The following is a 143,634-nucleotide window of genomic DNA, read 5'->3' on the forward strand; positions in this document are numbered from 1 at the left end:
ATGCCCTTGTCATATACTTTTACGAGAGTACTTACGAATGTTTGTTTAAGAAGCATCTAGATTTTAAATAAAAATTTCAACGTGTTTTTAATAAAATCATTTTAGAAAAAAAAAAAAACTTATATGAGCATAAGTATTTCCTAAAAAGTATCTCCAACGAGTCCTAAAGGCTAGTCAATTTTAGTTCACCACTCTCTATCTCTATCTCTCTTCTCAATTGATGATTACGCGAAAAAAAGTGTTTTATCTCTCTTCTCAACTGATGATCACGTAGAGAAAGTGGTTGTGAAGTGGTGCGCGCATGCGCGCCGGCCCCGGAGGTGGGGAGGAAGGGTGGTGTGAAGAGGAGAAATAAGTGGATAGCAAATCTGCACTAAAGTAGATATGATTGTTTTCGCCACCGTGATTTAAGAGTGTTTTTTTTAATTAATAAGCCAATTGATACTCATTACTTATAATATTACGATGGCTGTGATGCAGGTTCATGATACTTAGTGTGTTGCTGCATGTCTAGTACTTAAAACTTGTCACGCGGATGCTTGAATATGTTGTAATCTTTGGAGTTTGTCGGTGTGTGGTATTTGTGGTGTTGTTATATTCTCCTCCATTTTTTAATCAAATTTAAGACCATTTCCTTGTCCCGATAATATTTATTATTTATGTGTTGTGTATGTAGTCAAATTTAGATCACCATCCTGTATTTATTTAATTATTTGATTAAATCTAGTTGATTATTTTATACATTATATTAATTAATTTCTGACCATGTCGTGGAATAAGGGTCTCATTTTTCAATTTGTTGGTGGAGTTTATTTATTTATTTATGGAAAACTGAAGTTAGAAAATATGATTTCAATTGGATTCTAAGAATTTTGAGGAACAGTACGGTAGGTATAAAATGGTGATCTTCTGGAAATTTGGAGTTTCTAGAAAGGGAGGTTAATTAACTAAAAATTCATAAGTTGATGGGATTTTCGAACTTATTTCTTACTTTACTTGCCGTTTATTATTTTACATTGGTACAAAAAATCGATTTTAATTCTTTTTGCTTTCTTTTTAACTAGCATGAAATTTTCATATCTAATACTAATATGGTTTGATTAGGATAAACTGATAAAGAAATAATATGATTGCTCTTACTTATAGATCAGAGTCAAAGCTGACCCTGAGGGGAGTTGGAAGAGGCGGCCACCTAAGGCCATCTCCAACTGAATAAGGGTTAGAGGGCTCGTTATAGCCCTATAGCCCTCCAAAAAATTAATATTTCAATGAACAGTATCATGCATTATTTATTACCATCTCCAACTGAGGGGCTAGAGGATCATAGGCCAAATATAGCACTGAGACAAAAAATATCTCCAACCGAGGGGGCCAAAGGGTCATAGGGCCAAACATAATTTATTATTTTAATTGAATTAATATGGTTACTTAAATTAAACAACCTTAATAATTTTTCTAGTTGGAATCTCAATAATTTTACGTCTCGGAATTTAAGTGCCACGTGTCGGATTTGGAATGTCAATAATTTTTTTTTAATGTTGTTTAAGTTTTATGTTGTTTAATGTTATTTAATATTGTTTAATGTTATTTAATGTTGTTTAATAGCTTAGGAAGTTATAGGAAAAAATTTAATTACTTTTTTTTTTATTTTGTAAATAAAAAAAATTCAAGACGTCAGTAAGTAGTTGTTAGGATTCAAAATGATGGACTGGCTGGCTGGTTTGGGCTAGCTGGTTGGCTTAATTCTCCAATTGAGGCCCAATGGGGCCCATGAGCCATTTGACAGGAACTGAAAAGTGGGCTATAGCCACTGATTTCGGTCATCACCAAGTATGAGAAGGGTTCGTTTTTAAGAATTTGAAGGGATTAGATAATTCATAAAATCCAAAATATATGAAGCTAGAGACAAATGATTTTTTTTATTTTAAGAGATCATAAAAGGATTAGATATGAATGAAATTTATCTCTTCTAATTTTACCATTTGACAGGAATTGAAATTTGGAATAGATAAGAATAGATAACTTTTCTTAGAGTATTTACGCGTCCAAATTAGACGTAATCCATTCTAATCTAATCATAAACACTAAACAAGTCCAAATTGGGGGTCAATGATTTTCTTGAAGGATGTGAAGGAAAATTTGTGAAAAACATGTTCATTTAAGCAACATCAATAGCATGCAATTAACATATTAAAGGCGGAATCATGCTTGTATGCACTTAAAACAAAACATTTACCCATGAAATTCAAAGCCTAGTAGATAGGTGAATCAAGACTCAACTCAAAAATAAAGTGAGTTGAGAAATCAATACCTTTGTAGATTCCTCTTTGCATAAGCAAAGGCTAATCACCCAAAGAGATGGTCTTCATTCCTTGCATCTTGGATCCATGGATTTGGATGGATGAAAAGGTTTCTCCAAGTTCCCAAAATTGAGAACCTCTAAGTCTCCACACCAAGGTATATTGAAAGAAGAAATGAGTGACCTAGAGGAAGTAAGATTGCTAGATTTTCCCCTCTAGATTGGCCGAATTCTTTGAGAGCAAAGGGAGGTTTGTGTTCTCATCTTTACTCCCTAGAAAACCCTAAGGATGAAATGGCTATAAAGATGTCTTTATACCACCTCACAATGGAGTGGCAAACTTGCAATTAAGCCAAGTTCACTACCCTCCTCTAAATGGCCGGCCTATGCGGATTAATTGAGCTATTTGGGCCTTTGTGAATCATTATTCATTAAGTTGTCATACAACTTAAGTCAATGGGCTTGACGTTCGAAGCCCATTGGGCCTTAAGGTCCAAAACTATCCCGAGGTCTTCAACGAACTTATTCGTTTGATTAATAATCATATTAATTAATCCTTGCCATAAATAATTAAACCATTTAATTATTCTTACTCATCTCCGTTGAATCTTCAAACTCTACCTTACACGGTGTACGATCCATTAGGTTCTTTTTAGCGAGGCAGTGGGCGATTCAAACTCTTTCAAATCGATTGTGAATTGAAACTTACTTTCAATTCTCCCGTTAATGATAATACACTTTTAGGGCTTCCACAAACCATGAGTGACACCTAGCAGCATATCATGGTTACCCAAGCTAATCAGAAGAGGTGGAGAACCTATTCAGTTTAGGATTACAAATGCAATACGGTCTTTCTCTAATACAATACTCTTGACCACATTGTTTGGTTTGATAGTTTATTCATGTCTACTATCCAATGTGAATCTTTGTACTTATATGATTACCTTGAATGTGATCTGGAACGCATTCCAACATCTCATTCATACTCTGGCCAGAGATTCCAAATCATATCATAGAGTATTCTCCCTCAAACAGTTTGAAGGTTAGAGATCCCTTGTTGCACATTCACTTGCCTCCATGGCTAAGTGGCTTAACCCCGACGATGCCGTGGACACCCTGATAGAGTGACGTTGACATAATCAAATATTAAGGACCTAACTACAAGACAACTGTGATGCCTCAGGTCAAAAGACTAATTTGCATTATCCCAACCATGAGTTCTCATGTGACATGAATATGAGAACTCTTCGTTGATCGTGTTCAGTGAACTCATTCTCTATTGAGCACCTACGTACTTGTCTTGATGTCACACACACCAATGACTCGAGACTAGTCACTCTCCCTGAGAGAAGACATAGCACGTACTGATCTTAACAAACTGTCAATGCCCAATTGACAATCCTATGATCAGGAACGTTTAGGATGTGTCAACGAAAGAATGGTCTCATGAATCTAACTTCTTTAGATCGCATTCTTCCAATCACATATTCCTTGGACTTATCGTTTAAGCATATAACATTTATATGAGACGGCTCAAACAATAATGTTTGCCCTTTAAACTACATTAGTTTGAAATGTCCGTAAAGTATCATCATATGATTGGTTTTAGGGCACATTTCCAACAATCTCCCACTTGCACTAGAGCCAATCAGCTTAGTCATCATTGATGATACCTCTTCTGTAATTCATTTCATAAATGGCTGAGTAGTAGGCCTAAGCAATGGATATCTATATGTTATCCATAGAAGCAACTTTGAGAATAACGACGTCACCATTATACATGATTCTCAATCATGTGGTTCAGTCTCTCATTTGAGTTCGGACCTTGATGAGACCTTGATTCCCTGGCTTGAGCTATCGCCCCATTAGTGTCATACACTTTCTGGTTGGAACCGAATGAAGAGTTCATGAATGAACTTTCCCATCCAAACAACAATGTTGTAAGCTTCTATATGGCAATATATTTTGCATACATGATGGAACACATTAAAGTCATTTACTTTTAACGTTTCCACCCAAATATCTCTTTAGTCATAATGAAGAGATATTCTATGATGGATTAGATTCATAATCTAATACATTTACGCTTCCATTACGTTACTCTAATTCTTCCTCATTCTTGAGGAATCCATCCTTAGTATTTCTTAAATACCTAAGAATTCACTTGACAGTTGCCATGGTTCTGATCCTGGGCTTGCACTGATATCATCTTGTACCGTTCTAGGTACGACTTATATCAATGTTTTCATACAATATGAAATACATAAATCACCTTTCTGCGTATGCATAAAGGATTCTATTTACGCATTATTTCTTTGGGAGTCAAAGGGTACATTCCCTTTGAGAAGAACAACTTCCTAGTCTCACTAGAATTGTCATTCTAATTGAAGTTTATCATCATATGAGAAACTTCCTAGCATCTCTTGTCTATTTTAGGGATTGATATAATCCAATTATACCTTGAAATCTATCATTATAGATTTCCATCCCATGTATATAGACTATGTCTCCCATATACATTCTATCATTATAGAATGTTTAAAGTCATAACTTTAACGATGAAGAATTCCTTTCATTTTCAAAATTAATATATATCATGTATATATATTCAATTTAGGAATATAATCAACTCCCACTAATCTTTTGTAAACCTAGTAAACAAATTCATTTACATCTTTATGAGAAATCAAACAATTGATCTTTTCTCATAAGACGTTTATGGCTCCCACTAGCTTGCTAAGATCCATGATGGATGGATCTCTACAACTAACATGTCTTAGAAGTATATATCATATATATATGGGTAATTGATAATGTCCAACGAACTAAATCTTATTTATGTTCATTCTCTTCCTAATGGAGAAATACATTATCTTACGATGCTACTTTCCTTGATATTTTTCAAGGAAATTACTCTAAATTGTTACTTTTTCCTTGGATCAAATCTAAGGAGGTAAATACTTTAGACGTCTTACTCATCTACTTACATTTCTTGAATTCTTTGAAACCTTTTGCAAAGTATTCGGACTTGTGTTTATTCAAAATAAACTATAGTCCAACCGAGAGTGATCTTCGGTGAATGTCATACAACATGAGTAGTATTATGTTGTGGACAAGTGCCACTAACATCTAAGTGAATCAACCTCAACAACTTTGTGATTCTTTCTTCTTTCCAAAAGAATAAAGATTCGAACATTTCGCCTCTATACAATTTTAACAAGAAGGTATTGGATCCGGATCTAACGATCCAAAGCATCCATCTATGACCAACTCGTAACTTATGTTTTAGAGGTATCACAACTCAGTTGGGATTAGTCACTACCTTGCAACCTTTTGGGTTTTAAGCATCATCGTATTCTAAACAGTTAAACTACCACATCATCTCTACTATAGAGACAACCAATTAGATTACAATAATCTAATTATTGATTAATAAAGAACAATGTTTTGTCAAACAAAACATTTATCCATCTCTACTATAGTGACGGATTTAAGTTCCTTAAAATTGGAATGTAAAGACAATCTTTAGTATTTTCCAATTTCTTTGGTAGTTCATATGAGGAAGTAAGTACAATCCGCTTTCGCAGAGATCTATATTCGATTCACGTTTGGAATGTGAAGTACTTTCTCTTCTCTCATTAATCTTCTACTTCTTATTAGCACACTTTTACATCAATTGTAAAACATAGTTACTAATACGGAATCAAGCATTCAAGTAGAAGAACCAACTGTTTTGAACTATTTCAAGAACATATTACAACACCTTCGAAAAGTGTGTTCTTGACACTTGCAAGACATTTCTTGCAAATACCCCTTCCAATGTCCATCCTTTCATAAAGAAAGTTTGTTCCCTTGGAGTTATTTTGCCTTCTTCATTTGACTTCCCTTTTGACTACAATAGTCATGGTCCCTAAACTCCCACTATCTCTCTTGAAACTCATTTCAAATGTGTTATACACATCAAACGATTTGGAGAGCGTGCGGTTATTGTTCACTATATAGTTTACAATAAACTTAGTGAACCATTAGGATAGGGACACAAAGGTAAAGTCCTTGCCTAGTTTCCGTCTCGTTAAGGTTTAACACTTCAACACTCAATGATTCAAAATCATCATAAGTCCATATAAATGGACTATTTTTGTCAACCAACCATTATGTTCTAAACATAATAACAAACTTTCAAGAATTGTTCAAGGCAACTCTCATTTCTTCATACAACAATTTGTAAGTGAAGAATCATGGCACATAAAGTGTCCATGCCCTTGTGCTTACTTCTCAAGTTCCTTATTCGTGTAACAAAGAGACAATCACTAAAGTTTGTGTTGATTAAGGGTTGTTCAAAGCAACTCTTATTTCTTCATACAACAATTTGTATTTGAAGAATTATGACATTAAGAGTGTTGTCTTTCTCATGTTAGACTTATCTAACATATTCTTCCAATGATACATTATCAATAGGAAGATTGTGAGGATGAGACTACTTAGTTACATCTACAAGCCATTAAAGACAATCTATGTGATTGTAGAACTAAGTCCGGAAATTAAAGCGTTCGGTTTTTCTTTGTCAAGTTTTGGATAGCGTTTGCAAATATATTGGTAAACAAATACATAACGAATATAAATTGATTGATTTTAAGCCATTTGATTTGGGTCTTTAAATCAAATAGCACCACCCACTATTTTTGGCAAATTCCATATCCCTCATCGGAATTCGAGAGTTTTGGAGGAAACTCTTAGTAGGGTATGGGAGGCTCACTATTACCAAGCCCACCTCACGATGATACGATGTTGGTTAGCAAAAATAATGATGAGAGAATAACGCTTTACTCATTTACAACGTTTGTAATTACCCATCTTGTTTGGCCTCTAGAGAATATTGCCTCACGATGATACGATGTTGGCACTATTGCACTTAGTTAAGTTATTCCCACCATGCTTAGTTTATGTAGGGGTTCAAGAATAACCTCACGATGATACGATGTTGGCTATCCTCGTTGCCTACACTCACCTCATCATATGCGTATAGACTCCTCCTGAGTGTAAGCATGCACTTTGTACTCCCCCATGATAGGGTGAAGCCGGTGTACAAGTCACAAACGATTGGAGCCTACCACGGTGGAAGGCCACGAAGAGATATTCAAAGCATCTCTCGCTTATCAACTTAATATTGATTTGGTTGAGGGTTTTTAGGTCTCATCACATATAAACATACATTTTAATCTAATTAAAACATTTTGATCCTATTACAACTATTGGTCCATTTGATTGATTTAGTTGTATATAATACTCCCACTAAGCTTTTAAAACGGTTTTTAAAGTAAGAGTATATGATACTACTAACATAAGGTTTGCATTCATTGATGGACTATATAGTTGCCTTAGGGCCTTAGGATGACTATGAACCTTTGATTCGATTCAAACACGAGCCTAGTGTTGAATCTCGGTCTAGGGATGGTGATTGATTTTAGTTACGCGTTTAATCACATTAAGGCGTGTTGTCTTATTGGGCGTTGGACCCAACTACTCCAATTTCATACATATCGAATAAAACAAGAAAGGAGTACTTCAAAGTAAATAAGAGCTTATGCTCTTTTACAACAATTGATCAAATCAAATTACTTTAAAGTAAAGAAGAGCTTATGCTCTTTTACAACAATTGATCATATCAAATTACAACCAAAATTTAATCTACACATTCCCATGGTTCAAACAAATTTGAAACGGCCTTTCACATAGCTCAATTATCGTAGGCTAAGGTTCATAATCACCATTTCTTTAATTAATCAACGCTTTAACTAATTAAACTTGAATGCAACATTTTCATTTGGTTTTTGTATCCATAGAATTGATTTAAATGGAACTAAATATAATGAAAATCCAATTCTCATTAAAGAGACAAAACAATTTTTGTTCTCATTCTATTTGGGCCATTTTGCAAAAACACAAACTTTTGGGTCAAAATACAAATACACAAAAGTATCAAAACTTTATTTAATTGCACAAAAGCACCCCACTATAGGGGTGGCCGGCCATAGGATAGTAACATAGAGTTTTTTGATAAAAAGAATTTTGTAAGTGGATTTTGGTGGGTGAGATTAAAGATGGTGGGGATGGTTTGAAAAGAAAATATACTTTGATATAATTAAAAACATTTAATTATTTCTTACCAACAAACATCATCCATCAACTAATATTCAAAATTATATCTTTGACATAATCATCACCCATTAACTAATAATCAAAATTATATCTTTGACATAATCATCACCCATCAACTAATAATCAAAACTTTATGTAAAACATAAAACTTTTGAATCAAAACTTCAAAACTTTTTGTTCTTGATAAGAACTTCAAGAAATATGAAGAACATACATGAAAACTCATAATAGCTCCATGGATGTTTTCTTTCATCAAAAACTCAAATTTTCACAACTCAAAAGAGGGTTAATATCCTAGGGTACTTAGGGGTTCCAAAAAGCACTTTAAAACCATTTTAACAAGCCTAACATGAACCCAAAAAATCACCCTTTGGATTTGGCCGAATTTCCCAAAACACTTGGCACCAACTTTTAGTTCCATTATTCATGCTCGTATGAACTACATCTACAACATTTGAGATGGCAAATTTTCTAACAAAATTTACATTCAAAGAAGCAAGAATAAAGCTTGTAACAATTACAACATTCAAATCATAAACTATGAACTACAAAACCCAAAAGGATTCACCAACTACTAGACTTAGGCTCTTGATACCACTTGAAGGAAAATTTGTGACAAACATGTTCATTTAAGCAACATCAATAGCATGCAATTAACATATTAAAGGCGGAATCATGCTTGTATGCACTTAAAACAAAACATTTACCCATGAAATTCAAAGCCTAGTAGATAGGTGAATCAAGACTCAACTAAAAAATAAAGTGAGTTGAGAAATCAATACCTTTGTAGATTCCTCTTTGCATAAGCAAAGGCTAATCACCCAAAGAGAGGGTCTTCATTCCTTGCATCTTGGATCCATGGATTTGGATGGATGAAAAGGTTTCTCCAAGTTCCCAAAATTGAGAACCTCTAAGTTTCCACACCAAGGTATATTGAAAGAAGAAATGAGTGACCTAGAGGAAGTAAGATTGCTAGATTTTCCCCTCTAGATTGGCCGAATTCTTTGAGAGCAAAGGGAGGTTTGTGTTCTCATCTTTACTCCCTAGAAAACCCTAAGGATGAAATGGCTATAAAGATGTCTTTATACCACCTCACAATGGAGTGGCAAACTTGCAATTAAGCCAAGTTCACTACCCTCCTCTAAATGGCCGGCCTATGGGGATTAATTGGGCTATTTGGGCCTTTGTGAATCATTATTCATTAAGTTGTCATACAACTTAAGTCAATGGGCTTGACGTTCGAAGCCCATTGGGCCTTAAGGTCCAAAACTATCCCGAGGTCTTCAACGAACTTATTCGTTTGATTAATAATCATATTAATTAATTCTTGCCATAAATAATTAAACCATTTAATTATTCTTACTCATCTCCGTTGAATCTTCAAACTCTACCTTACACGGTGTACGATCCATTAGGTTCTTTTTAGCGAGGCAGTGGGCGATTCAAACTCTTTCAAATCGATTGTGAATTGAAACTTACTTTCAATTCTCCCGTTAATGATAATACACTTTTAGGGCTTCCACAAACCATGAGTGACACCTAGCAGCATATCATGGTTACCCAAGCTAATCAGAAGAGGTGGAGAACCTATTCAGTTTAGGATTACAAATGCAATACGGTCTTTCTCTAATACAATACTCTTGACCACATTGTTTGGTTTGATAGTTTATTCATGTCTACTATCCAATGTGAATCTTTGTACTTATATGATTACCTTGAAAGTGATCTGGAACGCATTCCAACATCTCATTCATACTCTGGCCAGAGATTCCAAATCATATCATAGAGTATTCTCCCTCAAACAGTTTGAAGGTTAGAGATCCCTTGTTGCACATTCACTTGCCTCCATGGCTAAGTGGCTTAACCCCGACGATGCCGTGGACACCCTGATAGAGTAACGTTGACATAATCAAAGATTAAGGACCTAACCACAAGACAACTGTGATGCCTCAGGTCAAAAGACTAATTTGCATTATCCCAACCATGAGTTCTCATGTGACATGAATATGAGAACTCTTCGTTGATCGTGTTCAGTGAACTCATTCTCTATTGAGCACCTACGTACTTGTCTTGATGTCACACACACCAATGACTCGAGACTAGTCACTCTCCCTGAGAGAAGACATAGCACGTACTGATCTTAACGGACTGTCAATGCCCAATTGACAATCCTATGATCAGGAACGTTTAGGATGTGTCAACGAAAGAATGGTCTCATGAATCTAACTTCTTTAGATCGCATTCTTCCAATCACATATTCCTTGGACTTATCGTTTAAGCATATAACATTTATATGAGACGGCTCAAACAATAATGTTTGCCCTTTAAACTACATTAGTTTGAAATGTCCGTAAAGTATCATCATATGATTGGTTTTAGGGCACATTTCCAACAGGATGGCAGCGGACGGAGAAAGAGGTGGATGTCGAGGCATTGCTGCAACAGGTGGTGTTTGGGTTTTGGCGCATTTGGAAATGTCTGAATGAGGTCGTGTTTAAAGGGGTTTGAACTTTACCCCAAGTGGCTGTTGAGTTGTGGCAGCGGCATTTGGTAGAAGTGATACGGTGGGAGAGGGATGTGATGTTTTAAGGGTTAGGTTGCCTGGGGTGGGGAATGATTTAGGGGGATAACCGGGGGGAGGAGTTGGGAATTGGGGAGTGCACGGGGGTTGGAGTTGGATTTCAGAGGGGGATAGGAGACAGGGCGGGGGAGGGATGCTAGCAGAAACCCAGTTTTGGCACATTGAAACAAAATTGCAATGCGGTATGGATGAAGCATTCGAATGAGGGAGGGGTTGGGTGGGTCCTTCGGGATTTTGCAGAGATTCCGAAGCTAACGGGAGGGGAAGGAGAGGGGTTATTTGGGAATGCAATTATGGCTGAGGCTGAGGCAATCCGTAAGAGCAACTCCAGCGTTGGAGCCCTCCCCCTGGCAATACACTATTCAATCCACCTAATGAACAGTAACTGCCCTTAATGAACAGTAAGTAGCCCTGGCAATAGAATTTGCATCTCCATCGTTACACTTCAATAGCCCTGGCAATAGACAATAAAATACTAGATTTTTTTTTATTTATAAAATAATACAAAATAATTTTAATTGTAATATCGGATAAGATTTTTAATCGTTCTCGTTGCGCCACATGTCATTATCCGAAGTATTATTAAATAATACAAAATAATACAATTATTGGTGATGGATTTCTGATAAGATTATTAACCAACACTCCAATTGTGCCACGTGTCACAACGGTAACTTTTCAGAATTTTAAAACTATTTTTTCATTTATTTTTTAATTTATAAAGCATTTTAATATCCACCGTTGATCTCAGATCGAACGGTGGATATTAAATCTTACTTTTTTTTTTTTTACCGTTGAGATCTAACGGTCCACATTAAGTGACCATTAAGATCTAACGCACCGTGGGAAGCCACGTGGCTTCCCAACGGTAACGTACACTTTCTTTTTTTCTTTTTTTCTGATTTTTGTGTCGGCGACGCGCCCCCACGCGTGGGTGGGGTGCACGCGCCTAACACAAAAAAATTTAAATAATGCGCTGACGCCACCCTGGCGTCAGCCTTGCGTTACCCCCACCTCGGGCTCAAGGGCTGGCAATCCCTCACGAGCCCGAAGCTCGGGCCTCCCCCTTCCATCGGGCTCCCCCACGCTGGAGCGACGCCACCGGCCCTCGGGCCATTGTTTTGGACCCCTTCCCCCGAGCAAAATCCAACGCTGGGATTGCTCTAAGGGATTGGAGGCGGTGGTGGGTAGTGATGTGGGAACTAGTGCTAGGTTGGTGGTTGAGTCGGATTCTAAGGGCTTGATTCAGATGCTCAATAAAGCGGTTACGATTGATGTGATTCTTGAGATTTATCTCCAAGATATTTGGAGACTGGCAAGCTTATTTCAGTCGGTGAGGTTTTGCTTTACCCCTCATCATTGTAATCGTGCAGCTCATTTGATTGCGGCGTACGTTGTTAAGCATGGCGGGAGATTTGGCTGGGATGAGTTAGGTCATGCGTTTCTTTTTAATATTTTAGCAGAAGATGCTCATGTAACGATTTGAATTTAATTCAATAAAATTCTATCTTTTGACAAAAAAAAAAAAAAAAAAATCTTTTAGAACTTTCTAACATAATTTCACTTTACTATTTTACCCTCACAGTCATAAACTAAAATGAATAAGCTTCTTGATAATCAGAAGACATGATGGTTGGCAGTTGGTAATGAGTTTGTCAATTGTGATGACAACAATATTAATTAAACAACATTATTATGCTCCCACGTTTCATTTTATTTATTATATTTTTTGTGTTGTATCAATGTTTGATTAATGTCCCAACACATGGCCAAAATTCATGGCTAATGTGTTTCCCAAAAAAAAAAAAAAATCATGGCTAATGTCCTACCTGCCGTCCACCCAGGCTTGCATATAATTATGTGCCAAATTCTGCGATTTTCAACACCAAATCTACCTCTTGTTTGATTAGGGCACGACATTGAAAACGTGGTGTGCAAATTTAGCAAGTGTGATGTGAGGTTGAAGAAGGTTAAAAGGAAAAGATTTGAGATTTAAGTTTGCTAAAGATCAAAGCTTAAAATTCAACCAAAAAAAAAAAAACCCAGAAGAGATGCGAAAAGAGAAGCGAAGGATCCTCCATTAAAAACAGAGTTGAGGAGAAGTGAGAGAATTTTTCAATTCCGCTTGCTTAGGTGGAACATACAAACTATACTGAGCCTCCTTAAGTGCCCTCTAAAAATCTCGTCATTTTCTAAATTCCCTCATTCAAGGTGTAAATCGAGGTGCCATTTGTTACTACAATTTAGTGGTATTAATTTTCATTTGCAAGTAAAAGGTCTGAGATTCGAATTTCGTAGAGGACGATTTCAAAATTAATTTATTCTCCCACCCCCCCCTCAATAATGTAAATATATCGTTTGCATACAAAAAGGTTGTAAAATGACGTACTTGAGTCTTTTGGCATTTCTAAGTTCTCCAAAAGCCAAAATCTCTTGTCCAAATTTCTATCCTTAGGCTGTCTTCAAGGGATGAGTGAGAAACAAAAAGAACCCAAAATTTGGATCCAATTCTTCTTCAAGTGGTGTATTTTAGGGTGATAATTTTGGGATTTTAAGTTTGGAGGTCGGAATCTGTGTTTGCTACCCCTCCCACTCCCCCCAGTGGGTGGATCTGTGTTTGCTCCCCCTCCCCGCAGGGGTGGATTCCCACCCACACCCCCCGGTGGGTGGATCTGTGTTTGCTCCCTCTCCCCCTTCCACCCACACCCCCCTCCCTGCGGAGGGTGGATGAATAAGGTAACATGGGGAGAGGAGCCGACGTGAAGACTAGTAGCAGAGGGCTTCTATGTGAAGACCATCCCACGCTGGCCCAACACAAGTTAGTAGCCTAGGGTGGATAGATTGGCTGTGGAAAAGCGCACCAGTAGTAGGCTTTCTACGGCCCAGATTGGCGTGCCGTTGCCATCCATTGGCTGTGGTGCCTCCTGGGTTTTGATCCAGTGTAGCGAACCTAGCTACATCCTTTTTAAATCTAATGACTCAAATTCAATTTAATTAATTTTAGCGGTAATAAAAAATATCATATGGCTCAAATTTAAATCAAACAGTCAAAATTTTATTAAAAATTTAAATCAAATCCAACACCAAAACTCCTTCAAAACTCTACAAAAACAAATCCATTTGTACACTAATCCACAATTATCATACTTTGTGTTGTATTTTATCAATGTTTGATTAATGTCCCAACACATGTCCAAAATTCATGACAAATGTCCCACCTGCCGTCCACCAAGGCTCGCACATGATTATGTGCCAAATTCAGCGAATTTCAACATCAAATCTACCTCTTGTTTGAATAGGGCATGACATTGAAAACGTGGTGCGCTAGACCTCTTGTTTGATTAGGGCATGACATTGAAAACGTGGTGCGCTAGTAAATCTACCTCTTGTTTGATTAGGGCATGACATTGAAAACGTGGTGTGTTGAAGAAGGTTAAAAGGAAAAGATTTGAGATTTAAAGTTGCTGAAGATCAAAGCTAAAATTTGTTGAAGAAAAGCGAAATAGACGCGAAAACTAAAATTTGTTGAAGAAAAGTGAAATAGACGTGAAAAGAGAAGCGAAAGATCTGCGATAAAAGAATGTGGAGGAGAAGCAAGAGGATTTGTCAGTTCCGCCTCCTTAGGTTTGAAGAAAGTTGAGGTTCAACCATAAAACCAATTGGCAATATAGGGAATAGTTCAACCTCTTATAAGCCCATGTAAGGTCCTTCATCCCATCAATGTGGATTTATTCTCAACAGAACTTACAAAGTGAACTGGGCCTCCTTAATTGCCCGCTAAAAATCTCATCATTTTTAAAATTATAGCATTCAAGGTGTAAATCAAGGTGCTACTTATTACTACAGTCTACTGACATTCTTTTTCATTTGCAAGTAAAAAGTCTGAGATTCAAATATCGTAGAACGTGATTTTAAGTTCGCCTTCTAGATATCCTTCTCTTCCTGTTTGTTTACTTCGTCAACTAAACTGCTAAATACGCAATTCCCCTTGCAAAAACGAGCATAAAAATTTGGGCCTGAGAAAATTAGCCCATTTTCTGTTGGACAATTTAATAACAACATGGATTTTTCTAATTTCGAATGACAAATTCTGTTAGGACCATCAATCTTGGCCTTTAATGTTTAAGAAACAGACGAACAGAAACCCTAATCTTAAATGATTTGATACCAACATTATTGTAAAATCATCAATGTTTTTTTTTGTTTTTGTGTATTTTTGTGCAAGTTTTTATTTTTATTACCGGAGCCGGAGGACGCCATGCCTGAGTGTCGAAGAACCTTACACTGAGAAGGCCGGTGGGCAATAAGATAGAGCCTGAATAGGAGGCTTAGCGCCCGAAAACTACTCTAAGTTATATTTAAAAAAAATTAATAGTTTGAACCCGAAACACAGTAAATTTACAAAAAATATTTACCAGCAAGGACAATTCACCACTTGATTTGTATTTTAGTGCAGATTGTTTTGGGGAAGGGGGTGGGGGGAATTTGTAGAAAGGGATCTGAAAATGCTTCATATTCACCCAACCGAGGTTAAATGGACTCCCATTTTTTAATCTCTTTCAATTTTTTTTCCCTCTCACCGATTCCTATTCTCTCATTTCCTACCACAAAATAATCTTGTAAGTTTTCAGGAAAATTCAGATGTGGGATCAGGGGCTCAGAGGGACTGGAGGATGAGATTGTAGGGGTGGATCTCCCTCAATTTTATACATTTATGTCTGTGTTGGTTGATGCCCTTGATGTGTCACTTCAATTTCTTTACTTTTTATTTTTTTTTCTAAGTGCAAGTTTGCCTCGAGTTCAATTTTTATGTCACGAAATCAATTTCCATGTCACTACTAGACTATTAATATGATCTCTTTTGGTAATGCAATGTTATATAAAACGTTGGGTTTTTGTGGTGCTCGGCAACATTGTATATTTTTGGATTTTAACTGTTATATTGTATTTTAAAAATATAAAAATTAAGATTAACGGTTAAAAGATATTCCGATACCCAGGAGCATTATAAAATATTTGATGAAAGAAACTTGTACATAATTAAGGGTGGTTCGGTTCACTTTAATTAAATGCATTTGCTGTTAGATAAACAGTTCGGGCTTTTTTCTATTTTGATTTTTGGTTTTCCAAGCCTATCATTAGCGATATCAATGTACTCGTGTTATGAAATATTTGTTTTTTCTTCTATAGCCGCTGCATATACATGTACTTGTCTCTCATCAAAGCCGAGCAACCCAAACCTTCTGCTCTAACCTCAGTACACTCCCACCAAGCAAAACGATAAAGAAAAAGCAGTGACTTTCTGCAACAGTGTTCTCTCCCAAGTTATATGTGTCTGCACAGTAAAACTTTAATCATCCCAAATCTCCCAAAGGGATCAAAAAGTACTAAAAGAAAAGGTGCGTAATTTCGTTTCTAATCGTTACACTTTTTTGAGTAGTCGTAAAAATCCTTGTCTACGTAGAGATTTTTCGTATGAACACGAATATATCATGTATCAAGAGGACGGATCTTTAATCATTAATCTTTTACTGAACATTTAGTCATTCATTCACTCGATATACATGTTACGAACCAGTTTAATCCAAAATTTCCGCTCTATGAATGGGCACCATCCTTATGATGAACCTTAGATGACGGAAATGTAGCCCTAATTGTCAACTATTGCCTAAAAACTCCATGCAATCGATGTAGGAGCGTAATGAAACGGTCTCTTTTTGACTAATTGATATGTGATTTTCCTAATCTATATATCCTAGTATAAAATTCGAAGTGAACAAGCAGTGAGAAAAAAGAGTGTTGCCCGTATTAGGGTTTTGGATTCGTATACAGAAAAGACGGAGATGATTTTTATAGGACCCAAGAAATAATAGTAAGGCAAAGGAATCTGAGATGTGAGAAATGGTAAGTTGAGTAAATAGTGGGTTGGTGGGAGGGGCAGATTTAGAAAAGAAAGAATGTGAGAATTGAGATGGTAGTAGCAGCTCAGCCGTGGCTGGCATGCCAGACTGCCAGTGGTGATATCATTGCTTGTTAGGGGGAAGTGGAAAGTGGTGGCCTGTTGGGTTTTTACTCACTGCCGCTGTCACCCCCAAAACAAAAGATCCCCACCACCACCACCACCCCGCACTGTATTACTGCAGCTGAGGTAGATAATGCAGTAAATAAACCAAAGGACATGTATTGCAGTTGGAGGCCCTCTAGTTTGTTTGAGTTTTCACTTTGGTTCTTGTCACTTTTTTGTTTCCATTTCATCTCTGTAGTTTCGTTATGCTTTCATATGGCTCAACTAAAGATTTGTTTGGTTTGTAAATAATGAAAATTGACAACCAATAAGTGGAGGTCACCCATTTAACTTTTTAAACTTTTCCTTTTAATTTTTAAATTTTATTTTCTAAAACTAAAAAGTAAAACTGAAAGTTAGAAACGAAATCAATTATCAAGCAACGCTAAGTTTGTATAAAGAGATTTTACCTCATTTGACAAAATGAAAGTTGGCAGCGGCGGTGTAAAGCTGTAAGGAATAAAGCTCACACACATCGGCTAATAGAGGGTGGGATCATTAGTTGAGTCACTTCATTAGTCTTGGACAGTTAGATTTAGCCCTATCTTGATTTGTCATTTTTTCTCCGTCATTCTTTTATTTACTCAAAGAACCACGTCACTCGTTGCTTGTACAAAATAAGCCTATCACTTGTACCGAAATTAATTAAAGTAGTTAACGATGGATTTCACTATGGAGACTGGATACGATTTAATTTCGTGTCTGGGAGCGCAAGTAACGTGATACCCATGATGAACACACGGTTCGTTCAATTTGACATATTGGACAACGAATAATGCAGACAAAACAAAACTATAAGGATCACAATGCAAACAGAAAACAAGCTCTGAGGACGAAAATATAAATAGAGAAGAGAGAGCGTTTAAAATTTATAATTTTTAAGAAAAAGGGGGAGAAAAATGGGCGTGGGACGCATCACTGACATCTGAGCGGGGTTTCTGAGCGGAGCAGAAGGTCGAGTCTCCATCACATTCGTCTCCTTGTGCCGCGAAACCCGGACTACAGTCCCCTCCACATCCCCACTGGGTCCCATCACACCTCCTCATGATGGCATTTCCCTCTTTGATATTTGATCCCCTGCTACGCCTGCCTACACAACTACTCCTGCTCTACTCTACTCTCTTCTAATCATCACTAGGGTTTATAAATTCATCACCAGACACGTGATGTTAGCAGTCTTACCCGAGAGAGGTTTGCAGCCAGATTCATTTTATCAGAATCTTTTTCTATTAGATACTATTTATATTCAATTTTAAATAAAAAATTTATAAAAATATCCGATCGAAATATATATGATAAACAGATATAATTTGAAAGTTCCTAGAATCCTCACAAAGAGAATTCGATGAAAATCCTCACTCATCTTACCCTAGCATAGATTTTTCTATTTATTCATAATACACGCCGATACATTATATATTATAATATAAATATTGGAACGACATATATTTTATTGTTTCTTCATTTTCATAGTGAATACTGCAAACCGATTTAATCGACTATGGTTAAATATTTTTAGGAATAGGACAAGTTGATTGGCCCGCGACGTTGAGAGATCTTATACGTAATATTAGGTTATGTCTAATGGAGATTCGATGCAGTGGGCTAAAGGTTTAAAAGTAAAAAAATGATCTAATTTGTCTAAAAATTTATTTTTAACAAATGGGCGGGCTATAGTTCTATAGAGCCCTCTCTTAATCTTTTTTTTTTGAAGCTAAGCCCCTCACTTATAATAATTAATCCAAATTGAACGTCTAGATTTTCAATTTTCAATTGTAATTTAATTAAATTAACTAATAAATTTAAAATATAAACTTAAAACTAAAAAATTATTGAGAGGTCTATGTTTAGTCCCTATCAAATGGAGATAGTATATGAATATGATATGATATTGTTTATTTAATAATAATATTTTGTAAAATTATAACTCTAGACATGATTATATTTAATTTTTTTAGTTAAAAATGACCTTACATTATTGAATTGAAACATGACGGTGACCGTAAATATATCTCATATATGAATCATTGAAAATGAAAAACTATACACAAGATACACTCTCTATGGAGTAAAAAATAGTCAAGAAAATTATGGAGGCGACACTTTGACTCTTGGGTAAAAAGACAAAATTACCCTTGAGGCATATCGAAGCTTTTACGCGCAAACATCGAACAATCACAATTCAATCAATGTCAAAAGTGATCAAATAGGTAATTATTCAAAACCTATTTTATCCATTCTCATCAAATCTTCCTCACAAGGTAACTCTCAAATTATTTCTTTCAAATTATACTAATGAGCTAATTAATTGATTTATTACTCAATTAATTCATTAATTAACTAATGAATTATGAATCACACCCAAAAAAACCACTAAAGTGGCTGGTTCCCATCTCTCCCAAAGAGTACGACCACAGCCTATAAATACCACCCCATTTTCTCCAAAAAAAAATTCTAAGTTCAACACTCTTTTTAAATTCTAACTTTGACATTAGAGGTTTTTCTGCGAAAACCCCGCATTCATCGTAAACGCGTGAAGCTCTTAACTTTGATAAAAAATATTAAACGTTTTATAAGTGTAATTTTATCTAAAAAGAAAAAGACGAAAATTTGTATCTATATTCTCGTCACCTCCAAGACCGGCGTGAATGATATAATGCTTTACCTAAAAAAACTTACACATTAAGTTATATGATTAGCAAAAAAAGCTACAGTAACAGAGTATCGTACCATAAGTCTTTGTCGTTATCGTGATGAGATGGGTTCGTAGGGTGAGGGTGCTAATTAATACGGTGTGAGATAAATGTGCAGAAGTAGAAGCAACAAAACAACCCTAGCTATAGCCCTGTCTCTTCTGGGAGGATCCTGATGTCAATGGATTTGGAATCTGAGGATTTTCTATCAACTCGTTCTTGATATCTTGAACGGACGGTCAGATATGCAGCAAGCACGGGTGCTCTTAATTGCATTACAAAACAAAAAAATTAAATAAAACAAGCATAATTGAAAATAAATGTTGAGATTAAAACATTAAAGATACTCTCATTTATAGGTACCCGTAAACATTCTTTGGTCACTTGAAAATAAAAAAAAAACATTTCTGTTTAATTCGCACAAATGAACATGAGTTACGTGGAATAGTGTAGTCATTGTGCACTATAGAGATATGCTGAATCACCTTAATACTATACATAATGTTGAAGTTTCGGTCTCAATGGCCGATCTCAAATTCTAGTCCGAACTCCTTGTTGCTGCGTACTTGGTCGATGGTGGCAATCCTCTTACTCGGAACTACAGCAAGCGAGAAGAGGAGAGAATTATGGGACGTGAGTGTTGTGCGTGAAGAAGTAAAAAAAATTTCTTACCATAAGATCTATTTTAAACGATTAGGACTTTTTGATCTTCTGGATAGGGATATATTTGATCTGGAGAGGTTTCTTTTCCATATTTTATAATATTAGCACGAAAATTGAAATTAAATTTTAAAATGACAGAGAATTCGTAGATATTTTCACTTTTAAGAGAGATGTCCTTAGCAAACCACTCATAGACCAAAAAGGGCCCAAGGTGCCAGTGCCATTGATTCACTCACCAACTGCGGCCCTAGTTGTTGTTGTGTGTGTCTGTCTCCATAATTCAACATCCATGTAATGTAGTGTAATGATATTTTATATAATTATTATTTGTTTGGCAAACATTAAATGAATCAAAATAAAGTAAAGATATTATGTTGCTGGAGAACATCCCAAATGCCGCTTGAGTGTTAACGCAAGAAAGTAAAATAAGCTAAATCGATCAATATTGAAGCCTAATTATGCATGCTATTTTCTTCGTGCTTTGTACGTCTTTCTTTTCATCAATGAATATTGTACTTATTCTTAAAAAATTATCTATAACAATGTATTATTTGCAATCATATTTAAATTTTTATTTTTATAATTAAAAGAAGTTAGTGTGAATTATGTTATTATAAGTAAATAAAAAAAATTAACGCAGGAACATTTGCATGACACATGAATGATATGATGCGTAATTGCAGGTACTGGTATGGTATAGTTAGTTGGAAGAGAAGAGGAAATGCTAACCCTAAACCTAATCATCATGTTCTTATATTACTCCCGCAAAACACTACATGCGGTGGGGGGCGCAATATAAGCGCTGAAATCGAGCGCGTACGCGTCTCCCTCTGCCTACTACATTATTATTCATCCACCAATCACTCACATTCTCTCTCTCTCTCTCTCTCCTCTCTTTGTTTCTTTCTCTCTCTCGACACAGCAGCAGTAGTAGCCCAGCAGCTTTTTTTGAACTGTCATTTGAGGCTGCCGACGGTGTTGGTGGAGCTCAAAACAAACACAGCAGCATAAATCTTTTCCTTTTCGATGTTTTTTTAGTTTAATTTAATTTATTTCTTTGATTTTAGTTCAATTAAATTCCTCCTAATAAAAATAAAAACGACGTCATCGGCTGTATTTGCCTCCTTGGCTCTCCATTCGCGTGCCCTCCTTTTACGCTCTCTGTCAGATTTCTCCCTTCCTCTTCGTTCCGTCTCATCCCATCTCTCTCTCTCTCTCTCTCTCTCTGTGTCAACATATAAGTCTCGTCTCTTCTGTCCGTTTTCTTCACTTCTCTCTCTAGCCCGGGATTTTTTTCTCTCTCTAGGGTTGTTTTTGGAGTTTGAGCTCTCTCTCTCACCCTTTTCTCTGTCTGTTTCAAGAACACAGAAAGATCACGTCTTTCTCTATTTTATCATCATCCCAATTCTCACTGTTATCAGTCTAGGCGGGGATGCGTCGTAGTAGACGAAGTGTGGTTCCGTCGTGCACTTAAGCAGAAATGTAACTCTCTCTCTCTCTCTCTTTCATCCTCCTAATTTCCGGATTTCATATAATTTTGCAAAAAGTTCTGTACTTTATAGCATAAAAGTTTTGACTCTGCAATTCGGTTTGTGGGGTTCTGAGGAAAATCATTATCTTTTACCGAAACAAGATATTGGGTTCTTCTTAGTTTTATCTGCAATTACAGTCTCTATTTTATTTAAAACTGAAAGAAGTGCTTTTTAATTGTTTTGCTGGTTTTCTTTTCACGAAACTTTGCTGTAATAGAGTGATTCAGTGCCAATTGTTTTGCATGGTTTGGTTGATGATTGGAATTTACTGATTTTTAAGTGTGTTATCTCATTTTTTATATTAATTCTTTTAGTATGATATGTTGATGAAATTGATGGGGGTAGGAAAGTATATGTGTGGTAAATTTTATCATATTTACTGATTAAATTTTCATGATGGTAAATTAGGAAAAAAAAAAAACACTCGATAATTATAAGTTTTAAACTAAAACGCTATTCTCTTGTGATGCTCTAGAAGTTCATTCGGTGTCATTCTCCCATCATAAAGTCTATTAATTTTGGAGCGTTTTTCTTTGAAGTCTGATATATTCCTGGGCTTAGATGTGAATTTAACCCATTTTATGAATCTGAACTTCGAAACAGAAAAGAAAAAGAAAAATCAATTGGGTTATTCCCGTACCATAAGCCATAGGGGTTGTTCGACTTCTTAATTGGTTGATCATTGACACTCAAAAGCGTCGTGTCACTTTTGGAGAAATTTTTAGTTGTAATGAAAGAACTGGTGGTACGAGAGTATACCTGGTACATTACGTGTTTTTATGTTAGTGATAAGAAATTTTATTTTTTTAATTATTAATTTTATAACACACATTTCACGATTTATATAACGACACGTGATGTATTATCTTGTGTGACGGTCATACTGAAAAATTTCTCTCATTTTTTAGTGTTTTTAGTTGTTGGAATTTTGGAAAGAATAAATAAACTACCCTAACATCAACATTGGATAGCTAAAAACGTCTATTCGCTGCCCAAACGTGAATATCAGTTTTCATTTGTCACCTTGTTTTGTGAGCAATTGGGTTTCTTGATTTGATTTCGGAACCCTAGGATCAACTTTTGAGCATTGCTTGTTAGTGAGACCAGTTTTCGTTTTTCACCTTGTTTTTAATCAATTGTGTGTCTCTGTGCTTATTGTTTGTTAGGAAAATGTTAGGGATTGAGATCATAATTTTAGATCATATTTTGTAAATCACATGATGTGACAGTTGATATATGAATTTCATTTTTAATGATTTAAAGGAGGAATCCAACCACTAAACGTCATATTATTTGGTCTATAAAATATGATCTAAAATGATGATCTCTTTAGTCTAGCATCACCCTGTTTTTTATCGTACATTTCCTGTATATTAAATCACCGGTTATAAGTGCACTATAAATTGTAAATATGAAAATAATTGACTTATTCATCTTCTTACATATGTGAAATATATCATGTTATAGTTTGTCATTGTCCCTTTTCCTGTCTACAAGTTAATAAGTTTGTAAGGAAAGGATTTCTTTTGATACACATGTCAGACCTGATCTGCTCTCTAAGTTTAATGATGTGGCCGAAGAAATGGAAAATTGTGTTCGTTGAATACCAACTGTAATATATTTCACCAGCTTCGGCGATTCGAAACTCTAATATAATGCTAGTTAAATCCATCAGTAACTCTCAGTTTGTTATTTTGCTGATGTTTCAACCGTTGAACTCCAATGAGAATGCTCGTCTTTTTAATATTTTGCCGTCTCTGTATTTGGCTATTAGCGGTTGAATGGCTGGTGAAGGCACTAGGAATTTACGGAGTTTCCTTTGCTGCTGCAATTTCATTCCTTTAAAGAAAATTGATTGTTTGACGCAGACATTAGCCTCGTTATTTCTATCAGCTGGTTGGCGTATCTGCTTCTTATGTTTCATAACATTAGCCATTTTAGTTTCTTCCTATCCAGATGTTAATTTCGTTTTGGACGTTAACGTATGATTGCATGACAGTAGAAGATGGACTAATATAGTGACTTCTTGATTCCAGATACATTATGAGGAGTTTCGGTTTGAGGCAATGGACAGTTATACTTGCTCCTGGAAATGAAGGAGAGACAACGTTGGAGTGCTGAAGAGGACGCTTTGTTAAGTGCATATGTGAAGCAATATGGGCCAAGGGAGTGGAACCTTGTATCACAGCGCATGAACACAACCCTAGACAGGGATGCCAAATCTTGCTTAGAAAGGTGGAAGAACTATCTCAAACCTGGCATTAAGAAAGGATCCCTAACGGAAGAGGAGCAACGCCTTGTCATTTGTCTTCAAGCCAAACACGGAAATAAGTGGAAGAAAATTGCTGCTGAAGTCCCTGGTCGTACGGCTAAGAGATTGGGCAAGTGGTGGGAAGTGTTCAAAGAGAAGCAGCAGAGAGAACAGAAGAATAACAAGACAGCTGACCCGATTGTGGAGGGTAAATACGATAGAATTCTTGAAACTTTTGCTGAGAAGTTAGTGAAGGAGCGTGCTGGCCCAACCTATCTCATGGGTACTTCAAATGGTGCGTATCTTCATACTGAAACGTCTTCTCCAGCACCAACGATTCTTCCTCCTTGGCTTTCTAATTCCAATGTGTCCTCCAATGTGAGGCCACCATCTCCTTCTGTTACCCTGAGTCTGTCCTCGGCAGTGGCACCCTCTCCTCCAATCCCTTGGCTGCAGCAGGATAGAGGATCAGATAGTAGTTTTGCTTTGGGAAATTTGCCACATCATGGGGTAGTTCCTGCTTCTGGGGAGAACCTAGTGATATCCGAGTTGGTGGAGTGCTCCAGAGAGTTGGAAGAAGTGCACCGTGCTTGGGCAGCGCATAAGAAGGAAGCATCGTGGAGGTTAAGAAGGGTGGAGTTGCAACTGGATTCAGAGAAGGCTAGTCGGAGGAGGGAGAAGATGGAAGAGATTGAGGCGAAGGTAAAGGCTCTAAGGGAAGAGCAAAACGCTGCTCTTGACAGGATCGAAGCAGAATACAGGGAACAATTAGCAGGGCTAAGGAGAGATGCAGAAGCGAAGGAGCAGAAGTTGGCTGAGCAATGGGCGGCAAAGCATTCGCGTCTCTCCAAGTTTCTCGAGCAGATGGGAGGCAGACCAAAGATTGCCGAGCCTAATGGTCGGTGAGAAATATGTGTTATACATGTTCATTGCGGACGTGTGAGGTCCGAATTTCTGTTTTCTGTTGTCTCTTTTCTTTTGATCTCGTATGTTTCTCTTCAGAAATGCTGTCATAGGTGTCTAATTGCTTATACCGACTGCCTATAGGCCTGGACTGAAGGACTGTATTATCTTTTCGCAGCTATTACAATTATATTTTTACCTGTTTCTCGAAAACTTATGCTTCCGTGTTAGAAACTAACTAAAAATGATCTAGCTCTTTGTTTTAAACAAATCTAACCACGAGGAAGGGGATTTGAACTCTTCGTATTACAAGGACAAGTCTAACCGGGCATTGAGTATTCGAAAACTAATGAAAATGGTTTGAAAACTTTGAGTTTTAACGATAAGGATAAAATAAAATGTAAAGTGAATAGTATTAAGATTGATTTTTTAGTGTAAAAATATGATTTTTTGTTAAAGTAAACAGTACCGGAAGTTTTTCGATAAAGTTCTCTTTTTGTTTTGGGTAAAGACATTGAGTATTGAGTATCCTTTGTTGGGTTTCCACGGTGGACTCCATATATCAATCTGTGGCCTGGAGTCTTTTTATTCTTTTGAATGTCTAACTAGAGGAGGGTTTTCATGTCTGAAGCCTGAACGGACATACAATAGCATCAATGCTAATCTTACTTGAGGAATTTTACCGTCGTGCATGCAAATCACTTAATAAGTTCACGTACATTGACGACTGATAACCATCCATGTAGTGTTGGAAAGAAAAAACTTTCTTGGGCATATAATATAATCACTATTGTTCTCACTCATCACGTCATACTGGTGCATGCAATCACTTAATAAACCCACAAACATTAACGACTGGTAGCTATCCATGTAAACATGCAAAAATAACTTTTCTATGTTGATAGTAAAATAACTATTGCCCTCTCAATCATCACCACATCGTGCATGAAATCACTTATAAACCTACAAACAACAACGATGAACAACCATACAAGTAAAAATATGCAGCAAAAAACTTTCACATGTTGGGAATATAATCCAATTGCTCTCTCACTCTTTCCTTGTAAACCTAGATAATGTCTATAAAGTACACTTCATAAGACCATAGAACAATCACGAGCAATTGTAATGCCTCAGGTTCCTGTTTGGTTTCTGTTAATGCTGATGCACGTCTCAACTACCTTTGGGATTCCGAATAATTTTTGGTATTTTGGTACATTCGGCAAATAGATCAATTACAAAGCAGGGGGTGTTCCCCTCCTTTCACAGAGAGGTTCATACATATAAGGTTGCTTCCTTCCTCCTCCGAAAAGATTAATTGATTCAAACTGACAAATCCAAATAATTCAAAGCAAAACCCTAGATTTCGAAAATAATTCGAAATAAATACCTCGATTTGGGGCTTGAGAGTTGCTCGAGAGAGAGAGAGAATCAGAGAGAGAACCAAAAAGAGACTGTAACAGGTGTGTCCGTGTGCGTGTGGTTTGCCTGTGGTGTGGTCGAGAGAGAGGTACGATGTGGTAGTTGCCGAAGTTTAGACTTGGGAGAAGTTGGGCGAAGTTGAAACACTGATTGATTCTGAAGCAGACCTTAACCGTACATGATCTTCGAAATGCAACTGACCAGCCAATGAGTATTCAATACAAGTGTCAGATGTAGATGCTACAGGATGAGGTAAGTTTTGAAGGGAGGAGGATTCTCTTTTCCTTTCCCTCCCCTCCTAATTTCTCTCATCTTCTCTTCCCTTCTATTTGAACGATTACGGTTTAGTCACGTCAACATCTTATATTGATTTTTTTATAGAGACAATAAGACAAAAAACAATACGTAAGAGGAGGGGAAAGAAGAGGACGAGAATAGGAGGGAACAAAATCCAACTCTATTTTGAAACACTTTTTTTGTTACGGTACAAGGTCTAAACCATGATGTGATTTTAGAAACTTCCTTTATTAACATGTTTTGTACCCATTTAAAGTTTCTAAAAATGGCATAGAAACTAAAGTTGAAGGTGCTAAGGAAAAATTTGAATTCTCTAGAGAGGCCCAGACACAGTATGTTAACTCCATACAAAAAAAAAAAAAAAAAAAAAAAAAAAAAAAAAAATCCTTTGTTCTTTGAAAGAAGAAATACACTTTAAAAGGATTAAAGAACAACTTCCTACTAAAATAGTTAAAGAACAGGTTGAGTCCATATAAAAAGAATTTGAAAATCAAGTTTGTGCATAAATTCCTAGTACTTTTTGGGATGGTAAAAGGCACATTGTTGAGTTCCCTTGTGAGCCTGATTTTGATAAAAAGAAGATTCCAACAAAGGTTCGACCTATTCAGATGAATAATAGGTTAATGGAAATATGTCAACATGAAATAACTGAGCTTCTTGAAAAGAAGCTAATTTGTAAGAGCTACTTGCTGTGGAGTTGCTCAGCTTTTTACGTGGAGAATGTGGCTTAACTGGAATGAGGAGCTCCCTAATTAGTTATAAATTGCAAGCATTTGAATAAACCTCTTAGGTGGAAAAGGTATCTCATTCCTAATAAGAAGAATTTGTTAGACATGCTGAATTAAGTAGTAATATTTTCAAAATTCGATATGAAATATGGTTATCGGCATATTCAAATTGTTGAAAAGAATAAGTATAAAACTGCATTTGATGTGCCATTACATTACAAATGGAACATAATGCCTTTTGGATTGAAAAATGCTCCTCTCGAATTCCAAAATATTATGAATGATATTTTCAATCCTTATACTACTTTCACTATTGTTTACATTGATGATGTTTTGGTTTATTCTAACTCTTTGGAACAAAACTTCAAACATATTAATATCTTCTTGAAAGTGGTGAAGAATGAAGGTTTAATTGTTTCAGCCAAAAAGATGAAGCTCTTTCAAACAAAAATTCGATTCTTAGGTCATAATATGCACAAGCGGTTAAGTTACCCATTGATCGAGCCATTACTTTTGCTGATAAATTTTCAGATGAAATTCTAGATAAAAGGCAACTACAAAGATTTTCAATATGAAATTTATTTCATATTCCTCTCATCACTCCTCATCAATCCCTTATTGATTTTATTCAAAAGGTAACTTCCAAAACTTTCTATTTAATTTAGTAATAGCTGTCATGTTAATTGTAATATATTATTTCACATAATATCTAGCAATTATTCACCCCAATTACACCATACATGGTTGTCCACTCTCCACCAAAAGGGAAGGGCCACTCTCCTATAAATAGCTCTATCATCCCTCTAAAATGTTAAGCCATTTTGCTACCCACAAACTCCTAAACATATTCTTTTTAGAATTCTAACTTTGATATCGGAGATTCTTCGGCTAAAGCCCCCCATTCATCGTGGGCGCGTGAAGCTTCTGGTCTTAATTTTAGGTGTTATTATTTTACAAGTGCATTTTCGTCAAAGGAAGAGACGACGGAAATTTGCATCCACAATAATGTTATTGGTACTCTAAAAATCTCATCATGCATTTTCATAAGTATATTTTTCTTTTTAAACATAGAAAGTTTGAAGTGCACAATAAGATTTTTGTAGTGTCAATAACATAAGAGGAGGGAAGTTGACACAGATGTATGGAAGAGAAATCCCAGCCCTAGATTTATAACAAAGATGGAATCTTCATGAAATAAAAGGCATGTACAGTGAGCATGGATCTTCAGAAAGAAAATATAGAGTTTATCGCTGGGGCTATATATTTGGATATTTTTGTCAATTAGGGGAGTTTGTGGGCGGGTAAAATTAAGGGAAAAATTGTAAGAAAATATCTGGCTCAAAATTTAGATTATATGTTTGCATTCAATGTCCCAAATGTTCATTCATAATCGCCCTCCAGTTGTTATGACTCTAGTAATTTGAGAGTTGGTGACACTGTTGTCATTGTGCTTTGGCTTCAAGACGTAACAATAGAAAAAGATAGGCACCTAATATTTTAAAGTTAGTGCATGTATGTATTTAATGCTCTCTTTCATACCTCTCTTTCTAAGCAAATTACTTAAATACATACAATACAGTGAATACACCCAATGCAATTTGAAAATATTCGAGTTTTATGCAAAAAGTTGTGTATGCTTTTAACATAGAGAGTCTTAAGGAAACACTCATGATACTGTTCACTTTTAACGTTAAGGACATTTTTACTTTAAAAAGTTACTTATGGTACTATTTACTTACAACACTTTTTTTTTTTTATCATTTTGGTTAAAACTCAAAGTTTTCAAGTTCATTTCATTAGTTTTCCTTTTAACATAAGAAGAAATCTTTAATGCAATCAGACAAGAAGGAGGAGTTAATCTTGAACAATAGTACCAAAAGTAGCACACCAAGGGAAAGGGATCCTCGGATCCCTTCCACTAAATTCATCCAATTAGTCAATCCGGACTCTTAAAATTTGATTCAATAACTACAAACAGGGAGTCTCTTTAAAAGGTATAATAACTTTAGCCATTTAATCAAATTTTAAGAGCCTGGCCTAGGTGATTGGGTGGATTTGGTGAAAGGGATCCAGAGAGAATCCTTTTCCCATACCAAGAAGCTGTAACCATGTTTGAGAAGTTAGAGATATTTGGCTTCAACAAAAAGATGTCCATGTTGACGAGGTATTATGTACCTGCAAACTCAAAGATGTGGTATCAACTCTAAAAAGTCAAAGCAAAAACAACTTTAGAGAAATATATTAGTTCATTTTAAACTTTAAATTATGACATTGCATATTATTTTCATACTTATTGATAATCATTACTATGTGGAGACAAGTTTCACTAAGACGAGACCTAGAAAATATATAACTTATTACAATGTGGAGTTTACTCTTATACATAACCATGGACGGAGCCAATGAAGGCTCACTGGGGGCAGATGCCCTCACTCAAGTAATTCGTTTGTTTAGTTGCAGACTACAATTATATAATATACACGGGTTATCTTTACAAAAAATATATGTATCTAATATCCAACATGTATTCATTCTACTTATACTCTATATCAAATATTATATGAGCAATAGTGTTCTTGTTCTGTCATTCAAACCGAAAAAATCCTCTCCCGCTTATCATGTATTATATTTTTCTTATCACTTTGCCACTTTTCACTACTATATTGAAATTTTTGTAACATTGGAATTGTGATACATCATCATTTGAAACCATTCTTAATATCATATTGCGTATAACCATACTATAATAAGATTTTCTTAGTTGTTTTTAGTTGCCCCCACTAGAAGAAATTTCTGGCTTCGTAACTAGCCCAAGTTGAGACTATAATTTTTTTATGACTTTAAGGTTATTAATTGACAGAGTTATGGAGAGGTTTTACAAACGTGTTAAAAATAACCACATTTGATAATTCGTTGCAAATTAAACTGTAATCATCAATTCCTCACCTATAATTTTGCATACGATTCATGTTGTTTCTTGACGGGGATCATTGATGCATTCCATGATCGATTATGTGCAAAATATGTAGTGAAAAAATATGATAAAAATGACCAAATGAATGAGTCTCGCTCTTTTAGATCCATACATTTTTTTATACAACAATATATTTAGATTAATAAGTGGCAGAATATATTGGTATTGAACTTGCCATTTCATATATCTGAACTTAATGCTTTTTACTTAATTACATATAACAGAGAAATATTACTAGACCATAGTACTAAATAGTCAAAATATTGTAGTCTTATGATTAAACAAACTGAAAGTAAAAAGAACTTAATACTTTTGAATCAATACATTCTCATTTAAATCTCATGCATCGAGATCACCAGGCAATGGGACAGAGATACATCACGGTTATTCTAAGGTCCTCCAAGTTGGGACACATCTTGTGATTAATCATCTCGCACCCCTCCTTATAGGCGATTAAGTCATGTCAACTCTCAGTTCTTGTTCCCGCTTTTTCTATCGCTTCTGTTTTTTTCTTCAGATTGGGGCACATTCTGCATCTGAAGCTTGTCTCTTCCTTGGTGCGGATCTTGTCTCATCCTAAACACAAACAAAGAAATATTGTATACTGAACAAAATCAACTGTTTATATTATATATATCTTAAAGTTCTACATGTCAAAAATATATACATATAGATGTGTATATAATTAAATTGCTGGATCTAACTCACCTCGTCATTAAATCCTCCCAAATTTCTTTGGGCAGTCCAAATGACACCATGTCCTCACCGATCACCGTGGTCGGCGATCTTGCTGGCTTGTCTTGGACTTGTGCTACCTGTGGATATGCAAAACAAGTTAGGTAAGAATGAAACATACACACATACACACATATTATAGGGTTAATTAAACGAATGAAATTATACATGGATGTTTGGTGTCATATTCATGGGGTCAGCATCTTGAGGCGGGTGGTATACTACAATCTGCATGTTTTCGGGGTTTCCACGGTCTGTATTCTCTGACCACCTCGCCTTCAACCCTGCTGTTTTTGCCTGTGTAAACTGAAAATGTTCCAACAATTACCGTATAATCAAATTCCAGTTAAACCAAGAGTACTTTTTAATTAGAGATGAGGGGCCAAATTAGCCAAGAGGCAGGGACTTAGAGAAATCAACAGGGGCCTGTATCTCATGTATAGTACTACTCGAGCTCTCCATAGGACTAATAATACCTTTTGGATCAACAGGGGCCGGTATTTCATGGTTTTCAAAGGGTAGGACTTCTCGAAATACCATTTGAGGTGTGGAGGATGGTGAAACAAAAAAGTTTTGAACATCATTTGAGGTTAAATTCAAAAGATCTTCAAAAGGTATCCTGATGGCATACTATCACATGAGAAAGACATTTTGGAGAGGAGATTTAGGGAGAGATGGAACTACTTTGTGAAAGGAATAGAAGCAAGAGTACAAGGACCGATGGAGAGACTGTACAAAGATGTAGGGAACAAAAGCTAGTTCTAAATTTATAGCGAAGAAGGAACCTGCATAGAAGGCAGGCACATTGGGCACGGAGATGTTTTGGAAAAAAAAAAAAATTTATTGCGGGCCTTCATTTGGATAAAGGATTGCCAATTAGGAGAGTTGACGGCCGATAAAATTATAGAAAAAACCATTAGATAATATCTGGCTCAATTTTTTCAAATTACACGTTTACATTTAATGTCTGAAAAATTTATCTATTTTCCCGGTTTCAGTTGTCATGACTCTAGCGTTTTGTGAGTTGGTGACATTATCTTCGTTGTGCTTTTGTCGATTATGAAAGTTGGTGAGCCGATAACAAATGAAACGAAAAATATTAGACAACATTTCGTTCAAAATTTTAAATTGATTCTAGGATTTTGAGAGTTGGTGGTATTTCTTTCATTAATCTTTTCGTCTATGGTTTTTTCTTAGCTTAATCACTTTATTTTAAAGCTTCCAAAATTTTGGTTGTTATCAAATTGATTCAGGTGTTATTTGAATCAATTTGATAAAAGCATGTACATTGAACACAAAGGTGTTTTGAAATAAAAAATTACTGCAGGCCTTCATTTGGACAAAGGTTTGCCAATTAGGAAAGTTGACGGGCCGATAAAATTATAGAAAAAACCGTTAGACAATATCTAGCTCAAATTTTCAATTTACATGTTTACATTCAGTGCCTCAAAAATTCATTCATATGTCCCGGTATGCAATTGTGACGAGAGTATTGTTTTGTGAGTTGGTGACGTTGTCCTTGTTGTGCTTTTGCCCATTATGCAAGTTGGTGGGCCAGTAACAAATAAAAGGAAAAGTATTAGACAATATTTGGTTGAAACTTTTAAATAGATTCTAGGATTTTAAGAGTTGGCGACATTTCTAGCATTGTTCTTTTTCTGTGTTTTCCTTAGCTCAATCACTTGATTTGAAAGTTTTCAAAAACTTACATCTACAAAATTAATTTTGTTTTTATCAAATTGATTGAGAAGTTTTGATTGAGAAAACTTCTCAATTAACTTGATAAAGGCGTGTATATTGGGCACGGATGTGTTTGAATTAAAAAAAAAAAGAAGTTATTGCGGGTCCTCATTTGGATAAAGTTTTGCAAACTAAGAAAGTTGACAGGCCAATAAAATTATAGAAAAAATTGTTAAACAATATCTGGCTTAATTTTTCAAATTACATGTTTACATTTTATTTCTAAAAAATTCATTTGTCCTCTAGTGTTATATGAAAGTAAGGAAAAGGTAATAGACAAAATATGGCTCAAAATTTTAAATTGATTCTAGATTTTTGAGAGTTGGTGGCATTTATGTCATTGACCTTTTTATCTATGCAGGGTTTTTGGTGAAATCCTATCATCAAAAGATAAAGCACGTCAATTGAAGATATATATCATTTCATAAGGTAAGCTCTACGAAAGAACGTGGTTAAACTAGTCTACTGGAAGACAGATGAATCCAACGCACTGTCAAAGGATTGATTTATATATCTCAGGGAAATGCTTGGAGTTAAGTCAGTAAGTAATTAGAAGGAAGTGTTAGAGATTAATTAGCTTACTGAACTTGCTCCAAGAATTTTGTCCTATTGTCCTTATGTTTTCATTTGCAGGATAGCATCTTGAGATCAGATGCCCAAGTTTAACTCTTAGATTCATTCCTAGTTTATGGCTTAATTACATGCTATTCGATCTCCATGTGTCACAATCTCATGGTGTCTTGTATTAGGTTTGGATTTGTGCAAGCATTCTCTTACGTCAAGGAATATAGCCGTTTTGAGTTGATGATGAATATCCCACAAGAGGCAGGCATAGAGCACCGAGAGGTCGAAGCTCATGATGAGGTGGTGTTGGTGGCACGAAGTCCACCAGATACAACCCTAAGCTTACCTAACGCTCTCGGTGGTGCCAAGGTTGGAGGAAGAGGGTGTTGCACGTGGAAAAGGGAACAAAATTTTCTTTACGTCTTACCTTTTCGCTCTACAGATTCCACGATCCACATAGGATCGTTTAATTTGAGCTGGAACTGTTGGGCCAGCTTACTGGACCAATAAGAAAATCGAATGAGAAGCTCGAGTCAAGGCATAGCACAATCGGTCGAGCCTCCCGTATCAAGTTCGAATTTTACAAGGGTGCCCTCGTAAAGATGCCGGAGAGCAACCCGGCTGGAGCTCGTCCATCAATAGTAGTCCACGAAGATAAATTGTTATGATCAACATGGATAAACTGGATTTTATGAGTATATGTTGTTATGCAAATTAAATTCTATTAACTAGCATAAAAATATTCTTATTTAGATTAATAAGGAAATTTAATACTCCGTTGTACTAAACAATTTTAATAAAAATTCGGATTCTAATTCCTTCTCAATCCAACTTCTATTCTTTTCATTACTTCCAATTCTAATAATGAATCAGTTAGCATGCATGCCATCAATTTCATAAATAATAGAAAATTTGAATAAGAGAGATTCAAATTGTCGTTATCGTCATGCAATATCAAGGCTAATCTATATAGCATTGGCATATGCAATAATTCTATAACTATGTCAAAATTCATATAAAAAGAAGATAATACTGCACAAAAAACTGTCTGGTATTTTACATTCACCTAGACACATAATGATCCATAGGTGTTAAAATCCAAACAAACCAAAGAAAATTGTCTGCTGCAAGCCTGCAAGTGGTGGATTCTTTTGATGGTTAGCGTTTTTCTCTTCGATCTACTGCGTTTCAGGTTCAAACTGCCCCTCCCTTTAGTGTAGATTAGTGCAGAATATCGCTTGTAATTGAAAAATAATTGTATATTAAATTTCTTGTAGGTTGAAATCTTTCCCGTTTAGCGGCCTGAGTCCTTCGAACAAGCCCTCATTATCAACCATTAATTCCTCAGCATTTACTTCCGCCTTCCTTTTCCTTCGTCTATCAGATGGGTATGCTTCATAAAGTATGAAGGTAACCACTTCAACTCCTAGAAGATAATTCATTTGTTCTGTATGTATAACTGCAAAGTAAACATTCATTTTCAGAAAAAGAGAACTACTCATAGAATTCTTGCAGTTAACAAGTACAATCAGCAGTAGAAAAAATATGCATGTCATGATATAGATCACTTTCTATACAGAAAAGTACTTTACGTTCTCAATGTCAAGACCATCCAGAGGGAGATTTTCCGGAAGCATGAATGAGTCGACAATATTTATCCCATCCAAAGTAGTGCTGGCTTTCTTTCCTTCCTGTTACATGAAAGGCAAAGAAAGTTATGTGAGCGTCATGAGAACATTTCTATATTTCTCTATAGTCTATATATATGTATATCAAAGTCAGTTATATGGTCACTATATGTACTGATAAAAAGATCAGATGAGCGGACAAGCCACCTGCATGCATGTTCAAATTCTGGTTTAATTATTAGCATTTGAAGGTATAAAATAGATCCTCTAAAACTCATCTTATACATACATATATATATATATATATATAATTTGTACATACCAAACTCAAGCAGGGTTTTTAAATTAGCTTGTAGACAGAGTCACTGTGACTTATTCGGAGAATTTGATTGTACAATGCTTTATGAAGATTGACTTGCAACTCATGACTTTGGTCATTAGAACTAGAGCCCTCAACAACTCTAGCTTCCATTTGTGCGCTTGATCTCCCAGCCCTTGATCTAAACTCGACAGAGTTGTCTGCTGATGATATAGTTGTCTCACATGGAAAAGACATTTTAGACAAGAGATCTAGAGAGAGAAAGGGAAAGGGAGAGAGTACTTCATGAAGAGAATATAAGCAACAAAAGTACAAGGAAGAGGAGAGAAATTGAACACAGATGTATGGAAGGGAAGGGATAGGTCTAAATTTATAGCAAAGACGGACCTTGCAAATTAAAAAAGAGTTTATTGCGGGCCTACATTTGGATAAACTTTTGTCAATTAGGAAAGTTGGTGAAGCTGTAAAATTAAATATAAAAAATGTTAGATAATATCTGGCTTAATTATTTTTTTACATTCAATGTTCAAAAAATTCGTCATATTTTCCCAATCCAATTGTCATAAAACATGCAAATAAAACAGAGGTATGAAACAAATAAAACATGCAAATAAAACACAGAGGTATAAAACAAATAAAACATGCATAAAAGGCATGGACAATGAATAGTAAGCATAAAGGTTTCTTGTAAAAATAGAATTTATTGCGGGCTTCATTTGGATAACTTTTGCCAATTAGGAAAGTCTGTGGTTCGATACAGGTTGAAGAAAAAAAATGTTAGAAATATATGACTCGATTTTTTTAAATTGTAAGTTTACATTCAATGTCCTAAAAGATAATTCATATCCACCAATTGTCATGACTCACTTGGGTTTTCAAAATTAATTTTGTTCTTATCAAATTAATTGAGGTATTTGCTCTTAGAAATGCATTTACAATGAGCATATATAGCAGTCTCTTGAAAAATAAAATAGAACTCATTTCTGGCTTTTGTTCTTATCAAATTAATTGAGGTGTTTGCTCTTAGAAAGGCATTTACAATGAGCACAGATAGCAGTCTCTTGAAAAATAAAATAGAACTCATTTCTGGCCTTCTTTTGAATAAACTTTTGTTACTTATTAGGAAAGTTAGTGGTATGGTGTGAATAAAGAAAAAAGGTACACTATTTCGCTCAATTTTTCAAATAACAAGTTACATTATTGGGCTATGACAGAGGCCGCATGGGGGTTTTCCGGATGTCTGCTAAGTTAGGGCACGCTCATCTCGGATAACTCATATCGACTGTAAAGTCCTGTAATCTCTCAGCCGTTGCAGTTGCTCTTGCTTCTACACCACCGAACATAGAAGGACCGGAAGGACTGTTAGCATGTCCTTCTCGAGAAGAACTGCAGGAAAAAATGCTTGGTGGAGATGGGTTTTGCTGCGGAACCTTCACAGGTTTTCTTTCGGTCTCCATTTTATGAATAACTTTCAGGTTCGTCAAGTTTTCATAGGCTGACTTAAAAAATTCTGTCACCCTTTCTTCTGTATAGGGTTCGCCATCAAAACCCTGCACATTTTCCTCTGAGATTTTATTGTTGTAACAGTCAACATCCGAAGCTTTTCTCAGTCTCGGTGCTGAACTTGTCCTTATCTCCTTAAAATAAACCAAGAAATATTGTATAGTGAGCAAAATCAACTGCGTATATTATTTATTTCAGAGTTTTATATGCGAAATATATACAATATATATAGTGAATGAAATCAATTACGTATATTAAATTGATCAATCTAACTCACCTCGTCATCTGAGCTTGCCCCTCCTTGTTTAGGGAATTTCTCATACATCATAAATCTAACCGCCTCGACAATCGATCTCATCAGGCAAGAGTTTGATTTCTCATGTCTATAGAACTGCATGAAACATTTCAATTTAAAAAAATATATGACATTACTTTACTCCAATGGATTTTAAAGATTTTAATCAACAGTTTATAAATCTAGGGTTTTTAGGGGAAAAAGAAAAGAAAACTCAGTTTTCAAAATTACTTAATGAATTTCTCCAACAAAAAAAAAAAAAAAAAAAACTCAATATCTGTATTATATATAAAGGGAATGAATTAAATTACCGTGTCCTTCCCTCCCTTGGTTCGTCGTCTTTGAGTAATCCTCCAGCCATCTAGTCTTTCAGAGAAAGAAAATCGGTGAGGAGGCCCCTCCGGTATCAACTGTAGCCATACAAACACATGATATTATTATTAGACATTTCACACTACAATTAGTTGATATAATAGTAAAGCTATATGTATATATATACCGTCTTTAAATCCTCAGAGAATTCTGTGGGCAGTTCAAATGACACCACCTCCTCTCCGATCACCGTGGTCGGTGATTTTGTCGGTTTGTCTTGGACTTGTGCTACCTGTGGGTGGATATGCAAAAAAAGTTAGGTGAGAGTGAAACGCACACATATATATTATAGGGTTAATTAAACGAATGAAATTATACTTGGAGGCTTGGTGTCATATTCATGGGGTATTTAGGTGGTTGGTATACTACAATTTGCATGTTTTCATGATCAGACCACCTCGCCTTCAACTCTGCTGTTTTTGCCTGTGTAAAATGAAAATGGTGAGACAATTAACATATATTCAAATTCCCATTATACCAAGTACTTTTAATTAGGGATTGAGGGTCCGAATTAGTCAAGAGGCAGGGACTTACAGAAATCATTTTCCGAAGCAAGCGTTTGATTTGTTGCAATTTTTGCTCTCGGATACTACTACTATAGCCCTCCATAGGTCTAATTACTACTTTTGGATCAACACGGGCTTGTATCTCATGGCTTTCCACGAACTCGGCTTCTGGGAATTTAGAGAGGTCATTTTCAGATTCAGTAAATACATCAAGAGATGAGGGTTCTGCGGACATAGACATCTTGATGAAGAAAGTAAGAGAGAACGAGAGCGGAAGAGCGAGAGTTTTAAAGGGACTAAAAGACAGAGAGCGATAGGAGGCGCAAAGCAGAAGGGATGGGATGGGGAAGAGAAAGTGTTACAGTTTTATAGGGCTGAAAGAGGGTCGAACTTCATGCACCTTCAGCAAACAGTGCCTGCAAAAAAGGTTAGGTGAAAGCTTTCAGTTTGTTACCAATTGCGAAAGGTGGTATTGACAAATGGAGGGAAAGTGCCTGATAAAATCTGAGCCAGATTCTCTCATCACACATTTACATTCATTGTCCCAAATCCAAATATAAATATGTTGCCATGTATATACCATATTTCTCTGACGTGATTTTCCCAAGAGTTTACCCCTAGTAATCTAATTAAACCATTCATCGTTAGGGTGCGGCCCCTAAACCTGGAAACTTTTTTTTTTTTTTTGAACAAATGCAAACCATTTAATTTAGGCTTAAATGTTAAAATGGTTCATATGTCTTAGTCATTGGGTCAATTTAGTCTATGTATTTTAGTAATTGGGTCAATTTAGTCCATGTGTTTTCAATTTGACCAATTTGGTACTTGTGTTTATCTTCATTAGCCAATCAAGAACATTTTCATCTTCTGTAAAAAAAAAAATATATATATATATATATAAATTATTATAAACTTATTATAAAATTATTTATTTGATTTAAAATATTAAAAAATAAACTAAAATTAAAAATTAAAAGAAAAATTATTCTCCTCCCAATCTCCTTCCTAACATTAACCCTCTCTATTCTATGTCACAACCTTAATCATTTTTTAGATTGGAAATTTTATCTCTTATATGTGTTATTTCTCATTAATTTGCATTTTGATGTAAAGAGAAAGGGTAATTATATCTCATATAATTTTTCTTATGAATTTTTTGAGAGAGATTGAATGAAATGTCTTTAATTGGCTAAAAGAGACAAACATGAGGACTAAAATTGCCAAATTGAAAGCACGGGAACTAAATTGATCATATGACTATAACACATGGACCATTTTGACATTTAAGCCTTTAATTTACATCACCAAAATTGTCTGAAAAGTTGGTTACATTTTTTATTTTGAGAGCCAATTGATAGTCAAAACTCATCAATTCACTACATGATTAGGCCATTATATTTCCTTATATACTGTGGGCAAATGAAACCAACAACTGACATTACAGTTCATGAGTTTTTTTTGGGCTGAAATGAATCTTTACTCGGTGTTTTTCTTAGGTCTGACATAGAGACTGGTTGTGTACCGTTGAACCTTTTACTCTCCCAATTAAAATGAACAGGAAAAAAAAAAGAATTCTTGTTTGAAAATCAAATTTAAAAAAGCAGAGTGCTAGTAATCTTTGTAACTTGCAATTGAATCTTTTCACTTCTTCAAATGACATATGTCATTTTTTTTCACAAAAAAAAAAAAAAAAATTCTAATTTTTTCGCTAAGAATTAATTACAAGTTTCAAAAAAAAAAAAAGAATTAATATTTACAAATTGAAAAATATAATTTCAAAAACATTAAATGTCTTTTTCTTGTAAAAAAAAATAACACGTACATGTCATGTGAAGAAGTGAAAAAATTCAAATGCAAAGGCTAGTGCAAAAATTGCTAGCATGAAATGTGCGTTTGTTGCATCGGACTATCTCGAACTAGACTAGCTTCAGAGACTAAGGTGGATTGGTTTAGAATAGACTAAGTTGAACTTATTTAGTGAAATGTTTAGTGCAATGTCAGACCAAGAAGCAAGATTGTAACATTTTCGAACAAATGAGCAAGACTATAATATTATATTATTTAATCTATATATTTTAATATTTTATTATTAATTTAGTATATATCAATTAATATTTTAGTTTGACTTTATCTTTTTTGGTTTTTACCTTCTAGAATCATCTTCTTCTCCAATCTCTATAACCTTCATTTTTTCCTCCGCCTCTCCCTCCCCTTTCCCCTTTTTCCCCTTTTTTGTCCACTTTTTTTCTTTGTATGAGTGTCTCCCTCCTCTCTCTTTTTTTTTCTCTTGTTTCACCTATGTATATTGTCCCCTCTCCCAACGCTCTATTTGCATTTGTTTTTTCATTTTCTTCAGATTTGGTACTTGTGTTTTTTGGGCAAATCACAGTTGGTCAAGAAAAATCACTCAGAGTCACTGCACCTGATGCTAAAGTTTTCAATCTTGCACCCAACCTTTGCTCGAAATTTCGCTCAAAATCCCAGGTCACCATCTTTGAGCAACAATGTTGTTAGCGGAAGAATCTGGGATCACCATGAGCAACGAGGTAGTTGTTGTCCAGCCACCATGGCTGATGTCGACTGTGGAAGAATCTAGGCTACATCTGAAGTTCGAGCAGAGAGAGAGGAAATGCAAAAAGAAAGAAAGTAGGGGGGACTAGGTAGGGGCGGAGCTAAGGATAAGAGGTCTTAGCATTCCATTGCTTCTCAGGGGGTCTCACTAAGACCACTTAGCGAGTGTATTAGTCAGAGTGAATCCCACCTAATCTCAATAAACTTAGTCACTCTTGCAAACAAACACTAGACTACACTAACTTTTAGTCCAATCTAGTCTAGTGAAATTTAGTGAAGCTAAACAAACATGCCTAAAGGTACTAAATAGTAAAGGTTGTGATGATTAATCTTATTACTGAATAAGGCCTTTCACAATGGCCTGAAAAACCAAGTGTGAAGCCAATAATATAGAAATCACTCCTACAGTGTGTTGGAAATGTGTCCTAAAACCAATCATATGATGATACTTTACGGACATTTCAAACTAATGTAGTTTAAATGTAAAGGGCAAAGATTATTGTTTGAGCCGTCTCATATAAATGTTATATGCTTAAATGATAAGTCCAAGGAATATGTGATTGGAAGAATGCGATCTAAAGAAGTTAGATTCATGAGACCATTCTTTCGTTGACACATCCTAAACGTTCCTGATCATAGGATTGTCAATTGGGCATTGACAGTCCATTAAGATCAGTACGTGCTATGTCTTCTCTCAAGGAGAGTGACTAGTCTCGAGTCATTGGTGTGTGTGACATCAAGACAAGTACGTAGGTGCTCAATAGAGAATGAGTTCGCTGAACACGATCAACGAAGAGTTCTCATATTCATGTCACATGAGAACTCATGGTTGGGATAATGCAAATTAGTCTTTTGACCTGAGGCATCACAGTTGTCTTGTGGTTAGGTCCTTAATCTTTGATTATGTCAAAGTTACTCCATCAGGAGGGTGTCCACGACATCGTTGGGGTTAAGCCACTTAGCCATGGAGACAAGTGAATGCGCAACAAGGGATCTCTAACCTTCAAACTGTTTGAGGGAGAATACTCTATGATATGATTAAGAATCTTTGGCCAAAGTATGAATGAGATTTAGGAATGTGTTCCAAATCACATTCAAGGTAATCATATAAGCACAAGACTCACATTGGATAGTAGACATGAATAAACTATCAAACCAAACAATGTGGTCAAGAGTATTGTATTAGAGAAAGACCGTATTGCATTTGTAATCCTAAAACTGAATAGGTTCTCCACCTCTTCTGATTAGCTTGGGTAACCATGACATGCTGCTAGGCGTCAACCATGGTTTGTGGAAGCCCTAAAAGTGTATTATCACTAACGGGAGAATTGAAAGTAAGTTTCAATTCACAATCGATTAGAAAGAGTTTAATCGCCCACTGCCTCGCTAAAAGGAACCTAATGGATCGTTCACCGAGTAAGGTAGAGTTTGAAGAAACAACAGAGATGAGTAAGAATAATTAAATGGTTTAATTATTATCTAAGGCTAGGATTAATTAAATGTTAATTAATCAAACGAATAAGTTCGTTAAAAGACCTCGGGATAGTTTTGGACCTTAAAGCCCAATGGGCTTCGAACGTCAAGTCCATTGACTTAAGTTGTATGACAACTTAATGAATAATGATTCACAAAGGCCCAAATAGCCCAACAAATCCCTAAGGCCGGCCATGTTAGAGAAAGAGTGAGTTTTGACTTATTTACAAGTTTGCCACTCAAATGAATTAAGGAATAAGTATGACTTAATAGCTAAAATTCACTAAGGGTTATTTTTGGGGGAAAGGATGAGAACACAAACTCTCCTTTCTCTCTAAAATTTCGGCCAACCTTGGAGGGATCATCTAGCAATCAAACTCCTCCAAGGTCACTCATTTCCTCTTCATTATGCCTTGGTGATGAATCATTAGAGGTTCTCAATTTTGGGAACTTTGGAGAAACCTTTTCATCCATCCAAATCCAGGATCTAAGATGCAAGGAATGAAGGCCCTCTCTTTGGGTGATTAGCCTTTGCTTATGCAAAGAGGAATCTACAAAGGTATTGATTTCTCAACTCACTTTGTTTTGAGTTGAGTCTTGGTTCACCTATCTACTAGGCTTTGAATTTCATGGGTAAATGTTTTGTTTTTAAGTGCATACAAGCATGATTCCGCCTTTAATTGTTAATTGCATGCTATTGATGTTGCTTAAATGAACATGTTTTTCACAAATCTTCCTTCACAGTGAACTTGAAAATCTTAGCAATAAAAGTGATTCTTGTTTTTGAGTTCCATATTTTGAACTCATGAAGAGTGATATTTACAAAATTTGGGATTGAGAAGAGGGGGTAATGCTAGACAGAATCAATGGTGAATCGCACGATAATAGACAAGGGAAGATTGAAATGCTTCTGTGAGTCTTTCCGGCTCCCGAAAAGGTGGACTGCTTTGGCGAATCTAATCCCCTTTTATTTAAAAAAAAAAAACTAATAAATAATGTTACAGGAATCAAACGATCACCTATGGAAAGCCCTTAAAAAAAAAAATTACAAGTGAATCCAAAGGTCCATCATTGACATTGAGTTATATAGCTTTTTCTAAGGACAAAGTAAAGATTCACTAATATAATATACTCTAGTTCTCATTTTCTTGGATAAATATATATTTTCGTTGGATAATATATCTCTACTTATGTTTAATTATAGTATTGTCCCAAGTGGTTTGATGGTACTTCGGATTGAAAATTGATTACAATTGCGCGTTTCTTCTGTTTTGTTCCTCATAATCATATTAGTTTTCTTTTTTTCGTTTTCAATAACGCATCTTATTAAAAAAATAAGACAAATTACGCTAACATCAATAGGATAACTGTTATTATATAGGATATTGAAGAAAACAGATGAAAAGCATTCTGAATGTCTAGTGATCATTCACATCATGCCAATAATAGTGTAGGAGTTCGAGACCCTCTTGTCCTACATTGGTCAATAATATTTTTTCACTAGCCTTTATATAGGCTTATTCCTTTTTCTTAGTAATTAGAACTTGGACCATTTGGAAATGGATTGAAGGCTTGTGTGGATTAGGCTTGATGATTATACTATAATATTAATATTAATATTAATTAATCAAGACAAGGGCCTTGGGAAGAGGTGTATCTCATCGATTAGTTTTTAATTAATCTGATCAATTAGTTTTAATTTCGAATTAAGTTTTTAATTAAATTAATTAAAAACGTTTTGATTAATGGACACAATTCTTTGGAAAGAGGTGTATCTCTTTGGAAAGAGTTGTATAGCTTCAGATACATCCAAAAGGTGTATGAAGAGGTATGAAATAGCCTATATAACTGGAGTCCTCAGTTCCATCAAAGATATATCTTTTCTTCCTCCTTATCTTCCGTACAAAATTTCCAAAGAGTAAACACACAAAGTAATTCGCTAGAGTTCTATAATCCAGTGCGGGTTGTAGAATTAGGTAGTTGTATCCTAGTCGAGCAGACGTTATAGAACCATAAGCACACAAGTGGGACGGAAATACTGTTCGAAGGACATAGCGTTTGCGCTAGCCTCTACCTGCAATTCATTCAAGTTAGTATCATTTTAATTTTTTGTTACTATAACATAATTGTATTCTGTATTACAGGTATTTTTGAATAATAAAATATAAGTATTTCGGTTCTGTATTTTTGTTATTTTATTGTTTCTAAATTGTTCCCCAACAAATAGCAGATGCTTCATACATTTCTTAAACTGACATATAAAAATGTGTCGGCCCAAACATTCTTCACCAGATCCGGAACCAGAGTATCTCCCACAAACAGCCTCCATCCATCATTCTCAGTGTCAGTGAATTCATCCATCATTCTCAGTGTCAGTGAAGACCCAAGTTATGTTTTCAAATGTGTGTGCAAAGTCAAAGGACATACGTTCACTTGCTTTCTTCCTTCTAGTGCTACCTAGAGGAGGTTCTGAACTCATTGAAGCCTGCATGAGAGCAATATACCATAATACTGAAGGAAGATTTGTGAAAAACAAGTTCATTTGAGCAACATCAACAACATGCAATTAACAATTAAAAGGCGGAATCATGTTTATATGCACTCAAAAACAAAACTTAACCCATGAACTTCAAAGCCTAGTAGATAGGTGAACCAAGACTCAACTCAAAACAAAGTGAGTTGAGAAATCAATACCTTTGTAGATTCCTCTTTGCATAAGCAAAGGCTAATCACCCAAAGAGAGGGCCTTCATTCCTTGCATCTTAGATCCATGGATTTGGATGGATGAAAAAGGTTTCTCCAAGTTCCCAAAATTGAGAACCTCTAATGATTCATCACCAAGGCATAATGAAGAAGAAATGAGTGACCTTGGAGGAGTTTGATTGCTAGATGATCCCTCCAAGGTGGCCGAAATTTTAGAGAGAAAGGAGAGCTTGTGTTCTCATCATTTCCCTAAAAATTACCACATATCAATTTTAGGCTATAAAGTTCTTTATATAGTCCCTTCAAATAAGTGACCTAATGGACCAAAAGCCCTATTCTTCTATCATGGCCGGCCTATAGGGTTCATTGGGCTTTCAAGCCCTTTGTTTATTCAAGTTGTCATACAACTTGAGTTAATGGGCTTGACATTCAAATCCCATTGGGCCTTGCGGCCCAAAACTAACCCGAGGTCTTTAACGAACTTATTCGTTTGATTAATTAACATATTAATTAATTCTAGCCTTAGATAAATAATTAAACCATTTAATTATTCTTACTCATCTCCGTTGTTTCTTCAAACTCTACCTTACTCGGTGAACGATCCATTAGGTTCCTTTTAGCGAGGCAGTGGGCGATTAAAAACTCTTTCTAATCGATTGTGAATTGAAACTTACTTTCAATTCTCCCGTTAGTGATTATACACGTTTAGGGCTTCCACAAACCATGGTTGACGCCTAGCAGCATGTCATGGTTACCCAAGCTAATCAGAAGAGGTGAAGAACCTATTCAATTTTAGGATTACAAATGCAATACGGTCTTTCTCTAATACAATACTCTTGACCACATTGTTTGGTTTGATAGTTTATTCATGTCTACTATCCAATGTGAATCTTGTACTTATATGATTACCTTGAATGTGATCTGGAACGCATTCCAACATCTCATTCATACTCTGGTCAGAGATTCTAAATCATATCATAGAGTATTCTCCCTCAAACAGTTTGAAGGTTAGAGATCCCTTGTTGCGCATTCACTTGCCTTCATGCTTAAGTGGCTTAACCTCGACGATGCCGTGGACACCCTGATAGAGTGACTTTGACATAATCAAAGATCAAGAACCTAACCACAAGACAGCTGTGATGCCTCAGGTCAAAGGACTACTTTGCATTATCTCAACCATGAGTTCTCATGTGACATGAATATGAGAACTCCTCGTTGATCGTGTTCAGTGAACTCATTCTCTATTGAGCACCTACGTACTTGTCTTGATGTCACACACACCAATGACTCGAGACTAGTCACTCTCCCTGAGAGAAGACATAGCACGTACTGATCTTAACGGACTGTCAATGCCCAATTGACAATCCTATGATCAGGAACGTTTAGGATGTGTCAACGAAAGAATGGTCTCATGAATCTAACTTCTTTAGATCGCATTCTTCCAATCACATATTCCTTGGACTTATCATTTAAGCATATAACATTTATATGAGACGGCTCAAACAATAATGTTTGCCCTTAATATTAAACTAGATTAGTTTAACATGTGAAATGTCCATAAAGTATCATCATATGATTGGTTTTAGGGCACATTTCCAACAATCTCCCACTTGCACTAGAGCCAATCAGCTTAGTCATCAGTGATGATACTTCTTCTGTAGTCATTTCATAAATGGCTGAGTAGTAGGCCTAGACAATGGATATCTATATGTTATCCATAAAAGCAACCTTGAGAATAACGACGTCACCATTATACATGATTCTCAATCATGTGGTTCAGTCTCTCATTTGAGTTCGGACCTTGATGAGACCTTGATTCCCTGGCTTGAGTTATCGCCCCATTAGTATCATACACTTTCTGGTTGGAACCGAATGGAGAGTTCATGAATGAACTTTCCCATCCAAACAACAATGTTGTAAGTTTCTATATGGCAATATATTTTGCATACATGATGGAACACATTAAAGTCATTTACTTTTAACGTTTCCACCCAAATATATCTTTAGTCATAATAAAGAGATATCTCATTATCACTTCATTCATAATGAAGAGATATTCTATGATGGATTAGATTCATAATCTAATACATTTACGCTTCCATTACGTTACTCTAATTCTTCCTCATTCTTCAGGAATCCATCCTTAGTATTCCTTAAATACCTAAGGATTCACTTGACAGTTGCCATGGTTCTGATCCTGGGCTTGCACTGATATCATCTTGTACCGTTCTAGGTACAACTTATATCAATGTTTTCATACAATATGAAATACATAAATCACCTTTCTGCGTGTGCATAAAAGATTCTATTTACGCATTATTTCTTTGGGAGTCAAAGGGTACATTCCCTTTGAGAAGAACAACTTCCTAGTCTTACTAGAATTGTCATTCTAATTGAAGTTTATCATCATATGAGAAACTTCCTAGCATCTCTTGTCTATTTTAGGGATTGATATAATCCAATTATATCTTGAAATCTATCATTATAGATTTCCATCCCATGTATATAGACTATGTCTCCCATATATATTCTATCATTATAGAATGTTTAAAGTCAAAACTTTAACGATGAAGAATTCCTTTCATTTTCAAAATTAATATATATCATGTATATATATATATATTCAAATTTAGGAATATGATTAACTCCCACTAATCTTTTGTAAACCTAGTAAACAAAAGATTCATTTACATCTTTATGAGAAATCAAACGATTTGATCATTTTTCTCATAAGATGCTTATAGCTCCCACTAACTTGCTGAGATTCATGATGGATGGATCTCTACAACTTATATGTCTTGTGATTCTTAGTTTTAGACATATATTATCAACACTATCTTGATAATGGTTTCGGAAACCCATATTATGTCCAAACATTGAATCACCATTTAGTTGTTTCTAGCAATCTTCGAATTAATTGAAACTAAGACTATGTCAAAGACGGTTTCTTCAAAGTCAACCATTTTCTTTGAGTGTAGTCACCTTAAGCTACCGATTAGCCATTAAGGTTTCATTATTTCGATTCAAATGGTACTTTACCATTTCCTTAAGTATATGTCATATATATACACTCAGTGTAGTCATAAGGATTTTCATTCTTATTTCTTTCGAATTAAGAGGTGTAACTCTATGACATAGTCATAAAGTTCAAACCATTCAACTGAGACGATTTATAAATCCTTCTCGACTACCTTGGAGCTTGTGGTGTAGGAACTAGGTTGTTATTTTTGTTGATCATATCAAACAAATATTGCTTATTAGCACACAACCCCAAATCTTAACATGTTTAAGATTTGTCTTTCTTTCCAACTACATCTTATGGAGTTATGAAAATTTTGGAAGATCTTCTAATTGACAATCATATTGTTTTTAGAAGTATATATATATATATATATATATATATATATATATATATCCTATATATGGGTAATAGATAACATCCAACGAACTAAGTTTTATTCAAGTTCGTTCTTCTCCTAATGGAGAAATTCATTATCTTATGATGCTATTTTCCTTGATATCTTTCAAGGAAACTCTTCTAAAGTGTTATCTTTCCTTGGATCAAATCCAAGGAGGTAAATACTTTAGACGTCTTACTCATCAACTCACATTTCTTGAATTCTTTGAAACCTTTTGCAAAGTATTCGGACTTGTGTGTATTCAAAATAAACTATAGTCCAATCGAGAGTGATCTTTGGTGAACGTCATACAACATGAGTAGTATTATGTTGTGGATAAGAGCCACTAACATCTAAGTGAATTAATCTCAACAACTTTGTGATTCTTTCTTCTTTCCAAAAGAATAAAGATTCGAACATTTCGCCTCTATACAATTTTAACAAGAAGGCATTGGATCCGGATCTAACGATCCAAAGCATCCATCTATTACCAACTCGTAATTTATGTTTTAGAGGTTTCACAACTCAGTTGGGATTAGTCACTCCCTTGCAACCTTTTGGGTTTTAAGCATCATCGTATTCTAAACAGTTAAACTACCACATCATCTCTACTATAGAGACAACCAATTAAATTACAATAATCTAATTATTGATTAATAAAGAACAATGTTTTGTCAAACAAAACATTTATCCATCTCTACTATAATGACGGATTTAAGTTCCTTAAAATTGGAATGTAAAGACAATCTTTAGTATTTTCCAATTTCTTTGGTAGTTTATATGAGGAAGTAAGTACAATCCGCTTTCGCAGAGATCTATGTTTTATTCACTTTCCGAATATGAAGTACTTTCTCTTCTCTCATTAATCTTCTACTTTTTATTAGCACACTTTTACAACAATTGTAAAACATAGTTACTAATACGGAATCAAGTATTCAAGTAGAAGAACTAACTGTTTTGAACTATTTCAAGAACATATTACAACACCTTCGAAAGGTGTGTTCTTGACACTTGCAAGACATTTCTTGCAAATACCCCTTCCAATGTCCATCCTTTCATAAGGAAAGTTTGTTCCCTTGGAGTTATTTTGCCTTCTTCATTTGACTTCTCCTTTGACTACAATAGTCATGGTCCCTAAACTCCCACTATCTCTCTTGAAACTTATTTCAATTGTGTTATACACATCAAACAATTTGGAGAGTGTGTGGTTATTGTTCACTATATAGTTTACAATAAACTTAGTGAACCATTAGGATAGGGACACAAAGGTGAAGTCCTTGCCTAATTTCCGTCTCGTTAAGTGGTTTAACACTTCAACACTCAATGATTCAAAATCATCATAAGTCCATATAAATGGACTATTTTTGTCAACCAACCATTATGTTCTAAACATAATAACAAACTTTCAAGAGTTGTTCAAGGCAACTCTCATTTCTTCATACAACAATTTGTAAGTGAAGAATCATGGCACATAAAGTGTCCATGCCCTTGTGCTTACTTCTCAAGTTCCTTGTTCGTGTAACAAAGAGACAAGCACTAGAGTTTGCATTGTCCTCTTCATGGTAGACTTATCTAACATGTTCTTCCATTGATACATTATCAATAGGAAGATTGTGAGGATGAAACTACTTAGTTACATCTACAAGCCATTAAAGACAATCTATGGGATTGTAGAACTAAGTCCAGAAATTAAAGCATTCGGCTTTTCTTTGTCAAGTTTTGGATAGTGTTTGCAAATATATTGGTAAACAAATACATAACGAATATAAATTGATTGATTTTAAGCTATTTGATCCGGGTCTTTAAATCAAAATAGCACCACCCACTATTTTTAGCAAATTCCATATCCCTCATCGGAATTCAAGAGTTTTTAGAGGAAACTCTTAGTAGGGTATGGGAGGCTCACTATTACCAAGCCCACCTCAAGATGATACGATATCGGCTAGCATTAATAATAATGAGAGAGTACGCTTACTCATTTGCATCTCTTGCAAGTACCCATCTTATTTGGCCTCTAGAGAATGTTGCCTCACAATGATATGATATCGGCGCTATTGCACTTAGTTAAGTTATTCCCACCATGCTTAGTTCATGAAGGGGTTCAAGAATAGCCTCACAATGATATGATATTGGTCATCCTCGTTGCCTACACTCACCTCATCATATGCATATAGACTCCTCCAGAGTGTAAGCATGCACTTTGTACTCCCCCATGATAGGGTGAAGCCGGTGTACAAGTCACAAATGATTGGAGCTTACCACGGTGGAAGGCCACGAAGAGATATTCAAAGCATCTCTCGCTTATCAACTTAATATTGATTTGGTTGAGGGTTTTTAGGTCTCATCACATATAAACATACATTTTAATTCAATTAAAACATTTTGGTCATATTACAACTATTGGTCCATATGATTGATTTAGTAGTATATAATACTCCCACTATACTTTTAAAACGGTTTTTAAAGCAAGACTATATGGTACTACTAACATAAGATTTGCATTCATTGATGGACTATATAGTTGCCTTAGGGCCTTAGGATGACTATGAACCTTTGATTCGATTCAACACGAGCCTAGTGTTGAATCTCGGTCTAGGGATAGTGATTGATTTTAGTTACGCGTTTAATCACATTAAGGCGTGTTGTCTTATTGGGCGTTGGACCCAACTACTCCAATTTCATGCATATCGAATAAAACAAGAAAGGAGTACTTCAAAGTAAATAAGAGCTTATGATCTTTTACAACAATTGATCAAATCAAATTACTTTAAAGTAAAGAAGAGCTTATACTCTTTTACAACAATTGATCATATCAAATTACAACCAAAATTTAATCTACACATTCTCATGGTTCAAACAAATTTGAAACGGCCTTTCACATAGCTCAATTATAGTAGGCTTAGGTTCATAATCACCCTTTCTTTAATTAATTAACGCTTTAACTAATTAAACTTGAATGCAACATTTTCATTTGGTTTTTGTATCCATAGAATTGATTTAAATGGAGCTAAATGAAATGAAAATCCAATTCTCATTTAAAGAGACAAAACAATTTTGTTCTCTACCTAATTTGGGCCAAAATGCTATGACCTCAACTTTTGGGCCATTTTGCAAAACTTAAACTTTTGGGGTCACTTTGTGAAAACACAAAAGTCCACTACTTCATGTAATTACAACTAGAACCCAAAAATTTCCACAAAAAACTAAAACTTCATTAAAGGAGCAAAACAATTTGTCCTTTTAGTGATTTTGGACTTTTACGTAAAAACGTAAACTTTTGGGTCAAAGTACAAATACACAAAAGTATAAAAACTTTATGTAATTGCATAAAAGCCCCACAAGGACCCTAATTGAGTAGGGTGGCCGGCCATTGAAGCAAAGTATTAAAAAAAATTTCAAAGTTTTTGTAAGTGGGGTGTGTGAAATGGAATAAATCATTACACACCTATCCACTAAAATTTCTTTAATCTTGCAAAATAAATATCTAATATATTTAAACATAAGAAATATTTCAAAACAAAAACTTTATGAAATAAATCAAAACTTTGAATCAAAACACCAAACCTTTTGTTCTTGGCAAGAACATATCAAAAACAATGAAGAACATCCATGAAAACCCATAAGAGCTCCATGAACATTCTTCACCCAAAAACATACCAAAACCACTCAAACTTAAGGGAAATAACATACAACCATACTATGGTACATAGGGGTTCCAAAAGTCACTTTAAAACACTTTTAACAAGTCAAACAAGAACCCAAAAATCCACCCTTTGGATTTGGCCGAATTTCCCAAAAAACATGGCACCAAATTTTAGCTCCAAAATTCATGCTCATATGAACTACATCTACAACATTTGAGATGGCAAATTTTCTAACAAAATTTACATTCAAATCACAAACTATGAACTACAAAACCCAAAAGGATTCACCAACTACTAGACTTAGGCTCTTGATACCACTTGAAGGAAGATTTGTGAAAAACAAGTTCATTTGAGCAACATCAACAACATGCAATTAACAATTAAAAGGCAGAATCATGTTTATATGCACTCAAAAACAAAACTTAACCCATGAACTTCAAAGCCTAGTAGATAGGTGAACCAAGGCTCAACTCAAAACAAAGTGAGTTGAGAAATCAATACCTTTGTAGATTCCTCTTTGCATAAGCAAAGGCTAATCACCCAAAGAGAGGGCCTTCATTCCTTGCATCTTAGATCCATGGATTTGGATGGATGAAAAAAGTTTCTCCAAGTTCCCAAAATTGAGAACCTCTAATGATTCATCACCAAGGCATAATGAAGAAGAAATGAGTGACCTTGGAGGAGTTTGATTGCTAGATGATCCCTCCAAGGTGGCCGAAATTTTAGAGAGAAAGGAGAGCTTGTGTTCTCATCCTTTCCCCAAAAATTACCACATATTAATTTTAGGCTATAAAGTCCTTTATATAGTCCCTTCAAATAAGTGACCTAATGGACCAAAAGCCCTATTCTTCTATCATGGCCGGCCTATAGGGTTCATTGGGCTTTCAAGCCCTTTGTTTATTCAAGTTGTCATACAACTTGAGTTAATGGGCTTGACATTCAAATCCCATTGGGCCTTGCGGCCCAAAACTAACCCGAGGTCTTTAACGAACTTATTTGTTTGATTAATTAACATATTAATTAATCCTAGCCTTAGATAAATAATTAAACCATTTAATTATTCTTACTCATCTCCGTTGTTTCTTCAAACTCTACCTTACTCGGTGAACGATCCATTAGGTTCCTTTTAGCGAGGCAGTGGGCGATTAAAAACTCTTTCTAATCGATTGTGAATTGAAACTTACTTTCAATTCTCCCGTTAGTGATTATACACGTTTAGGGCTTCCACAAACCATGGTTGACGCCTAGCAGCATGTCATGGTTACCCAAGCTAATAAGAAGAGGTGGAGAACCTATTCAGTTTTAGGATTACAAATGTAATACCGTCTTTCTCTAATACAATACTTTTGACCACATTGTTTGGTTTGATAGTTTATTCATGTCTACTATCCAATGTGAATCTTGTACTTATATGATTACCTTGAATGTGATCTGGAACGCATTCCAACATCTCATTCATACTCTGGCCAGAGATGCTAAATCATATCATAGAGTATTCTCCCTCAAACAGTTTGAAGGTTAGAGATCCCTTGTTGCGCATTCACTTGCCTCCATAGCTAAGTGGCTTAACCCCGACGATGCCGTGGACACCCTGATAGAGTGACTTTGACATAATCAAAGATAAAGTACCTAACCACAAGACAGCTGTGATGCCTCAGGTCAAAGGACTACTTTGCATTATCCCAACCATGAGTTCTTATGTGACATGAATATGAGAACTCTTCGTTGATCGTGTTCAGTGAACTCATTCTCTATTGAGCACCTACGTACTTGTCTTGATGTCACACACACCAATGACTCGAGACTAGTCACTCTCCCTGAGAGAAGACATAGCACGTACTGATCTTAACGGACTGTCAATGCCCAATTGACAATCCTATGATCAGGAACGTTTAGGATGTGTCAACGAAAGAATGGTCTCATGAATCTAACTTCTTTAGATCGCATTCTTCCAATCACATATTCCTTGGACTTATCGTTTAAGCATATAACATTTATATGAGACGGCTCAAACAATAATGTTTGCCCTTAATATTAAACTAGATTAGTTTAACATGTGAAATGTCCATAAAGTATCATCATATGATTGGTTTTAGGGCACATTTCCAACAAATACCAGTCACATCAATTATTCACGACTTGGTGAATGCCATCAAATAGTTGTCAACTATCTTAAACATTATCCATTTTAATGTGTCTTGATATATTACTAGCTTTCATGTCTGGAAATTTCAAACTTGGCAATCCTTCAAGAATCCCTTCTTACCATCTGACTTAAAAGTATAATAGGTGTAAGTCTCTTTGTTTTTATCATTGACTAATTCCAGTCACAGGTTGGACCTTATCCCCATTTCTTGCATGCCAATATAAGTCTTCATGGTGCCTTTTCGATGTTCCCCTGATAGGCAGAGTTGTTCCCACCAAGTTATTGTAAACATTTTTCTAAACATACATGACATCAACAATGTGTCTGATTTTCAACTTCAACCAGTATTCCAAGTCAAAGAATATACTATCTTATGTCAAATTAAACTCTTCGACTAGCCTTGGTCCTTCCCAAAATTGTAGAGTATTCAACTTGGACAATAGCTCATCTGCGGACCATTCTCTTGATCTTGGCCGAAACTCCTTTTTCCCATTAAGTGCTTCAAGCTTGCTACGCCACTCGTGATCTTAGGAAATCCATCTTTGGTGGTCCATGTAGAGTACCTTTCTAGCATGTCCAAAGGACGAGGTGTTCTCACCGAATGTAGAGCATGCCATATAACATTTTTGATCCAACCGAATAGCATACCATAAGTTGGAAATCATTAATTGTGCACATAACTGTGGCTCATATAGTGAACATTTTCCCTGTTGACTTCTCATACATTTGTATACCATTTTTCCATAAATCTATTAACTCATCAATCAACAGCCAGATAAACAGCAATTGAATCGATCACCCGAAAAGGATAATAGATTGTATAATTAGTATCTTGAGTGACACACCCCGACTGAGGTCAGGGAGTGATGGCCGTCACGGGGAGGTGACGTAACCATGTGCACAGTGCGAAAGCTAATAAAACAATAATAGAAGAAATACGAATAATTAAAAACTAGCATACATAAGGTAGAAGCAATAAGTGCTAGCGTAAGTGAGACACAATTTCAGAGCAGAAAGCCTAAAGCAATCCAAACTAAAATGACGCTACAACAGTACACCCGAAGGTGGACCTACGCTGGTGATCGTCTGTCAGAAATGCCGGAAAAGCCCTCTGGGAAACCACCGAACCTGCTAGGTAGCTAGAACTTGGAGGGGCGCAAAACAAAAACGTGAGTGGGCAAAAACAAAGCTTTTCGAAAACCATTTCAAAAACAAGATTCTAACCCCTCGCCGTAAAACCTGTATACTTCCCAGAATATAAACATATGTACATAAATATAGATATGTCAATCATGCATAAGAATATGCCATGCCAAGTCTCACAATATAATGCAAGTGCTCAGGTATAAATCACATCAATAATATATAATCTGGCAGCCGGAGTCACCTAACGTGATCTGTACAGCTGCATCTAGAGCTCAGATATCAATCACAATAACTAAACCTGCCCACGAGTCGGAACCACCTAAAGTGGTCTGTACGACAGGCCTGAGTGTAATACATATAAACGCTCTAGTGCTACGATCATGTGAATGCTGTGTGAATAATCGCGGGTCACCTACGAGTCGGAACCACCTAAAGTGGTCTGTACGACAGGACTGTGCACCTAACTTGAATCCAAGCTGAGCGTGTGGTGCGGGAGGTGAACAACACGTGAAGGACTGTGCCCAACTCTGGGCAGGAGCACTAACACCGGGGGTGCAGGTTATGAGATCTCTAAGTATCTCGAATCACCATTTAAAAGTAAACATGAATAACACTTACCTGGCACTTACCTGTGCGTCCACAGCACAAAATATGCATATGTATATAAATATATACGCCCAATAATGCAACTAATAATGCATAAATGACGATAATATAATGCATGGCATATAACTAATAAACATTTAATTAAATTTCTGGGAAAATATAAGTATATAGGTATATACGGAAAACCAAAAGCCCACTCACTGATAAGTGGAAGGGTCGTAGCCCCCCTGCCTCGAGTGACCACGCTCGTCCTCGGGATATGTCTCACCTATATGCGAAATAACTATAAAAACGTTAATTTTAAAGCACATAACCAAACTTTCGAAATAACTTCTCATACATTGCTCAAATGGGGTGTACGAATACACCAACGTGATCTACTCAACCTCACGAACAACCCCAAATTTTTAGAAAAAATTTTCACCGCCGCACGCGCCCCCACGCGCCGGCCACGCGCAGGCACGTGCCTGGCACGCTGACGGCGTCAACTGACGTCGTAGGGAATATTCCGTCAGTTCTGACAGATTCCGTCAATGGCGTCAGGAATATTCCGTCTTCTTCCCCGGCGACATCGTCGGCGCCGGAAAACTGGAAAATTTTTAAAACGTCCTAACTCCTTCGTTTTTCAACCAAATTCCACGATTTTGGTACCAAAATGAAGCCTAGAACTAGAGGAACACAACCATACAACTTTTAAGGGCTAAAAACCACGAAATCTCACCTGCAAAATCGATCCAACTTCGGCCAACTTCGAAACCAATGATCCCGACGTCCAATTCCTTCAAACGAACTACTCCGAGCCTCCTTGGGACCTCACAAAGCTTCCTACAAGCTTGGAATTTCCTAAAACGTGAGAAATCACGTGTGCATGAATAGTACCCAAATCGGACATCGTCGAATCGACGTGAAAATGTTGGAGTTCTTACCTGGAAATGGTATGGTTGGACTCGTACGAGCCTCACGAGCTCGAATGTGTGCTTGGTTCCCTCGATCTTTGGGTGTTTAATGGGTTTTGGGTGTGTGTCCGTACGTATATGGTGAATGGGAAGGGAAAGGGCTCGGGACAGAGACAGGGAAAGGGACAGAAGGGCTGTGGTGTGTGGGGAGTGTGTGTGTGGCCCAAAACATGCCAACACAACACAAAAACAACCAATAAACGTGACGAAATCGAACTAGGGGCAAAACTATCTTTTCACGCGTACGTTTTTGATATTTTCGGGACGGGCCGTCACATTGAGGATTAAATTTTTGTTTGTAATTCGACTTGCCTAATCTCTCATTAGTCTTCAATTTCTTTCTTAGGTAAATTACACTTTACCACCTCAGGTTTGAGGTCTATTACAAGCTCATACAACATCTTTAAAAAATTTCACTTTCATATCTCACGTACTATTTTATTTCAATATAACGTTACATTTTCCATCTATTGGTCCGTTAAGAGCTGACGTGGCATTAGTGAACCCCATTACATTTTAGCCTATTCCCCCCGAAACTTGGACACGTAGATATTCGTCTAAACCCATAGGACCCATAGGAAATTTGTCGAGCTGTTGAAGAGTAGCTTTCTAGGACATCTTAAATTTTTAAAGGGCAACACCCAACTCTTCCATGGAGATTTTGAGCTTGGATGGGTCAACTGAACCACATTGTCCCAATATGGATCCGCCCCTGACCGTCGCAACCCCTGCCTTGGGCCTTGCGGTGACAATCGCTATTTGTATCTTCGCTTTGTTATAGAGAGCCTTCATTATTGGACACAAAATCTATCCCGGCCATATGGCCATAAAGATGAGGTTTTTAGGAAATTTTCGTCCATCTGATTGTTGCTGGTGCACCAACTCATGGTTTAGGGACTGCGCGAGTAAGATGTGATTGTACTTGAATCTAACTTCTTTCAACACGGTTGTGAACTGAGGAATGAACAATTTTAATTAAGGTTTCCATGTCTCAGCTGCAAAGACGTTTAAATGAGCATGAAATTGGGGCGGCGGATATAAAGTAAACGTGCCATATGGGGTAGACGTGATAAGTGTGTTGTCCATGGCGGATGTAAGACGTGATGTGGATTTGATGATTGAGTGATAAACGAATAAATGACAAACAAATAGGTTGAATGGATCAGATCGATAAGTGGTTAGGATCGAAATATCAAATACTCATCTTGCAATTTAAAGAAAAAAAAATGAAACTGTAGTAAATTAAAGTTATAGAAAAAAATATTCTAGGTGTGAGAAAATAAAACTATGAGAGACCATGATTTTCTAGGTCCAAGACATGTGACACCAAGGTGGTCAGAATGACAGGAAATGCCTTATAAGAAGAGCTAAATTTGAATGAATTTGCTAGAGCCCCAAGTTGTCGAACCAACAATCCAGTCGGAAAACAGGCTATAGGTCCCTCTGGCACAATAACTTGGTCAGAATGTTATGGTTGGTCAAACATCCTCAGTTAGTCAGATTGGCTTAAGCCCATCAAAAAGATTTCTTGCCCATAAAGAAGGAAATCCTAATTTATGTCCAATTAAGATATTTGGGGATTACACAACTTAATCATAACCCTACGAGGATTTGATATCTTATGCAAGATATTCTCCTAGATTATCTCTTGATTTAATATGCCAAATACATGCTCATACAAGCCTCACAATAACGAAGACCTATCTCCCTCACCAAGGATGAACCTTGATGCAACACACAAGATACCATTCTTATCTGGAATTGCACCCACACCCATGTTTTGATTCTCTAAATCCAAATTCAATCACACCCCCTAAACAATCTTCATTTACCCCTCGCCAGTGTTCATGGAGGATTCTGACGACTATTGTAGCCGCCTGCGGCAGTGTGCAAAATTGGTTCTAACACCTGTCTTTTCTTTATACGTAGAAAACCCCTTTATAAATTTAGGAAAATTGTTATTGCCACTCCAAGATGGTCAAATACATGCTCATACAAGCCTCACAACAACGAAGACCTATCTCCCTCACCAAGGATGAACCTTGATGCAACACACAACATCTCATCCTTACCTAGAACTGCACCCACACCCATGTTTTGATTCTTCAAACTACAGATATGTAGGCAATTCCATCCGAATTCAATCACACCCCCTAAACAATCTCCATTTACCCCTCGCCGGTGTTCATAGAGGATTTTGACAACTATTGTAGCTGCATGCGATAGTGTGCAAAATTGGTTCTAACACCTATCTTTTCTTTTTACTTAGAGAACCCTTTTATAAATCTAGAAAAATTGTTATTGCCACTCCAAGATGGTCATTCTAAGTTCATAAAAACACAAGAAAAATTATATTAAAAGAAGTGTATGAAGAAATTTTTAGGGTGCCCATAATAATTCGTTAATTTAATGAAGGTATAATTGACACTTTGATGAAGGCGGTTGACAAAATGCCTTAAACGTAAGTTTTGGGTGGGCTAGCCTCACATCAAAACTCACACATAGCACCACATTCTAAGTTTGAGCTAGCATGTAACTTATACAACCTCACAAAGCAAAGAAACATTGTAGTCCCTATCGAATTACAAAGAAATGTTGACAAGTTGCGTGGATCTGGTTCCCCCTTGTGTTGCGGAAATTGGTGGGTTCAATTGTATCCAGATGTTCAGATCGGCAGGGATATTGTATGGTGAAGCCCTTTTATGTTGTGGTGTCATTATTTGGCACTAACAATTATAAGTTTTCAGACCAAATCTGCGCCATTGTTGGCATTTAGTGACTGAGTTTAATTGTTTCTACTTTTATGTGCTGGCTATTGTGCAGCCAGTGAGAACATTAGTTTTGATCTTATTATGTTAGTTCAACCCTCCTCTTTGAACTACTTATTGTAATTAGGTATTTTCTTTGAAGTGTTTTAAAAATAATTGAAAAAAGTTTTTCTTGAAAATGTTATTAAAATTAATCCTTATTAAAAATTCAAGTGCGGTCTGGAAAATCATTTGAAGTGTTTCCTGTAAGAAGCATATCAGTTGCTTCTTCCAAAAAAACACTTAAAATATTTTTTGAACCAAAAAATCAATTTCACTAAAAGAACTTTTAGTTATTTTAAAAACACTTTTAAAAAAGTTATTAATCTTTTGAAATTAAATTATTGAATAAAATATTTTGCCGCAAAACAAGGAAACTTTTTGGATTTCAATATTTAAATTTTATTTATTATTGTTTTTCGTTTCATTGAAAAGATTTTCTTCTTCTTGTTAGCATATTTTTTTGATAAGATGTTTTATTAAACATCATAAGATAGTATAAAAGGAGAATAAAATGAACCATTCGCAACCCAAACGTGAATATCAGGAACTAGAGCAATGTCTTAGTCAAAAGATTCATTACTTAATTACACAGGCATTAAACACTTATAAAAACTGCTAAATATAAAATACAAAGTCTTTCTTAAAACAAACTAGACTATGTATACCAACCATGTGGGCCTCAGTTTAAAAAACCTGCACAAAGAAAAAGGGAACTTTAACGAAAAGCTCCCAGTACTGTTCATTTTAACGAAAAACCACATGTTTACACTAAAAAGTCAATCCTTGTACCATTCACTTTACCATTTATTTTGTCTTTATTGTTAAAACTCAAAATTTTTAAGTCATTTTCATTAGTTTTCCTGAATAATAATTCCCCATGTCTGATGCCAACCATCGAATTATGTTTAGGGTTTGGACTCAAATTTCTCCTACCCGATAAGAAATTCAAAGAAACATAAACATGAAGAAAGCAATAGCAGATATATAAAATTTTGTAGCCAAAATCATTCTACAGGCCTGCAAGTATGTGAGAAATGAAATGTCGGTTTAGCGGTAGAGGCGAAGAGAGCTCTGCGTACGCTAATGTGAAAGGGGTAAACACGGTTGACAGGAGTGAATTGACTATTTGACCTCTTGTGCAACCTTTTGAAGTGACTTGACGGGAAATTTTAATTTAGGATTTAATTCCTAAGTCCAACCCCTCATTTTTTTAGACCATCTCCAACCATTGCATTAAAACTTAACATTCTTGACCTAGAAAATTTAAGTTTTAACCAAAAATAATTTTTTTTGCTCAAACCCGATCCTGGAAAGGGTGGATAACCGTGACTTGTCACTAGTTGTCCCCCTTAACCTAAAACTATTTAGATTCTTATAAATATTGAAAAATCACTAAACCAATACCATAAAACTCGTAGAACATTATAAAGAATATGAAACACATGAATGAATTTTTTTAACTACTCTAGCCGTTAGATATAAAGTTGGATCATTAAATTTTTTTTTTTTAACTATTGGATTTGATCATATAAGATCTTAACCGTTGGATTCAATGAATTTATAAATACAAAACAAACAAAAATACACATATATGGTGGGTTTGCTGCCACTATGCTAAGGCCAACTCCAACCCATGACCTAAACTTATAACTCCCCCTCTATTTCCCCCCTCCCCATTCATTCCAACCCAAATTTTAATTTGGACCCATCTAAAACCTAAAAAAGCCAGATTTAGGCTAAGATTAGTGGTGAAGCATCCACCCACATGTGTGTGTCTCCCACTTGTCTGCCAATAAAACTGAGCCCAACGGCTCTTTTGGTTGATCAATGACTCATATTCAAATGGTCTGTTAGTTATCCAACAGTTCACATTTAATTTAGTTAATATTTTCGTTTTATATTTATATCTTTATTGAATCCAACAACTGAGATCGAATATGATCAAATCTAACGGTAAAAAAAAAAAAAAAGATCTAATGGCCCATGACACACCCCGACCGAGGTCAGGGAGTGCTGGCCGTCACGTGAAGGTGACGTAACCATGTGCACAGTGCTGAAGCTAATAAAATAGTAATAGAAGAAGTACGAATAAATAAAACCTAGCATACAATGTAATAGTAATAAGTGCTAGCGTAAGTGAGACACAAGTTCAGAGCATAACACCTAAGCAGTCCAAAATAAAATGACGCTACAACAGTACACTCGAAGGTGGACCTACGTTGGTGATCGTCTGTCAGAAATGCCAGGAAAGCCCTCTGGGAGACCACCGAACCTGCTAGGTAGCTAGAACCTGGAGGGGCGCAAAACAAAAGCGTGAGTGGGCAAAAACAAAGCTTTTCGAAAACCATTTCAAAAACAAGATTCTAACCCCTCGCCGTAAAACCTGTATACTTCCCAGAAATAAACATATGTATATAAATATAGATATGCCAATCATGCATAAGAATATGCCATGCCAAATCTCACAATGAAATGCAAGTGCTCAGGTATAAATCACATTAATAACATATAATTTGGCAGCCGGAGTCACCTAACGTGACCTGTACGGCTGCATCTAGAGTTCAGATCTCAATCACAATAACTAAACCTGCCCACGAGTCGGAACCACCTAAAGTGGTCTGTACGACAGGCCTGCGTGTAATACATATAAACGCTCTAGTGCTACGATCACGTGAAGGCTGTGCGAATAATCGCGGGTCACCTACGAGTCGAAACCACCTAAAGTGGTCTGTACGACAGGATTGTGCACCTAACTTAGATCCAAGCTGAGCGTGTGGTGCGGGAGGTGAACAACACGTGAAGGACTGTGGCCTACTCTGGGCGGGAGCACTAACATCGGGGGTGCAGGTTATGAGCTCTCTAAACATCTCGAATCACTACTGAATATAAACATGAATAACACTTACCTGACACTTACCTGTGCGTCCACCGCACCAACATACATACGAACATATATATATATATATATAAATGCAACTAATCATGCATAACAACCAACTATATGAAAATGGCATATAAATAATAAACATTTATATCAATTTCTGGGAAATATAAGTATATAGGTATATACGGAAAACCAAAAGCCCACTTACTGATAAGTGGAAGGGTCGTAGCCCCCCTGCCTCGAGTGATCACGCTCGTCCTCGTGATATGTCTCACCTATATGCGAAATAACTATAAAAACGTTAATTTTAAAGCACATAACCAAACTTTAGAAATAACTTCTCATACATTGCTCAAATGGGGTGTATGAATACACCAACGTGATCTACTCAACCTCACGAACATCCCCAAATTTTTAAAATAATTTTTCACCGCCGCACGCGCCCTCACGCGCCGGCCACGCGCAAGCACGTGCCTAGCACGCTGACGGCGTCAACTGACGCCGCAGGGAATATTTCGTTATTCCTAACGGTTTCCGTCAACGGCGTCAGGAATATTCCGTCAGATTTGACGGAATATTCCATCTTCTTCCCCGGCAAGCCTCCGGCGCCGTCGCCGGAAAATCGCGAAAACTTTAAACTTCGATATCTTCTTCGTTTTTTAACCAAATTCCACAATTTTGGTACCAAAATGAAGCCTAGAACTAGGGGAACACAATCATACCACGTTCAAGGGTTAAAAACCATGGAATCTCACCTGAAAAATCGATCCAACTCCGGCCAACTTCGAAACCAACGATCCCGACGTCCAATTCCTTCAAACGAACTACTCCGAGCCTCCTTGGGACCTCACCAAGCTTCCTACAAGCTTGAAATTTCCTAAAACGTGAGAAATCACGTGTGCATGAATAGTACCCAAATCAGACATCGTTGAATCGACGTGAAAACGATGGAGTTCTCACCTGAAAATGGTATGGTTAGACTCCTACAATCCTCACGAGCTCGAATATGGTCTTGGTTTCCTCGATCTGTGGAAGTTTAGTTGGTTTTGGGTGTGTGTCCGTACGTTCGAAGGAAATGGAAGGGAAATAGGGCTCGGGACAGTGCAGGAAACAAGGGGAAAAGGGTTGTGGTGTGTGGGAAGGTGTGTGTGGTTCCAAACAAGCCAACACAACACAAAAACAACCAATAAACGTAACGAAATCGAACTAGGGGCAAATTAGTCTTTTCACACGTAGGTTTTTGATATATATTCGGGACGGGCTGTCACAGCCCAAATTTAAATTCAATGGTTAAAATAATTATAAAAAATAATTAAACTCAAAATTCACCAAAAAACTCTATATATTTGTTGAAACGTCCACACAAAACTCACTTTTCTTCTACAATTCTTCCAATTTTTCTTTCTAGCATCTTCTAAAACCATGTGTTTGTTCAAGTGTCTTGTGTTTATACATTTCTGTCATGTGTTTCATATTCTTCTATAGTGTTTCATGAGTTTCATGTGTCGGTTTAGTGATTTTTGAATGTTTATCAAAATTTAAATATTTTTAGGTTAAAATGTTCATAAAATTAATTTAAGATAGTCTACATAAATTTTTTAAAGTTATTTTTTTTAAAAAAAAAATAGCCTAAATTCATTCTTTAATAATCTGGGGCTAAAATTTTAGGTCAGAAGGGTTGGATCAGAAAAATTATTTTTGCGTTAAAACCTAAATTTTCTAGGCTAAAAATTTTAGATTTTGGGTCAAGAGTTGGAGGAGAATCCTGACCTAAATTTACCCCAGAAATAAGTTTTGATTTAAAACTCATTATTTGGCCAAAAGATTGAAGCAAGTTGAGGTTGATTTAAAACCTAAAATATCTTTACATAAATAATATCGTTTGCTCCTAAAAAATATCTTAATTTTTTCTACCACAAGAATTATCTTCCGAATACTCTTACGCCCCCTCATGACGAAGTTGGGCTGGCCTGTTAGTGTCATCCACCCAACTCCATGGCCTCTCGATTCCCTCAAGTTGGGGTGGCCTGCAACTCCGCAGCCCATGCATCCACAAGTTATAAAAATGTGAAAATTAAAACAAATCACATGAATCTGTGACAAACTACAGCCACCGCTGCAAAGGATATAAATAATTAAAATAATTAATAATAAAAAATAAAAATCCAACCAAACAACATCGAAAGATTAACTGTGAAGAACAAAATTGATAGTTTTACACGCAATCTGTGACAAAAATTCAATCACACTCCATTATATTCTCAAATCTTCTGTCTCTCTCTCCGGATAGATTCTTCGCGTCCTTCTTCATAAACCGCCAAGGGAGAGAGAGAGAGAGAGTTGGTTGAGTACAATTATTTGTATATATTCGACTCTCGGATGGTGAATTAGGGCTTGGGGAATTCGATTAGGCTATCGAATTAGGAAGAATTATTAGGCTTTACTGCTCTAAATTATTGTGGTTGTCAAGTAATCCTGGGGAGTGAAAGCTCTGGGATTACGCGTTGTTTGTGCTGCGTGGGTTGGCTTGCTCGGTGCTGGAGTTCTGATACTATGGAAGTCGATTTGTCTCCTGAATCCATCCGCATCAAGCATCGTGATCGAATCGTGCGGGTATGAGTTTTCTGCTTCTGATTATCCTTTTTTTTTCCTGTCTTTTTTCAGCAGTTAGTTTGTTGAATTATAGGGTATTTGGTATACAATTAAGTGTTCATGTGTAGTTGAAAGTTTGTTCCTTTTTAATTTTATTTAATTTTTTTTGCAATTATTGATCATTTTCCAGAGCTAATACCATAATACTTGTTTGAGGAATTGAGTGAAATTTCTGGGGAAAAAAAAATACTACCTTTTAAAGTATATGTGCTTTTGGCTTTCTTTTCGTATCGTAATTTTACCCATATGGGTCAGAAAGGTTCACATTTATGTTTTTGTTTTATTTATGCCAGAGGCTTGCTCAATTGGGAGTGCCAAACGAGTTTCTTGGTGAATACCAACGAGGGTTGGTTGCTTATGTTAAGAATAACAAACACCAGATACGGGAACTGGTTTCCGCTGTTCTACCTGCTGATGAGGAAGTGGCAGAAGTTTTAAATGAAGCAAAACCAGGGAGTAAGAAACAAGGTGTAAGCAGGAAAAATAGATTCCGTGAAAACATGTCGTGGTTGCAGTGGTTGATGTTTGAGGGCGAACCTGAGGCAGCCCTGAGGAGTCTCTCCAAAATGAGTGTTGGGCAGCGTGGTTTTTGCGGAGCTGTTTGGGGACATAACGACATTGCGTACAGATGCCGAACTTGTGAAAATGATCCAACCTGTGCAATTTGTGTTCCGTGTTTTCAGAATGGGAGCCACAAGGATCATGATTATTCAGTTATATATACTGGTGGCGGTTGTTGTGATTGTGGTGATGTTACAGCTTGGAAGCGCGAAGGCTTTTGTTCAAAGCATAAAGGTGCAGAACAGATACAACCTCTCCCAAAGAAGATTGCAAGCATCGCAGGGCCTGTTCTTGATTGCCTGTTCGGTATATGGAAAACCAAGCTGGTTCTTGGTGAAACTATCTGGCGGGAAAATGCTAGAGCAAGTAACCAAGTTGGAGAGCGTAGAAAGGTTGCAAATGAGTTAACTTTTGTCGTGGTTGAGATGCTTCTAGAATTCTGTAAGTACAGTGAGAGTCTGCTAAGTTTTGTATCCAAGACGGTTTTAGCATCAGGGGATCTATTGGGGATTCTTGTGAGAGCAGAGAGGTTTTTGAATGACACTGTTACGAAAAGGCTGCATGAGTTGCTACTGAAACTGCTGGGAGAACCAGTTTTCAAATATGAGTTTGCCAAAGTATTTCTGAGTTATTACCCAGCCGTTGTAAGTGAAGCCATAAAGGAATTAAGTGACCATTCTTTGAAAAAGTATCCACTGCTCTCCGTATTCTCTGTACAAATCTTCACGGTGCCAACTTTAACACCTCGTCTTGTTAAAGAAATGAACCTACTGTCTATGCTGATGGGATGCTTGGAAGATATTTTCATTTCCTGTGCTGGGGATGAAGGTCGTTTACAGGTAATGCATTGATTTTTTGTTTCTTTCTTTAAGTGCTATACTAACCCCGTGGCACATGCCCACGTGTGTGCCAATTGGCTTTTTGTATGTTTTTTTTTTAATTTGAAAAGGTGAATTTACAATTGGTTATTTAAAAGAAAATTTCAAAGATAACTAATCAGGAATACGTGGGATTCTTCAATTTTTAGAGTTTTTACTGAATTTTTTGTTTACTTCCAAATGTGATCTTTAACTAATTTACCACCAATTAAATTGTTTTCTTTTGAAAATCTAATTAGGGGTGGACAATTGTTGGTATTTTGAATGTTTCACCGATCTCCTTTTATTTATATAATAATCTAATAAATCTCTATAGGTTGCGAAATGATCGTTACTCCTCTGCACTTTGCTTCCTTGTCCCTGCCACCTTCATTATGGAATTGATAACCCAACTTAGATTGTGTAGTTATGTTTTAATCTAAAGTCATGTCGTGCTTATTGGTGTTCTAACCAGGGTACTTTTTATGCTCCGGTTGTGGAGTTCTTTCTGTTTGTTTGTTTTTTATTTTTATTTTTTATTTTTTTTTATCTCTTTGTTTTTCCTTTTTGTGTTTTTCTAGTTCATTGTGATTGAGTACCTGATGCGTTTTCTTTTGCTTTATAAAAGTTCCTATTTTTTCATTTGTTTTGGTCTCATGTAGTAAAATTGTTGGTTACCCTTATAGGTTACCAAGTGGTCAAATTTGTATGACATCACGATTCGTGTGATTGAAGATATTCGATTTGTTATGAGCCATGCTACAGTGCCCAAATATGTAACACATGACCAGCAAGATATCTCAAGAACTTGGATAAGACTCTTGGCTTTCGTGCAAGGGATGAACCCACAAAAAAGAGAAACAGGCATGCATATTGAAGAAGAAAATGAGAATATGCATCTGCCGTTTGTTCTAGGTCATTCAATTGCCAACATTCATTCTTTATTGGTGGATGGGGCATTTTTTGTGGCTATTGACAAGATGGATGAAGACTCTCTTTTCAGAACATATAAGCAGGATATGGATGACAGGGATAGCCTAAGACATTCAGAAGTAGGACGGCTGTCCCAGGAAAGTTCTGCATGCAGTGCAGTGGGGAGTAGTAGTTCATTTGCGTGTGAGTCGAAGGTTTCTGAAGATAAATCAGATGCTCTTTCTGATTTGTTGATTCCACCGTCTGTGATGTGGCTAACATATGAGTGCTTGAGGGCAATTAAGAATTGGCTGGGAGTTGATAATACCTCTGGGACTCTTCTTGATGCCTCTTCTCCAAGTACCAGCAATTTCTCTGGTAGCAATTTTTCGGCATTGAAGAGAACATTATCCAAGATCAGGAAAGGAAAATATATTTTTGGTAGACTTGCCAGTTCAAGTGAAGATCATGGCAAGCAGTATTCATCACATGGACGTAGTGATTGCAATATGAGTATTGACACCCAAAATTGCAAAAGTGCAGGGCAGGAGAGTAAATTGATGGTTACTGACGAAATTGATTCAGTTAATGTCTGCAATCCTGCAGGATTTGATGATAGTGCTATGGAAGTAGATGGTGCCATGGACTTGGATGCTCAAAGCGTTCTGAGTTTGTCTGATTGGCCAGACATAACATATGATGTTAGTTTGCAGGATATATCAGTTCACATTCCTTTACACCGTTTACTTTCCTTGCTTTTACAGAAAGCATTAAGAAGATGTTTTGGTGATGTGCCAGATCTGGCTAGCGTTACTTCTGCAAATTCATCATCAGCTATTTTCACTGACTTCTTCGGAAATATTCTGGGAGGCTGCCACCCATTTGGATTTTCTGCCTTTGTTATGGAGCATCCCCTTCGGATCAGAGTATTTTGTGCTGAGGTTCATGCTGGAATGTGGCGGAAAAATGGGGATGCCGCCCTGTTATCTTGTGAGTGGTATCGTTCAGTTCGCTGGTAAGTGATTTATGCTTAATCTGTGGCATGCATTTTAGGGGGAAAATGTATCTCTTGTAATTATTGATTTTCTTTTCATTCTTTTGTCCCCTTTTATTTTCAGGATTGTCTCTTTATCATATGGTTAATTTTGCAGGTCTGAACAGGGTTTGGAGCTTGATCTGTTTCTGCTTCAGTGCTGTGCTGCCTTGGCTCCAGCTGATCCTTATGTTAACAGAATTGTAGAACGCTTTGGCCTGTCCAGCTACCTTTCTTTGAACCTTGAGCGCTCTAGTGAATATGAAACTATTCTAGTGCAAGAAATGCTCACTCTTATTATACAAATAATCAAAGAAAGGCGATTTTGTGGTCTAACTAAAGCTGAAAGTTTGAAAAGAGAGTTGGTTCATAAATTAGCCGTTGCAGATGGCACTCATAGTCAATTGGTGAAATCTCTTCCACGTGATCTGTCCAAGTCTGATCAGCTACATGGAATTTTGGAATCCATTGCCGTGTACTCCAATCCCTCTGGCTTTAATCAGGGGACTTATTCGCTACAATGGACATTTTGGAAAGAAATGGATTTGTACTACCCTCGTTGGAACTCAAGGGATCTGCAAGCTGCAGAAGAAAGATACTTGCGTTTTCGTGGTGTTTGTGCATTGACCACTCAGCTACCCAGATGGACTAAGATTTATTCTCCTTTCAAAGGGGTAGCTAGAATAGCTACATGTAAATCAGTGCTTCAAATTATCCGTGCTGTGCTGTTTTATGCTGTTTTTTCTGATAAATCAAATGATTCACGAGCTCCTGATAGTGTTCTCTTAACTGCATTGCACTTACTCTCATTAGCATTAGACATTTGTTCTCAACATAAGGAAGCTGGTGATAAGTCTTGTTATGATGGAGATGCAATTCCAATGCTAGCTTTTGCTGGGGAAGAAATTACTGAAGGACAATACTTTGGTGCTGGTCAACAAAGCTTACTGTCACTTCTTGTTATCTCGATGAGGATGTATAAGAAAGAGAATGTCAACAATTGTTTGGAAGCTGGAAGTTGCGACCTCTCTTCTTTAATTGGAAGCTTATTAAAGAAGTTTGTAGAGATTGATTCCGGATGTATGACCGTATTACAACAACTTGCACCTGAAGTGATTGGTCACGTATCACAATCTTCTTTAAATGGTGATGCTAAGACCTCAGGTTCAATTTCTGACTCTGAGAAGCGCAAGGCAAAAGCTAGAGAGAGACAGGCTGCCATATTGGAAAAAATGAGAGCCGAACAATCTAAGTTTATGGCCAGTGTTAATTCCACTGTGGATGGGGGTTCAAAATCTGAGCAAGAGGTTTGTAAACTCAATATTGAAGATGACTCGGAAGAATCTGAACAAGTTGTTTGCTCTCTTTGTCATGATCCCAGTTCCAGAAATCCCATATCCTACTTGGTTTTACTTCAGAAATCTAGACTCTTAAGTTTCATAGAAAGAGGTCCCCTGTCATGGGAGCAACCACCTTGGACAGACAAGGAGCACATCTCTATTACTACAAACAAGGTGAGTGATCAATCTGGATCAAGCACTTTATCAAGTGGTTCAGGACCAGAACTGGTGCCATCTTATTCTTGCAGACAGACGGTTCAGAATGCAATCGCCAAATTTGCCTGTCATAGACAACCTAGGGATGTTGCTGCTCTTATAAATTTTCTCAAGGGCCAGTTCCATGAATTAAGGAATATCCAAGTGCCACGTGAATCAAATGATGATATGGTGAAGACTTTATTTACATTTGAGACAATGGAAGACGATATGTACATCTCCATCCAAAGGGAAACGCGTGATAAGATACTTCATTCTAATCCTTTTGAGGATAAGGGATTTTCAACTCCTGAAGGGGATCAAGAAGAAACTAAGCATGCTGAATTTATGTTACTTGGAACATATATAGCTGCTCTTTCTAGAGAGACAACAGAGATTCCTTCATCTTCTGAAAGTGCTCCTAACGAAAGGGTGCCAGTAGATTCTTCTTGTCTTTCAGTGTGTGACGGATTTGGCCCGACAGATTGTGATGGAATTTATCTTTCTTCCTGTGGACATGCTGTACATCAGGGATGCCTTGATCGTTATTTATCTTCGTTGAAGGAAAGGTAAATCCTCTCAATAATAGAAATCTTCAATCCTTAGTAATTTTGGTTGGGAATTCTTGATCACTTCTTAATCTTAATTATGGAATTTTTTTTTTTTTCAATTATTTGCATGAATAGTGGAAGTGGTATTTTGTCAAATGTAAACACTGTTAAAATATTTGTTAAGAGGGAGTGCCTTCTCTGTTGTTTTATTGATTGCTAGTGAGAGTAGTTACACCTTGTGCAATGAACTTGGAAGGGCAATCCAGTAGCAGAAACTTTTGGAAAGACGGTTTCAGAATACATTTCTCTTAATCTCTTTGGCCTTGCTTTTAACCTTGCAAGTGGAGTTGCCTTGTTCTTTAGGAAGACCTGTGTGAACCCTTAATCTTGCCTTGATGATTTTTCATTCAGTTTTTATTTATTTTTTTGGTTCCTTTATTTGTTCTACAAGGGGGTATGGTGTGGTTTTCCAAATCGATGGTTGCTAAAAATGAAATTTCTGCTTTTATAGTTATGATGCATTGCAACAACTAAAGAAAAATAGTAAGATATATCATACGCATTGCTCTGGAAGATTATTGATATTTTATTGAAAATGGCCTAACTTGTCCCATCTTATTTGTCCATGCAGGTATCTCAGAAGAATTGTTTTTGAAGGGGGACATATTGCAGATCCGGATAAGGTACAAGGTTTCCCTGCACTTTTTTTCCAACTTTCGCCTGTAGTGAATGGATGAGGGTTTATTACTAAGCTTGTGCATGTTTGTTCATTTTCCCATAGGGGGAGTTTCTCTGCCCTGTATGCCGTCGACTTGCAAATTCTGTCTTGCCCGCATTGCCAGGGTTTCTCCAGGTCACCAAGGAGCCTTTGCATTCAGGTGTTAATTCATCACATGCTACTGGTCCATCGGTCAAATCAGTTGACAAAATTATTTCTCTTCAGCTTCAACAAGGGTTGGCTCTCTTGCAATCTGCAGCAGAGGCATCTGGGAAGGTTGGAAGTCTTAAAGGTTTCCCCCTTCAGAGATGTGGAAGAATGACCTCGGACCTTGAACCAATTTTTCGATTGCTCAGTAAGATGTATTTTCCGACTAAACAGGATAAGATATCAGGATCTGCCAGGGTTAACCACCCAATGCTTATGTGGGACACAATTAAGTACTCTCTAGTATCAACAGAAATTGCTGCTCGTTCTGATGGGAAATATGCAACACCAAGCTATGGCCTTAATGCGTTGTATAAGGAACTTGAATCAAGTAGATTTATTTTGTCCTTGTTGCTGAAAATAGTCCAAAGCAGAAGAAAGAATTCTCTTCATGTCCTTCAGAGATTTATAGGAATTCAAAGCTTTACAAAATCTATTCTATTTGGAGTTTCCATAGACGTTCGCAATGAAACATGTGGACAAGGTATTCTTATTGCTACCACTAAAAGCCATTTATTTCATATGTTTCTTGTGACTTTCTGTGAATAGTTGTTTCTTGCTTTCTGATTCACTAATCAGATGCCATTCAGAATTACAATTAACATCTCTACAGTAAGACAACAGAGTTAGATTTAAGAGTTATTTTCCATCCTTGTTTTTTCTTTCAAAGGATGAATTTTACGAAAGTAATTTTTTAGGTGATCAATACTCTGTTTAGTGCCCAACCTTTTACGTGGCATTCTCACATTGGATTCTAAAACATTGCTGCTTTTCTTAATGCAATGATGTGGTGTATATATCATGTCTGATTGGGAAAAAAAAAGTTGAGAGAAATCTGGGATAAGTAGCACTATTCATTCGTATAATGGAGAATGCTGCGGCTGGTTGAATTCTTGGACCCTATTGGAAGTCACGAAAGAGCTATTAGGCATTCAAGTTTCACATGTGCAAAATTTTAGGTGTTATGCTTGCCAAAATTTGAAGCATTTTACTTTATTCAGTTAAATCCTCATCAATGCTATGTTTCACAGGTGCTATGCTGCGTACCTTGGAACATGCTGATCCAGCGGTATCGTATCCTGATATTCAGTTCTGGAGTCGAGCTTCTGATCCTGTCCTTGCTCGCGATCCTTTTTCATCATTGATGTGGGTTCTTTTTTGTCTTCCATACCGATTTTTATCATGTGAAGATTCATTGTTGTCCCTAGTGCACTTATTTTATGTTGTCTCTGTAGTTCAGGTATGTTAGCAGCACCTCTCTTTTTTTTTCTTTTTTTTTTTTCTCTCATAATTCTTAAGTAGCATTAAAACGTCTAGTGGCCTAATTCATTATGGTGAATGCAGGGCATAATGGCATATTGTGGGAAAAATCAATGTGACATTAGTGGATTAGGTATTGATGATTGCCTGGTTACTGACCTCTCTAAACTTATGGAAGAATCTGGAGCCACTCAGCAATTTTTCGTTTCAAATTATATTGGCTCTTCTCCTAATATCAAGAACATAGTTCGTAGCCTGAGTTTCCCTTATTTGCGGAGGTGTGCATTGCTGTTGAAGCTACTGAACTCCTGTTCCCGAGTACCATTCCATGAAAGGTATAATGTCTTGGATAGATCTCGCGCCATTGGTGACATGATGGACACCACTTATGTTGCACTAGTGGAGCTAAATGATGTTCAAGAAATAGAAAGCATGTTAAAGATTCCTTCTCTGGATGTTATCTTTAAGGATAATGTGGTACGTTCAATAGCTCAGAAATGGTTCCATCATTTTCGGAAGGAGTTTGAAGTCCAAAGATTTCAAGGAAGCATGCACTGTATCCCTGCAGTTCCCTTCCAATTGATGCGTCTTCCCCAAGTTTACCAGGACCTATTGCAGAGGTTAGTTGAATTGCTTCTTGGTTTGTTACTGGAGTTCTTGTCTTTTAAAAGGATCTCTTGAGAATTAAAATTTACTCAGAAAGGTTGTGTTTGTGCAGGTACATAAAACAGCGTTGTCCTGATTGCAAAAATATATTTGATGACCCTGCATTGTGCTTGCTTTGTGGGAGATTATGTTCTCCAAGCTGGAAGTCATGTTGCAGGTCTGTATTCACTAATATATGTCGTTATTATCAGATAAATTATCCATTTAGGTGCATCCATCAATAGAGAATGTTTATGCCCCATTGCTCCATCATTGCTAAATTTAACGTTTTATCTTAGGGAAAGTGGATGCCAAACTCATGCAGTGTCCTGTGGTTCTGGTACTGGTGTATTTCTGTTGATCAGGGTATGCATTGTGGTTCCTTTTTTTAATAATTATGTTTGGAATCCTGTCTTTCAGATCTTTTAATTTTGTTTCTACGTCTATTCTTGTTTGCGGAGATGATTAATTTTTTTTGCTGTGAATCCAGAGGACAACAATTCTGCTGCAGAGATCTGCACGGCAAGCTCCCTGGCCATCGCCCTACTTGGATGCTTTTGGAGAAGAGGTAATTGGTTTCTGCTATTGTATTCCTCTATTTCTTTCATCATCTTCCCTTGTAAACAATTTGAAATGAAAAAATAATCATACCATATTCTAGTGAGCCCTTGTCTATCCATCTTACTCCACTTGATTTTCTCAATTTGAAGCAATTAAGAAGAAAATGATGGTTAATATTTTTTCGAGACTATTTGTATTTCTCAAAAGCAAGGTGCTTTTTCATGATAATTTCTGGAAAACCTTGCGGGGAAAGCAATGTTAGTGAACATTTTCAGAAGGGTAGACAAATTAGCTGCTCTGATCCTGGAGGTCATACAGGTTTGAGCCTAGGGTCCTTAGAGAGATATTTTGCATTATAGGACTTTTTAGCAGGTCATTCATCTTCTTTATGGTTTCAAGGGCTTACTTGTGAAATGCCTTTTATTTTTATTGCTTTGGCAAGAGGAGGAATGGGCCATCAGTTTTTAGAGGATGTTCTCATTATGCCATCCACCCACTATAGTTACATATCTCCTCTTTCAGTTTGGAGTTTTACATTTATAGAATGAAGCAAAAGAATGTTTGATACTGCATTTCATGGAGCTCCTTTCAGGCTGTTTAGATATTTCCCCTTTTCTGCCACTTGAACTGCTGTTTAATGGTATTCCTTTGCACTTGTAAGTAGGAGGTCTCAGGTTCAACTCCTATGGGAAATACCTAATTATGGCTAGCCCATTGTGTGGCTTAAGATCAAATCTCCAACCCCTAAGTCAAATAAAAAAATAAAAAAGAAAAAAGAAATTTCCCCCTTTTATTGCATACTGTTTTTCTGAATAAAATGCAATAGTCGCTTTGCAGTTTTATTCTTCCATCAGCCCAAAACCCTATGTAAAATGGAAGACGAAGATGTTGGAAGTCGTACTTGTGGACGCTCCTGTTTTTATTTGTGCTTTTAGTGCATTCATTGATTTCTAGGGGTTTATGCTTTCTGTGTATCATATTGTAAATTTTGTTATTGCAGGATGTTGAAATGCAGAGAGGAAAGCCACTGTACTTGAACGAGGAACGCTATGCAGCTTTAACTTACTTGGTGAGAATCTTTTGCTGCCATCTTTTCTTTAATGTAGTAAATGTTGAAGAAACCCATTGTCACTCAACAGTTTATGGTAATCTTGTTATTCCCATTGCACCCTCATTACTCATTTAAGAAATAAATATGAAAAAAAGAGTTTGGTCCCCTCTCTCGCGCTCCCTTCTACCCTCCACTTGGAGCCCTTTGCCTCACCCCCACCATCCACTTGGAGCCCCTTGCCTACCCCCACCATCCATGATTTGTGACTAAACCTTGTGTTGAAATTTCTCAAGTGAAGGGCATGTGTTGAGCTTTGTCTGCAAGTTCATATTGAAGAATCTTAATTTATACGTTCCAAACTTCAAATTGAAACTATTTCTTGGCTTGGCTCTAAGTTTTATGGTAAATGGTTTATGTTTTGCATGGAAGGTTGCTTCTCATGGTCTTGATCGAAGCTCCAAGGTCCTTGGACAAACTACAATGGGCTCTTTCTTCATGGTTTAGTTTGGATTTTTAGGTAAAGACAATCATGAACTTCATGGATGGTAGTTCATCACGTTACCAAGTTCCGTGTTAGTCCGATTTTATTCACGATGCTGAATGTTCTCTTTTGGCATCTCAGGTGGTTTGTATGTTTGACGCAGATTGATGGCAAAGGATTCTTGATAACAGCAGAGAATATCCACTTCTGACAATAAATCTGGACCTTGGATCAATGGTTCAGTTAACTGCACATTGAGGTTAGTGGCTACTGGTGATCCTATAATTATTCCAATTCCGAAAATTATGGAACACTCTTGTTCTCTTTATCATCACCGTTGCTTTTAGTTTGCTTGTTAAATCGTATTGTTACTAAATATCTTGTTACCTACACCGGCAGATGCTTGGGGTATTCCTCTCAAGAGGTTGAAAATTTGGTCCCAAGGGAAGACCAGTTTGTCGGCGGCAGGTTGTTTCATCCGTTGTTTTATGCATGTACAGTTCGATATGATGCTGAAAGCTGAAGGCTGGCTGCAAACTATCTTCACAGGGAATTGTCCATCAAACGGTTGTACATAAAAGTTATACCATCAGTCATGAGCCACTGATTTATGGGTAGCGGCATTTGCATGCGTTGCTTAGGATTTGAGGAGAGGAGCCCCCGCTCGGTCGCTCGTTCTCTCGCTCTGTGGTGTTATTTAATTTGTTAAAAAGCATTCTTTTTATCTCCAGAGAGCTAAGGGGTGAGGGAGGGAGGGGGAAGATGGAGAGTGTGACTTGTGTACTGTTAATAGAGACTTCTAGTTGTTAAAAGGCATTCCTTTGATTTCCCTTAAAAAGTTTCCATAGCTAAAGTTTGAAAATAAAAAGGATTGCCTTCGCTGTAGTAAATAGACACAAATTTCAAAAAGTCGGTGAGCAGAAACTGCACGAAAAGGGAAGTGTATTCATGGTACGACCAACTCATTTACATTTTATTGATTAAATAGTATAATCTTCAAATAAAGCATCACGGATCAAATCCCCGGGATTCAAAGGGAATCATGCTCATTTTAGCTAATCCATTTTGAATGAATACTAATGATGTTTTAAGCTGAAAAAAGGCAACCGTGTTGATAAAACTTCTTCTTTTATTTTATTTATTTATTTGTTTGACTGAAGAAATTATAGTGCGTTCAAGGGGCCACAATCGTAGATTCCGCCCGGACCCATAAACCTAGGTCGGGAACCCATGTAAACCTAAATCAAAAGCAAAAGACATATTCACTGAACCCAACAGTACCTATTTTCTACCTCTTGCATGATTTACCATCAAAACAAAACCAGAGAAGAAGCAAATTATCTAGTGAGAAGGTTAGTGAGATTTCTTCCACTTCTTAGACTATTAGAATATGACCAGGTAGCACAAGCAAGAGCATTCGCCACGCGAGTAATGTAGGGCTTGACATAAGCACATTGAGAGGTGAGAGGGACTTTGCTTCCGATGTTCGTGAGGTCCACGTCAGTCAACCCGACTCCATCACACGGTATTTTTCTACTGCACATAAGCTTGACTGCAACTGGGGTTGCAGATGAGCCCTTGATGTTGGTGAAACTGATGTCGCTTATCTTGACTTTGGATGGATCATCTTTTCCACAATAAGTGTAAGGGCAGTACTCTTGGTCTATAGAGATAGGATTACTAACATTTACCATGGTAATATCTTGAAAGTGAATATGCGAGGCAGTTGTAAATGTTGGAGAACCCGGCCATGTTTTGATTCTCACACCATTTTGTGTGTTAGTGAGCGTGCAGTTCGTCACTCTGACTCCAACCACGGGCTCTTCGTTTGGATACTTTCCTAGGCTCCCGATGCTTATGCCATGCCCTGGTCCACAAGTAACATTGGTCACGACAATGTTCTGGCTACCGTCACCAAGAGAAACGCAATCGTCACCTGTTCCAATTGTTGTGTGATCAATAGTGACTCCAAAAGATCTCCCAATGTGAATTCCATCCGTGTTGACGCTGTCTCCAGGTGCGGTGATAGTAACATATTGGAATGTAACATTGCGACATGCAAAAACATTGATGTGGAAATTTTTGCTGTCTAGTGAAGTTATGCCCTCGATAACTGAATTTGTGACAAAATCAAACCTCAAATTCTGCATTACGAAAACAAAGCAAGTATCAACAACATATAATTAAATAAACGATTAAAAATCGACTAAATTAAACAAAAGCAAGGATTGATTATAATGTCCTTACAAATACTCTGTTGGATTGGCAACTTTTATATTTGTAGCAATTACTTTGGCCATCAAAAGTTCCACCACCAAATAAGGTGAGCCTGTCAACGTATTGAAAGCCAACCCAAGTATTCTGTTGAAGGAGTTGGCTGCTTTCTTGTGGAGCACGCAAATACCCTTGAACTTGAACCTCAATGGGAGATTTGCATGGACCACGCAAAATTGCTCCCCTTAAGTAGTATTCCCCTTCTGGAATAACAACTTTGGCCGGCCATGGCGACGAACAAGCATCTCTCCAAGCATCAGCCAAAGCAAGCGTAATATCGCCGCTAGGGTTTCCTCCATATGTTGAATTTGTCACATAAAAGACTTCGGCCTTCGCATTAGCAACAGATGCTAAGAATAAGAACACAAATATCCAATAGCCAACTGCATTATATAAAAATAAAAATAAACAATTAGTATATAACTTTCAAATCGAATTTCGAAGAAAACGAAAGGTCAAGCAGACGTACCCATTAAGTTAGAGCGACAGGAGATTGAGGTTGCTTGAGAATGCGAAATAGAGCTGCTTTGCATGCTATCTAAACCGTTGTCGACAATTCTTTGTAACTTTGGATGGACTGTTGAGTTCATGCAAGGTAGTAATGTGAGAGAAGGAAAACTGAATGTATTTATAGGAGTTGAATCCTCTCTTTTTTTTGATCGAGAATGCTATGACTTAAATGGAAGTTTAGGGTACGCAACAAAATAATATAAATAATAAAATAAAAACACACGGCTTGGAATAAGAAAATATGGACAAATGGGTAAGTTAAGTCCTGAAAGTGCTTATTTCTTCTCTTGCAAGAAAAGTTCTTTTTTTAGAGAGTTTTTATCTTGCTTATTATTTTCCACCATTAAGAAAAGTGTTTTGATTGTGTTGAAGCTCGAACAAGAAATTTTCTCCTAGAAAGCTAATTAAGTGATTCATCCCGCGATAAAAGATGGGGTTAAGTGGGATATGCTTCATATCCCTCGGAAGAAAAAGACATTAAATGATGGGAGCTTTCCTAACTATGTGTAAATTCATGCCCAAAACCTAAAGAAGTTGGCAAATTACCCAATTACACTGAAATAAAACAAATTTTTATTTTATATGAGATATGTTGATGCACAAAATCAGTGAGACTTTGAAACAACGTAAAATGTCAAGTTTGTGACCTTCGCTTAATTGCTCCGGTCACCTAGTGTGGATGATATGTAAATAGATCTGCAAACACAAGATGTACATGGTTCATTCTAAGTCTGGCTACGTCCACGGATACAATAATGAAGGGTTTACACAAATACATAAGTTTAAGCATAATTATCATCAATGAGTTCTAATGACCAGTTTAAGTACAATAATGACATTGACTAGTTTAAGTATAATAATGACATTTGGAATTAACTGTAGGAGAATGGTATTCTTGTATAGTTGATGAGAGTCTCCAGCTTTCGTCCACGATCGATGTGGGACTCTATGAGCTTTATTCTGACGTTGACATGTGTCGTACTGTGATTGGCCTCTTGGTTGAAAGGAAACTCTTGGTGCTTTGGTAAGGGTGCCTCAACATGAACTTCTCAGTTGGTCAAGTATAATACAAACAAGATATAAAAGTTAGCTTTCTTATTTTTTGCAAAAGAAAAAAGTTATGACTCGAGGAAAACTCATGTTTGTGACCTAAAATTTTTATTTGTTGGTGTTACTAGCATTACTCATAGAAGTCATTTTAGAAACGCATAAAACATGTTTCACTCCATGTAACAAAATTTGATGTCTAGGGCCTACCGACTTGGACTGGCCCATGCAATGCCGTGAATTCGGTTCAAGCTCTGAGACCATTGGACCACCCTAGAGACCCACCGACCAAAAAATTAGAGGAAAACTAATGAAAATTGCTTGAAAAGTTTTAGTTTTAATAATAAAAAAAAAACCATGCTATAAGTTTTGTTTAATGATTGGTACAAGGTTCATATTAAAGCAGTCCAACTAAAAATGGCCTAACTATAATAAATTATGATTTTTTTATTTTACCCCTAACTTTTTTAGGTTAAGTTGTAGATTTTCGTCGTTAATAGAGTTCATTGTTGTTTTGCAGACCTTCTTCTTTTTCTTTGAAACCAAAATATAGATCCTCATGCTATTTAATTTATATTTTGTATTATTTCGTTGAAATGTGATCGTCGTTATTATTTATAGTGTATTCGAGATACTGTTTTTCAATTTTTCTTCATCAGTGGAGCTCATCGTTTATTTCTCCAAAAAATAAATTTGAGATCTGCATATTATTCAATAATAATGACGGGTCACTGTTTATGGAATCTAAGTCACTGTTTATGGAATCTAAGTCACTGTTTCTGGATTTAAATGAAATAGACACACTATTTCTTAAATGTAAGCTAGAAAATAAATAGTGAAATTCATTGTATTTGGATTCAAAGCAAAATAAGCATTATATTTCTTAAATACAATCAACTAATGCATGAAAGAAAAGAAACAGTCAAATGTTAAAACATAGATTGTTTCTGGAATCTAAGTCACTGTTTCTGGATTTTCGTTTTTTTTTCTAGATATAGTGTTAATTTGTGCACAGACAAAACAAACACTGTATCTGATTTTTTTTTTTTTTCCAGAAACAGTGTTATGTTTTGGATTCTCCGTAAATAGTTTTATGTTTTGGTTCTTTCTATACATTTTATACAAAGAAAAATGATGAGACTAAGACCCAAATGTGCTAATCTATCATGATTAAGGACAGAGTCAAATATATAATGGCTTGAATTCAAAATTAAATTGACATGTATAAAATAATGTAAATTTGTTGTTCACTTAAAGTCTGCATTTTGAGAACCTGTGAGGTCCTCAAAATAAATGCCTTCACATTAATCTAATGGTAGATTAACTTACAAACTTAAACCATTATGATTCGAATTTTGCACCGTCATTGGAAAATTTGAATTCTCTTTCAAGCTTCTCTAAAAGGACTTTGCTATATATAGCCACAAAATTCTAGGGTTTCGGTATACAATTCCAATCCAAATGAATAGATGGAGTACGGATGCCTTTATATGGTTTGTTTTGCGTAAAGGTTCTTGGTGGTCAAATTAAGGTTTCTTTTGTGGCTGGAAAAAAACTCAAAGAGAGAGAGATGGGGTGAAGATTCTAGGATTTTGATTTTGCGACACGAAAAGTATATCACTCATGGAAGAAGCTCTGCCGTTGAAAGTTGTTCACGCTTGAACTTCTTGGTTTCTCCCGCTGGAAGGATTTTGGTTTAGATGCTTGACTTCTTTCTTTTTGTTTTGAATGATTTTTTATTAAACTTTGAGCTATTTTGGTTAAATAATATTTTGAGATGGTTTTTGGTTAAATATTTCTTGGTCCAAGAACTTTTTATTAGAACTCCCAAAAAATAATCATAACTTCAAAATCGTTGAATAATACTACGAATTTGTTATAAAAGGGTTAAAGTTTGAGAGATAACCTTTTAAGTGGTAGGTGCAAGGTAGATGTAAAATGACACACAAAAACTATTGCACAGGCAGATAATAAAAGGCAGAGGAATAGATGATGTTACTGATATTTCTCTTTTGTTTTTCTTCTTCATCTATCTTCTGTTACATGCGGAGTGCTCTATTTATAGAGCAACTCGAACTGATGCAGTTAATGCATCTTGAAATTTAAAACGCATCATCTGACACTTTCATTCAGCATGGGCATTGAAAACTTTGCCCATGCAGAAGACTTCTGCTTTGTGGGCATTCATTGCCAGCTGACATTGAGACTTTTCAACACTCCCCCTTGGATGCCCACATATCAACATGAGTTGCCTCGTTAAAACCTTGCTTGGAAAAACCCAGTGGGAAAAAAAAAACCATAGCGAAGGAAAAAGAGTACAACTTTTCCTGGATCGTTGATATAGTGTCAAGTATGCTTATGTTGCCTCGTTAAAACCTTGATAGGAAAAACCCAGTGGGAAAAATCCTAATCGAAGGAAAAAGAGTACAACAAGCATGTATCATGGATACTCCCCCTGATATGTTTCTCCCCCTGATTCCGCATTCTCCAAATTTAGCTGTTTGGTAAGTCGACGTAATCCGATGCCTTGCACTAACTTCTGAAATGTGCACTTTGGTAGAGATTTGGTGAACAAGTCTGCGAGATTTTCATTTGAACGGATTTGTCTGACTTCAATAACTTTAGCCTTCTGAAGCTCATGAGCACTGAAAATCTTTGGAGATATGTGTTTAGTCTTATCGCCCTTGATGAATCCTTCCTTCATTTGGGTAACACAGGCTGCATTATCTTCATGGATGACAGTTGGATTGTCTGTCTTCGAAGTTAGAGCACATGAATTCCGGATATGATGGATCATTGATCTTAACTAAGAACATTCACGACTTGCTTCATGTAAAGCAAGTATTTCTGAATGATTTGAAGATGTAGCAACTAATGTTTGCTTGGTTGAGCGCCATGAGATTGTTGTATCTCCATTCTTAAACACATATCCAGTTTGTGAGCGGGCTTTATGCGGATCAGAGAGGAAGCCAACATCTGCATATCCAACAAGGACCTGGTCATCTGTGGAGTTCTTTGAGTAGAAGAGACCCATGTCTGTTGTCCCACGAAGGTATCGCAATACATCTTTGATACCCTTCCAATGGCGAATTGTTGGAGCAGAGCTATACCTTGCTAACAAATTAACTGAAAAAACTATATCTGGTCTAGTACATTGTGCTAAATACAACAAAGCACCTACTGCACTCAGATATGGTACTTCTGGACCAAGGACCAGCTCATCATCTTCTTTTGGACGAAATGGATCTTTCTTAATGTCCAAAGAACGAACAACCATTGGCGTGCTTAGTGGATAAGCCTTGTCTATACCAAATCGCTTCAGAATTTTTTCAATGTAAGTTGATTGGTGGACCAAAATTCCACTAGCACAATGCTCGATCTGCAGGCCGAGACAATATTTTGTTTTTCCAAGGTCTTTCATTTCAAATTCGCTTTTCAGATATTCAGCAGTTTTATTGAGCTCTTCAGGAGTCCCAACTAAATTCATATCATCAACATATACGGCCACTATAGCGAATCCAGAATTGGATTTCTTAATGAACACACAGGGGCAAATAACATTGTTGATATACCCTTCTTTGATCAAATACTCACTGAGACGATTATACCACATTCGTCCAGATTGTTTCAGACCATACAATGATCGCCTTAATTTGATCGAGAGCATACCTCGTGGTTTACTACTTGTTTCAGGCAACTTAAGTCCTTCTGGGACTTTCATATAGATGTCAGTATCTAATTTTCCATATAGATACGCAGTGATGACATCCATAAGTCGCATGTCAAGTCTTTCTGAAACCACTAAACTTATTAAGTAACGGAACGTAATTGCGTCCATTACAGGAGAGTATGTCTCCTCATAATCAATTCCAGGTCTTTGAAAAAAAACCTTATGCAACGAGTCGTGTTTTGTATCTTGCGATCTCGTTTTTCTCATTGCGTTTCCTTGTGAATACCCATTTGTAACCCACAGGGTTTACGCTAGGTGGGGTTTGGACTACTGGTCCAAAAACATTCCGCTTTTCCAATGAATTTAATTCTGCCTGAATTGCATCTTTCCACTTAGGCAAATCCTGTCTCTGTTTGTATTCATCAACAGAGCGGGGCTCAATATCATCACTTAAGATGATTTCAGTGGCTACTGCAAATGCAAACATATCATCAATGATTATTTCATTCCGATCCCACAATTCATTTGTACATGTATAATTTATGGAGATTTCTTTGCTTTCATGTACTTCTGTCTCTTCAGAGACAGATGTCTCATCAAGGACATTTTCTTTTTCTGGAAGTCCAGAATTATGAATTGTGAATGTATCATTCATTTTCTCTTCCTGAATGACTTCATTTGGATTCAGTTGTGCCCTCGACTTTCTCTTTCGAGGAGCTGAATCTTTTGAACCTGGGGGTCTACCACGCTTCAGGCGTGCACCAGATGAATCATTTGCTGCCACTTTATTTTGTCCAACAGGGACATCAATTCTTGCAGGTGCATTTGCAGCTGGTATATTTGATTTTATCACTTTCATAGCATCATTAAATGCATCTGGTATTTGATTGGCAATGCTTTGAAGATGAACGATCCTTCTCACTTCATTTTCACATTGAATGTTGTGAGGATCAAAATGAGATAAGGTGGGAACAACCCATGTCAGCTCTTTCCGTTCTTCTAGAACGGCCTTTTCTCCCCCTAACAACGGGAAAATTGTCTTATCAAAGTGACAATCAGCAAAACGAGCTGTAAACATATCACCTGTCAAGGGTTCCAAATATCTAATGATAGATGGTGAATCAAAACCCACGTAAATTCCCAGTCTACGCTGAGGTCCCATTTTAGTGCGTTGCAGCGGTGCAATAGGCAAATAAACAGCACAACCAAAAACTCGTAAATGGGAAATGTTTGGTTGATGTCCAAACACGAGTTGTACTGAAGAGTATTGATGGTTGGCTATAGGTCTCAATCGAACCAATGATGCAGCATGTAAGATGGTATGTCCCCATGCAGAGACTGGCAATTTGGTTTTCATGAGCAAAGTGCGAGCTATTAACTGAAGCCGCTTGATCAATGCTTCTGCTAAACCATTTTGAGTATGGACATGAGGAACATGGTGTTCAACATCAATGCCCAATGTCATGCAATAATCATCAAATGTTTGAGACGTAAATTCACCAGCATTATCAAGTCGAATTGACTTAATGGGATAATCTGGGAACTGTGCTCTTAACTTAATTATTTGAGCAAGTAGTCTCGCAAAGGCTGCATTCCGAGTAGACAAAAGACAAACATGTGACCATCGGGTAGATGCATCAACCAAAACCATAAAATATCGAAATGGTCCACATGATGGTTGAATAGGCCCACAAATATCCCCTTGAATTATTTGCAGAAATGATGGGGATTCAGCATCAACCTTTAGTTGTGGTGGTCTAATTACCAACTTCCCTTGAGAACAAGCTTTGCAAGGGTTATCATTTGAGGTAGCAATGTATCTGCTCACTAATGGATGTCCATTAGAGTTGGTAATGATCCTACGCATCATGGTAGATCCTGGATGACCCAGACGGTCATGCCAAAGCATGTAAACCTTTGAATCAATGAACTTCTGGTTCATGACAGTATGTGATTCAATTGTCCTTATGTATGTATAATATAATCCACTCGACATACTACGCAACTTCTCCAATATACGCTTCTGGGTATCATTGAAGGTAATGCATAGATACTCCACATTTTCTGCACTTTTTGTTTCAATGTGGTATCCATTTAGACGTATGTCTTTGAAACTCAACAAATTTCGAGTAGATCGAGTAGCATACAATGCATTATGTATGGACAATATTGTTCCATTTGGTAACATAATCTGGGCTTGCCCTGAACCTTGAATTACATCTGAAGGTCCTAATATTGTTGTTACCCCTACTCTTGTAAGTTTTAAGCTTGAGAAATACTTTCGATCACGAAGTATTGTATGTGTGGTTGCACTGTTTGCAAGACAAATATCTCCACCATTTCTCATGTTCTGAGAATAACCACAATTTTTATCCATGCTCTCTGAGTAAGAGAATCAGAGTTAAAAGCAAGTTATAACAAGAAATTTACATGCCACTTTTATTGAATCTGAAAATACTACAAGTTCAGCATAATAAAAGTACATTAATGATTCAATCGGACCGATATATTTCATTTCCCCTTTCCACAATATAGTCTGAAACATCTAGATGAGTTGTGTTCAACTGCCCTGATAAGTCAAACACTGGATCAGGTATATCCATTGGTCTAGCCTGGTCGAGAAAGTTAGTCTCGACACCCTTCTCCTTGAGGGAGGCTTGATACAGATCCACTAGATGTTTTGGGGTACGACAAGTACGCACCCAATGCCCATTGCCACCACACCTATGGCAGGCTCCTTCAGAGTTTTTAGAAGCATTGTTCATATGAGCTTTGCCTTTGTGGCGATTCACATTTTTGAAGCTCGGGCCTAAATTATTCCTGGGAACCTGGTTATGAAACTGAACTCCATGGTTCTTGCCTTTCCTATTCCATCGACCTCGCTTGTGGCCACGTCCTCGTTTATGATTATCACCACTAGAGGATGTGGCGTTCACTCCGAGGGAAGCAACATTCACTTCTGGGAATGGTGCAGATCCAGTAGGTCGGGAATGATGGTTTTTCATCAGGAGTTCATCATTCTGTTCAGCTACTAAGAGCACAGATATCAGCTGGTTGTACTCAGTGTAGCCTCGCGCTCTATACTGCTGCTGCAGGAGCACGTTGGAGGCATGAAATGTGCTGAGAGTCTTTTCCAGCATATGTTACTCAGTAATAATATCCCCACAGAGCTTCATCTGAGAGCTAATTCTGAACAATGCAGAATTGTATTCTGCCACTGACTTGAAGTCTTGAATCCTCAGATGAGTCCACTCATAGCGGGCCCTTGGAAGAATCACCGTTGTCTGGTGATTGTATCTGCTTCTCAAGGCATTCCAGAGAGCTAACGGATCTTCAACCGTTAAGTACTCGCTCTTTAGCGCCTCATCAAGATGGCGGCGAATGAAAATCATGGCCTTTGCCCGATCTTGAGAGGATGAGTTGCTCTCTTCCCTGATGGTATCTCCAAGATTCCCTGCTTCCAAATGGATCTTGGTATTCAGTACCCAGGTCAGGTAATTCTTCCCGGTAATATCCAGGGCAGCAAATTCAAGCTTCGCCAAGTTCGCCATTTTCTTTTCTGAAAGAAAATGAGATGTGTAAGAACTTGCAATAATATGTATTCCTGGAGGAATATGATGTTAGAACTTCTGATTCTTACAAATTTTTCATTTTGATCTTCAGGCCAAAATGATAAGCACTCGAAACTTCTGGTTCGAGATTTTCAGGATGAGTGAGGAGGGCGATTGTACCGCACCATTCTCATTGAAATAATGTAATATAGAATGGGCGATTATTCCGCACCACTCAAGTAACAGGAAATTTAAATATGCAGAGCAGCGTGGGCGATTATACCGCACCACATAAAATTGCAATGAAATTAAACAGCAGGTAAATTCGAATATGCAGGGTAGGGTGTGCGATTATACCGCTCCACCTAAAAATTGCAGTAAAATTAAATCTGCAGTCCAAGATAGGCGATGATACCGCACCGTCTTGGATCTCAGTAAGATGAAATTTGCAGTTCAAGATGAGCGATTGTACCGCACCATCTTGGATTGCAGTAAGATTAAATTTGCAGTTCAAGATGGACGATTGTACCGCACCATCTTGGATTGCAGTAGAATTAACACAAATAAATACTGGGTTAGTAATCAATCTCTACACCAAACAAGTAATCAAAGATGTATGTAACCGTTAGTTGGAGAACTATGAGCAGGCATGGAGCAAACAACTCGTCGCGAGGGTACACGGCGCAGTTGAGGCAGATGAAGAAGATGAACAGTAAAAACCTTAAAGGAAACATTTTTTTCTTTCGTTCGTTCGGCGAAGAGAGATGAGAGAATAATTATATTTAGAGACTCGTGCTGATAACGTGTTATAAAAGGGTTAAAGTTTGAGAGATAACCTTTTAAGTGGTAGGTGCAAGGTAGATGTAAAATGACACACAAAAACTATAGCACAGGCAGATAATAAAAGGCAGAGGAATAGATGATGTTATTGATATTTCTCTCTTGTTTGTCTTCTTCATCTATCTTCTGTTACATGCGGAGTGCTCTATTTATAGAGCAACTCGAACTGATGCAGTTAATGCATCTTGAAATTTAAAACGCATCCTCTGACACTTTCATTCAGCATGGGCATTGAAAACTTTGCCCATGCAGAAGACTTCTGCTTTGTGGGCATTCATTGCCAACTGACATTGAGACTTTTCAACAGAATTCTCTTATTTTTGACTTTTTTATAGATGAAAATTTTTGGCAAATTTGACCCTGAATTCCGACTAGGTAAGGCTGACCCACCTTCTACGCATAGACGTGCCCAGAAAAGTGGAGGCTACAGTAAGGTAAGATGCCCATCACACAAGGGCTGACTGGACGTGGGGCTCGCCCTGACGAGAATGTTAGGCCATCTTCCCCACCCCCCCCCCCCCCACCCAAAAAAAAAAAAAAAAAAAAAACGAGCCAACAACTCTTTTCGTGGTTTTAATTATTGGACCCTTGGATTCAAACCTATTTAATTTTTAGGTTAAATTTTGTTTACTATCTTTAGTTTCGTGGTTTTCAACATTTAGTACATAAAGTTTTTTCGTCCCAGAGTCATTCCTAAAGTGATAATTTTGAGACAGTCTCATACATCTGTTAAGTTTTTCGTTAAAATTTTTGTTAAATAATGACATGACATCCCCGTAGACAATTACTGGACGCCATATGTCAATATAGACCCACTTCAATATTAAAAAATTATAAAAAAAAATTAAAACGTCTGTACCCATCTTCTTCCCTGCATCGTCTCCCTCCCTTCCCTCTTCTGCAACCTCACTCCTTCCCTCCCTTCTCTCCTCTGCAACTCGTACCCACCCTCCCCGCACACCCAACCTAAAAAAAAAAAAAACAAAAAACAAACATACATCTGTACCCACCTTCTCCCCCGCTCGTCTGTACCTCAGATTTTCTTCAACGAGAAGCAGTTCGAAGGATTGGTGGCGCTCAACTCGCTAAGGAACAGCGGCGGATTTGACCAGCGGTTGAAGGAGATGCTCATCTCGAAATGTCCCGACGAGGTGCCTCCGCCGTCGGTTTACGGATAGACGATCTGGATGAGGGGGAGTTGACGGACCAGATGATGGGTATAGTTAGGGTGTTGCGACTGAAGTTGCCGATTCAGGACTGTCTGATGAAGATGAAAATCGTCAAGAAATGCTTCGCCGGGAGCGAGATGGTGGAGGTCCTCATTAGGGATTTGGGTCAACTGGGTTTTGTTGGGTTGGGTGTGCGGGGAGGGTGGGTACGGGTTGCAGAGGAGAGAAGGGAGGGTGATGGTGCAGGTGCAGAAGAGAGAAGGGAGGGTGGTGGTGGGGTTGCAGAATAGGGAAGGGAGGGAGAGGGTGCAGGGAAGAAGATGGGTACAGACGTTTTAATTAAATATTTTTTTTTTTGTGTTTTTTTATAATTTTTTTAATATTGAAGTGGGTCCATGGCGATCATTAATTGTCCACATGAGCGTCACGTTATCATTTAACAGAAGTTCTAATAGAAAACTTAAAAGATGTATGAGACTGTTCCAAAATTAACACTTTAGGTATGACTCTGGGACGAAAAAAACTTCATGTACTAAATGTTGAAAGCTACGAAACTTAAGGATAATAAACAGAGATTAACCCTTAATTTTTTTATTTTGAAAATTTTAAATCCAATGCTGAGATTGAATATGATCAAATTTAATAGTAAAAAAAAAAGATCAAACAACTCAAAACTAAATCCAACAACTAAAAAAATTAAAAAAATTATTTAAATCAAAATTCACCAAAAAAAAAATCTTTGGGGTCAATTCAATGAATTTTCAAATTTTATTAGAATCTAAATATTTTTAAGTAAAAATGTTAAAAAAAATATAAATTATGATAATCTATATAAATGTTATTTTAAATTTAGTCTTAATTGATTTAATAATTTCGAGTTAAAATTTTAACCCATAACCATTGGAGAAGAACAACTGTTTCTGAGTTAAAAATTCTAGGTTTTAACCCCCCAAAAATTGAAGATGATCCAACAACAAAAAGATAGAATGGATATCAAACGAACCCTAAATAAAAAATAATTGGAGCAATAAAGAGTAACCCTAAGATTTCCAGGACCACTTAATAAAAAAGATTTCTACGCGTACACGTGTCTCCATGGGAAATGAAGTTAAGTTGTAACTATAAACATTGATAAAGAATGACAGGAGCTAAGCTTTCATTGAGAAATCCTTCAACTTCAAGGATGAAGCATCATGGCTCCTTGATGAGGGGTTTTCTGTACAAATCCTGATACAACCAATATATTTTCACAAGTATTTGGGGCCTATCATTTTTATTCTACACATACAGAAGCCCCTGCCACTGTATTTTGTCAAGTTGGCGTGCCGAAAAACCGCTCTCATGTAACTAATAACAAGTGGTGTATTTGCGAGTTAATGACTTGTAAGGCATTGAAGATGTGAGACCAGAGAATGGTCGGGTAAATCGAAGTATCACTCTGTTCTAAAGCTCTGTAGACTTGGAAATATCACCAGTTCAACAGTGTCAGCCAACGTCAAAAAGAATCGCCCTCTCTTTTGTCCCTGAATTAAACCAGAGGAAACCAAGTCAGAAATGAAGAAGGAAGAAAGGATATTTACAGCTGACAGTGAGAAAATAAGAACTGCTTCATGGAAACGAAGGAAATATACACACTTCCAACAATTTTCCTAAACGGGAGTTGAAATTGTATCACTTTGGATTCTGGATGTCGGATTAACTGATTCGATACCACCAATGTTTTAATGGACTTTACAGATCTTTTTTTTTTTAATTTTGACTTTACTGTAAGAAAGTGCAAAAGATTGCTTGGCTCTTTTCTAACTTTTGCAACAAAGGCTACACAACGAAATGAACGAGGAAATAGATCTAACTTAAAAATCCAGAATGAAAGAATGACAACTTTGATTCCTTTCTCTGAAAACCAAAAATCTATCAATTACTTCTGCAAGCTTGTCCTTTATCTCATAAGGTATGTAATTCAAAATATAATGGTAGGATAAAATCGAACGACCAGATAATCTACAATCATAATTCACTCCATGGCTAAGCAATTCTATGTCATATAGCGATCTTGCATTCAGAGACGTCTAAAATAGAAGAACAGTTTACCAAGTGCGAACAATACAAACTAATTATAAAAAGGACGACACCAAAGGTCGTAAAATTTTATTTGATGATAGCATTTTAAGAAACTAGATCAGAGACAAATAAGTTCAAGAACAATGATAAGAAAATTGTACCTTACAATGCATGCCCCAGGTGACAGCCATCTTTGTTAGCTGCCATTTGCAGATAACTCCACGGACATAGAATTAGCATCATACTCTTCATCACATGTAAACTCAAGCTGTTTCTCCACAGACTTGAAAACGGCAGTCCTCCTGGCTCTTAACCGGTATGGTGGAGATGCATTAAATGCCTTACCATTAGGCCCAATGGTACTGATACCATTACTAGTTGGACTCTCACATAAACTTCCATCTTGAGATCCAGAAACTTCCGCACTGTTTTTGTGTTCACTAGAAACATTAAGCATTTCCCTGACTGATTCACAATCCACTATTGCAACTTTATTATGAGCCGATTGTCCTTGGCCAATGGTCTTTCTCTTTCGCAAAATGGAAGGAGTATTGGGGAAGGTCTTAGCAGCTATTTTCAAAATTGATTCAGGACTTTGATTACATAAACCACTGCCCTTCACACAAGGAGGAGTGAAGAAACTTATAGGTGATAAATTTGGACTAGAGGTGTAATCATTCTGCAAGCAATGCATGCTTGAAAAACCTGAATTGAATTGGACGGAGCTTTCTAGAGGTGGTGGTTCATAGTATAAGGAACCATAGCTTGGAGTTTCAAACGGAAAAGATGTTGTCTTAACTCTGTCTTCGTCCATTTGGTTGTTAAATCCACAATTCTCAGACTCTGCCCGGCCATTACTGACAGAACTCTCAATCTGAGGCTTTCTTTTTACTCCAAAATTATCAAATTTTGGCCCTGAGTCTGAGTTAGAGCAACTAAGATCCATAAAGGATAATCTCAGGTTACCACCTTCAGAATCTGCAAATTCATTTGGGTGAACACTTAATGAAGCACCCATATCCTGAGGTGGGGCGGCGGACTCGAACTGATCCTTTCCATCTTCATCTAGCTTAGACATGTCTGCATTTCCAGATGATGTCTGAGCAGTTGAATCTGATCCTTTAGTTGAACGAACAAGTATTTTTTTAGTTGCATTGGATTTTGGCTCTTTGGCACCACACTTTGGAGGTGGTGGAAGTGTCCCAGTAGTCAAATATGAGTCAAGTTTTTTCTTCAAGGAACTATTCCAATGATTCTTTATTGCATTATCAGTCCTGCAAACACATCGTTAAGTTAAATACAACATTTGGCTTAGTAAACAATGGTTTCCAAGTTATGTACAAATAAAATAAAGAACTTGGTAACAGTGGTTTCCAATTTATAAGATTAATTTTTAAGGTAACAGTGGTTTCCAGACGGCAACATTAGCACTACTCATTGAAATTGGGAGTTTCCCTCATAAAGTTTTAAACGAAAGTTGGGTATAAGACCACAATTCAGAAGTTTTTGATGTCACAATTTAGCAGTGATCCTTGAAATTTGTTATATCTATATGTTGCTGCTCTAATTAGCACCTCAACATCATTCGTAAACGACAAATCAAACAAGAAACATACCTTCCAGGTAAAACCTTCGCGATTTCGGCCCACTTGTTCCCATGCATCTGGTGGGCCTTCATAAGAGCTAATTCCTCTTCCAACGTCCAAGCCTCCTTCTTTATATCAGGATTCAAATGATTGTGCCACCTGAAGAGAAAAAATGGTTCAATGTTTATAAAAGCAGTGACCAAGCCTACGGAAAGAAAAACATTAAAATGTATACAGAATCATACAAAACTATTTAAGCAACAAATGGCATAAATGTTAATTCCAGAGCAAAATAGCACTTTTAGGAACATGTGATCAATCAGGTAAGTACAATAGTGGTCAAAATTTCCAGGATCACGTATGACAATAACATAAGAACTTATTAGTAACTATAGGTCGATGGTATCAGACAAAAAGCATCATGATAATTCAAAACTTATGAAGGTTACCTCTCTCGGCATTGTTTCCCTATCCGACCAGGCAAAGACTTTGCTATCAATGACCATTTTGTAGGTCCATACTTTGCTACCAGTTCAATTATTTTATCATCCTCCTACAAACCAAAACATTTTAGAGAAAGTTGAAATTTTGAATCAAAACTGCAAGAATATATTAAGAAAAACAAGTATGGTATCAGGTTCCAACCTCTTGAATCCACGGGCCTTTAACAAGTTCTGGATTAAGAACCTTCTGCCATCTATGCAGACACTGCACTTCGGATCTATCAGGAAAAAATTCAGCTGCATACACATTGTTCAATTTCAAATATTAGATTGGTTTCCTGAATATTAGGTACAACAGAAAATTCACAACATAGGTAAATAGAAAATCAGGCAATTAAATGAACAGTCACGTTTCAAACTCTTGGGACATCTATCATGGGTTTGCTTTGAACTTTCAGAGCTCTGACTATATGCTTATCATTCGACCAAAATTAGATTTATTTTAATTTATCAAGATCTCTATTACTAAAAAGATTAGGCGAACACATTGCCTGAGCAGACTAACTGCTACCTAAAAACACCAAAGCTACGGAAAGATGTAACTACACAAAATCCACCCAAAAGATGCATTCTAAAACTGTCTTGGAAACCAACAACATAAATCAGAAACACTACTCAGGCAACAGATGTACCTATTTTCTTCCAACTCTTCCCATTGAAAGCAGCAACGGCATTCCTTAATGTCTCGTCCTGTGGTCATCCAACATTTATTAAAAGTTAGACTCATGCAATGAAAAGAGTTGTGACTAAATAACCAGGATCAGCATGCTAATCCATAACTGTAACTGTTTAGTCAAAACAACAATTTATTTTGATCTAATTGCCCAGTTTCAATTGTTTTTTGCGGATCATAGCAGCAACACAACGTATAAAAACAGGTGCTGATAACAAAAGTAATACAACCAGTTAGTCTAAAAGCAATGAAAGATTCAAGAATTTCAAGATAGATGTTTTGATGACTGACTAATGAATGTCTCCCTCCAGTAACAAACACGAAAAACGTACATGCTTCTAGCTGACAATACAAACAAGTGAACATAAGTACAAAATGAAATGCTGACCTCTTTCGGAGTCCAACCGCCTTTGGCTCTCCTAATAGGACCACTAGTTCTCCTGAAAGGTGAAAAAACACATTTCAGTTCACTGGCCACAAAACTTTCAATGACAATTATAAGCTATGCATAATGGTCAAAAGGAAAATTAAATTAGCAGATCGATTTCCAGCTGGTAAGGATACAAAAATCCATTGAAAACCATATAATTTCTAAAAGCAGATGCATGGAACTAAAGATGAGCACCGAATTTGTAATTGAATTGTTTTTAAATAGAGAACGTCAATATAGTTGTAACTAAATCACAGCTATTAAGGATTGAGGGAAAGTACCGTTGAGTTGGAGAAGCAGATGCTGGGCTGCAAGCCCCTGTGGACTTGATAATAGCACTGCCACTGCCTTCAGATACAGACGAGCTCGATGTAGCCATGGATTGCTTATTCTCAAGGCAACACTCCTCTAATTTTGCCCCAGCCATCTCCTCCTAAAAATAATCTCGAAAATCCAATATCCCAATCAATAAATAGATACACAAACACACAGATACCAAACATAACCCTCCAAGAGAAACCCCTAAACCAAATCGAAAACACCTAACACCCCCGAACTTAACTCCAAAATCTCCAAAACCCTACCGCCATAGACCCAAACAAGGAAGACCCAGATCTTAAAAACTCGTGTTCAGATAAAAAAAAAACTGCAAATTAACACAATTCTTCTAGGGCTTTTATTGAAAACCCAAAAACCCCAACACGAATCCAAGCAACTTGAAGTCTAAGAAATCGTAAAAACTTGATCGAACCCAGTGGAAAATCATTGAAAAGCAAAAAAACAGAAACAAGAACAAGAGTTTTCAAAAACAAAAAAAACGATTTTTCTGAAAAGGTAAGAGTTACCTCTGCTTGCGAAGAAGTGGCGGGAATCGAAATCGAGCTCATCTATTAAACCCAATAGAATTTCAGAACCCTTCTTCTCTGAAACATGAAAGAGGAGAGCTTTTTAGTTTCGAAAAATCCTCGCCCGTTGAAACGATGAGAGAGAGAACAGAGGTTAGAACCTAGAGGAAATAATATTTAAATACTTTAAAAAAAATGTTTAGAAAATTTTATAACGAATATATATGCACCGACGTCTCCGTTAATTACCGTTACCGAAAGTGGTATAAGTTTTTGCGAGGTTTGGAAACCCTGTCAGTTAACGGCGGATGACGGCGTGCTGGGAACGTTAGCCAAAAGTTTGAACCTCAAACGGCACTCTGCGCCCCTTTGTTAAATGTCGAACACGTTTGGAGCGGTTGGATGAGGGGTTTGATTGCGCGGGGAGTTATGGACCGTTGGATTGGGGAATAAATGGGTCGTCGTTTAAGTGGGTTTTGTTTGGAAAAGAACGTTTTAATTATTAAATGGCGGGTTAGCGTACTAAATGTTGGCTGGAACGCCAGATCAATGGGTGAATGAACGGTGCCTGATGCTGTTCTTTTCTCTCTTTTTGTTGGGTTGTATTATTCTCGTGAATCTGGACCGTTGGTTGGCGGGAAAACCCTCAACGTGACCAATTATTTTGTGCAAGTAGCTTTTTTTTTGTCTCTCTTGGGTTTTTAATGAGTTTTTTAAATACCAAAAATCACTTGTGAGCAAGAGAACTTCAAACCATAAGCATTTGACATCTTTATATCCAACTACTTCCCCAGAAAGCATCATGGAATCTTTACCAAGAACAACCTCCATCCTTCCTTCAATAACACAACTCAACGTAAAAATTTACATTATCGAATCCCAAATAACAAGCACTAGAAAATTGCATTCCAAGACGATCATCGAAGCACAAAATTGCCTGCATCACATCATGTTCAATCCAATCCCCTACATCTGCTTGCTCACATTTCTGCCTAATTGCTCGTCAAGTTCAAGCGGGGATCTCCGCGCCCAGGAGACCAACTGGCAACTCCTTCATTCACTGTAGGTAATCTCCCTTCAAGTTTCCCTTTCCTAGTCCTAAGGATACTTTCAGAGTCACATCGTAATCTTTATCATCCTTGGCAGAAAGGGGAAAAGGCTCAGAAGTCGACGATTTTACAAACCAATCTTCTTCTCATCTAAATCTAAATCAGTTGGTTGCCTCACTATCAAGATCACTGCCAACCGAGGTCAAGTTCTAAATTAAGGGGAAGAATGGAAGGATCTGTAATGAAAGGTTGCATCAAAGTCTATCAATCCCAAATCCTATATTCATTTTTTCGCAGTCGGGACTTCATCAATGAACAAAACCACACAATCTCAACTTCTACACTCGCAATGCTGCAGAGGCAAAGAGCCGTTCCTCCTTAACGTTCACAGTCTAACATGTACACAACGAATTTACCACACCAGATATGATACGCGAATAAAAGGGCAAAATCATAAATCATAACCAATTCATATCCAGTTCCAGCTAACTGTAAAACCTCACAATGAATATTTTTTCTTTTGAAAATGTACAAATCTAATCAGTGTAAGAAACACAATTCTAGAATCAAGGCTAAACAAATTGCAACTTCCGTAAACCAATTCGAAAGATTTTCAAGACTTCCATACCAAAAAGTGATTCATATATAGAGCTTAGCTCAATCTTGAGTAGCAGCTCCTTGATTAAGCTCTGCAAACCTCACGCCAACGCGCATCGAGTGCTTGAGGAACTTCTCAGCGCACCTACGAACGCACGTATCCTCTTGCTTCGTCAGCGCTTTGCGATAAAAGGTGTCTACGCAGTCAGTAAAGCATCTCTCCACCAATGAATTATACATCCTCAGACTGCATTTTTGGACAAACACAACCGAAATCACTAGGGATGGGCACAGTTCGGTTTGGGCCAGTTCATCATCAAAACCGTGAGCCAAACCCAAGACATATATCCGGTTCGGTTCGGTTTTCAAAACATATACTTGATTACAATGGAATCACATCATAGTTTCAAATTTCCTGCTAACAATTAACCATTTAATTTTGTGGGTATTTTTCTAAGACTTCAATCTATCATGCACCGTATCAAGAACACGCCTCACTAATCACAAATTACTGAGAACAAATTCAATATTTTCAGGAAAAAAAAAAAACTAAACAAAAACACTGCATTCCAAAAAAAAATTCAGAAAAACCTGTCTCGAATCTGGAGCTGATCGATCAAGGTGGCCATTCTGTGCTTGTCTTCTTCGGGAAGACCCTCCAAGTCTGCAGACAGCATGCCCTTCTCCATCTTCGTCTTCGTTCGATTTCCCAAAATTTTGGGGTTTAGGGTTTAACGCTTATACTATTACGGTCTCTGTCCTAAACCCTTCACAAACTTGCGCCGCCTTGCTGACAGGTCCTCAAACGTTTCGGTAATTGAAACTCTGACCAGGGGGCCATTTGGGCCTGGTTGGGAGAGAGTTTCCCTCCGCCGGTCGTATGCGGCTTTGTCTCACAAGTTGTGGGTCCACGGTGGGGGCCCATAGACAAACCAAATTCATGAGAGCAGTTTTTTTTTACTTCGAAAATTCATGAGAGCAACTTGAAGGCATGGTTATACGGATGAGGATATTTTTGTGGTGATTCTAAAGTTCCTCACGTCATGATTGTTTATTGTATATTGTGTAGTTATTGTTCGTTAGATACTATTTGTGTTTAGTTTTAAATAAATAAATTTAAAATAATTTTTAACCACATGATGTACGATAAACAGTTAAAATATGAAGATCTCTAGAATTCCTACAATTTAAATATGAATGAGATCCAAATCCTAGTTATACTATCAACAACTTATGTTAATGATACGATGCTATAAATAAAAATTTACACACGTTTTTATTATATTGCCACCAAATGTCAAGATAGTGTATACTTAAATCATAAAGGTCTTTCTTCTATGCAAAGACAATACGACCATACTTACTATGGGCCTCATTTGATCTCAACACGCAACGGGGAAGAATTTATCATTGTTTAGAAAGTAGTTCTTAACTACTTAGTTCTACGATTTAGTGATATTTTTTTCACTTATAAATAAAAGGTCTTAGGTTCAATTCTCGCTAAAGACGAATTTGAACCATATTATCTGCTAGCCTTTTGTGAGGCTAAGCCCACCCCCACCCAAAAAAAAAAAAAAGGAAGTAGTTGTTATATTTAGAAAAAAAAATACACTTCTGAAAAGTGTAGAATAAAATTTTTTAAATGTCAATAACACTTTCCATACAAAATTGACATAATAATCGCACATTCCAAAGGAGTAAGAAATAGGCCCCACCACACACGAGGTCCAACGGCAAAGTCCGCACCCAATCCAAAATTCAAACTGAAAATGCCCCAACGTTCGACAAATAGTTTCAGACCTCCTCTTAATCTTTATCTCCACTTTCAGTTACAGACCGCTCTGCAATTTCCCAATTCTCTCTCTCACTTGAAATCCAACCTAAGCTCTTTCCCTTGTTCCAATGGAGGTAGGTCGAGCTCTTGACAGTTCTTCTGCAACTCCAGCAAAATCCACGAACCCCAGTTCAATTTCGAAGGTCAGGGTGATCGCTCGGGTGCGCCCTTTTCTTCCCCAAGAGATCCCTACCGGTAACAGAGATCCGACGCCGTGCGCTTCCGTTATCGAACAAGAATCCGAGTCTGCCACCGAGGAAGTGGTTGTTCACCTCAAAGATAAAGTGACAAGGTGAGTAATTTTCTTGCTTTTCAGTCAGATAATTCGGAGATGAATTTCGGCCTTCTTGATTTGGGAAGCTGGGTTTTGATGGTGACTCCTGATTTTGATTTTCGAGGTGTAGCCGAAACGAGTGCTATCGGTTAGACTCCTTCTTTGCCCAAGAGGATAACAATGTTGGCCGGATCTTCAGTAGAGAAGTTTGCCCCTTGATTCCGGGACTCTTTCTTGGCTGCAATGCGACGGTGTTCGCCTACGGAGCTACTGGAAGTGGAAAGACTTACACTATACAGGTTTGAAATCTTTTTACTTCTTTTGGCAAAAATTCAGTTTTGAATTTAAATTCTCCAAAGATATGAACTTTTTTTTCGTTTCTTTTTATATAATCGATGTTCCATTTTAATTTTTAAACTAATCTAAACTGCCGGGAGGGGGAGCACATCCGCTCTACCCAATGTGGCTACACCAACGTCTGACCACACATATGAAACATTAGTGAAGGCATTTTATGATTAATAATTCATTAACTTGGATAATCATCTGTAATTATCCCCGGAAAGAAATGAAAATTGTGAATTAGCATAGGTTAAAGTAACTAAAAGCAGCTTTTAGTGTTTGTTCTGAAGCATTTTCTTCTGCAATGTTAATCCAGCATGGGATTTTATGTTCCAGGGCACGGATGAGATGCCGGGTCTAATGGAGCTGTCCATGTCCAAAATCCTGTCTATGTGCCAGAGCACAGGAAGCTCAGTTGAGCTTTCATACTACGAGGTCTATATGGACCGGTGTTATGACCTGTTAGAGATCAAGGCCAAGGAAATTACGGTTTTGGATGACAAAGATGGGCAGGTTCATCTTAAGGGGCTGTCTCGGTTCCCTGTAAAGTCCATGTTTGAGTTTTATGAGGCCTTTTCTTGTGGGATTCAGAGGCGGAAAACCGCCCATACGGGTCTCAATGATGTCTCTAGTAGGAGCCATGGTGTCCTTGTGATTGCCGTTTCAACTCCTCTTGATGATGGTTCTGGGGATGCTGTTACTGGGAAGTTGAATCTCATAGATTTAGCCGGTCTTTTCCCACCCCTAAACTTTTCCCTATAACAAAAGTAAAAATCAATTGGAAAGTAGATTTGTTTATGGTCTCTGTCTTCTCTTTATTTAATCTACATGTGTATTTAAAGCAGGCAATGAAGATAATAGAAGAACTTGCAACGAAGGGACCCGTCTCCAAGAGAGTGCGAAGATTAACCAGTCCTTGTTTGCATTATCAAATGTCATTTATGCACTGAACAACAACTTATCCCGAGTGCCCTATAGAGAGAGTAAATTGACTCGTATTTTACAAGACTCACTAGGTGGGATGAGTCAGGCTTTGATGATTACTTGCTTGGTAAGAAGTTTGAATTAGCGTTTGAATAGAAGTGCTTTCATCTGGCCTGTACTTATTATTATCTTTTTTTTCTTTGAAAATTATATTGGAAACAATTTTCTTTGATAATAGAATCCAGGAGAGTACCAGGAGTCTGTTCATACTGTCAGCTTGGCAGCTCGGTCACGCCACATTACCAACTTTGTTCCTTCAGCTCACAAGCAAGAAACCCCGAAGGTTAAAGTTGACATGGAAGCCAAACTCTGTACTTGGCTTGAATCTAGAGGAAAGACAAGGAGTGCGCGAAGAATTGAAGCATTCAATTCTCCCTTGTTGGGGAAAACTCCAAGTTCTTCTATTGCTAATGTCAAGAAACCCAACATCAACCTCAGTTCTATGAAATCCAAGGTGAATACAAACAGAAGCGCCTGCTCTGTGAAAGAAAGGTACAAAGACAAGTAACTAGTTGAATTGTATATCCGTCATGCTATGCATTAGTCACTTTTGTTTGATTGTTAAATTTTTTTTGCAGGACAATCAAAAGGCCTATCAGGAACATATTCGACAACGAAAGTCTAGTTGATTCCAATTTGGAGGTAATTACTAAATTTTAGGGAGTACATGGATGGAAAATGATAAAATTAGAACCACGTTATAGTGTATTCAATACGTTATTATCCTTCCTCTATCATGTAGTGTGAAACTTTATTCATCACATTAGGATATTCATAAGATGGCATATTATTTGAAAGTCTGAGTTTAGCAGTTCCACTTGGGGATGAGAAGCTACTGAATTCATTAAAGTTTGAGTTTAGCAGTTCCACTTGAGGATGAGAAGCTACTGAATTCATTCCGAATTAGTTTATCTTGCGTTTGATGTTTATGTCATTGTGTATTTATGAGTTGGAATTGCTTTCCAGAGCCTGCAATTCGCCGCTAAGGATAATAAACAAGTGGGCAAGGCTGGAGCAGGTGGATCCATTTTTGAATCAAATACAAGTTTACCTGGTATGTTTCAGCTCTAAATGGTTTTATTACTTACTATGCTCCTTCAAACACTCTAAACAAATTGAATAATTGCACTATTTTCTTGTATATATGCATAGGTGAGCCATCAAACCAGGAGGAAAACTCTGCAAACGACTCATCAACCATCAGTGGGAAGAAAAACACACCACAAAGTTCCTTGAGAAAAGCTCTCTCCCCGGTCAACACCAATATAAATCAAAATCCCCTCAGTGAACCCATGTTCACAAATGGAGATTGCACCCTACTCTTTGATCCAAAGACTCCAAAAACTCCCTCTTTAGCGACCTGCCCGAAAAACATGTTCCAAAGGACAGGCACCCCACTTGATAAATTCACTGCTTGCGGATCAAACTTGAAGGTACAATCATTACATACAACTCTATAAGTTTAAGTTCTAGCTTTGTAATGTGATTTTCATCTGTTTTTCTCTCCTTGCACAGAAGTTCCTACTTCAAGATTATATTGACTTCTTGAACACAGCCAACAGGTAAAAATCTAATCATCTCTTAGAAGCTTCTTCGTTTTTTTCGTTTCTTGCATTTTTCACTAAATCATACCAAATGAACCTAATATTTCGACTGGTTTTCTCAACTGCAGGGAAGAGCTGCTGGAGTTAAAGGTTCATATCAACTGCTGCATCTTTGTGTGTTCTTAAAATAATTAGTTGCATTCTGATACTTTCTTTTTTCGTCACGTTCATCAACCAGGGAATAGGAGTCAAAATGGCTGAATACATACTCGAGCTCAGAGAAACGAGCCCCTTAAAATCGGTAAGCAAGTTTATCAAGGTTTAGGAACAGATGAAACTTGAATTACATTTGTTTTTTCATGGACTATCCAATAAAATTGGAACGGTACAGCGAAATCGGAACTAAATTTTTGAGTAACTGTGATGTCGAACGTTGCATGTTTCAGCTGAACGATTTGGAGAAAATAGGCCTCTCAACTAAGCAGGTGATCCCAGAAGACAGTTTCACTACAACCTTCTCCGTTGAATGACGAATGATTACTAATCTGCTCTAATTAATTTCTTTTAACAGATTGTCAACCTGTTTAACAAAGCAGCGATAGGGGTACTTGATAAGGAAATAAAGGCAGTACCCAGCTGCTCAGATATTTCACAGGTCAAGCAAGTGTGAATTTGGATAGAGGTGTCTGGCCACGTCAACTCTAAAACCTTCTGTATTTTAGTTTTTAATCTATCCAACCTCAAGTTGGTCAAACCCCGCGTGAGATTGTACGTGTCATCGTAAAAGACTGAAAAGACCCTGTTTGTGTTGATTTGTAAACTAGTAACGAAGATTACTCATGATTTCAAATGAATTCCATCTATTTGTTGTTACAATCTTGAACTGAATGAAATTTACAAAGCCTTATTGCCGAGTCATTGATACGGCATGCCACTTATGCCTCACACACGGAGATGTTACACTACTATGACATCCAAAGATGTTAACACTAATATAAGGTGTCATGGTGGCACTTTTTCGACCAACATGTGATGTGCCCAAAAGCTACTCCAACCATAAAAATATCTCCCGTCCAAAGCGTAACGTGAACCACAACCATACAATAAACATCAGAGCGAGGGCGAGTTTTCAACAAAAAATTGTGGTTGAACCACAACCATATAATAAACATTGGATGGGTGAGTTTTGAAAAAATGTAAAAGGTCTTGAATACGATATTTTGAGCCGTTAAATTTGCTTAACAATGATCACAAACATAACAAAATTTCAAGCCTCTATTTCGGACCGGTAAATAACTGTAGCTTATCACTAATTATTTATTTTTATTTTTTATTTTTTTTCTTTTTACTGTGGAACGATAAATAACTCCACCAAATTCTCCGATAATCGTTAGATGTTTGACAAATTCTTAACGGTTAAAACATCAAAATATCTTATACTCCAAATTTCTCCAGAACATCATAGAAATTTTAGTCGTTGGACTTGTTGCACTCCTTTTCCTTGTCAATCAACCCAAAAATTAAAGTAAAAGATGGAGCAAGTTTTTCATTAATTTCATCAGAAACACATAATATGATCCAACAAGTTAACACAACATATAAATATAAATACTACTACTTCATGTACAAAGCAAACAAACAAGCAGCAGCCATAACCTAGGATCGCCCTCACGAGATCCCAGCCTAGTAGGACCCGCAGCTCAGAAGAAGCCATGGCTGCTTTATTCTAAAAACACGGCCTTGGTAAATTTGGATCATAATTACGACACACACACATACATATTAATGATAAACACATAAGCCCACCGCGCGACTCTCTTGCTTCATCAGAAGGTGACATCTGTCCCTCACTTGCAGTTGCAGGGGTTGCAGGTGCAGTTGTCTCCGCACTTGCATCCGTTCTCGGCAGCAACTCCCATCTCAGATGCCTCCAAGTGACTGCACATCAAAATTACAAAACAAATGTTACAGCGCTCCGAAACAGAAGCTTACTCTAAAAATTATAATAACTTTAACTGTTTAGATTAAATTTCAAAAACACGAATTCCCTAATTTTGGATTGGAGCCCTTTTATTGTCGTTTTATTACTTTTATTGTCGGTTTGGTGTCCATCTATTTCTGTTTCTCCGTCTCTCCCAAAATTATAACCACAAAATCTGCAAATTACAAATTTCAAATATAATTTGGGATTTCATTTCTGAGAGATGAGAATACGTACGACTTCTGGGGAGCAACTCCCATGACGAGGGTCTCAGTGGTGGATCCCTCCATGTAGCTCAGATCAGGAGCCATCCCACACCTGAACAAAAACCCACATAGTCAAAAACCCAAAACAGAGCAGAAATTTTCTGGGATTTTCTTTTTCCAGATTCTCGGGAAACAAACAGAAGGTTAGAAAGATTACCCGTTGCAGCCACTGCCGCAGCTACAGCCGGACCCGCAACCACATTTACCACCGCAGCACGACGACATTTTTGGTATTGGAGATGGAAAATTTCACAGCGGAAAGTTTGATTGAATTAATGATAAAGAAGCGGATAACCACAAGCTCCGTTTTGCGCGAGTACTCATGGGAAGCCATGACCCTCAATTTATAGTGCGGTGGAGGAGAGAGAGTGGTTGATATCCACCGTCCACGTGGCGTGATCGGACGTCATGTCTATCCCATGCATTTAAGTCCAATCCCTCTGTACCTGTTTTCTTCCACGTATCTGTCGTTTCTCCCTCAAATAGTCTCTATGGCGGTTTTACATAATTAGGCGTGGGGTGGGGGATGTCTCTGGTGTGTTCTCGAGTGTACCCTTTTTGTAAGTGTATCCACCGTTGGATTGCTAATTGGGGTGATTGAGAGGTGATCAACGGGTGCGATGGAGTTGATTTGTATGATTTTTGTGCCATTATTGCTTTACCTCTTAAATCATGGCTAGGATGGAAGAACCTGTTGCGTGTATAGAAAATATTTCATTTAGTATTATTATTTTCACGTATATATTATAATATGTGTGAACCATATTTATATGCTTTTATAAAGTATTTTTATAAAAAATAATTACGCACGTTAACATAAAAATTATGATTAATTTCAGTTTACTATTCTAAAGTTTCGTGATTTTTAACATTTGGTACATGGAGTTTTTATCATCCCAGATTCATACCTCAAGTCTTAATTTTGAGATAGTCTCATACATCTGTTAAGTTTGTTGTTAAGTCAGCTGTTAATTGATGGCGTGGCACATACGTGGATAATGACTATGTGCCACATGTCATTAAGGGGCCACTTGAAAAATAAAAAAAAATAAAAAAACTACCTTCCTATTACCTCACCCCCGCTCCCCCTCCCTCGTTTCTCTCCTCTGTGCTCAACCAACCCTTCTCTCTCCACGGTTGTCGTTGGCGTCACTTCCCGCTGGCCCCAACAACCTGATTACCTCCCCCCCAAGTCTGAATTTTCTCTTTTTCTTTCTCCTCTATCTCAGTTTCTTTCTCTATCTTCTAGGGCCCTCCTTACCTCCACCCTGGCCCTCTCTTTATCACTTTCTCAAGACTTTTGGTTAGTGGAGATATGAACGGCGACGTTGCGAGAAAATAGGTGCGTCGCAGAAAAACACCACTCCAAAATTTTCAATGTTCTCAAACAATCACATGGTTTAGATTAACTCAAATCAGAGGCATAGGAAAACAAACTCAACCTTAGATTGACAGATCTATATTGGGATCCATGGATTCAGAGACGGATCTACAGAGGGACCTGGGAGGTCCCAGGACCCCTCAGCCATCCTAAAATGCTGCTAGAAATTTTCCAGAGGACCCCTCGTACTCGAACACGAGGCCTGTGCAGACTGTCTGTGTTGCTGCAGTAGTAGGTTGCAGGTTGCAACGGAGAAGAAGACAACAGGGGAGAAGAAAGAAAACAGGGCATTTAAAAAAATTGGTCCAAAACGCAGTGTTTTGGCCCTTTTTTTTCCTTTTTTTTCCTTTTTTTTTTTTTTTTTTTTTTTTTTGTTAAACCATTGAGATAAACGTTTGCAATTGGTCCACCATTTGCAACATGATTACATAATCTTTTTGAAAGTCTAGCCCCACATGAATGTCCCGAGAGTCCCTTTCACTTCTCCTTTCCCTGTTCCACTGCTTTTCCCCCTAATCCCCCCATATTTCTTATATTCACCCAAAACCCTAAATTTCTAATGCCACCCAATCCCATATTATAATTACATTACTCCAATATTATACCTCCACTTGTTTCAATTCTCCAAGCCACCACTATTTGGTTCCAAATTCAAGTAAGTTTTTTAGTATTCTAATCTAATCTCAATTAAATTATATTAGATATTGGTGGAGATTTTTAGTCTATTATTGATATAATTGTTGATATGTTTTATGTTTGTATACTCATTTTATAATTGAAATTTAGATGGAATTGTTGTTTATTGGTTGATTGGTATATGTTTTGTGTTTTTGGTTAAATGTGTAGTTTAGAAATAAGAAATATGGAAAGATTTTTCAAGCCAAAGCCAATAGCACCATCTACTTGTTCGGGTAGTTCGAGCTCAAGACAAAATGAGTGTGACATTGATTTTAATAATCTTGAGAGAGACCCGGGAAAAAGAATTCGAATGAAGGACTATCCTTCTAATATTCAAGATGAGGTCCGCAGAGCATATTTGCAAATGAGACCTTGTAGGCCTACAAAGTATGAGTTCCCATACACTTTGCATGCAAAGAAAAAGCGACGATTTGTTGTTTCGTGGTTTGAAGAATATGATTGGTTGGAGTACAGTATATCTAAAGATGCGGCATTTTGTCTTCATTGCTATCTCTTTAAAATCAACTTTTCACAATTAGGAAGCGATGCCTTCACTGGGGTAGGCTTTAAGAAATGGAAGAGTTCAACATGTTACCGAAACAACTTCAAGTAAACTAAAGGAGTCTATTGATGAGTTCTTGAAACTACATGACTTGAGCTACTCCAACCTACGAGGTCAAGGTTATGATGGTGCGAGTAATATGAGAGGTGAGTTCAATGGCCTTAAAAAAAAAAATTTGGATGAAGAAAGTTGTGCATTCTATGTTCATTGTTTTGCTCATCAACTACAATTAGCTCTTGTTGCCGTAACAAAGAAAAACTCCGATGTTGCCGCTTTTTTCACATTGACTAATAGTTTGGTAAATGTTGTTGGATGCTCATGTAAGCGTCGTGATGCACTTAGAGAGAAACAACAAGAAAATCTCTTGAAAGCTATTGAAAATGATTGTCTTGAAACGGGGCAAGGGTTAAATCAAGAAACTAGTCTCAAACGTGCTTGGGATACACGGTGGAATTCACATTATGGTGCTTTGATTAGTTTGATTACAATGTTCTCATCTGTGGTGGATGTGCTTGACATGATTGTTGAAGATTGCTACAATGATAGTGCTGGTGAAGCAAAAAGGTCATTAAAAGATTTACAATCTTTTGACTTTGTGTTCCTCCTCTTTTTTATGAAATTCATATTAGGAGTTACAAACGATTTGTCACAAGCATTGCAAAAAAAAGATCAAGAGATTGTGAATGCAATGGCTTTAGTCAAGACATGTAAAGAACAACTACGTTGCATGAGGAATGATGAAAATTTTGATCTTTTGGTTGATAAAGTATCATCTTTTTGTGTTGAACATGAAATTGAGGTGCCTAATATGGATGATTTATATGTCATTCAAGGGAAGTCATTGCGTAAGGCTCCAAGAAAGACCAATCATCATCATTACAAAGTGGAGCTCTTTTTCGAGGTCATTGATTTCCAACTTACAGAATTAGATGATCGCTTTGCTGAAGGTAATACCGAATTGCTTATTTGCTTGGCATGCTTGAGTTCGAATGATTCATTTGTAGCTTTTGATAAAGAGAAGCTTGTTCGCCTTGCTCATATGTATCCTAAAGATTTCACGGATCGAGATAGATCGGCACTTCAAGATCAACTTGATATTTACATTCATTTTGTGCGTTCTGATAATGATTTTTCTCAATTGCGGGGAATTAATGAGCTTGCTAAGAAAATGGTGGAGAAAGGGTTGCATCGAACATTTGCATATGTATATTTGCTTATTCAGTTGGCTTTGGTTTTACCGGTTGCAATTGCTTCAGTGGAGGGGGCATTTTCCGTCATGAATATCATTAAGGGTCCATTTCGCAACAAAATGGGAGATCAATGGTTGAGTGACAGCTTAGTTGTTTACATTGAGAAAGATGTTTTTTCATGTATTGGTAATGAAGCTATCATGGAACATTTTCAGACCATGAAACCTCGTCGTGGACGCTTGAATTAGGATTTTATAGCTTGTAATATTGTTATGCAAATGATTTTTGAATAAAATGTATTATATTTAACTTTTCAATGTTATTTTTGTCTATAAATTTTTTAACCTTTATTATTGGGACCCCCCGAGTTTAAAATCCTGGATCCGCCACTGCATGGATTGAGCATGGATCTGATGGTTTTTGGATTAGATGCAGTTTTACCTAATGGTGGTGAAATCTTTAGGACTCGGGCATGCAATCCCGACTCTCTGAGCTTTTCACGATGATGGCAACAAAAATTTCTACGTTTTTCGAAGGCATGAACGCAACAGTAAAACTCGATTCTGGACTTCATTCTAAACCTGCTTGGAGCTCATGTCTCATCCTCGTGTTCCATCAAGACCTGCGGCATTGGCATAGGAGTCGCCATGTTCGCCAACAAGTTCCCTGGTACCACTTGTCTCACCCCCTCCAACGCCCAGAATTTCCTCTCTGTACAACTCCAACGTCCTCGCTGACTCCATCGACTTCGATTCACTTGAGAGGTCTTTGATTTGTTGGCCTGGGTTTTCGCGTAGGCTTCGCCAGGGTTCTAATTGACGCCCTTTTGAGATGAGAGTGAGAGAATGAGGGAAAGAAAGATATGAAGGAGTTCGTCAGAATTAGATGGGGATATAGGTTGTTGCTCTTGCCGCCGACAATGAGGTTATGGGGATTTGGGAGGGTTTGGCCTGTTTAGGTGGCCGACACTTTTTTTTTTTAATTTAATTTTTTATTTTTCACGTGGGCCCTTAATGACACGTGGCACACAGTCATTGTCTACATGGACGTCATGTCACCAATTAAAGGCTAACTTAACAGCAAGCAAACGGATGTATGAGACTGTCCCAAAATTAAGACTTGAGGTATGACTCTAGGATGAAAAAAATTTCATGTACCAAATGTTGAAAACCACGAAATTTTAGGTAGTAAACTAAGATTAACCCTAAAAATTTAGACTTACTTCAGCAATGGAAATACTCCCTTGTAACTAGATGTAACAAATTAGTCCATTGGATTATTAATAAGCGTTCGATAAAACCCGTTTAATTTTATTTCACCTTACACCATCATCACCATTACTAATCTCACATTTACATTATAGTCATATCAAATTTAAGCAAGTCTTAACATATATCATTAATAACTCAATGAATTAATTTGTCACTTCTACTTGTAAGTAAAGAAATCATTAACCTCTTGGACGAGTGGTGTTCTTTTTAAACTTGTGACAATCATCTATTAAATGAATGATTTCATGAGGACTGTCTTGTTTCCACGGTGGCTGGGAGAGGTATGGCAACCTCTAGTCTACGTATAATTTCGCCTATGTTACTGATGATGAGAAGGTGTAAAACGATCAGTAAAAGTATGTTAAGTCCAAACATACAATAAAATAACAACACCACGTGATTGTGATTCAAATACAAAGATTGGAACATGCCATACATTATTGAGTGTTGAAATGTAGCCACAAACAACCTAGCAAGGATAGTAAATATTATATACTTAGAAATATCTTTGCCTTTTTTTTTTCCCCCAATAACAACCACCACCACCACCGGCAGGAATTCTATATTAGCCAAGCCACAATGATTGGAGATCCAAATTAAATAGTAACCTTAATTTGGATTATGATGGTAAACGAGGGAAATGGATTCTCCCCAGATCTCTTCCACTAAATTCACCTATTCACCTAATCCAAGTTCTTGAAATTTGATTCAACGGCTAAAGTTATTATAACTTTTAAATAGCCTCATAGTTGTAGCTGTTAGATCAAATCTCAAAAATATAGGTTGATTGATTTGATGGATTTGATGGAAGGGATCCGAAGAGGATCCCTTTCCTTAAACGAGTGGTGATAAGATAATAGTCAAACTAATTTTTATTAATTAAAGCGAGTGTGACATTGTATGTTGAATGTTGACTCTTAAGCCTACTGAGAAAGACTTGCTACCTAACCTAATCTCACATCACCAGTCATCAAACCAAACATAATAACAAATTTTGGTAACCGACTTAGAATGTGTGATGTAAATCATTTAGTATTACGGTTTGTATATTTTTTTATATTTATAAATGAGAAATTTTAGTTTCAAATTTCGTGGATGACGAATTCGATATCAAATTAGATTGTCTATTATGTGGCTCAGCCAAACTTCTCTCTGTCCAATAGGGTAAAATATATTATTGTACTAAAATAAAACGTATGATGTAGAATTCAATTGTGATTATGACATTAAAAAATGATGTAACAATTTTTAAACACAAATCTCATGCAAACGGATGCCTTAAATTTTTCCTTCTATGAGGGATTGCGACTTGTGGAAAAGGATCCTCGCGGGATCATTTTTTTAGGGATCCAAAGGATCTTATGATCGTGATCGTTCATCGTAAATCGTGCAGTCAACTTTCGTTAGATACTATTTATATTTAATTTAAAATTTAAAATTTAAAATAATTTATGATTACACGATGTATAATGAACGGTTGTGAGTCCTACTTTTGCTATTTTTTGCGGTATATGATTGCAAGTAGCTGATTAATCGTAAGGTTTTTATCGAAATCTGAATAAATTTTTTAAGGTTATGGTATTAAAAATAACTAGTGTTGGGTTCTTCAACTCTAACATCTACATCCATGGGGAACATTTAAAATTATTGCACCAAAATCTTGTCTAGTTGTAATAGATATGGGCAAGTAAAGGTTCTCAATTGTCAGCTGTTCATGTTGTGGAAAGAAGAAGTTGCAGATCCTAGATATTTGTTGTCTAGTATAATATAATTAAATTAAATTAATTAAATTGATTAAAAATTAGCGGACAATGAAATTTCTTATTTAACCATCACTCTTTTTAAGTTTTAAGTTGGATTCATTTAAATAATGTGATTAAGGAGTCATAAAGTGAAAGAACCAAAGATTCTCTCAATCACTTTGAATTGATCTTAAAAAGGATGGTTGTCTTTTGCTTTTGTCATTGTACTTGTGTCACCCTCATTTCATATAATTGCACTCTTGGTTCCAAATTGATCGAATTTTATCAACTAACTCTTAGTCTAACAATACTTCGCGTATCAAAATATAAGAGAGGTTTCCACTTCAGATCTCCTACTCGTGTCCTATGCATATAAAAGAACAAACTCATGACTTAATTTGAAAAGTGCACCAGATGGGCTAAAAGACCTGTCATTGTTAGTGCCACATGAGTCTTCTTTTCTTACATTGGGAAGGCCCATCAAACAAGACTTGACAAGATTTGGGGCCACGTCTTTTCACCGTAATGGGCAGTCTACTGTAGTAGGCCCTAAATGCAGTTCATTGGTTTGCTAGAAGAGAATTCTCACTATGCTTACGTTATATGTCATTATATAAGTAGATGAACACTTGAAAAATTAAAAAAAAAAAAATTCATCCACGTATAATGACATATGGTGTACTTCCTCATGTTCCGGCACATAAAAAAGGCTCTCCTGAATGATAGTATCTTTGATCTTGTAATAGTGCACTTTTGATGCTCACTAGAGAAAATTTAATGGAAACTTCTTCAAAAGTGTCATGATAACTTTTCAAACTTATCATGCGTTATTATGTGTTATAACTTTTTCACATTACGTAGATACTTAGTTTGATACATTATCATCTTGGCTTCTCTTTGTTTTGTGTATGTCCTCGTAGATTAGAGATGACAATTCAAACCGTTATATTTGATAACCGTGGATAGGTGCCCAAAAAGAACGGATTTAGGGGTGAAATTCGAATATATTTTGGATATGGGAAAAAACTGGAAATATTATTATGCTATGTTTTCAAATTTGGATATAGGGGTCCTCGATCAGTATCTATCCCCGAATCCGCCCTAAATAATACTTATTAAGGATATAATATAATTTATACATAATATAATATAGTATTGTATAATATATATATATATATATATATATATATGTATATTCACCGAACCCTTTACCTTGAGCACAAAAGTTGCATTTTGTGAGAAAGTTCAAAATTCTGAATCATAACCAATGAGAATTCAACTATACTTATGGAAGAGTTCAAAAATTAGCCAACATTATCAATGCTTTGATTTTGTTGCCACAAGTTTCATAATTATGTGACGATTTGTTTTGTGTTTCTTCTTTAGTCGTTGTTGTATTTGCTTTTGTCATCCTTTTTTTTTTTTTTTTTTTCATTAGACTAATTTATCATATTTGGCTTATTGGTTGGACATGGATATTTAGTGATGAAATTAGTATCTGATACATATAATGTGTCAATTGAACAATATATTTTTTATATTGACGAAAATGGATATAATCGTTAACCGATAAAGAATCTGTTTCTCGATGGATATGGTTATGAATAATCTTCGATGGTTAATTTGCAGTTATAGATATAATTAATTTTTGTGGTTATAGGGATGAATATAGCATTTTCGTCCCCAAACCGAACCATTGCCATCCCTGTCATATCCCAAACCAGCTCCGCCGTAGCACGATATTGTCTAATTTGGGCTTACAAACCAGCTCCGCCGTAGCACGATATTGTCTAATTTGGGCTTACCATTCCCTCACGGTTTTATTTATGGGAACTCACAAGCAACTTCCCAGTGGGTCACCCATCGTGGGATTGCTCTAGCCCAAACTCACTTAACTTCGGAGTTCCAATGGAAACCGAAGCCAGTGAGTTCCTAAAAGACCTTGTGTTATAGGGAGGGGAGTATGTACATATAAGGCACATCACCCCCTCTCCATTGGTCGATGTGGGATATTACAATCCCTATCGTAGATATGCGCTTACTAAAGTTCAGTTTCTCATTAAAAAAAAGATCAAGTTTTCATTGGCCTCTTAACCTATACATACATATATATATATATGTATGTACACACACACACACACACACAATACAATAAATGATCAAAACTTATTATTATTATTATTATTATTATTATTATTCCTGTAAAATGTAACTTTTTATTATAAACACAAACTTTACATACAAGCATAGGCCAAAACTAACATATAAACAACAAAAAATGGGCCAAAACTAAACAAAATACAAACAGATCCAAGAAAGAGTTAGGCCCATAAACCAGAACATAGTAACAAAACCCATAAACTTCTATTGCTTTTGCCCCCACCATAGATCTTCCTAATCCATCCAAATCCTCTTCCACAACCAAGCAATGCCTAACCAAATGCCACATCTAACTCCAATCTGCTTCCCGAGCACATCCATAAAGTAAGGATAGCCACTAAACAAGAGAAGCCAACTATCAAGACGAAGTCCATGGAAATCCATGAATGACACTGCCGATAATGCAGAGAACAAAAAGAAAGTGGTGGTGTTAGAAACATCTGAGCCGATGAAATATCGAAGCTTTACATACAATCTCAGCAGGTTGTATGGTTGGAAATTGGAATATTGATGAACAAAGAGGAGGGAAACTATTAAGGAAAGAGAAACAGAACAGATCGGTATACAACCATGGCGAAAAAACAGTAGAAGTAAGGAAAAAAGAAAACAAGAAAATAAAGGAGGGAACAACGACTGACCCTGACCTAAGCTATGGTCGGCGCCACCGGATTTGCTCAAATTTGGAAGCCTCACACAAAGAGGTGAGAAATACTCTCAAAAAGAGAGAGACTTTCACTTGAGAGAGACGCATGGCACAATTTCTTTTCATTGACGTAATACTTTCTGTCTGATTATTGTAGAAACTGTTACAAGCAAACATCCTCACAAATTCACACTGCAGGACACATAAACCCCAATTTTAAATATGCACTACAAATTTCATATTTCACTAGTTACCTATAGGATAAATGAATATAAACAAAATAATTCTCTCTGTTCCTAATCCTTTTTCTCTATGTTCTTGGTGAAGTTCAGCGTAATGATATTAATGGGTTTTGATCAGATTGTTCATTTATTTATAATTTATTAGTTATATATTTGTTGGCTAATGGGTTCATATTCAGCTTTATTTTGTCTTTCCTACTTTCACAAAAGAAAAGTAATGGGATTGTTCAAGCTTAAGGTGGTTTGCATTTGGTAAAACGGTTTCGTTGCTTAAATTGTGTTGTGTTGGTGACATTCATCATCAGTTAGTATTAAGACAAAGCACATGCCTGCATCTTATAGCTTCGAAAATGTAAAAAACCCCAAGATAATCTATATCATTGTACGTGATCACCTTATCGTTGGATTATCCTTGTTTCTCATCGTTGAAATTTGATCATTTGGTTTTTTTTTTTTAAGGCTAAAGGTTATGTGATTGTGAGGTGAATATTGGAGTTGATGGTGAGGTTTATCTAGACGAAATCAAAGAACAAGCTGGCCCAAAAGTTGGTAAGGCTCTCTCTCACTCCACATCCGATGCAAACGCATACAGAATATGACCATTACAATAAGAAAGTTGGTTGGACTTTCGAGAAGTTTAAATATTTAAATGAAAGGCTTTTGTTTATATCATCAACATAGTTTTTTTTTTTTAAAAAAATATTAGAAACTTATTATTTGAAGCTTAAGTTATGGAAGCACGCTCAATAAATCTGTTAGGGTATGTCATATATTTTTGGTGAGATTTGAGATGGATCAAATTGTTCATTGGTTTTCATTGTGTTGATTGGTTGAATATGAATTAAGATTTTAGATGTTAGTGCAAGTACGAATAGAATCATAATATCTTGATATCTTGAACTCTTGAATATAGAAATGATAATGTGGTGGGTCTAATTCTTGATATATAGACAGAAATGATTCTATGCTTACTATTATATTTAATTAATGCGTTCAAAGATATAGGAATAGGCTAGGTGATCTCTGTGTTCAATCTGTGCAGCTGCTGTGCAATTTGTGCAACTACACAGAAATGATGTGCAATTGTTGTGCAATTGTTTTGCACTCTTGCAAATGGAGTGATGATGGACGTTTGACGTTATTGTAGATGTTAATGTGGATGTTATTTCGGTTTTAATGTTTATGTTTTTTTTGGATTTGGAATAGCTCCTGTAATCTGTCTGTGCAGAAGTTTGAAGCTTGAAGCAGCTCTTGTGATTTTTGAAAACGTCTGTGCTGCTGCAATGATGTTGTGCACTGCAGTGCAATTTTATAAAAATGTATTTTTGAAAAAAAAGAAAAATAGAGTTGGACCCATGTACCCACCCCGGACCGGCCCATTTGAAACTAGCCGAGTTAGGTTCGGTTCCAAAACTTAAAATCTCTCTACCCGGCGTGGCCTGCCCCTTTCCAGTTTATAACGTGTAGAGTCAGGTTCGTCTAAATTTGGGCCCGGCCCGACCCGTGCCCACCCCTAGGTTGATGGTTCTCCAAATACTTTGATGATTATTTTTTGGAGTCTTATTAATGGCTAAATTATTATCCCAAATACATAGCTACAGATCTTTTTTTAATGTAAGCTTTAATGAAAATGGCTTGAGCCAACTTTTATTTAACCAAAAACCACCATAAATTATTATTTAACTAAGAAAACCTAAAATTTAACCATAAGGACAAAGATTGCAAATTATGCACGGGCTGACTTAGAAAGCCCAACAGCTGAAAATATGACTTTGCATAATTACCCCCCAATAGAAACTAACCCAGCCCGTTACAAACCTTAGAATATTTACAATTGTGCCAACACCTTCTCACCAACCTCCATTAATGTAAAACCATCACTAAACCATAACTTCCATCTTCTACGTCCAATTTTGCAAACCATTAAACTCCTTTCAAACGCCAATAGCACAAATGTTTTGATCATGGAATTATCACTACATTAGCTAGAGCTACATGATTATGACCCTACAGAGTCTGCCCTAATTGTGCTTAAAATCTCTTTTAAGTGGATTACAAAGAGAGAGAGTGCATTTTTCATTACTATCTTTAAGTAGTGATAGCGCTCATTACTCAACTTATTACTATTTGATGAATTAAAATTTTAAGATTCATATCAATCAACTACACATATTTCGAAATTTAAAATCATTTAACAGTAATAAACAGGATAGTAAGTATCATTGTTACTTAAAAAATTGAGAGAAAAAATTTCGCAAAAAGAAAGGAACCATGTTTAAGCGTGCTAAATATAAAGATGGCTATTTAATTATGGTGGTTTTTAATGGGACACCCCATCAGTCAGATCACTTGCGGCCACTTTACCCACCAAATTGCCCATTCGTTTCTATCCTAATCCAATGACTGTTGTCACTTTCATTGGATACACAAAATCTTCCTTTCAGACTAATTAACTCTGTGGATTTTACTATGGCTTCACATATGGACCCAAGCATGACGCAAAATTCTAGAGCAGGATGAAACGGGGAACCAAATTGCACAAGAAACAGAAAATTCGTCACAGCAATCTGGCAAAAAAGAGATGCTAATCTCATATTCTTGTAAACATTTTACTTCCAAAGTACAGTAATATGTTTTCATGTTTGTGATTCCATAAACTGATCAATTTTTCTATAAAAAAAAAAAAATACAAAATGATGAATTTTGTTTTTACTTCACTTTGATCACTATTTTATTTTTTCCAGATATAGAAATAATGAGTGTTTTCTTCAGTTTTATAAATTGTATGTTTTTGCACTATTTTCTCTATAAAAAAATTGGTTTGTTAATTGAGTGTTTTCTTCCCATCAAAATACAGTGTGGGTTATTTTGGTTCAATTTCATAAATTGTGTATAATTTTTTGATGGTTCCAGCATTAATCTGTGTTATTTTTTGTTCAAATCCAGAATTAGTGTGAGTTATTTTGTTGTAATTTCAGAAATAGTGTTTGTTTTGTTCCCTTCCATAAATAGTGTGGCTTATTTTGGTTAAGTTTCAGAAATTATGTGAGTTATTTTGTTGTAATTTCAGAAATAGTGTGCGTTCTTTTGGTGCAGTTTCATAAATAATGTGAGTTATTTTGGTGTAGTTTCAAACATAATGTGGGTTATTTTGGTTCAATTTTCATAAATGGTGCGTAATTTTGTTGTAGTTTCAAAAATACTATGAGTTATTTTGGTTCTTTTTTAGAAATACTATTGGTTATTTTGTTGTGGTTTTAGAAATAAAGTTTATTTTGTTACCTTTTAGAAATAGTATGGGTTATTTTGGTCCAAATTTAGAAATAATGTGAGTTATTTTGTTGTAGTTCCAGAAATAGTGTGAGTTATTTTCGTTCAGTTTCAGAAATAGTGCTAGTTATTTGCTGTAGTTTTAGCAATAATGTGGATTATTTTGGGTCAATTTAAGAAATAGTGTGATTATTTTGGTGTAGTTCCAAAAATAGTGTGAATTATTTTAGTTCAATTTTAGAAATAGTGTGATTATTTTAATGTAGTTTCAGAAATAGTGTGAATTATTTTTGTTTAGCTTCATAAATATTGTGGTTATTTTGTTGTAGTTCCAGAAATAGTATGAGTTATTTTGGTTTACTTCCAGAAATAGTGTTAGTTATTTTACTATAGTTTAAAAAATAATGTTTATTTTGTTCCCTTCCAAAAATAATGTGCATTATTTTGGTTCAATTTCAGAAAGAGTATGAGTTATTTTGCTGTAATTCAAGAAACAGTGTGCGTACTACATTATTTATAAAACTGAACACATATACTACACTATTTATGAAACTAAATATTGGTAATATCACTATTTCTTAAATCGAACGCTAACTATTTTGGAAACTGAACATGGGCACCACACTATTTCTGAAACTGAACATTGGTGTTATACTACTTATGAAAATGAACACCGGTACTATTACTATTTCTTAAACTGAACGCTAACTTGTAAAACCGAATATGAATACTATACTATTTCCAAAACTGACAAAGACATGATCAGACGCCTAACTTGCGATTCGAATACAAATTTTCACATACTTCCAAGATGGCTTGGGTAGACTCAATATATAATTAATTACTAATTATAATAGCATCGGCAAAACCTTGTTTATAAGTTGTCTCAAAAGACTAAATGATAATTAGTTTCAAGTGTGGACCATCTCCATATGGGTTTTGGTTAAAAAAATGTGCTTTATAATATTAAAAAGATGTGATTTATGATAAGTAGAAAGCTAGCTTCCTCTATTGGCAGCCTCTTTATAATTTCATATTTGTATTTTATAATAATAAAAAGATGTGCTTCCCCTCTTGATAACTAGGCTCATCTTTAACTACAAGGTCAACCAAGTTTGCTTCCACATCGTAGGCCTCCTTGCGAATGATGGTGTCGTTCTTGTGGTTGGAATTGTTGGTGTAGCGAAACTCGAACTCTAGGAACTCGTGGCCGAACTTGCCCTTGTGGCCGACGTAGTACCTCATGTAGAACTCGTCGGTCTCTTCCTCTCCGGCTATCTCCGTCTCTCTAGCTTACTTTTTGTCTCTCTTCCTTCATCCTCAAAGGTTCCTAATATGGTGATTCGAAAAAATGGTGGAATTCAAATGGAATGGAAAATGAAAACAGAGATGTGGAGAGATCGAGAGAGAGGTAGAGAGATCAATTCGATTACAAAAGTGGAGGAATTGTTTATGTGCAGAGTAGAGATCAAGATTAGGAGATTAAGATTAGGCAGAGAATTCCCTTACATAAACTTATTACCTGGTTTTTTGTTAAGATTTAAAAATTTGAAGCCATTTTCATTAGTTTTTATATTTTTTAATATATTTGGTTCAGTAACATGATTGATTATTTAGTGTAAAAATGTAGTTTTTCGTTGAAGTGAACAATACCGGAAGTTTTTCGTTAAAGTTCCCTTAGATAAACTTATTACCTGGTTTTTGGTTAAGATTCAAAAATTTGAAACCATTTTCATTAGTTTTTATATTTTTTAATATATTTGGTTCAGTAACATGATTGATTATTTAGTGTAAAAATGTAGTTTTTCGTTGAAGTGAACAATACCGGAAGTTTTTCGCTAAAGTTCCCTTAGATAAACTTATTACCTGGTTTTTGGTTAAGATTCAAAAATTTGAAACCATTTTCATTAGTTTTTATATTTTTTAATATATTTGGTTTAGTAACAGATCTAGTCTAATTCTTCTTTGTGTGTTTTCTCCTCCATATAGACGACTTTCTACACTAATTCAGACTAACAAATTCTTCGATAATCGTTAAATGTTTGACAAATTCTTAACTTATCTTGTACTCCAAGTTTCTCCAGAACATCATAGAAATTTTTGTTGTTTAACTTATTGCACTCCTTTTCCTCGTCAATTAACCCAAAAATTAAAGTAAAAGATGGAGCAAGTTTTTCATTAATTTCATCAGAAACACATAATATGATCCACCAAGCCAACACAGCATATAAATATCAACACTACTACTTTATGTACAAAGCAAACAGACAACAAGAAGCCATAATTAACCTAGGATCGCCCTCACCAGATCCCAGCCCAGTAGGACCTGCACCTCAGAAGAAGCCATGGCTGCTTTATTCTAAAAACACGACCTTGGTAAAGTTGGATCATAATTACGACACACACGTACATATATATTACTGCTAAACATATAAGCCCCACGATTCTCTTGCTTCATCAGAAGGTGGCATCTGTCCCTCACTTGCAGTTGCAGGGGTTGCAGGCGCAGTTGTCTCCGCACTTGCATCCGCTCTTGGCAGCAACTCCCATCTCAGATGCCTCCGGGTGACTGCACATCAAAATTACAAAGCAAATGTTACGATTCCGAAACAGACAATACGTCGTATATAAATCAGGGTTTAATGACGTTTTTTTCTCTCCATACTTCCCAAAATCATACCGATCGCGGAACACAGACAATAAGCCGTACATAAGTCACGATTTTGTTTCCTTTTACTGTCGTTTTGTAACTTTTATTGTCGGTTTAGTGTCTCCATGTAGTTCTGGTTCTCCGTATGTCCCAATACTATAACCACAAAATCGGCAAATTACAAATTACAAATATAATTTGGGATTTCATTTCCGAGAGATGAGAAGACGTACGACTTCTGGGGAGCAACTTCCGTGACGAGGGTCTCAGTGGTGGACCCCTCCTTGTGGCTCAGATCAGGAGGCATCTCACACCTGAACAAAAACCCACATAGTCAAAAAACCCAAAACACAGCAGAAGTTTTCTGGGATTTTCTTTTTCAAGATTCTCGGGAAACAATCAGAAAGTTAGAAAGATTACCCGTTGCAGTCACTTGCGCAGCTGCAGCTGGGCCCGCAACCACATTTACCACCGCAGCGCGTCGACATTTTTGGAATTGGAGATGGAAAATTTCACAACAGAAAGTTTGATTGAATTGATGATAAAGAAGCAGACAACCACAAGCTCTGTTTTGAACGAGTAATCATGGGAAGCCATGAGCTTCAATTTATAGTGCGGTGGAGGAGAGAGAATGGTTGATATCTACCGGGCGTGATCGGACGTCATGTCTATCCCATGCATTGTCGTTTCTCCCTCGAATAGTCTTTATGGTGGTTTTGCATAAGAGAGATTATATTCATACATCCTAAATTACTTATTTCATATCCTTTTAATTTTTTAATATTTTTCTATTAAGTATTAGTGGTGTGTAAAAAATATTAAAAAATTAAAAAAATGTGAGAGAAGTAAGGGTGTGTGAATATAATTTCTCTTACATAATTACGTATGGGGTGGGGAATGTCTCTGGTGTGTTCTCGAATGTACCCTTTTCTGTAAGTGTATCCACCGTTGGATTGTTGACTGGGGTGATTGAAAGGTGATCAACGGTTGCGACGGAGTTGATTTGTATGATTTTTTTGCCATTATGGCTTTACCTCTTAAATCGTATGGCTAGGATGGAAGAACTTGTTGTGCGTATGGAAAATATTTCATTTGGTATATTATTTTCACGTATATACTATAATATGTGTGAACTGTTATAGGCATAATTCATTGAATAATTTTGGAGGTCAGAGAGAGAGGAAAAGATGCAGCATAGAGAGAGAACGAGAGAGATATGCAATTGTAAGGCGTGTTCTACTCCATCCCATTGTGCCTTTATTTATAGTAGTAGGGAAGCTTAATTTCTTACCCTTTTAGGATTATAACTCTTAATAGGTAATTAACTCCTAATAGGAATATAAGAAATATTCCAAGATATACTAGGATTTATACAATCACATTCCTAATCTAATAGGACTGCAACACTCCCTCTTGAATGTGTAAATACTCAAGTAAATAGCGCATCAGGTCTTCTGTGATGAAGCAAGTATAGTTGATAAAGTCGTTGGCACAATGAGCGAATGCGAGTATCAAATCAACGGAAGAATGCAAAAAAAGTAAAACTCACAAAACCTCGCTATGGTAAAACCCAAGGTGAAAGAAAAACTCATAGACTAAGGAGAAAAATGAGAAGTTATATTAAGTCAAAACTATACGTCTTTTGGACGCAAGTAGAAGAGCTCACAAGGGTATGATCAATCCAGGATGGGTACCTCGTTAAACCTAGTTACGTAGCAAAAACCCAGTGGGAAAAATGCTCTTAATCGTAGGGAAAAAGAGTGCATTAAGATCAAGTGAGTATACTTTTGGATACTCTCCCTAAGTTTGACATAACTTCCAAATGAGAACTACAAGCATTGCATATGATAGTTAGGCATACCAATTCATCGGACAAGCTTCTGGAAGGTTAACTTCAGCAGTGACGTCGTTTAGAGGTCGGCAAGGTTGTCAGGGATCGGTTTGCATGACTTCAATCTTCTGATGCTTTGCTAATGTAGATGTAGACGCAATATGTCTTGGCATTGACTTTGTTGTTGTATCATGTATTGGTTGGGTGGATACATACGACATAATCTTCATGAATCGTCATTGAGACTCAATGATGGATGAAAACAGCAAGTACTTCGAATTTGCTCAACAAAAACTCCTAACCATGTCTCACTTGTGGTGTAGTGAAGTGAGGTGGGTCTTGGAACGATTCAAAGATTTCGCAACTAAGGTCATATTGTGGACCTCCAAGATATTGCGATATCCCTAATGGTAAAGACATAACCATTTGAGGATTTTGTCTTGTGCGGGTTTGATAAGTAACTAGCGTCATCATAACAAATAAGGCAAGCATCATTTTGAGGATTAGGGGGTCAGATTCACTCGAGATGCGTTGGGATTTGATTTGCCCAAATTCGTAGTATCTTCAAGGTACGTCTTTAATACCAATTCAGTGGTTGCGTGTAGGCGCGGTGTTGCATCTTTACTAATAGATCAACAATGAAAGAGATGTCTTGTCTAAATACAATGAGCTAAGTACAACGAAGCTCAAAGTTGAACTTAAATATGGAATTTTGGATTCCATAACCTCTTCAAGGGTCTCATTTGCATATAACGTATGGACGATCAAATGTATACTCAAAAGTGACACTTTCAGGGTGTCATTCGACTGGTAGACCAAAATACCGTCAAAACAATGCTTTGAACTTTAAGTCAATGTATAACGAGTTTTCCTAAGATCCTTCATCTCAAATTCCATCTTCAGGTGCGAGGCAGCTTTCTCAAGTTATTTCGGAGTCTTAGTGAGACTTGTGTCAATGACATAAACTGTAACTCTAGTAATTCAGAATAAGACTTCATAGTTTAACACGCAAGGGCATAATTCATCCCTGACTGATCAAATAATCACTTAGATGGTTATGCCACTTCCGTCAGATTGTAAGTGAACGTCTCAAACAAGTTAAGAATGTGTTATGTGATTTGGAACTATTTGAACCAGTCTATGTAATTCTTTGGGAACTTACATGTAAATCTTCGTATCTATATCCCCATGGAGAAAACACTAACCACATTTCATAATGTTGCTATCAATCACATGATGTTTTGAGAGAAACCTTGCACTGTAAGGCGTGCATTATCTTGCACTATTTCATTCATCTTATAACGCTTTCTTTCCCACTTGTAACACAACAGGGTTACCTTGGGCAGTGTAGGAATGACAGGTCCAAAACACACTTTGGTATGGAATTTAACCTGAATTGTATTTCGGTTGTCCAATCAGTTCTACGTTGTCATTTAATCAACGAAACACAGTTCAATATCGTCACTTTTCATTTATGTCGGTAGTTACCATATAAGTGAAAACATCATCGATGGTAATCTCATTTCAATTCCATTTAGCTCATCCAAACTAGTATACTGGACCAAGAACTTCATGTCTCGAGAGTAATCTGGATTAATCTCATAAAATGGAAATGGTTTGAGACTGCGATCGAGTTTAGATTCATTGTTGTGTTGTGTTTTCCTTTTCTAAGGAAGTGAATCCTATGAGTAATCTATCGTGCTCCAGGCCAAGATAGATTGATTTGCTATCCGCTGGTGTACCGGACCGTCCAACAGGGGTGTCCAAACCGTCCAACAGGCATGTTTGCAACTGTTGACTTGACGTCTGTAAAGTACATCTATCCTTGCAGGCATGTTTGCAGCTGGTATATGATCTTGTCACTTTAGCTAGATTAGAGGAATGCATCTGGAGCAACATTTTGAAAGTTATAAGTCATCGCACTTGCTTATCACACTTGTGCAGTACGGGGATCAAGATGAGACATAGTGGGCATCGTCCACGCAAATTTGTGCCATTCTACAAGAACGTTGACGTTCTTATCTCCCTTTAACGGAGGGAAGATTGCCTTATTAAAGTGACAACCCGCAAATGAGCGGTAAAGAGATAGCGTGCAAGGGCTCGAAAAGAGCTAGTATGAAGGAGAATCATAATCGACAAAGATTCACATCCTTCTTTGAGGACCCATATTGGTACGTTGTGGCGGTGCAACTCGGCACATATAATGCACACCCAAATGCGTAAATACGAAAAACGTCAGGTTCGTAACCAGTAACCAACTGTAACGTCAAAATGGTTGGATGGCAATGGGCCTCAAGGTGGACCAACATAACTGTGTACAAGATTGCATAGCCCTAGGCAGAAACTGAAAACTTGGTACGTTTACCAAAATCTGGGCAATCATTTAAATTGCGCTTTATGACCACTAGGCAAGGCTATTTGGGGTGAACATGAGAATTCGAAGTTCAATTATAAACTCAAAAGACATGCAATACTTAATCGAAAATTGTCGATATAAACTATTCGGCATTATCCAGTCTCCCGGATAAGTAGGGTGGTGAGCCCTTAATCTGCCATGAGGTTTAGCAACAATGTGTGTAGACGAACATGTGACCAGTTTGTCAATTCATCAACCAAAATCATAAGTATTTTTATGATCCGCATTTTGGTTGGATTAGTCCACATATATTCCCCTTGAATCCACTGTGAAAAAAGGGCCGTTTCGTATCTCTGCGAAGGATGATATAAAAATAAAATTTCCCAAATGAGCGGGCTTTGGCAAAGTGTGCTTGTAGGCACAAGATCCTTACTTCGGGTAAGTCCAAAATATACAACAAAATAACAACACCATGTGGCTGTAAATCAGATACAAAGATTGGAACATGCCATACATTATTAAGTGTTGAAATGTAGCCACAAACAGCCTAGCAAAGATATAAATAGTATATACTTGAAATATCTTTGCTTTTTTTTTTTTTTTTTTTTTTTTACCAATAACAACCACCACCACCACCGGCAGGAATTCTATATTAGCCAAGCCACAATGATTGGAGATCCAAATTAAATAGTAACCTTAATTTGGATTATGATGCTAAACGAAGGAAAGGGATCCGAATTTGGATTATGATGGTAAACGATGGAAAGGGATCTCCTGATCCCTTTCCACTTAATCCACCTAGTCCGGGATCCGTGCTGTTGAAATTTGATCCAACATCTACATTTATTATTACTTTTAAAGGAGCTCCCTATTTGTAGCTATTTGATCAAATTTCAACGGCCCGGATCTTGGACTAAGTGGAAAAGGATCCAAAGAGGATCCCTTTCCGTAAACGAGAGTTGATAAGATAATAGTCAAATTAATTTTTATTAATTAAGGTGATTGTGACATTGTATGTTGACTTAAGCCTACTGAGAAAGACTTGTTACCTAACCTAATCTCACTTCACCAGTCATCAAATCAAACATAGTAACAAGTTTTGGTAACCGACTTAAAACGTATGATGTAGACCATTCAATATTACGGTCAGGTGATATTTTCTTTCATTTGTAAGTGAGAAGTTTTAGTTTCAAAATCTCATGAATGGCGAATTCGATATCAAATTAGGTTGCCCATTGTGTGGTTCAACCAAACTTCTCTCTCCTAATAGTATAACATATATTATTTTACTAAAAAAAACGTATGATGTAGAATTCAATTGTGATTATGACACTTAAAAATGATGTAACAATTTTTAAACACAAATTTCATGCAAACGGATGCCTTGAATTTTTTCTCTCATGAGGGATTGCAAAAGTGGTGGGTTCTTCAACTCCAACATCTACATTCATGGGGAACATTTAAAATGATTGCACCAATATCTTGTCTAGTTGTAATAGATATGGGCAAGTAAAGGCTCTCAATTGTCAGCCGTTCATGTTGTGGAAAGAAGAAGTTACAGAATCCTAGATATTTGTTGTATAGTATAATTATAATTAAATTAGAGAAGTATTATTGACACTTCAAAAATCTCATTCTACACTCCTCATAAGTGTATTTTTCTTTCCAAATATAGAAAGTTTGGAGTGTAGAATGAGATTTTTGAAGTATCAATAACAATTCCCTTAAATTAAATTGATTAAAAATTAGTGGACAAGGAAGTATCTTATGTAACCATCATTCTTTTAAGTTTGTTCAAGTTGGATTAATTTAAGTTATATGATTAAGGAGTCATAAAGTGAAAAAACCAAATATTCTCTCAATCACTCTGATCTTAAAAAGGATGGTTGGCTTTTGCGATTGTACTTGTGTCACCCTCATTTAATATAACTTGATTCCAAATCGATTGGATTTTATCAACTAACTCTTAGTCTAGCAATACTTCGCTTATCTAAATATGAGAGAGGTTTCGACTTCGAATCTCCTACTTATATCCTATGCGTATGAAAGAACAAACTCATGATTTAAGGTGAAAAGTGCACCACATAGGCTAAAAGATCTGCCATTGTTAATGCCACATGCGTCTTCTTTTTTTACATTGGGAAGGCCCATCAAACAAGACTGGACAAGATTTGGGGCCACACCTTTTCACCGTAATGGGCAGTCTACTGTGGAGAGAATTCCCAGTATGCTTACTTCATATGTCATCATATAAGTGGAGGAACACTTGAAAAAAAATAGCTTTCCTCTAAGTATAATGACATATGGCGTACTTCCTCATGTTCCAGGCACATTCAAAAAGCTCTCCTGAATGACAATATCTTTGATCTTGTAACTGTGCACTTTTGATGCTCACTAGAGAAAATTTAATGGAAAAAATCTTCAAAAGTGTCACTGTAACTTTTCAAACTTATCATGCGTTATTATGTGTTTTAACTTTATCACATTATGTAGATATTTAGTTTGATACATTGTCATCTTGACTTCTCTTTGTTTTGTATGTGTCCTCGTAGATTAGGGATGACAATTCAAACCGTTAAATCTGATTAACCATGGATAGCCCGTCCAAAAAGAATGGATTTGGGGATGAAATTCGAAAATATTTTGGATATGGGGAAAAACTGAAAATATTATTAGGCTATGATTTCAGATTTGGATATAAGGGTCTCTGATCAGTATCTATCCCCGAATCCACGCCGAATAATACTTATTAAGGATATAATATAACTTGTACATAATATAATATAGTATTGTATAATATATATATATATATATATGTACATTCACCGAACTATTTATCTTGAGTATTACAAAAGTTGCATTTGTGGGAAAGTTCAAAATTTTGAATCAAAACCAATGAGAATTCAATAATGCTTATGGGAGAGTTCAAAGATTAGCTAACATTATCAATATTTTAAATTCAATGCTCTGATTTTGTTGTCACAATCAGAATTATTTGACAATTTGTTTTGTGTTTCTTCTTTAGTGGTTGTTGTATTTGCTTTTGTCATCCTTTTTTTTTCTTTCATTAGACTAATTTATCATATTTAGCTTATTGGTTGGACGTGGATATTTAATGGTGAAATTAGTATCTATTATATATAATGTGTCAATTGAGCAAATATATTTTTTATATTGACGAAGATAGATATAATCGTTAATCGATGGAGAATCCGTTTCTCAGTGTATGTGGTTATAGATAATCTCCGATGGTTAATTTGCGGTTATGGATTTAAGTAATTTTCGTGGTTATGGAGATGAATATAGTATTTCCGTCCTCAACCGAACTGTTGCATCCTTATCGTAGATATGCGCTTACTGAAGTTCAGTTTTTCATTAAAAAAAGATCACGTTTTCATTGGCCTCTTAACCTATACATACATATATGTGTATACTTAATACAATAAGTGATCCAATTTCTTTTAGTATAATTTTTTTTGGTAAAATATAACTTTTTATTATAAACACAAACCTTACATACAAGCATGGCCCAAAACTAACATATAAACAACAAAAAATGGGCCAAAACTACATAAAACACAAAAAGAGCCAAGAAAGAGTTAGGCCCATAAACCAAAACACAGTAACATAACCCGGAAACTTCTACTGCTTCCGCCACCACAATAGATCTTCCCAATCCATCCAAATCCTCTTCCATAGCCAAGCAACGCCTCACCAAACGCCACATCCAACACCAATTTGCTTCCCAAGCACACCATAAAGTAAGGATAGCTAGCAACTAAACAAGAGAGCCAGTTATCAAGATGAAGTCCATGGAAATTCACGAATGACACTTCTGATAACGCAGATAACAAAGAGAAAGTGGTGGTGTTGGAAACACCTGAGCTGGTGCAAATATCGGAGCTCTACATACAATCTCAGCAGATTGTAATGGCTGAAAATTGGAATATGGATGAACAAAGAGGAGGGAAACTGTTAAGGAAAGAGAAACCGAACAGATCAGTATAACAACCAAGGCGGAAAAACCGTAGAAGTAAGGAAAAAAGAAAACAAGGAAAGAAAGGGGAGAATAGCGACCAACCCTAGCCTAAGCTATGGTCGGCGCCACCGGATTTGCTCAAATTTGGAAGCCTCACACAAAGAGATGAGAAATACTCTCAAAAAGAGAGAAAGACTCTTCACTCGAGAGGGACACATGGCACAATTTCTTTTCATTGATGTAATACTTTATGTTTAATTACTGTAGAATGTAAACTGTTACAAGCAAATCTCCTCACAAATTCACACTGCTGGACACATGAACTCCAATTTTAAATATACACTTCAAATTTCATATTTCACTAGTTACTACAGGATATATGAACATAAACAAAATAATTCTCTCTGTTCCTAATCCTTTTCTCTATGTTCTTGGTGAAGTTCAAAGTAATGATATTACATAAAGATGTGGGTTAGGCCAATCGACTAGGGCCGAGTGCTTCATCATTTGCACCCACGTTCGGATTCTCCTTGCCTGCAGGTTGAACTAGTTTAGAACATATATTGTCTTGTCAGATTTGGCAACATATTAGATAACTGAAAGCCGATCCATCCACAAGCTCAAACACAGAGAACTTCCTCTAAAATTTCATCAAAAATTAAGTCCTCCAGCTCAATCCCTAAGCACTCAGAATCAAACTGGAGGTTCATCCATCCGTCGTTCTTCGCAAGATCCCTGCTCACAACATAATCCAGTGATTGATCAACCTCAGGTCTCAAGCACAAGTACCAACTCACAAGGGCCCAAACTTCCTTTAGAACATGGTGCCTTGCCGGCATTAGAGGAATGTGACATAGTGAAGACAACGCCATTGGACAGTAGTTGTATGACCTACCATATATCTCCATCAGCACCTCATTGATCATATCAAACAAAAGATAGTGATCGCATTTCTTGCCTTCTTCGTTTCCTGAACAATCAGGACCATGCACCAAGCAGCCCTCCGTGTCTCCATACATCAAAGGATCAACTGGCTGGTCATCAGAATGCCATGTCCCAAGGGACTCATTCCCATTGAATCCAGATTGCTTCAACACATTTCGTACGTAATTGAATTCAGCCATGTCTCTGTCATCAACACGGAGATGAGTCATGTCATACCTCAAGTGCTTCCTTGGACTTTCAATCTTCTCTGTATCTATGTGAACCGCCTTAGGCGTACCAATAACAAAATCATGCCCTAGCTTGGCCAAGTTTTCTTGTTCATCTCTAGGTTTTATTTCCGTTTCTTCTCCTATAAAATCGATATCTATAAGCATAGTCGTTTCAGCCTTAAAATCTCAACAATTGGTGATTGATGCAGGAGAATACAAAGAACGACTTACATTTGAAACACATTTTCTACACTGAAAAAAGTCGGTTTGATCATTTTTTTTTTTTTCAGTCAAAAGTTGGTTTGATCATTAAGTGCCAAAACTTGAAACTAAAAAATCTGATAATTTCTGGACTTATAGATTCATTGAACATAAAGTTTCTCAGAGCAAACAAGAAATTAAAGTTTTGAAGAATGCATGCAATTGGTTTGAGATGATGTAATTTAAGGTAAAACCTATTAATAAAAATTAAGACATACCTTCGGAGAGGGAAACATTGAACTCGGGCACAGAGATAGGAAACGGTTCTGTCAAGTTTTCAATATCGTCAACAATTGTATACACTGGAGCACTTTTCTCACTGTCTGCAACTGATGTTGATGCCATCTTATTCCCGGAAGCTGCCTTGAATTCACCAACATCGGCCAATTTTTTAATCTCACTTTCTACTGGCGCATCGAGCTGCATATGATATTCTGAACCTATACTAAAGTCTAGAGTATTTTGTTCATCAGAAATACTTCTTCTGCTTGCACTGTCATCCACAACAGCCCTAATTGGAGCTCCAGAAGAGAACACATCTGAAGATTCCTCACTCTGATAGTTATATGATTTCATTTCAGGCAAGGAAAAAATCCTCCCCAACGTTTTTGGGACAGAGCGTAAAGGTAAGCCTACCCCTTCATTTCTCAACTTCAATCTCTCGGATGTCGTATGGCATTTGGCTTCTCTGTTGCAACTAGACTCGTAAAACTCACAGTAATTATCTAGCGATGCATTGAGCGATGATGCTCTTCTCATGTGGCGCTGTTGCTTTTTCTTGAAGGTAGAAATCGAACATTCGCTATCAAAACTGCTTGCTGAACTGTCTTCACCTTCTCTATTCATTGCAAGGTCCTTCGAATGGTTAATGACCTCTTTCTCCATTTCTTTAGCAAGCTTTTGGCCATGAGGAACCTTGTGGAGGATGGCATCCATGGCAATCATATTTCTCTCTTGTCTGCTCTCCTTGATTACATGCTTTATTTTCTGTCTAAAATCCTTGAACCGCTTAATTGACACTTGATTCTCACCTCGGCTCCTCAAATTTTTGGCAGAACTAGAACTATCAGCAATTGTTTGGTTTAGCTCTAGAATCCCATCCGCAGTGTGCTCACTGATCGATGGAATTGAGTGTTCACCAGCATATTTCAAAGAAGACGACCCTACTAACTTCTTCGTTTTACTGATGTTTTTCGACTTGCTTTCTTCTTTTAAGGGAGACCCTGTCAACTCATGCTTGTGCTTGAGCTTGACAGGGAATGAGTCTGACCTAGTTAAACCCATTTTTGCACTGACAGCTTGCTGATTATTGAAGTGCGCAGCCAAAGGAGAGCCGGGGTCATGTAAAATCTTTACTAATAACTCCTTGTTCACATTGATTATATCCAAAGCCTCCAAATACTCCTTCGGATGGTGCAAGGAAGCATCTGCATCGAGTTCTTTTACGTTTATCAACTTCTTCTTGAACATATCTTGCATTCTGTCATTATTCAGCTTTTCTTCGATAAATGTGTGATCCCTTTGATTCTCATTAACCTGGTCATGCACGGTGCGATCTCTAGTGATTGGTGGGAAACTATCTCCACAACAATCATTGTTGCCACTAATTGGTCCTTCATATGATGTCGCGGGCGGTGATGCCAGATTGCTTGTAGCACAAGATTTTTCATTGCCGTGGTGAACAATTGTAGGACTATTCTCATTCAATACCATTTCAGCAATCGGGTGCAGGTTAGTTGGTGCTTCGAAATGATGCTGTTTCAATTGTGATTGTACAGGGTAGCTCGAACTCCGGTTATGCCTACCCTTCTTCTTTGATATTTCTCCAGAAATCCGTGCCCTTATTCGGGCCTTGACAGAATGTATGCCTGTTGGAATGGACTGCATCGTCTTTCCTTTACACTGATAAAATCAAATCAAATGTTGCTTTTGTCTATCACTCTTTCAAGTATAATTTTTGAAAACGAAAAGAAATTAATATCCAATAGTGGACTAAAATGCATGCTATCAGAAATTCTTTTGCTGAAACTTACAGTAGATTCGTCAATCTTAGCATCAGTGTCTTCTGGCATACGGGTATTTGCAGTACAGCTTCCCAGAATCCCAACTCCTGTGGCGAAGCAGACCGAAAGAAAAAAAAGTCCCAACATAAATAAACTGCAATATTATTTTACATCACATATCATGGCATAGTCACAAGTTCCAGTCAGTCTATTGAACTACTTACAAAAGTGAACGAAATTTAGGCTACCAGTGCAGTAAACAAGACCGATTCTTATGCACATAGATCGATTTTATACACAAAATTTGCGTATATGGTCAAAGTGGCTAAGATTAAACTTTGATGAAAAAGAAAGCAGGAAGAAAAACTTTCATATAGTATAGACTGGAGTCATTCTACTTACCGATAGTGTGTTTATTACCGCGGCGCCTCTTGTGCACTTGTCTTTTCTTGACATAATGCCAGTGGTGATACTTCATGATGTGAAGTAATCCCCAAACGCACCCTGATGAATGCTCATTCCCTGATGGATTGTTAGGGTTTTTGTCTCTCAAATTCTTTCCCATGGTAAAATTCACCTCCCAAATCTACTTGAACGACCAGTGACGGCTTCAGCTACAAGCTCGTAAAACCTATATCCAAATTACAAGCAAAAATGAATCATCACGGACAAGGAAATGGAATTCCACTGTATTGGCAACATAACGTGTATCAGATATCGAACACCTACACATCAAATTCAGAATGCTTGACATACATTATTCAACCATTAAAGAAGCAATTCTACTCATAAGCGCTTTTATTAGAAGCAGCACTTCAACTGTGCTTCCTGGAAAAGCACTTGAAAGAGAAAGACCTAAATTTATATGTTTTTCTACCAAATGCATTCGTATCTCAAACATGCCCCTAATCTACCCCGAAGCACAAATTAAAGCTAGCAGCAGCATTTCCTTTAATTGTTTCAGAAGGCATTTCCTAATCTAAGTTTGAATTTGATTGATGCTCCCAGAAATATATGGGAAACAAAACATGCATCCAAATCAGTTTTCTGATTAAAATAATTTTCCTTGAAATATATGGGACTCTGATTCATATGAATGACGTCGAAATTGATATCAATCAAGAGAAAAAACCAAAAAGAATACGCATAATTTTATATAGTTAATCGTATTTCGTACCATTGATCGAATGGATGATTCATGATCGAGGGCTAAAACGAAATCTATGCTCCTCTTCGCAGCAGCCATCCATACGAACGTTTAAGAAACAAGAACTAAACAAGCTCGTGTTCGTGTTTGTCTGTCCGTAGGTTGAAACTTGAAAAGTGCATGCCATGCGATGAGACAATTAATTAAGTAAATCCTCCTGTGTTTTAGCCTTTAGGTTTGGGACTTGGGGTCCAATGGCCTCAACTACTCCACATCAGCAAGTGTTTAAAGCCTTAACGAATCTAATAACATTATCCAGGATATTCTTCTAGAAATTGTCTTGCTCTTTAATCATCAATAAAATCCTATCGCCGGAAAAAAAAAATAGTAACAATCCATTTGGATTGAATTATATAAAAAAAAAAAAAATTTCAATTTGACAATAAGATTAAGAGTACATTTGAAATTAATAACAAGATATGCTTAGGGGTGGTTTTGGTACATTACCGTACCAAAATCTTTGTACCAATTACCATATCAAATATTTGGTAAGGTAAAATCTATTACCATTACCGTACCGAATTTGTGGTATACCGAATAGTTTGGTTGGTATGGTATGCCAATAGTAATTGCCGTTTTGTTTTACGCCATTTAGTTTGCTCAAAATCTAATATTTTTTAATTATTGTAGAAGTGTAAAAAATATAGAAAAAAATATATAAACGCTCGTAATAACAAATTTTACAACTTTTGTGACGAGCTTAACTTTGAAATTCGTCATTATAATCATATAAATCACAGATCAAAATTTAACCATTGATTGTTGTTTACATTTACGCTTCATTTTTCTCATCAAATTTTATTTTATTTTTTCGGATTTTCTTTTTTGAAAACATGATCTATTAGAGGATGCATGAAGGTGAACAGTTTGGATCGTTGATATTATGTTCAGAGTTTTACGGTTATTGAAAATATTGCTTGATGTTTATAAAGTTTCTACAAATTATACGACATCAACTCATATTTCAGTTAACCATAAATATCGAAACGTGATATCAAAGATCTGAACTGTTCATCTTCTTACATTCGCCAGATGATCATGTTTTCAAAAAAGAAAATTTAAAAAATGAAATTCAGTAAAAAGAATAAAGCATAAATGACAATCGATAAATTTAAGGTTTAAGGATTATAGTGTTGGGTTTTGAAGCTGACATCTTCATGAAAATTGTAAAGTTTGTCACTATGAGTGATTGTATATTCTTGTTTTTACATTTTTTACACTTCTACAATAATTATTATTAATTTTTCCCTCAAATAATTATATGAATAAATACATAATATAATATTAATAATATTGATAGGTACGGTATACCATCGATACTGGTTTTGGGTACTAGCACCATACCGAAACAGTATGGTACGGTACAAATACCGTAGCATTACCAATTGGTACAAATTTTTGGTAATAATATGGTATGGTTGGTAGGGCAGTTGGTACGATTATTTGGTAAAAATTTCCACCCCTAGATATGTTGTATCGAAAATGATTTTGAGAATAGATAGATTTGGGATGAATCGTTTACATAGGTGATGTTGACTGTCCAATACTTATTAAATTTAATTGAAATCACTTGTCTGAACTGGATGCATGATCGACTAGTCTAATAACATGCATATTATCTAATGTTAAAATTTCATCTGAAGAAATTTGATAAGTATACAGTAACAAATCCATGATTTGAATCTTTGAGCGTTTCCTAATATTAAATATAAGTTTTTTAGACATTAACAGAGCGGGAAGTGCGCAAAAAAAAAAAAAAAATCAATTTATTCACTTGGTGAGTTTGTTTGCACATGTCAACAAATATCGACATATGTTGAAACAATCTGATGAGTGCTATAGAGAGAATTTGTCAAGTGTTGTCGACGTAACATGTTGAGGTATGCTTGAAATGCATTACATCAAACATTTAGTAAGCACAAAAGGATCCGTACCAAACATTTGAAGTGTCCTTGAATGACCTTCACATATATATTTTCCGAACACCTTGCTCCCTATTTCCATACCCTCCTGCACATATAAATATATATATATATATATATGGGGACTTGTGACACTATTTTTTTTTAACGCAACTTTTGGCACACGTTTTTATGGAGCCTAGTCTGTATTGTATTTTAATGATTTAAAACATCTATCTTTTGGAACATCATTCATAGATCATCCTTTGCAAAAAATTGGACATATCGAAAACAAGTAAGACATTTATCTGTATTGAAGAAAATCAACGAATGCGGTTCCACAAATAAACCCTAAACTTTTAATCTAATGGTCATATAGTTTCAAATGTGAGTGATTTTTAGTAGACATGATCTTTGAGGGAAAACTTAAAATATAGACGATTCGGATCGTTAAAATACATTACGAAGTAGATTTCGCAAAGCATGCGTAAAAAATAATATACAAAAAAATAGTGTCACTTATCCGTCCCTATATACACACACTACATATGATGTAAAATGATGAGTATATGGCCATGGAATGAAGTGTTTGCGTTGTGTAGGCTGTGGAAAATCTTGTCGCTTTGCTTTATTCTTTTTGTCTGGCTGTCAATATTTTGGATGCAAGATACATTGCTAATTAAGTAATTAATTAATTTCACCTTAAACAAAAAGTACCCTAAAGTCACACTCCCAGTCCACTTGCAACAAAGTCAACTTCGTATTTTAAGTGTAAGAACCTGAAAATATACATAACGTAATATAAAAACGGCATGAGTGGAAGCATGGGGTTTCTACTTGCTACATAAAAATTCAACTGAAAAGTTTGAACTTTTTCATTTAAAAATATAAATTTGGAGGGATTCGGATATGTTCTTTTTAGGAAATTTTTATTAATCGTTTACACTATAACGACATCATATGGATTTAAAAATCAAACAAGAAATACAGTAGAGGACACCATAATTTCCTAGTTTGGATCTTACCAAATGAATAAAATTATTATTTTAGAATTATTTTCCATAAATTAAATGATCTGAAAATTAAAAAGACACTAAACAATTGATGAATTACAAATACCTTAAAGAAAAAATTGCACAAATAATTCCTGAAATTTTCACATTTTGTGCAATTATTTTATTTTTAATAAAAATATAACATTTTTTTTTAACAAATGATATTATCTACACTAAGAGGAGAGTTAGCTGCGCCTTACAATAGACGAGTAATAATGGGGTTCAAATTTGCTTTATGTGAGAATCTAGTTTAAAATCTCGCACTTACAAGTGAAGTAGAATATCATTAGACCGTATTATTTAGTGACAACATTTTTGTTAAAGAAGTTCACTTGATTAATTATAAGAAAATTTAGTTCAAATGGTAATTGCACAACAGTGAAACAGTTCATGTGATATTATGATATTTTTCTTTATATTAACTTTTAAATTACAAAAGTATTCTCGCATGCTAACCACTATAGGATCATTACCTGATTTTGTAGAGTTCCAGAACTTGAACAAGCATCCCCATGAATTACAATTGTTTCACCAATTTGTGTTATAATTGTTAAAGAGTATAACTTTTAATGTGACTTTATTAAATTTTTCTCTTTTTGAAGTTTTAAATCACAAAATAATTCATGCATGTCTGTCACTGCGTAATCCTTATTTTATGTTTTAAAGTGACAAAACCTGAATAACCGCATGCATGAATTGCAATTGTTTTGTGAGTACATGAGGTAATTGGAAAATGGTATAACAATTAATTTGATATTTACTAAAATCTTTAATATTTGATATTTTAAATCACAAAGTCATTCATGCATGCCTTATTGTTACTTGATTTTGCAGTAACAGTTGTTGAACAAGTAACTGCATGACTTACAATTGTTTTGTTAGTTGGTGCACTAGTTGCAAAACAATAGAACAATTCACGTGATATTTATTAACTTTATCTATTTTATAAGTTTTTAATCACTAAAGTTCATGCATGTCTGTAAATGTATATTTTTTATTGCTAAATTGTGTAAAGTGACATAGAACCTCCATCATAATGTCAAATGAAACTACCCATGCAATTGTGCACCGTGTGAAACGTTGATCATCACCGTTCTTAATTGAGACTCAGGTTAAGCTTCGTCTCGGAAACTTGTGGGGCTAGGAGTAAAGGTTGACGTATCTCGTTGGATGTGGGGACGCATTGGAAACCCCAATTTCAACAACCACCTACATGAATTACAATTGTTTCGTTATTCAGCCTGGTATTTGATTTGAAATAATGAGATATTTATTTACTTGGAATGATAAAAGTCATAAATCGAAAAAGAGAATGAAGGCATAGATATTGGATCAACTAGTCATCCTAATTGATCCAACTTTGATTTTTCAAGTATTGAATAACTTACTTTAATGTGGACCTCACACTATTTTTATTGCATATGTGTTAGTAAATAAAAGAAAAAAGAAAATAATTTCAATACCATTCCATTTAAGCAATCATACAATAAGAGTTGTTAAGAGAAAATAGGGATTTAGGGCCTTTAAGAAAATGATGAAAATTAATTTTAAAAGGGTTTAGTAGTGTAAATTGAAGGGAATACTTTTTAAAAATGGCTTTCACGCTTGTCACATGACTATTATTTGACGAAAACGTGAACGACAATGAATAGAGGTATTGAAGTGTTAAATGGCATGAACTTCAACTGATTAGTTTTTAAAATAATTTGTTCAAGCAATAATTGCATAACGGCTGAACAATTCACGTGATATCTCTGAAGTTTTCCTCGTTTTAAGTTTTAGATTACAAAGTCATTCGTACATGTTATACATCTTTACCTGATTGTGCAAAATGACACAAAAACTCAACAACCGCCTGCATGAATTACGAACGTCTGGCTATCGGCTTGTTGACTTTAGAAAATCAATAAATTTATTACTTTTAAAAAAAAAAAAAAAAAAAAAAAACTCAAAATCCCACAGTCTAACTCAAAGGACACAACTCCCCAACTCGGAGTCAACTCCCTCTATAAATATTTAAAACAACAAAACCTATTTTTATCTATTTAAACACCATTTCAGAGGAAGAAGAAGAAAAAAATAAACAAATAAACTGAAAGCCCACCACCTTCAGAAGGTCAACCCTTTCCCCCCTCCTCCTCTCTCTCTCTCTCTCTCTCTCTCTCTCTCTCTCTCTCTCTCTCTCTCTAAACAAAAGACATTTATTTGCGACTTCCCTCGTTCCCTCCTCTGTTCGAGCTGTTAGTTGAGTTCTAACCATGAACAGTTAAATTTAAACCCTGCAAGTAATCAAATCATCAAAAACCCAATTCATTTCATTCATTCTTCTTTCTGTTCTTTCCGCTTTTTGTCTCATCTCGAATGGGTAACGCAGTCGTAAAAGCCGGCCGTTGTTTCTGCACCGCCGGAGAAATCTCCCAGCGACACGACAACTCCGTCGTTTCGTCGGACCCGCTCGACGAGGGCCTAGGCCATTCCTTCTGCTACTTCCGGCCCGACTCCTCCGATACGACGTCGTCCAAAGTCTTGTCCGAAGAGCCGAACCCGCCAACGACGACATTCCGGTCAATCTCCGGCGCCTCCGTCAGCGCCAACATATTCACGCCACTTTCGACTTCTCTCTGCGAGCTCTACCCGTACAGCGCCGGCTGCGATCGGGCGGCGAAGTTCGAGAGCTCGAACTCGTTCGCCTCCATTCCTCTGCAGCCGGTTCCTCGGAAGTCATACCAGGGAGTTTCCGGGTTGGGTCCGATCGAGAGAGGGTTCTTATCGGGTCCTATAGAGCGAGGCTACTTGTCTGGCCCGATTGATCACGGGATGTATTCGGGTCCCATCGAGAAAGAGTGCGACAAATTCTCGAGAAGCATTTCTTTTGGGATTGAAACGAAACCAAAAATAAGGAGCTTAATGAAGATTTTCAGAAGAGCGGTTTCGGGTGCCATGCTTCGGGGGCAGAAATCGAGCGTTTCGCCATTAAAAGGCAGCATTTCAGTGAAAGATTCGGATTCGGAGAAGGTGGGGGAGAATGGGACTAGCAGTAGTATTAATTTGAGCAGCCGTGTGAGTTTGAGTAATGAGAATGACGATGGTGGGAGTGGACATTACTGGATGGGAAGCCAGAATCTTCAATGGGCTCAAGGGAAAGCCGGCGAGGATCGGGTTCATGTGGTGGTTTCGGAGGAACATAGCTGGGTTTTTGTGGGGATTTATGATGGGTTTAATGGCCCTGATGCTCCTGATTACTTGCTTTCCAATCTTTACTCTGCTGTGCACGAGGAACTCGAAGGGTTGCTTTGGAATGACAAGTTCCAAATTGCAATTGAACCCGAGTTAAATTCATTGAATACGGATGTGGGTTCGGTTTCTTTGAAGGAAACTGATCGAACCCAGATGGGGAATCGGATGCCTGACGGTGTCGATGGGGGGAATTATGCATTAGAAAATGGCGAAATGGAAGGAAAGGCTAATTCAATAAGAAAACATAGTAATGGGTTGGAAAATAAGTTGGAGGGGACTCGGAGGAGCTGGAAGTGTGAATGGGATAGAGGAAGGCCAGAGCTTGATCGGAAGTTACAGCAGAATTTAAAGCGTCCAGTGTCGAATGGTGTGGCGGGTGTTAACCCTTCTGATGTTCTTAAAGCGCTTTCGGAGGCATTGAGGAAGACAGAGGATGCATTTTTGGACACTGCAGATAAGGTGGTGACTGAGAATCCTGAGTTGGCCTTGATGGGTTCTTGTGTTTTGGTAATGCTAATGAAGGGAAATGATGTTTACTTGTTGAATGTTGGGGACAGTAGGGCGGTTTTAGCTCGGAAATCGGAACAAAATGTTCGGCGGAACTTGGATCGGATTAGTGAGGATGAGCCTTCATTTGATTCATCAAATGCTGATGGAAGTTCCAGTTTAAAATATTTGACTGCACTTCAGCTCACCATGGATCACAGCACACATGTGAAAGAGGTAAATACATCACCTAATTGGAGTGCATTTTGTGCTTAATTATCTGTTGTTATGGTTAATTTTGAGACTAATTAAAGTCCTTTAAGTTGCAGGAAGTACAAAGAATCAAGAAAGAACATCCAGACGATGCTTCTGCGATAACAAATGACAGAGTGAAAGGTTATTTGAAAGTCACTCGAGCGTTTGGAGCTGGCTTTCTCAAACAGGTACATTTTGACTTTATGCTTAACAGGAATACAAGACACTGGTTCATTACTTGCTTAGCAAGTCAGAGTGTTACAACATTTGGTTTAGTAGAAGTAATTTAGACATACATGTCACATGTACGAGAACTGTTTGTGGTCACAGAAATGCAATTATTCGTCATGTCACACAACTTAATTATTTGTTCTGTTGCAGCCAAAGTGGAATGATGCACTGCTGGAGAGGTTTAGACTCAAATATGTTGGGACTGCCCCCTACCTCACCTGCAATCCATCCCTCTACCACCACAAACTCAGCCCGAGAGACCGGCTCTTAATATTGTCTTCTGATGGACTCTACCAGTACTTCACTAATGAAGAAGCCGTCTCTGAAGTAGAATTGTTCATCTCTTCATTTCCCGATGGAGATCCTGCACAGCATCTCATCGAAGAAGTGTTGTTTCGAGCAGCAAAGAAAGCTGGTGATTAAAGCGTTTTTCTCTCGACAAACAACAATTCAAAGCTGCAACTATTTTATTGAAACCTTGAACTTAATCTGTATATTGGGGTTTTGCAGGAATGGCATTCCATGAGTTGCTAGATATCCCACAAGGGGAACGCCGACGGTACCATGACGATGTTTCCATCATTGTGATTTCGTTGGAAGGAATAATATGGAGATCATCAGTGTAAATAAACATGAAAGCTGCAATAGGAAATTCATCCACAGAAGGGTTGGGTCGATTTTTCCATTCATTGTTTTAATTGCAACAGTTTTTCCCATCCCTTTGTTGCATACCCATTTTCCCTCCATTTATGTCATGCTGTGGAGAACAGAAAAGTCTTGAAAGAGAGTTCTTTGTTTTGGTCCCATAATGTCTATACAAAATAGTGTCCCTTTTGCTTCCCCCAAGTTCTAAGAGCACTGTGAGAAACAAAGAAGATTTCTTCAACCTGTCTTAGTGGCCATAGAGCGAGCTGTAAACTCAATTCTATGTTCTAACCCTTGCCAATCCAAAAAATACTCGTGTTTGGCTTGCATTTAATTGTTGAACTATTCAAAACAAAATCATAATGATATATCAATCAAATATTAACGACATTATCGATGAAATATCGACAAACACTTGAAAAAATGATCATTTAAACATTTGAGATTTATTTCATTATTTCATTATTTCATCCGATTCCGTAACGAGTTTTATAACAAGGGATAGTACTAGCCAACAAAAGCAACATAGATTTCATCAGTCTTTTTTCTGTTCATGATTCCCTGACAAAGGAAAGAAAACAGAGTTGTTGGGGACAAGAAGTTGAAGAAAATGTTGATCCTCTCATGGACACGAAAAGTCAACATCTTACACAGTAAGAATCTTAGGATTAGGAAAGATGGAGCAGTTGATGTGAATTAAGATTCTTAATCATGTTTGTTTAGTTCAAATCCAAATCTAGAACTTGTACATACATCATAACCAACACCTTTCTGAGCTATTCCAAAGACCTGGAAAAGAAGAAGCGTATTGGGTTAGGTATTTGGCTGAATATATGACCCTCCTCCATCTCCCGCCGTTTCTGGTTAGGTATAAATATAAAAGATATATGAGGTTTTCCCCCCTTTTAGACGGAGATTCAAAACTCTGTTATGCTATCGCATGTGGTGTTGAGAGATTTTTTACTAGAACACATGATGTTACACTATGTATCAGTATACAAGTTGTGAGATACTTGTGTTAAAAAATTAACAACGTGAAACATAAAATTCCCCTCTACCCATATAATAGCAATGGTGTACCACCCCTGGATAATGAAATTCATCTTTTAATGATGATGTACCCTTGTTTTACTGTACAATCAAAATTGCTTATTTTCTTTATCACCATCACAATTTACCTCTAAAAAATTTCATTCAATTTGTAAACCGTTTAGTTATTCATTTGTGTTGAATAAATCGATAGTTATGGTAACAAGTATCATTTTTATTACTATATGTCAATTCATTTAATTCATATAGATGATTAGACCGTCCCCAAGTCAAATGATTTTTTAAATGATACTAATAGTTTTGAATATGATATTTATACGGTGAAATAACGTTCCGCGGTTATTGAATGAAGAAGTTTGAACCAAGTGTTGTTTAAGGGACAACCTCAATATAACAAATAAAAAAAATTACATTAAACCGCAATATTGGCTCATTCGTCATCCTACCATTAAGCTAATTTCTATGATTTGACGTGACAGTGTACGATCGAGAAAAACAATCTTAAAAATCAGATTTACTAAAAACGTTATCGTTTGTCAAATAAAAAAAAAAATCAATTTAAAACAAAATTATATGTCTACAAGAGTGTTTGTCAGTTTCACTTTCAAGATTTTAGTTTTGATCATTTTAGCTAATTCCTATAAAAAAATCATTCAATTATGTGTACCAATTGTCTGTTTAAAGAAAAAATATTAATACAAATCTTCTGGAGAGAAGTAGACATTATGTGTTTAGTTTTCTTGTTATTGTTGTTTTTTTTAATTAAAAAAAGATGACAATTGATGACAAGCTATGATTATATATTTTTTTCGAGTCCAGAGAGATTATGGAGAATTGGATTATACCCGTGATCACAATCAAGCAGACTCACTAACTCGAAACATCGAACATGAAATCTCTCTTCTTTTTTTTTTTTTGTTAATTGGGAGTCACAATTCACGCCCTCAGGGCCATTTGGTGTGGTTTGTTTGAATAGTATGAAAATGGCAGAACACGTGAAGATGAAAACGATGGTGAATGACAGACAAAAAAATAATCTTTTACGCGTTTTTTCTCTTATTATTTATGTTGCATTCTGACTTTGCTTATTTTCAAACTTCTAAATTGTTCCTTTTCAAATAGTCCAGATCACGGAATTAAGATAATTCACCAAAACTTTTGTGAAATTAAATTAGAATTTAACACTTTGAATTTGAGCAAGTCAGTGGATAGGTTTATAAATAAATGATATAGTTTGGTATTGAAGAACTAAAGTCAGAGATACAAACTCAATTATTTTATCAGTTAGGTTTTTTTTTTTTTTTTTTTGAATTTAAATTTTTTTTTTTGGCTGGACTTTTATTTTCTACTTTCTTGTCAAGCTACTATAGTCTATCTGTGAATTGTCTTAACGGATAGGTTCTTTTTTGAGTAATTTGCAATGAGAGAATGCTGGATTATTACTGCAAAATAAAGTGTCATTAGGAAGGGTTAAATGCTGTTGAAAAAAGCATTTTACCGTCGTAAATACCTATTTCTGACTGGAAAAAGTTCGGAAATTGTCCCATTCAAAATACTTTTGTTCCGACCAGTCATCGGAATTAATTCATTTTCAAAGCACCTGACTCGTCGTTAATAGTTATATTTATGTCAAGAATGAATGATCAAAATGGCAAACTTGTTTTATTTACGAAATGGAAATGTGGTCACAAATACTTATATAGTTGTCGATTTACTTCTCAAACGACGACATATGTTTTTTAAACAATTGTGTCAGAAAATCTTTTTCCAACAAAATAATCTTTATTTACGAAAGTGCACAATCATCGCAATTACAATTACCAACCATAAGTTTTTCATGTCCTTTGCTTTTCACATCCTCCTTCAATGCTTCTTTTGTATCTTGGGCGGTGAATCTAGATTAGCCTAAACAAGATGATGGTTTTGCTAATTCAAAGATCTCCTTCCCTCCAAAATGCAAAAAATCTGGGCCGTACACTGTGTTTAGTGTAAACGTACATGTTAGCATCATTAATCAGTGCCATTAATTTATCTACTGTAATTTGTGTTTACTATTTCCTTGGAAATGTTCAGAAATTGGCAAGTTCATCCATTTTGTTGTGTGAAAACTTTTGTTATGATTAGAGATTTTGCTTGTGAGTTAAGTACTTAAATGTATTTTGAAGATTTTCAAAATAAATATTTCTAAACCTTTACCTGTTAGTTATTGGTTATCCTCCGTGAGACAATGACTCCTGTGAAATTATCTCTCACTGAATTCAATTTATCTTGTAATTGAACAGCAAAGTTCTTTTCTGCCCATAATCTCGATGGATAATATAAAAAGAGGAGAACGATTGAAGTAAGCAAAAGGAGAGTGGAAATTTGAGACGAAGAGTATATATCATTTTGTATATTTTGATTGTATACAAGTATACGTTTTTCATGTACAAAATCGAAAAAACCTGAACATCTAGTGATTCAGGATGTTGAGGAGGGAGACTCTTGTTTTGATGAGTTGCCTAAATAGGCACTCAAGCCTTTCTTCCTGATCTTGAATGCATGACTCCAGCTTCTCAAGCTGGCTCTGCGCGTT

The 143,634-nt window shown here is 36.5% G+C and overlaps 12 protein-coding genes across 17 annotated transcripts in view; 5 read left to right on the plus strand and 7 right to left on the minus strand.

The window, feature by feature from the left end:
- Positions 1-21,250: 21,250 nt before the first annotated feature.
- LOC125476950 (transcription factor AS1-like) lies at positions 21,251-25,349 on the plus strand. 2 transcript variants are annotated; one of them, XM_048583650.1, is made up of 3 exons: positions 21,251-21,941; positions 23,766-23,887; positions 24,028-25,349. In XM_048583650.1, exon 3 carries the CDS (start codon positions 24,084-24,086, stop codon positions 25,146-25,148), a length of 1,065 nt encoding a protein of 354 aa, XP_048439607.1. In that variant the 5' UTR covers positions 21,251-21,941; positions 23,766-23,887; positions 24,028-24,083; the 3' UTR covers positions 25,149-25,349. The 2 variants fall into 2 exon arrangements, with proteins under 2 accessions (XP_048439607.1, XP_048439606.1); XM_048583649.1 differs by lacking the exon at positions 23,766-23,887 and having other exon boundaries at positions 21,253-21,941.
- A 39,667-nt stretch (positions 25,350-65,016) lies between these two features.
- On the plus strand, positions 65,017-76,594 carry LOC103941807 (E3 ubiquitin-protein ligase PRT6). Of its 2 annotated transcripts, none has more exons than XM_048583651.1 (15): positions 65,017-65,178; positions 65,511-66,617; positions 67,322-68,562; positions 68,699-70,684; positions 71,298-71,349; positions 71,448-72,075; positions 72,623-72,831; positions 72,936-73,471; positions 73,570-73,674; positions 73,796-73,862; positions 73,987-74,064; positions 75,058-75,126; positions 75,538-75,625; positions 75,731-75,848; positions 75,989-76,594. In XM_048583651.1, exons 1-13 carry the CDS (start codon positions 65,119-65,121, stop codon positions 75,610-75,612), a joined length of 6,213 nt encoding a protein of 2,070 aa, XP_048439608.1. In that variant the 5' UTR covers positions 65,017-65,118; the 3' UTR covers positions 75,613-75,625; positions 75,731-75,848; positions 75,989-76,594. The 2 variants fall into 2 exon arrangements, with proteins under 2 accessions (XP_048439608.1, XP_048439609.1); XM_048583652.1 differs by having other exon boundaries at positions 75,753-75,848.
- Positions 76,595-76,763: 169 nt separating this feature from the next.
- LOC103941810 (exopolygalacturonase-like) lies at positions 76,764-86,641 on the minus strand. The gene is made up of 3 exons (XM_048583443.1): positions 86,576-86,641; positions 77,837-78,286; positions 76,764-77,733 (listed from the first exon to the last, which is right to left on the minus strand). The coding sequence occupies exons 1-3, from the start codon at positions 86,639-86,641 to the stop codon at positions 76,927-76,929; spliced, it is 1,323 nt and encodes a 440-aa protein (XP_048439400.1). The 3' UTR covers positions 76,764-76,926.
- A 3,028-nt stretch (positions 86,642-89,669) lies between these two features.
- Positions 89,670-94,917, minus strand: LOC103941808 (transcription factor MYB3R-3). Of its 2 annotated transcripts, none has more exons than XM_048582871.1 (9): positions 94,749-94,917; positions 94,185-94,336; positions 93,862-93,913; positions 93,433-93,490; positions 92,943-93,037; positions 92,747-92,850; positions 92,328-92,456; positions 90,873-91,985; positions 89,670-90,173 (listed from the first exon to the last, which is right to left on the minus strand). In XM_048582871.1, the coding sequence occupies exons 1-8, from the start codon at positions 94,788-94,790 to the stop codon at positions 90,908-90,910; spliced, it is 1,710 nt and encodes a 569-aa protein (XP_048438828.1). In that variant the 5' UTR covers positions 94,791-94,917; the 3' UTR covers positions 89,670-90,173; positions 90,873-90,907. The 2 variants fall into 2 exon arrangements, with proteins under 2 accessions (XP_048438828.1, XP_048438829.1); XM_048582872.1 differs by having other exon boundaries at positions 94,185-94,347; positions 94,749-94,886.
- A 1,366-nt stretch (positions 94,918-96,283) lies between these two features.
- Positions 96,284-97,256, minus strand: LOC125476799 (mitochondrial import inner membrane translocase subunit Tim9-like). Its single transcript, XM_048583343.1, has 2 exons — positions 96,986-97,256; positions 96,284-96,641 (listed from the first exon to the last, which is right to left on the minus strand). The coding sequence occupies exons 1-2, from the start codon at positions 97,081-97,083 to the stop codon at positions 96,455-96,457; spliced, it is 285 nt and encodes a 94-aa protein (XP_048439300.1). The 5' UTR covers positions 97,084-97,256; the 3' UTR covers positions 96,284-96,454.
- A 923-nt stretch (positions 97,257-98,179) lies between these two features.
- Positions 98,180-103,007, plus strand: LOC125476952 (kinesin-like protein KIN-10B). 3 transcript variants are annotated; one of them, XM_048583655.1, is made up of 13 exons: positions 98,180-98,520; positions 98,633-98,801; positions 99,181-99,574; positions 99,690-99,895; positions 100,007-100,320; positions 100,407-100,470; positions 100,795-100,882; positions 100,981-101,261; positions 101,347-101,390; positions 101,501-101,522; positions 101,611-101,673; positions 101,819-101,857; positions 101,944-103,007. In XM_048583655.1, exons 1-13 carry the CDS (start codon positions 98,297-98,299, stop codon positions 102,040-102,042), a joined length of 2,007 nt encoding a protein of 668 aa, XP_048439612.1. In that variant the 5' UTR covers positions 98,180-98,296; the 3' UTR covers positions 102,043-103,007. The 3 variants fall into 3 exon arrangements, with proteins under 3 accessions (XP_048439612.1, XP_048439611.1, XP_048439613.1); XM_048583654.1 differs by having other exon boundaries at positions 98,182-98,520; positions 101,344-101,390; XM_048583656.1 differs by lacking the exon at positions 98,180-98,520 and having other exon boundaries at positions 98,675-98,801; positions 99,161-99,574; positions 101,344-101,390.
- Positions 102,893-103,944, minus strand: LOC103941805 (metallothionein-like protein type 2). Its single transcript, XM_009352003.3, has 3 exons — positions 103,777-103,944; positions 103,591-103,671; positions 102,893-103,310 (listed from the first exon to the last, which is right to left on the minus strand). The coding sequence occupies exons 1-3, from the start codon at positions 103,842-103,844 to the stop codon at positions 103,220-103,222; spliced, it is 240 nt and encodes a 79-aa protein (XP_009350278.1). The 5' UTR covers positions 103,845-103,944; the 3' UTR covers positions 102,893-103,219.
- A 2,435-nt stretch (positions 103,945-106,379) lies between these two features.
- On the plus strand, positions 106,380-107,695 carry LOC103953144. The gene is made up of 3 exons (XM_048583444.1): positions 106,380-106,386; positions 106,474-107,532; positions 107,646-107,695. Exons 1-3 carry the CDS (start codon positions 106,380-106,382, stop codon positions 107,693-107,695), a joined length of 1,116 nt encoding a protein of 371 aa, XP_048439401.1.
- Positions 107,696-118,907: 11,212 nt separating this feature from the next.
- On the minus strand, positions 118,908-120,015 carry LOC125476715 (metallothionein-like protein type 2). Its single transcript, XM_048583126.1, has 3 exons — positions 119,829-120,015; positions 119,642-119,722; positions 118,908-119,327 (listed from the first exon to the last, which is right to left on the minus strand). The coding sequence occupies exons 1-3, from the start codon at positions 119,894-119,896 to the stop codon at positions 119,237-119,239; spliced, it is 240 nt and encodes a 79-aa protein (XP_048439083.1). The 5' UTR covers positions 119,897-120,015; the 3' UTR covers positions 118,908-119,236.
- Positions 120,016-127,809: 7,794 nt separating this feature from the next.
- Positions 127,810-132,724, minus strand: LOC125476874. The gene is made up of 5 exons (XM_048583445.1): positions 132,170-132,724; positions 131,395-131,623; positions 131,023-131,099; positions 129,200-130,891; positions 127,810-128,905 (listed from the first exon to the last, which is right to left on the minus strand). Exons 2-5 carry the CDS (start codon positions 131,555-131,557, stop codon positions 128,195-128,197), a joined length of 2,643 nt encoding a protein of 880 aa, XP_048439402.1. The 5' UTR covers positions 131,558-131,623; positions 132,170-132,724; the 3' UTR covers positions 127,810-128,194.
- A 4,792-nt stretch (positions 132,725-137,516) lies between these two features.
- Positions 137,517-140,130, plus strand: LOC125476606 (probable protein phosphatase 2C 4). Its single transcript, XM_048582875.1, has 4 exons — positions 137,517-139,115; positions 139,208-139,321; positions 139,515-139,779; positions 139,875-140,130. Exons 1-4 carry the CDS (start codon positions 137,517-137,519, stop codon positions 139,988-139,990), a joined length of 2,094 nt encoding a protein of 697 aa, XP_048438832.1. The 3' UTR covers positions 139,991-140,130.
- Positions 140,131-143,511: 3,381 nt separating this feature from the next.
- Positions 143,512-143,634, minus strand: part of LOC125476875 — an 807-nt gene continuing 684 nt past the window's right edge. Inside the window, exon 1 of the mRNA XM_048583446.1 lies at positions 143,512-143,634. This exon is cut by the window's right edge and continues 684 nt beyond it. Coding sequence (XP_048439403.1) covers positions 143,512-143,634 — 123 coding nt within the window.

Source organism: the organism of the source record quoted next, unplaced genomic scaffold (assembly GCF_019419815.1).
Source record: "Pyrus x bretschneideri cultivar Hongxiangsu unplaced genomic scaffold, Pyrus_bretschneideri_v1 Contig2, whole genome shotgun sequence".
NCBI lineage: Eukaryota > Viridiplantae > Streptophyta > Magnoliopsida > Rosales > Rosaceae > Pyrus > Pyrus x bretschneideri.

Excerpts from the sequence above, each read along its gene's own strand:
- LOC125476950 (XM_048583650.1), top strand. The coding sequence starts at position 24,084 with ATGAAGGAGAGACAACGTTGGAGTGCTGAAGAGGACGCTTTGTTAAGT.
- LOC103941807 (XM_048583651.1), top strand. The coding sequence starts at position 65,119 with ATGGAAGTCGATTTGTCTCCTGAATCCATCCGCATCAAGCATCGTGAT. Across the intron at positions 70,685-71,297 it reads TTATCTTCGTTGAAGGAAAG|GTATCTCAGAAGAATTGTTT; the intron begins GTAAATCCTCTC and ends TTGTCCATGCAG. Across the intron at positions 72,076-72,622 it reads CAATGAAACATGTGGACAAG|GTGCTATGCTGCGTACCTTG; the intron begins GTATTCTTATTG and ends TATGTTTCACAG.
- LOC103941810 (XM_048583443.1), bottom strand. The coding sequence starts at position 86,641 with ATGGCGAACTTGGCGAAGCTTGAATTTGCTGCCCTGGATATTACCGGG. Across the intron at positions 78,287-86,575 it reads GGAAGAATTACCTGACCTGG|TTATATACTAATTGTTTATT; the intron begins GTACTGAATACC and ends TCGATTTGAAAG. Across the intron at positions 77,734-77,836 it reads GCCAATCCAACAGAGTATTT|AATTTGAGGTTTGATTTTGT; the intron begins GTAAGGACATTA and ends TTCGTAATGCAG.
- LOC103941808 (XM_048582871.1), bottom strand. The coding sequence starts at position 94,790 with ATGAGCTCGATTTCGATTCCCGCCACTTCTTCGCAAGCAGAG. Across the intron at positions 93,491-93,861 it reads GCGGTTGGACTCCGAAAGAG|GACGAGACATTAAGGAATGC; the intron begins GTCAGCATTTCA and ends GGATGACCACAG. Across the intron at positions 91,986-92,327 it reads GCGAAGGTTTTACCTGGAAG|GACTGATAATGCAATAAAGA; the intron begins GTATGTTTCTTG and ends ATGTGTTTGCAG.
- LOC125476799 (XM_048583343.1), bottom strand. The coding sequence starts at position 97,083 with ATGGAGAAGGGCATGCTGTCTGCAGACTTGGAGGGTCTTCCCGAAGAA. Across the intron at positions 96,642-96,985 it reads CAGCTCCAGATTCGAGACAG|TCTGAGGATGTATAATTCAT; the intron begins GTTTTTCTGAAT and ends CCAAAAATGCAG.
- LOC125476952 (XM_048583654.1), top strand. The coding sequence starts at position 98,297 with ATGGAGGTAGGTCGAGCTCTTGACAGTTCTTCTGCAACTCCAGCAAAA. Across the intron at positions 99,896-100,006 it reads CTTTGATGATTACTTGCTTG|AATCCAGGAGAGTACCAGGA; the intron begins GTAAGAAGTTTG and ends CTTTGATAATAG. Across the intron at positions 101,674-101,818 it reads AAACGAGCCCCTTAAAATCG|CTGAACGATTTGGAGAAAAT; the intron begins GTAAGCAAGTTT and ends TGCATGTTTCAG.
- LOC103941805 (XM_009352003.3), bottom strand. The coding sequence starts at position 103,844 with ATGTCGTCGTGCTGCGGTGGTAAATGTGGTTGCGGGTCCGGCTGTAGC. Across the intron at positions 103,672-103,776 it reads TGCGGCAGTGGCTGCAACGG|GTGTGGGATGGCTCCTGATC; the intron begins GTAATCTTTCTA and ends GTTTTTGTTCAG. Across the intron at positions 103,311-103,590 it reads GGAGTTGCTCCCCAGAAGTC|TCACTTGGAGGCATCTGAGA; the intron begins GTACGTATTCTC and ends TTTGATGTGCAG.
- LOC103953144 (XM_048583444.1), top strand. Across the intron at positions 107,533-107,645 it reads CGTCATGAATATCATTAAGG|ACCATGAAACCTCGTCGTGG; the intron begins GTCCATTTCGCA and ends GAACATTTTCAG.
- LOC125476715 (XM_048583126.1), bottom strand. The coding sequence starts at position 119,896 with ATGTCGACGCGCTGCGGTGGTAAATGTGGTTGCGGGCCCAGCTGCAGC. Across the intron at positions 119,723-119,828 it reads TGCGCAAGTGACTGCAACGG|GTGTGAGATGCCTCCTGATC; the intron begins GTAATCTTTCTA and ends GTTTTTGTTCAG. Across the intron at positions 119,328-119,641 it reads GAAGTTGCTCCCCAGAAGTC|TCACCCGGAGGCATCTGAGA; the intron begins GTACGTCTTCTC and ends TTTGATGTGCAG.
- LOC125476874 (XM_048583445.1), bottom strand. The coding sequence starts at position 131,557 with ATGGGAAAGAATTTGAGAGACAAAAACCCTAACAATCCATCAGGGAAT. Across the intron at positions 131,100-131,394 it reads CGGTAATAAACACACTATCG|GAGTTGGGATTCTGGGAAGC; the intron begins GTAAGTAGAATG and ends GCTTCGCCACAG. Across the intron at positions 128,906-129,199 it reads CCCTCTCCGAAGGTATGTCT|GCTGAAACGACTATGCTTAT; the intron begins TAATTTTTATTA and ends TGAGATTTTAAG.
- LOC125476606 (XM_048582875.1), top strand. The coding sequence starts at position 137,517 with ATGGGTAACGCAGTCGTAAAAGCCGGCCGTTGTTTCTGCACCGCCGGA. Across the intron at positions 139,116-139,207 it reads ACAGCACACATGTGAAAGAG|GAAGTACAAAGAATCAAGAA; the intron begins GTAAATACATCA and ends TTTAAGTTGCAG. Across the intron at positions 139,322-139,514 it reads GAGCTGGCTTTCTCAAACAG|CCAAAGTGGAATGATGCACT; the intron begins GTACATTTTGAC and ends GTTCTGTTGCAG.